Source organism: Arvicanthis niloticus, chromosome 2 (assembly GCF_011762505.2).
Source record: "Arvicanthis niloticus isolate mArvNil1 chromosome 2, mArvNil1.pat.X, whole genome shotgun sequence".
Lineage (NCBI taxonomy): Eukaryota > Metazoa > Chordata > Mammalia > Rodentia > Muridae > Arvicanthis > Arvicanthis niloticus.
Window position 1 is genome coordinate 93913136 of NC_047659.1, and position 144179 is coordinate 94057314.

General features: G+C 41.6%; 3 protein-coding genes and 2 long non-coding RNA genes across 11 annotated transcripts; 3 read left to right on the forward strand and 2 right to left on the reverse strand.

Moving 5' to 3' along the window:
- Nucleotides 1–8179: 8179 nt before the first annotated feature.
- Nucleotides 8180–30011, reverse strand: Slc30a4 (solute carrier family 30 member 4). Its single transcript, XM_034495515.2, has 7 exons — nucleotides 29343–30011; nucleotides 22013–22159; nucleotides 16495–16648; nucleotides 14928–15132; nucleotides 14046–14151; nucleotides 13100–13234; nucleotides 8180–12481 (listed from the first exon to the last, which is right to left on the reverse strand). Exons 1-7 carry the CDS (start codon nucleotides 29731–29733, stop codon nucleotides 12327–12329), a joined length of 1293 nt encoding a protein of 430 aa, XP_034351406.1. The 5' UTR covers nucleotides 29734–30011; the 3' UTR covers nucleotides 8180–12326.
- A 152-nt stretch (nucleotides 30012–30163) lies between these two features.
- On the forward strand, nucleotides 30164–49474 carry LOC143441411 (uncharacterized). Its single transcript, XR_013108779.1, has 4 exons — nucleotides 30164–30297; nucleotides 37301–37400; nucleotides 47477–47569; nucleotides 48563–49474. It is a non-coding gene; the product is annotated as an uncharacterized LOC143441411 (long non-coding RNA).
- A 499-nt stretch (nucleotides 49475–49973) lies between these two features.
- On the reverse strand, nucleotides 49974–68982 carry LOC143441412 (uncharacterized). 3 transcript variants are annotated; one of them, XR_013108782.1, is made up of 5 exons: nucleotides 68732–68982; nucleotides 68424–68575; nucleotides 56445–56515; nucleotides 54259–54340; nucleotides 49974–50159 (listed from the first exon to the last, which is right to left on the reverse strand). It is a non-coding gene; the product is annotated as an uncharacterized LOC143441412 (long non-coding RNA). The 3 variants fall into 3 exon arrangements; XR_013108780.1 differs by having other exon boundaries at nucleotides 68424–68982; XR_013108781.1 differs by lacking the exon at nucleotides 54259–54340 and having other exon boundaries at nucleotides 68424–68982.
- A 125-nt stretch (nucleotides 68983–69107) lies between these two features.
- On the forward strand, nucleotides 69108–89284 carry Bloc1s6 (biogenesis of lysosomal organelles complex 1 subunit 6). Of its 3 annotated transcripts, XM_076929652.1 has the most exons (6): nucleotides 69109–69308; nucleotides 73618–73759; nucleotides 75100–75187; nucleotides 76921–77007; nucleotides 84231–84399; nucleotides 87377–89284. In XM_076929652.1, exons 1-6 carry the CDS (start codon nucleotides 69227–69229, stop codon nucleotides 87412–87414), a joined length of 606 nt encoding a protein of 201 aa, XP_076785767.1. In that variant the 5' UTR covers nucleotides 69109–69226; the 3' UTR covers nucleotides 87415–89284. The 3 variants fall into 3 exon arrangements, with proteins under 3 accessions (XP_076785766.1, XP_076785767.1, XP_034351996.1); XM_076929651.1 differs by lacking the exons at nucleotides 84231–84399; nucleotides 87377–89284 and adding an exon at nucleotides 77092–77217 and having other exon boundaries at nucleotides 69108–69308; XM_034496105.2 differs by lacking the exons at nucleotides 84231–84399; nucleotides 87377–89284 and adding an exon at nucleotides 77638–80526 and having other exon boundaries at nucleotides 69112–69308.
- A 6805-nt stretch (nucleotides 89285–96089) lies between these two features.
- Sqor (sulfide quinone oxidoreductase) lies at nucleotides 96090–135085 on the forward strand. Of its 3 annotated transcripts, XM_034496883.2 has the most exons (11): nucleotides 96114–96218; nucleotides 96755–96807; nucleotides 113949–114199; nucleotides 116977–117147; nucleotides 121522–121575; nucleotides 124602–124796; nucleotides 125782–125991; nucleotides 129888–130071; nucleotides 133121–133188; nucleotides 133466–133644; nucleotides 134805–135085. In XM_034496883.2, exons 3-11 carry the CDS (start codon nucleotides 113966–113968, stop codon nucleotides 134860–134862), a joined length of 1353 nt encoding a protein of 450 aa, XP_034352774.1. In that variant the 5' UTR covers nucleotides 96114–96218; nucleotides 96755–96807; nucleotides 113949–113965; the 3' UTR covers nucleotides 134863–135085. The 3 variants fall into 3 exon arrangements, with proteins under 3 accessions (XP_034352775.1, XP_034352774.1, XP_076785765.1); XM_034496884.2 differs by lacking the exon at nucleotides 96755–96807 and having other exon boundaries at nucleotides 96090–96218; XM_076929650.1 differs by lacking the exon at nucleotides 134805–135085 and having other exon boundaries at nucleotides 133121–133187; nucleotides 133464–133637.
- Nucleotides 135086–144179: the final 9094 nt, after the last annotated feature.

Sequence of the window (144179 nt, forward strand, 5' to 3'; positions counted from 1 at the left end):
GTATGCCTATGCCCACTTTCAGCTTTATAGGACAATAAGATCACGCTTCGTGTGGAGCCTTAGAAATGATCACAAACAGTACATGTTTACTATATCAAATTGGTATAGGAAAGTCACCTATGCCAATTTGCCTGTATCAAACAAGCAGGCTGGAATTTTAACTTGCTATAGGCTGTATGCAAACCCACTTCACTAGGCTGTCTCCTGAGTACCTTACCAATAGTGCTTAAGAAAAGCATAGCTCCTTCAGGGGAGACACACACACACACACACACACACACACACACACACACACACATCTCAGATATATCTCAGATAGGCCTGGCAGTTCTACTTTCAGTTAGGCAACTATTGATAAGGCAAACCTGATCCTGCTGTGCACCTCCTCCCTCTCATCTGCCCCTTTGCACACAGCTGCCCAAGCAGGCAGCTTTTAGTGTTGCCTGGGACAGCCCCCTGGCACACAATGATCTTCAGAGAGACTGCACTAGATCAATGATAAGGTCAGTCCCGGCTTTAGTCTGGTCATAAAGGCTGATAGTATGGATGCATGGATGCCGGGGCCAGACTGTCTGGACAGAATCTCAGCTCTGCACTTAATCAGCTATCCTGAGTGAGTGTACACAACCTTTCCCTGCCTCAGTAGCTTCAAGTGTGCGACTGCGGTAATAAATCATCGGGGTTTTGTGAAGAATTACATCGAGTTAACATCAACATCCCCAAAGCTTTTAGAAGCACTTCCAAGCATACACAGTGCTACACATTTAAATTTTATTTTATTTCGAAACAGCCAGGCCAGACTGAGGTCCTGCAAAGAAAGAGTGACATGTTCATTGAGATCCGCCTACCAAAGCTGGGACTAAACCTAGTTCTTCATCCCGTTAATCTATCGATCTCAAATATACACAGTTAATATTTTAACACTGAGAGTAAAGATTAAATGAGTTTTAAAATGATCAAAACTTTGGAAGTGGTCAGAGCTGTTAGTTTCAAGAGAAAAACAATCATCGTATTAATGAATTTTTTAGATGTCTTCATGAGTGCTAGAACTATCATGAACCAGCTCAGTGCCACCGATGAGCTCGGAGAGAAATCAGAGGGGCTCACAGATCATATGTTCTAAGGGTAATAACTGTTGGATATTAATAGCAGTTTAGTTACCCTTAGCTGTGGGGTGTGGAGTGTTTTGAGAAAATATCCTAAAATAGAGTCTTGTGCATGTTGCCGGTCTCTGTGAGTTTATATGTGCATCTGTCTTGTGTCTGGAAGACACTGTTTCCCTGGAGTCACCCATCACCCGTTGGTTCTTATGTTCTTTCTGTCTCCACTTCTGCATAGATCCCTGAGTCCTGAGGGAATGAATTTGATGAAAAAGCTCATAACTAACCTGGGCCCAGAGGGGCTCACAGAAACTGAACCACCAATCAAAGAGCTTGCAGGGGCTGGACCTAGGCCCCTACACGTTTGTGGCAGACGTGCATCTTGATCTTCATGTGGGTCCCCTAACAATTGGAACAGGGGCTGTCTCTGACTCTGTTGCTTGACGTTGAACCCCCTTCCTCTAGCTGGACTGTCTGGTCCCACTTCAGTGGGAGAGGATGCCTTAGTTCTGTTGTAAATTGATGTCCCAGAGCAGGCTGGTACCCAAAGGGGTGTTTTTCCTTCTCTGAGGAGAAGGGGAGGGGTAACTGGGGGAGGGATTTGTGTGGGTGGGACTGGGAGGAGAGGAGGGAGTAATGACTGTGACTGGGATGTAAAGTGAATAAATAAATAAATGAAAAAAGAAAAACTGAGTTTATTACAATTGCTCTGTAGAACAGCTTGAAATCTAGGATGGTGGCACTCCCAGCAGTTCCTTTATTATTCAGTATTGTTTTTTAGCTAATGTGTATGTATGTTTCCATATTGTTGGCAGCCGACTTTTAACAGAAAGCGGCTTTCAACTTTGCAGCCATCTCGAGCCATATACCCTGACAAGAGACTTGTTTTCAACAGCCTACAATAGCTGAGCACACTCTGATAAACATCTTGTTTATCCCACAAATCTTGTTTTGCTGTTTAGTGACGCCAACTGCATGGTGCATGTGGTAAAGAGTCTTCAGCTGTGTTCTCCTGCTTGTGCTTATAAATACCCAGGATTTCCTTGCAATGAAGGAGACAATGAGAGGAGACAAAAGAGGAGACAATAAGAGAGAGACAGTAAACGAGACTTGACTACACACCCTGTCTTGTCTCCATTCTTCGAGTCTCTTCCCCTTCCTCCCCCACTCTCTCTCTTACTAGACCCTGACTCTTGGACTGGAGCAGCAGAGCAGTTCGGGACATCATATGAAGCTGAGGATTGCATCTTCAATTTCTGTGGATTGTGATAGAATTTTGATGGGCATCGCATTGAACTGGTACAGTGCTTTTGGTAGGATGGCCATCTTAACGATATCAACCTTACTGATCCATGACCATGGGAGGCCTTTCCATCTTCTGATAGCTTTTTCAATTTCTTCCCTCAATGTTTAAAGTTTTTTTTTTTTTTTTTATTGTACAAATCTTTCACTTGCTTGGTTCGAGTTATCCTAAAATATTCTTAGCCGGGCGGTGGTGGTGCACGCCTTTAATCCCAGCACTTGGGAAGCAGAGGCAGGCGGATTTCTGAGTTCGAGGCCAGCCTGGTCTACAGAGTGAGTTCCAGGACAGCCAGGGCTACACAGAAAAACCCTGTCTGAAAAACCAAAAAAAAAAAAAAAAAAAAAATATTCTTGAGGCTATTGTTAAAGGAACTATCTCCCCGATTTCTTTCTATGTGTGTTTGTCATCTGTATACCAGAGGTCTGCTGATTCCTATTGATTTTATAATCCCATTACTTTGCTGAAAATGTTTATCAGCTGTAGAAGTTTCCTGGTGGAATCTTTTAGGACCATTTATATATAAAATTATTCTATCTGAAAATAAAGATCTTCGACTTCTTTCCTATTTGTGTCCTCTCCATCTCCTTTATCCCTATTGCTCTAGTCAAGACATCAAGTAGGTATGAGATGCTCTAGTCAAGACATCAAGTAGGTATGAGAGAGTGGAATCCAATCTATTAGTCTGTGTTCTTTTATTAGGGAATTAATTTAAGAATTATCAATAAGCAGTGCTTGTTTCTGTTTTTTTTAAATGTTGGTCTCCTCTCTTTTGAAATACTGCTCAGGAAATATTTATTTCTTGTTCCTTCTTGGGTGAGGATAGCCTCTACAGACTGAAGTTTTTCTTTTAGTGCTTTCTAGAGCTGGATTGATAAATAGAAATTGCTTAAGTTTGGTTTTATCATGGATTTCCCACCCCCTCTGTTGATTATAATTGATAATTTTGGTAGGTATAATAGTCTGGGATAGCATCTGTGGTCTCTCAGAGTTTGTAGAACATCCAACATACCGTTGGCTTTCAGAGTCTCCATTAAACATCAGGTGTATTCTAATGTGCCTGCCTTTTTTATGTGATTTGATCTTTTCCAATGCAATTTTTAATATCTTTCTTTGATTTTTATATTTAGTGTTTTGCTTATTATAAAATATGAGGAGTTTCTTCTCTGGTCCTATCTATTTGGTGTACTATATGCTTCTGTACCTTGATAGGCACCTCCTCTAGATTAGGGAATTTTTTTCTATGCTTTTGTTAAAAATAGTTTTGTGCCTTTGGTCTGGCCTTCTTTTCTCCTTCATCATCATCATCACCATCATCATCTTTTTTTTAAGGTTTGGTCTTTTCATAGTAGCTCATATTTCCTGTATGTTTTATATCTGGATTTTTTTTTTTTAATATTTAACATTTTCTTTTCTGGAGTTAACCCTTTCTTTTACTTTGTCTTTTAAGACCTGAAATTCTTCCACATTTTGTAATCTGTTGTTGAGGCTTACCACTGAGGGTTTTTTTTTTTTTTTTTTTGACACCCCTCTAAGGCTTTCATTTCCAGTTTATTTCAGCTTGTGTTTTCTTTAGTGATTCTGTTTCTATTTCATGTCTTCATTAAGGAATTTATTCATTATCCTCTTTACATCCCTCTTTTGTTTTGTGTGGGTTTTTTTTTTTTTTGTTGTTGTTGTTTTTTTGTTTTTTTTTTTTTTTTTTTTTTTTTTTCAGTACAGGGTTTCTCTGTGTAGCCCTGGCTCTCCCGGTACTCACTCTGTAGATCAGGCTGGCCTCAAACTCAGGGACCTGTCTCTGCCTCCCCAGTGCTGGAATTAAAGGCATGAGCCACCATACTTGGCTAAGGCCCTTAAACATTCATAATTGCTATTTTGAAGTCCTTGTCTTGTGCTTCAGCTAAATTGATTTTCTTAGGATTGATTGCAATTGGGTTACTAGCTTCTGGAGGAGGCATATTTTCTTGGCTCTTCATGCTTGTGTTTTTTGCATTAGGATATAGGCATCTGGAATTATATTTGAGGTGTTTTGTGTAGATATCTGGTCTTGTCTTTGTTGTGTGGGTGCTGTATTCCTTGGGTTGCTTTTGCCCTCTGGATCCTAGGCCAGTGTGGTGGCTGTGTGGTCTCTGGTGTAGAGGGCTTTTGTGGGTTGGCAGATGACAGACACAAAGGAATGACAACTGGTTTGCAGAAAAGGCTTAAGAGAAGCAACAAGAGCAAGCTAGGGGACTGGGGTCTTCACTAAGAGTTAGAGTCCCCAGAGAGTAGGGGTTGGATGGGAGAGAGGGCTTCAGCAGGCTGGCTGATGCAGGGCTAAGAGTAATTCAGAAGAGACTGGAATTGAGAACAGGACCGATAGTAGAAACCTACCTGTATTCTAGCCCAGTGTGGCCACTGGGGATCCTTGATAGAAAACATTCCTGCAGACAGGCAGCTGATACAAGAGGTGGACAGGAGGAAAGCCTCCTCCAGGCAGCTATAGTAGGAGAGTCACGTAGGAAAAGTGTTACTTCCATTTTATGGACAAAGAGACAGGAGCACGGAGAAGTCAGGGATTTTGCTCTGCTGAGGAGTCAAGATGGAGCACAGCCAGATCATTTTGAGTGAGACTGTCATGGTGTGAATGCACAACAAAAATATGGATGTCATTTGGGGCAAACTCATAACTAACTCTACTATCTGCTGCATTTTATTCAGTCACCAACCAAGATGAGATCAACTTTAACTTTGAATTCTGATGTCCTGCATAGTTCTGTGACTTTACAGAGATGTATGCTTTTGTTTCCAGGAGGCTCCTGCTCCATGCAGCATTTCTGAGTGGTTTCATTTCCATCCTGTCTTGGTGATGGTCTAATTGTAGGTCCAGCCCTTCTGTTTTGTGTAGCCTTCTCTTAGGATGTGGGCTACTGCTATGGCCACTGAGTGTCACAGAATGTTCACTATAATATGCAATTACTTCCTCCTATCAGAGACAAGATCAAGCATGGATACAATACCCCATTGGCAAAGTATAGGTTGGTTAGAAAGCAAAGGTCAGGAGAAGCCTTGGAGTCATGATTGTGAGGACCAAAGAAAGGAAGACATAGGGACAGGAACACAGTGGGACCTTTATTTGATACTAGTCTGGTGCTCTCCCTCCCCCAAAGACTTAACACAGCAAACTTTTGGCTACAACAGCAGCAGCAACCAAACATGCACCAGCTTTGGAGAGTGTTACTGAACCAATGCTTTCCATTACTTTCATATGTTACCTAAAACTTGGTCATGATCTTTACCTACATCAGTCAACACCAGATCCTTTTCAAGTTACATCTTACCAGTTAAAACTGTTTGTTGTGTGTGACCTATGGCTGTTTTGCAGCTCTACCCATAGGACCTTAGGAAAGTCACTTAACCTCTTCTGATGAGGATTGCAATATTAATTTGCAGGAGTATCCTGGGGTAAGAACTGAGAGTGTGAGGAACAGAGCACAGCATGCCAAATGCATAAAGATGAACAAATACAAGCAATGGCTGTCCCCAGACTAGCCCAAACTGGCTGTGGTTTGGCATAACTGACACGTAAGAGGCAGGATAGTGACCATGGAGAACATGTGGCAGTGGAGTGGTCAGCTAAGTGGTGACCGTATCAGGACTTTGCATCTTTACCAAGAGAAGAGACTTTATCCTGTGAGTAAGGTTCTAAAGCCATTGCCAATGGAAGACAAGTATGACCTTTTATCTATAGGGGGAGAGTATGGTCCAAGATATCCCCAAACATAACACTATTTTCCCCCAGGAACACTTCTGCGACCCATTTTACAACGTGTTCAGTGACAAGAAGGTGGGTCTTTAAGGGTCAATTTTTAGTTAAAGAATCTTGAAAGGGAAGGCATTTGCGAATAGTTCCCATATACTAATTGAATGACCTTTTGATCTCAACCTTAGATCTAGTATCACAGTGTCTTAGAGATGAAAAGTGATTCTAGAGCCATATACATCCATGGCCACTACACTAAATTACATAATACTTTGTGTTGGGTTTTTAGAGTATCTCAGTCTTCCCTAAATACACTCACACAAAGAGGCCAAGGGAGAATGGAATGTACTTGTGTTCTGACAATACTGAAACACAAGCTGTAGCTAAGAGCCTGAAAGAACACCGATTTTTCAGTGACAGATAGGGGAGTGGGTGGCCAGAAAATACACCTTCTCTTCCCCAGGTCCTCTTCATGCCCCAAATGAAGTCAGTTACTATCACTGATCGGAGGCAAGCATCCCTGCAGTACTTTTAACAGGTTTTCTCTGTGTAGGAAATAGTGGCAGGTGGCAGGAAAGGGTGGGGTCCCCTAAGGAAGCTGAGGGGGCAAGGCAGGCTTATTTTTGTGAGGCTTTTTGGCATTTTTCTATTTTAAAAAGAAACATACTCTCTTACCAAGAAACAGCTCAATATATTTTAGGGAAAACTCAACCCATATATACTTTTATCTTTTTTATTTCTTGTGGTGCTGAGGAAGGTAGGCAAGTGTTCTGCCACTTTCCCAGCCTGCATTTCCTCAGTATCGTCATCAGTGGTTTGTTAAAATGAAAAATTACAAAAACCAAATCAACCCCACACAAACCAGTGTGCAGGGACTGGAAAGTAAAACATAGACCAAAGGAATCTGAAAATGAAACCAGAACAAATACTTGAAAACCATGTCTGCCAGAATAGGAGACATGGAGCTATTTGGTTAACCTGAACTATCATCTTGGCGTCTATTGGGCAATACCCATGGAGCAAACTGCAGTTTGTAATTTTCTGTAAAAATCATATGAAGTCTGTTAAACCAGGATGTTGCTCAAACGATTGAATCTTTTGTAGATGTCTAAGTCTCATAATCTTAAACTCAAAACATGTGGATTATAGTCACAAGACTGTAGACTTCCCACTACTCATAGTCTTGTTACATTCTACTTAGTGTACAAGTGAGAATTTAAAAGTGTAATCTTTTTGTTGGAAGTGTGCTACCACGGCTGTGGTGGGCATGTGCTGCGCAGACAGCTCTGTGGATACCATAGGTCACGGTAAGATGGGAAATCTTGCTACTTGCATATTTCTGCCCCAGCCCCAAAAGGGAATGAAGAAAAAAATAAGGAAAGACCTGGTGGTGACTGATGCCTACGTTTCTCCAGGTAAACCAGCTTCCAAGTAGGATTCCTGCATCCACACACAGTTCCAGCCTTTCAAAGGTTTAACCATCTACACCAGGACAGTGCAAACTTTTCCTACAAAGTTCCCACAGTGAAAGTTTAGAATGTCACAGCTACTCAACTCTGCCACTGCAGCATGAGAGCAGCCACAGCTACATAGATGGATGAGTGAACATTTTCCCGGGGACATAATGGCCATTGGAACTTCACATCATGAAATATTGCACTGATGAAAAACATTTAGAGATGCAAAATCTGATATTAGCTCTTAAGCAATAAAAATGATTGCAGGCAAGATCTGGGTAGGGAGGGTTTTCACCATTGCCCCAGAACACTAGAGTGGGTAGGCTATTCTGCTCAGGCTTCTCCACAGTCCTCATCAAGCTTCTGTTCCTTTTGCAGGTTTCTGTCCATGAGGGGCATTACAAATGATTGACACCAAGAGAGAACGTTTTATATATATATATATATTCCTATCTAGGAGGTTTTTTTTTTAAAGGCTTATTTCTTAAACACGTAAGAGGGCACTAAAGTTGAGATCAGTATGTTTTAAGGCCTTCTATCATTAATTAATACATGAAAATAGAAAACATTTAGGAGACTGTACATTTTAATTTTTTAATAAACCACAAGGCAAAACAACACTTTATTTAATAATCATATAGGAAATTTCATTTGAAAATTACAAATACAGTACATATACAAAGAATCTGGTCTTCATTACACAGATAAACCTCAGCTTCAAAATCTTTCTAATTCAATCATATGCAAAATACTTGGTTTTTGAAGGGGCACACAGGAAAGTATATACAATTTCTTAAAATGTGATATGGCTTATTAATCACATATTTATTTAGAGAGGCAGACATTTTCCAAATATAAGATATCTCCTGGGTAGAAAAGGGGCATCCTGGCACATTTCAACTTTGGGTTGCATTTATTTCAGGGTATTCTTGATTGCACTATTTAAATGGACATGGTCATGGATTTAGCTGACAAGGTCTCCATAAACATTTACCAATCTTAACAAAAAACAGAAAATGACTGTTGGTCTCCAACAAACCTTTCGTAACCAAGAACTCACTGGTGGGTTGCCTAAATGGAGACACATAATACTGAGGAATTCCCACAATCTTTTCTCTCTAGTTTGCATGCTCCTACTAACATCACAAACAATGTATCTACCTGTAAAATCAAATCTGAAGCCCTGGCCCATAGGATCCATTTGACAGACCTGGAGTTGGAATTAAGAACTGCAAATGGTATTCTGGCTACAGAGATATTAAGCCAATTACCTAGAGATTACAGATTTGCTCCCCCTCACCCTCCAGCATAGTAGCTAGTGAGATGTCATTGATCATTTGTAACTAAGAGTGGTCCAAAGATGAACTGAACGGTATTGTATGTCTTGGCACATTCTGTAGCTTTAACTTTACTACATACAAGGTAGTCAACAGCAAAAGAGTTCAGTTTTTTTTTTTGTTTTTTGTTTTTTTGTTTTTTTTTGTTTTGTTTTTCGAGACAGGGTTTCTCTGTATAGCCGTGGCTGTCCTGGAACTCACTCCGTAGACCAGGCTGGCCTCCAACTCAGAAATCTGCCTGCCTCTGCCTCCCAAGTGCTGGGATTAAAGGCATGTGCCACCACTGCCTGGCGAGTTCAGATTTTGTAAGAACATTGTATGATGATGAACCAATGGCCATAAACACAGAAAACCAAATGTAGCTGAAGTATGCTTCAGGATCAAAATGTCTAAGAATGCTGACTGGCATTTTGAGAAACTCAAACCTCTTCACAGTAGCTGCTCAGTCTATTTCTGTCTCATATTTTCTACCATGTTCCCATGCAGAAATCCTGATGATCTCAAGTTCTATAAATCTTTCTCACCTGGAAACGTATTTCTAAGTATTGGCTGAAGGTTCTCTCTGAACAATGAGAGAAATGCTTACGTATGTCTCTGATCTCGACTGTGTCCACTATGAGAAGCATCTCCTGAGGACAGATACTGACAGGTGGGCCACCTGGGCTTGAGACAGAACACTGAGAGTCATAGAATCAGGAAATAATGTCATAGAGGAAAATTACAACTTCTACCCCAAACTGAAAAGAAACACCATACACCAAGACATCTAGTGCTCTGGCAAACTGTGGATGGAAGCTGCAACTGTGAAAATCTGTGCTCACACTCAGACCTTTAGCTGTGCAAAGTTAACATAGCTGCCTGTAAGGATTACAACAGCTTCTGGTTCTGCCTATCAGTACGTCTTACTCAACTGCATTCTTGGTGTGCTTCTTAAGACAGCAAGATTGTTAGTCAGACAAAGTCTTCCTAAAACAAAAGACTGTATTGGGCCCAAGTTGTGAAATACAGATGAATGTCTATAGTAACTAATTATCTGCAAATACTCTTTAGAATATACTGCAGTGGAGAATTGCCAAGGTTTTGTCGTGATGTTTCCCAGTGCAAGATTAGCACTGCATCTCCCCAATTCAGATCCTGCTTTTTGCAGAGCAAAGAGTTCTCACAGTTAACTGAGAAGTTATGTTACAGTGCACTGTCTCAACAGGAGAAAGAAATTATATAAATTATATAAAGAAATTATATAATATATATATTTTCAAATCTTATAGCTGTGTAGTCCCTGATGTAACTGCTGACTTAATGTTCTTCCTCTGTGGGTTCTGACAAGTAAAATCTACCAGCTCTCCATCTTGTGGACCCAGTGAAGCACAAAGTCTAGCTTCTGCTGCCAAAGTAAAGTGCAGAGACTGCAGGTACACCCACTTTACGTGACTATGGTAGTTAAGACTTACAGAAGTTGTTGGTGTTTCTCAATATTCAAATGGATATTTAGGCTGTTTTACCAAATATCTTAAGGACTAGGTCAACATGAAAATCCAGATATGCCCACATTATGGTAAAGGGATGTTTACAGGGAATGAACTCAATTGATATGTGAAAATGTTAAGTATAAAATATACATTTTCCTTCTCCCCCCCCCCCCAGATATCTAAAGGCCACAAATGCCCAGGCAGCCATTAAATGCCTGTCATCTACTCATATGCTAATCATTGTTTTATTTAGTTTATATTCTAAGAGACTTTGAAGTTCAAATATTTATAATTTTAAATGGACTCAATAAAAATTCAACAAAGTAAACTTGGAATTCACCAAACACCATTGAGTTTCATGGAGAAACACCAGCTGAGTTTTGATCCTATCAATTCCCAACAACATTTTGAGTAAACCCAGCTTTTCTTATTTTAGTTTTACACACAAGGAAAGTCTCAACTTCCCACTCTTCCTTTACACATTGTTTGGATTTCTAGGATTTCAATTCACAACCTGTTTGGAACAGTCTTACTCTACTCTGCTTTTCTGAGGAGACAAGAGCCACACAAAGTGACTTTGCTGAAAACAGCTCACCTCAAAGCAACTGCTGGGAATGAAACATGAATATTCACGCCTGTCTCTTTAACATAACTGCTGCCAATTGCCTTCCCTTGAGCTTGGAAGTGTTTATGTGCTTCCCCAGACACAGCTTTAGAGACCATCCTTATTTCAGTTCTTCTGTGCACATACAAGGTCAAACAAAACAAAATGAGACAAAACAAACAAAACCTTTTACCTCGTGTTTTCTCAAAGAGCTTTCTCCACCGAACCCCTCTGTATCTTTCTGCTATGGCATTATTGTAAAACTTCAAGATTGTACTTTGGAGGTTTCTGCAATCCATGTAGAATCCCTAGCCTATATCATAACAGAAAATTTCACTGGAGTAACAAAGGTACTCCACGGTATTAGTAATAACCTCAGTCTTAGCCTTTTATAGGTACTCGGAAAGATGTACACAGATAACCTGGTGTACACATGAGAACAAGGTGCTAAGCAAACCATCACTAACAAATGTTGGCAGTTCTAAAAAGATAACTGTTGAAACTTTGTTGTCTCTTACTATCCTAAGACAATTCTACATGAAGCACAGAAGTGATTTTCCAGAAGACAGAATCCAAAACTCTACAGCTCACTGCTCGCTTCTCTGCTTTAGATCATCATATGGTTAGGTGATTTGAGGCTAAATCTAATCTCTGCCATCCATAATTATATTAAAGTTTTCCTAAATAACTTAAGGACAGTGACCACATTATGTGAATATTTCTGACAAGATTACAAATAATCAAAAATATTGAGATTCAAAACCCAGTACTATCTGGAAAATTTGCTTATAAGTTATTTGTGAAATAAAACAGCAGTTTTGAAACACTTAGGAATACATGCTTATTCCATTTTCTGGATATAATTACTTTCTGAAATCTGTTGAGGGCTAATTTTTATAAAAAGAGAACACAATTCCAGAAACTGGATGCCAAGATTACACAGAGACAAAAATCCCGAATAGTTCAACACTGAGTTTGCTAGCACTGACTTCATATAAAAGGCCTGAAAAAAGTAGTTTTTAGATGCAAATACTGAATTCTGAAGTCTTCCTGTACATGTTGTGTACTCTGTCTAATGAAGTATGGTCTTGGATTGTCTTCTAATGAGGTATCTGCAGAGTTACAGCTCATTCTGTAAACAGTACTTTGGAACTTCTTTGTCTGAAATCATGCAAATATCAGTCAGAGCAGAGTCTGTCTTGGGGAGACTGGTGCTTGACATGGACACAGCTGTCAGGGACTCCATTAGGTTTGCATTTATTGCTCTCAAGCCTGTACTGCAGGATAAACAAGGCCATAGACCCTGAGGACATACAATCAGGTACTGGAACTCTGACAATTTGCACAAGTTCTGATCACTTCTTGTCTGTAACTCTGGAGCTGAATAGTGCATTTGTACATGCCAAATGTGTTCAGTAATAAATGCTTAGCTTTGGACTGGACTTCTTCCCATTTAGATGAACTTCCAGGAACTGCAATATCAAGAAAATATCAAGTTATTTATTGTGTACTGCCATACATTAGTCAACGAGATACAGAGAAGAAACAACAGCACATTATAAGCATATTCTGCATATTCTGCTTCTCATGATCTTAGTCTTTCCAGTCCATGCTCAGTAGAGAGAACGTTACAAACAATTACAAGCCTCTTGCTTAAAGACTTATACTCCTTAAGAACTAAGTGCATATGTTATTTTGCTTTTAAAAAGCCACCAGTCTCTGAAATGATTTAAATAAGAGTTTGGCTTTTATTATATAAAAGATGACATAGCAAATGTATGTAATGTCTTTAAAATGCAAGCAGGTATCAATTTGTAACATCTTCTCTTAAAAAAGTAAACCAATTTAAATGTTATTATTTATTATTTGGAGTTCTGGGAATTAAACACAGGGCCTCATGCATGGCAGTGCCATTGCTTGACTCTGAGCTGCCTTCCCAGCTCCTGTTACTCTTCGACCTGCAATTCATCTTGTGAAGAGCCCCCTCCTTCTTTAAGTCTTTTTATCAGAAAAATCTTCATACACATGATAAGTCCAGATGCTGACTCGTGGACAGAAGCCTGTCCCCATGAACCCCATGAGCAACATACTTAGCTGCATGTGAACTATGGCAGTGGATTTTCCAGAAGTGAGAGACCAGATATTTAAATCTTCCACAGAATATACATCTTCTATTTTCATCAACGACTCTTTGATATAGTCTACATTCAAATGGCTTGGTACACCTATTAGTTTGGGATATATAATTTGTAAGTTTACTTTGGCAGGAAAAGTTTAAAGTTACATTTAAAGAAAACAAATGGCTTTGTCAAATTCAGTTCTTATGGATTCATTAAAGTATGTTCACACTTTAAACTACAGACATTCTTACAAAAAATATAGGAAATATACAAGAGATCAATACATACTTTTAAAATTCTCACTAAAGTGGAGTAGCAATCAAGTTAGAACACTTAGCTTAATCTTAATAAGCTAGGATAGAAAAAATTATTCTCCTCCCCTACCTGGTTTCACTATGTAGCACCAGCTAGCCTGGACCTCCCTACGTAAATCAGGTTGACCTTGAACTCATAGAGAGCTACTTTCCTTTGAGTCCTAAGTACTGGGATTACAGGCCTGTGCAGTTATGCCCAGCTTAGAAAGATTTGATAATAATAAGCTATTGTTGAGAACTTTTGTCTTCATGCTTTCAGGAAGACAAGGATGCCAAAAGTATTACAAAGACACAAATTAAATGAGATGAGGGAATCAAATAAGCCACAAGTTATAACTGTGCCAAGAATCAAAAGCTGCACTGTTTTCCTAGCTGGAATGACACTGGCTGTCAAACATTTTCTTGTCTGTAAATACCCTAACTCACCTGGCTAGCTGCTTAACCTGCTGGAAGGGTTAAGTGTCTGACTGCACTGCTTCTTGTTTGCAATGCACAAGAGAGTATCAGTGAAATGCAAGGCATGGCTCCCGTCCAGAACACCCTCTGACTCAGTCTCTACTAGGGAGGGATAAACCTACAGTGGGGTATTAATAAGTGCTTACCTTCCAGTATTATTACTACTGTGTCCCATATGATGCGAAACGTTGTGAAAGCCACAAGTAATGAAAATATATATGTACAGATGGGATCAGCAATCTTGTATTCTGGCTAGAAGGCAACAGATGAAAGTTGTGTGACTAAACAGGTAGACATTAACACACTATAAAGCAGAGCAAGACACATGTCCCTGCTCTTTCTCTTTCTACATCAGGATTGGAATTTACTTTTAAAGCTTGGGTATTATAACTGAGAAACATCTTTACTCTTAAGATTGTTCAAATGACTTGCCTTGTGTGTCTTTTCTAGATGTTAAATCATTGTGTCTGCTGGGCAGTGGTGGCGCACGCCTTTGATCCCAGCACTTGGGAGGCAGAGGCAGGCGGATTTCTGAGTTCAAGGCCAGCCTGGTCTACAGAGTGAGTTCCAGGACAGCCAGAGCTACACAGAGAAACCCTGTCTCGAAAAAGAAAATCATTGTGTCTATTTTCTTCTGTGGCTTCTCTGAATCCTTCACTCAGAAGCATAAGATTTTGAAGCTGGAAAGTATTGTATCAGTCATCTGGACTAAAGTACTCATACTGAAGAGGATGAATTAAAATTTAGAGTTGCTGCAAAGATGAGAACTCAGTGCACAGCCTATTAACTAATGGTTCAATGACAAGGGTTAACAGAGTTTTACGTGAAGGTGCTATCAAAGCTAACTATAGGTAAATCAGCTGGCAAGGTGATACCACTGTACTTACTGATAATAAGTAACTACACCAATTAATCTTATACCAGAGAAAAATGAATAGAAAGCTTAGTGCCCAGTACATTGATAAGAGACAACTAGCTTTTCAAAAACCCAAATTGAATAACTTGAAATAGGAAATGTACAATTTTACCTTAAATCGTATGATGTATGCAGCTATAAGCACACCAACACTTTGTACCAAATCCCCCAGGGCGTGCACAAACGCAGCTCTCACTGCCAAGCTGTCCTGCCCATGGTTGTGTCCACTAGATACCATGCTTGGGGAATTTGAAGGCATGGAGTGAGAATGAGCGTGAGAATGGTGATGACCGGACTGGTTCAACAGAAACCCCATTCTGTTAAAAATGAAAGAAAACATATTATTTCTCTAAAACTACTGGCAAAACATGTATTACTATTCAGACAGTAATGGAGCAATGCAGAACAGTCATTTAGTAAGGATTTAAGCACCTGTTACACAGCAAGTACTCTTTCAGGTTTATGGAGCTTATGTTCTGGATATCAAAGGTGCAAGCAAATACACATTGAAACACAGCCAGTTAATGTGAAATGCCTTGGAAACAGCTTTGTATACAACTCTGTGGAAGTATGGAAGATGAGGCCAGGTGAGCGGGTAGGTGGGTGGGGTGGGCACAGAAGAGCTCTCTCAGACTTCATTTGAGCAGAAACTTGCAGAAGTCAAGAGCAGATGGTGGCTGCATACTCTAGGCAGAGCAGCAGGCAAAGGCCTAAAATGGAAATGTGCTCCATGCACAATGAAGTCTGACCCTGCAGCTAAGATAAGGAGAGCAAGAGGTGCTAAGAGAGAAGCTGGAGGGCTACAAGAGTTTTATTTAAGGAGGCACTTGTAGAAACTTCTGATTTTTATTCTAGATTTGAATAGAAGCCATTAGGTAGTGATTTGTAAACTAAGGCTACTAGACAGTACTTGGCTAGTTTTAAAGGTTGTTTTATTAGAATTCAGGCAGACATATTTGTTCACACAGTGAATATGGCTGTTTTTGTTCTTAACATCAGTTTTCCATCACTTCGAATGAAACTGTGTAGCTCTTAAAGCCTACAATAATTACTAACCAGCCTTTTTGTTGTGTTGAAGTGCAGGGGTCAACCTAGGACCTGTCTCATGCATGCTAGGCAGTACTTGACTTCGAAGCTCCACCACAACCCATCTGTTCTTTATAGAATGTCTACTAACTTTGGCTCTAAATGATTAAGGATGAAACATAGTTCAGTAGTTTTGAGGAGGAAAAAATGATTTTAAAAACTAGCTAACAGACTGGTGAGATGGTTCAGCAGGCAAAGGTGCTTATTGCTAAGTCTGACAACGTGAGCTTGATTCCTGGAACCCACATGATCAAAGAAGAGAAATGACTCCTGTAAGTTGTTCTCTGTCTTCCATGTGTGCACAATAGCATGTATGTGCCCCTATATACAAATAAAATAAATGTAAAACCCCCTTAAATGTAATTAACATAAAAGTATTAAACATTAAATAACACACTTGGTTCTATTTAAATTCCTTAGTGTTAATCTCTGAAACACATGTGCAAACTAACAAGTTTATAATGCTCCATTTTATTATACTTCTAAGTAAGACTGACTTACTATGTTTTTAAATATGAAAACATTCCAAAGTCTGAACACATACATGTGCAATAATCTTTTAGCTCATAGTATGTGAAAAATATTGTGCTTACATTACATTAACTGCAACTCCAACAGCTGCAGTGATGAGCATGACATCGCCATTTATTTCATAGTTCATATGGATCGTTCTCTGCACAGCCTCATATAAGAGGAATCCCATAAGTACATACACCAGCATCACACTGATCATGGCCGACAAAACCTCTACAAGGGAAGATGGGAAATGCAGGCATCTTCAGCACAGCTGTCACACTTCATAAACTAAACATTGTGCAGTCTTTTACTTACATTGTATTTTCTCTATGGAGGGAAAAAGCACTGTTATTTTTGTCATATAACATTTTTTCTTAAAGTATTTAGCAGCGTAGATGATTTAGAGCCTTAAGTAATTCATCCTCATCCTCTATTCACATCTCTATCCACAAGGTAAAACCGATACAGAGAGAAACTATGACCACAGACTACTTTTCTAACAAAATAAGCACATTAAAGTATGACAGCAGGCTTGTGTTGTAGCTCAGCATAAAGCCCTGGGGTGATCTCTAGACTAATTTGGGTCTGGAGGTGCATCTGCAATCCTGCCACTCAGGAGGTAAGGGCAAGTGGATCAGAATCTAAGGACATCATCCTCAACTGCACATTGAGTCTGAGGCCAGCATGGGATATAGGAGACCTGGTATTAAGCACACAATAACAAAATGAATAACCCATAGGAAAAATGGGTAAGAAAAGAATTTTAAAAAAGAGGTTAGGAGAGCTGGGCAGTGGTGGCACATGCCTTTAATCCCAGCACTTGGGAGGCAGAGGCAGGTGGATTTCTGAGTTCGAGGCCAGCCTGGTCTACAGAGTGTAGTTTCAGGACAGCCTGGGCTATATAGAGAAACCCTGTCTCAAAAACCCAAAAACCCAAAAACCCAAAAAACAAACAAACAAACAAACAACCCCCCCCAAAAAAACAAAAAAACAAAAAAACCAAAAAAAAAAGCCCCCCCCCCCAAAAAAAGGTTAGGAAATAAAGAGTAATTTATCATAGGAAGAAATGGACAAATTCTCAATGACAATTAAAAGAAAATCTTATTTTATTACTTTGTATGGGTATTTTGTCTGCATGGATGTCTGTGTACCATGTGCCTGTCTGGTGCTGGCAGAGGCCAGAAGAGGTCATCAGATCCTGTGACTAGGGTTACAGATAGCTGTAAGCTACCTGTGGGTGCTGGAGACTGAACTCTGGTTCTCTGGAAGAGCAGTCAGTGCTCTGAACTGCTGAGCCATCTCTCTAGTTCCTAAAAGTTTTTTGAAAGTAATGTGTTTTTGAGATAGTGTTTCTCTGTATAGCCCTGGCTGTCCTGGAACTTGCTTGTAGACTAGGTTGTCCTCGAACTTGGAGATTTGCCTGCCTCTTCCTCAGGAGTGCTGGGATGAAAGGGGTGTGCTACCACCAGTTTGAAAAGAGATTTTTATGAAAGTTTCACAAAGCGTAGTGTCATAGTATGGACAGATTTGCTGCTTTATATCCATATAATTATATCATTCCATATGGCTAAGTTAAGTGGCTGGAGGAGAGTAAGCGTGAATATAAGCCTTTCGTTAGATCACTTGGGTATTTTGATTTTGTTTTTCTTTGCTTTTAGACAAGGTCTAAAAAATTCCTAGGTGGCCTGGAATTTGCTATGTAGACCAGGCTGGCATCGAAGTCACAGGGATCCTGTTGCCTCTGCCTCCCCAGTGATGCCATTACAGGCCTGTGCCGCAGAGGACAGTATTTTATGTTTTTGAGACAAGGTCTGACTATGTACCCCTAACTGGTTTGGTCAGTAGCCTGGGCTGGCTTCTTTTTCCTACTCTTAAGTACTAAGAATACAGGCATCTGACACCACACTGAGCTTCCCTTGGTCTTTTTACTCAGCTGCCAATTATCAAGACATAGCACATGGTACATTTCCTATACAGAATAAACAGTTTGCATCTGAATGGCTAGTAAAAGCTAAAAGAAAATTTAAATGGCATAAAACATACAAGATTATCAAGTTTGTTGTACTATAAAATATCAAAGTTATTGTACATTTAAAAATGCATAAAAATGCCAAAGTAGAAGCTTCAAAGATTACGTGAAAATACTTGATCCTTTGTTATTCTCTGACCCAGTGTCTTTTTCTTTCTCTTTATAGCATTTACTATAATTTGTGATTATATTTGTGTCTGTGTATGTACAATAGTCACTATGTCTTTCCACCCTTATTCACTCATTCATTAGTAACTAATTGATCCTCATTCAGTCAATGAATAACTATTTGTCTCAACAATGTAGACCACTCACAACAGAAGCATGTATGTGTTTGTGGGTGTTGTATAAGTTACTGGTCTAGTGTAAGTATTTGCTAATGTTGTGATACCAATAATGAGCATATTCCACTAAAATTACATGGGATTTGTCTTTCCATTGTCAGAAAGAACTAAGCAAATATCTAAGGGCATGTTCCAGAGATCTATAAAATTAAGATAAACACAGAAATATCCTCTTTTCCACTTTCTTTTCCAGTCTTTCCCACCTTCTTCTAATAGAATATAGAAAGAAAATAATAGTGGGGGTGTGTTGGATTTACCTAGGCCTTCCAAATTAGTGTCTGTATTTATCTCAGGCAGAGACCCCAACTGCACTCAAGCTGATGTTATTAGGATTTTAAGCAGCCCATGGTTCAGAGTCTGTCTTTGGGTTTCCCCTCTTTTATTCCAAATCGCTTCTCCTACTCCTGCTTTCTTCTCACTCCCTACACCACACTACAGTGCCAACTATGGTCATGCTGACCTACAGTATCCAGTTTTAACCACTTCAGTCATGCCTTCCTTATGCTTCAACTTAAACTCCCATTTCTAGCAAGTTCTAGAACTCAATTCTTTTCCAGTAAAAGTTCATGTGATGTAATTAAATTTGCAATATGACGTGAATAATAAAAAGTACAGCTTTTGATATAGGTAGGAGGAATTTGTTAAAATGAATCACAACTAGGTAGAAGGGTCACTATTATTATTTTTGATGCTTGTATTAAGGAAATGCCTTCTGTTTCTCTAGTATAAGTGGATAAAGCAACAAACTATATAACATTAGCTGTAGCCAAATGTTGCCCAAATCACACCTAGCTGACCATGATCTCTGCTTAGCAAACACTGTGAGCAATACCTGTGCTATCATATTGCCACTAACACAGGCTGAGGATTTAAATGACCACATCATAAACTCTGCTTTCTTTCTATCCTAAACACAAGCAATGCTTAGTATAGTCTTTACAACAGTACAGTCCCTGAAGATCTAGAAGACACTTCACATAAACAAAGCCAATTACTAAGATAATCTATATAGAGAAAGGCAGAAAGGATGAAGCAGGATGGGAGCTGCTGTCTTCAGAATGACATACTCCCTTAGAAGAGAATCTCTTTCTTCCTAAAGATTTGTGGGATCTCTTTCATCTTAGTTTCATTAAATCCTGTTTTATTAGCTCTAACAGTAAAGTGACATGCCCATAATCAAATAAATCCAGACACTTAAATACAACACATAAGGCTTTAGTCCTTCCTTTCTCTCTCCCCACATAAATCGGCTGCTGTTGTAGTGTACAGTAAATAAAGAAAAATCAGAATGACTTCACACCATCCACAGCTATACACAAAGGAAAAAAAACCCCTTCAGCAATTGAAGAGACTATGGTGATAGCCCTAAGAGAAGAGGGTGATGAGCTCTCCTGCTCACTTCCACTGGCCCTCAGCATTTCTTTTCTTCTAAGAAGTATAAATTCTGTTGTACTACAGAATGTAGACTATTAACAAAAAATGATAAAAATTAGCCAAACATTTTCAAGACTAGATATTCCAAAGAATTTATACTGGCCTTTCTGCATACATACATATACACTACTAAGAAGTCTTGAGTTCATTTTAACTTTTTTCAGAGAATCAGTAAAGTGGATTAAATAAAGAATGAAGATTCCTCTATTAAAGTGCTGGGCACTTTCCTGAATGCTTTCCAAATAGTATTCCACTTACCACCCTTAATAACTTTATGTGGGAGACACTATTATTAGCATTCTTTACAAACAGAAAATGAAAACATGAAGATGTTAGAGCTTGCATAAAGTCAGATTGGTAGGCAGTGAGATAGCCAAGATTTGAGTCAAGCTATTGGTTTCTTTGCTGCCTCTCACAGGTGTTTGAAAACACCAACTAAAAGGCTACAATCAATAAACCCCAACTGTGGGTGTGGGTGTGTGTCTGTGTGTGGGTATATGCATGTGAATGCAGATGACTACTAAGACAAGAGAGGCAGCTGTTCACCTTGGTGTGGAAGTTACAGGCAGCTGTTAGCTGCCCTTGCAAGTGCTGGGAACTAAATTCTTCCATAAGAGCCATACTTATAGGGCAGGAGTGATGGCACAGGAATTAAGAGAACAGGCTGTCCCTTCCAAGGGAGCCAGGTTCAATTTCTAGTGCCCACATAGAGGCCTATTTATAGAGGCCTATAACTGTCTGTAACTCCAGTTACAGAGGATCTGATGCCCTCTCTGCCCTCCCTGGTACTAGGCATGTAAGTGGTGCACAGATATACATGCAGGCAAAATGCCTATAAACATAAAATAAAAATAAGTATGAAAATCAAAGAATATCATTATTTAAAAATAAAATTTAAAAAGAGTAGTATGTGCTATTGAGACATCTCTCCAGCCCCAGATAATGTTATCTCTAAGAGCAGACAGAAAAGATCTATACAGCCGAACATGACAACTGCGATTAAAGCATGCCTATATTTATTACTAGAGATAGTGTTTGATTTGGTTCATTGATAAAGTGACAATTTCTAATAACTCTAGTCCTATTTTCTGCTTTCTTAGTAGATTCTCTAGGCAATAGCCAGTGTTCAGTTTTTATTCAAAAAAAGCCAAAAAATATTATTTTATCTCTTTAATGTGCACTATTAAGTACTGAACTTTTCAAATCAGAAAATTCTTAATTTGGGGGTTCTATGCAAATATCTATGTATAAGGCCTGTCATATAATAGTTCAAATAGTAATTTTATGTATTTTTAGAGTAAGTAAGTTTAAAACCACCACAACAGTAAGAATCAGAGCTATGTAGGTAATAATATAGATTTTTAAATCTAAATGAGATACTATGGATGTATTTGCTGAATAACATTGATACAGTGCAAAGTCAGTCACATAGCATATGTTGAACATATGATGAAAATATTTAATATGAGCTTCAGTCGAAAATTTTAAACTAAAAAAAAAAAAAATCAGCAAGTGCCTATTAGTGAGTCACCCAATTAGTTTTGCTCAGTTCAGTAAACTGGAAGTAAGCCTCTTTATAATGGCATATTCATAGTTCTGTACAAACTATTTAGGGAGGCCTAGCAGGATGTTCCACAGAAGATAGCTTTTTGGATAAATCTCATTATTTATTTTCATTTGCTTTGTTCAAAACCATTATCACCTTAAATATTTTAGTTAATCAGGGTCATAGTTCATTGTGGCTTTACATTAAAATATTATAAGCCAAAATAAACTTAAGTTACCTACCTAGGCGATGAAATCCAAAGGTGAATCTTCTGGTTGGTGACTTTGCGGAGAGCCACAAAGCAAGCAAAGTGAGTATGATGGCACTAAGGTCAGTTAGCATATGAAGTGCATCTGTCATAATTGCTAAGCTATTTGCCATGTATCCACCTGGGAGAAAGGGAAAGAAGAGTAACTAAAAAAAAGGAAGCCAGCATACTCAAAATCTGTAACATCTTACAAAACATAACTGTGAACTAAATTTCTATCCTGATACAAGTAAATCAAAGTATTCTGCAGTTTCATGCAAAATAGTATAGATGTCATATCCTTCAACTTATATGAGGATTGTTCCAGAAACCCTTTTAGGTATCAAAATCTGTGCATGTTCAAATATCTTATATAAAATGATGTATCTGTATACAGCCTATACATATAAACCTATACATAGCTTATATATTTCTAGGTTACTGATAGCATCTAATACAATGTAATTATTGCATTGCATTATTTAGGGAAATACTATAAGAAAACAAGTCTGTATACATTCTATATAGACATATTTTTCAAATATTTTCCAGCTGAAACATAGATGCAGCACCTGGATATGCAATCTGTAGGTATGGATGGACCTCTGCTGAATTTCTGGTGAAAAATCCCATTTCTATTAATAGGGTCTTCAGTGTTCATTACTTCATAAAGTTAACCATTAAGTTGGCAGTAAAAATAAAAACAGAATGGGAACTTTTGCTCATCTTATTAATTCTATGAATACAGTGAATTAATAGCTACAGTATCTAAATACCACAACAAAGCAGAAAGAAGGTATGCTTTCTGTCAGTCACGAAGGGTTTAACATGAAATGACACAGAAGAATTCTATAAAGTTCATATTAGCACAATCCAAAGAGTAAAAATTAGCTTAGCTTATAGTTATATAGATAATAATTTCTGAAAAGAGGAACAAAAGAAAAAATAGTATAAGTGATGGCATAGGAATAAGTATGGTGTGTGTGTATGTGTGTGTGTTAGACTTTGAATGTGTCTGCCACAACTCATGTTGATGTTTCGTCTCCATTATGAGGTATTAAGAGGTTAAGTGAGACTCTAAGTGTAGAGCCTCATTTTAATAAGACTATGGCTTTAGAGGAAAAAGAAATCTGAATGAGGAACAGCTTCCTTATCATGTGACCCTCAGAACTGCTTTGAGACAATGGAAGTACCTCAACAAATGCAGCCTATTGATCTTGAATTTTCCAGTCTTCAGAAACATAGGGTAAATAAACTTTTCTGTTTTATAAATTACTTAGTCTGTGATATTCAGTTATGGTAACATAAGACAATATGTACTAGGGTCTGGTACAATCTGTAATTTCAGGCATCTACTAGGGATCTTGAAATATATCCCCATGTATAAGTGGGAGACAACCACACAAGTGTTGTATGTATGTATGTATGTATGTATGTATGTATGTATGTACATGAACAGACACATTTTATTTTTTTTCCTTTAGTAAGCTTATTCTATTCTGGGGGAGTATTTTAATTCATTTTTGATTGATTGATTGATTGAGACAGATCTCACTATGTAGCCCTGGCTGTCCTAGAACTCACTATGGAGACCAAGGTGGCCTTGAACCCAGAGATCTGCCTGCCTCTGCCTGCCAAACACTGATATAAGGCATGCATTACCATGACTGCTCCTTATTTTCTAACTTTTCTATGAGTTTTGTTTTCTTATTTTCAAGTTCCTTTTAGGTTTTTATTGCTTAACAGGTTTTTATTTTTTTCCTTCACCCTGAATTTCTTTTGTAAAACAACCTGTTCTTTTCTATATATGTGATCTTATCGCTGAGGATACTAATTATATGATTATAACTGGTTTTCAAAATGGGTTTTTTCTTTTTACTAGCTTTCCTTATTTTAGCCTTCTTAGTACATACATAATTCCAGAGGCACCTGGCACAGTTGAGTCTGGCCTGCTTAGGATGCTCTATAGTGCAGTTGTCTTATGTGTGGGTCCTGAAGGGGTAGCATTACCATCCCCTGGGTTCTAATAAAAATGCAAATGCTGGCCAGGCATGGTAGAGCATGCCTTTAATAGCAGCACTTAGGATGTAGAGGCAGATACATTTCATTGAGTATGAGGCCAGCCTGGTTTACATACTGAGTTCCAGGCCAGCCAGGGTTACACAGTAGCAAGACTGTCTTAAAATACATACATGAATACATGCTCTGGCTTATCCCAAGCCTCCATAAATTAGACCTTCTGAGGTTGGGACTTTGGGTTCTCTAATGGCTGTGATGCACAGCAAAAACTGAGGACCACTTTGTGGTATGGCCTGAGTTGGTTCTCAGCTAAGGTGCTGGCTTTTTTGAGTGTAGTAATCAGTTACTCTGCTTCTTTTCTAGTTTCCAAGATTTTTGCTATTTTGCTTCTCTTTAGTTTTCCCCATCTGTGTGGACTTATCCCCTCCTCCAGCAAGCCAAATCCCTTTAATACAGTTTAAGAGATACTTTGAGATAGGGTAAAAGTAAATATACCAGTTGTTTACCTAAAAGCCAGTCTGTATATCTTTATATGTTTTTAGTTCCAATGAAAACATGTAAAATATGGCTTTTTGTTAACAAGTCCAAAGGATATCTTAGTTTTCATCTAAAAAGGTCTCTTATTTCCAGTGTGAAATATAGTAGTTCTACTCACTCTATTCTGAAGCATGTATTCCAAGATCCTCACTAGACACCTGGAATCTTAGTACCAAATAATGTATGTGTGTATATGTATATATGTGTATGATATATGCATATATAAATATTATACATATATGTATATATGTATGTAACACATATAATATATGTATATATACATTTAGTTATGTATACTATATAATGATGTATATATAATATATATACATTATATTCTCTATTTATCTATCTATAATACATGTTCAAACCTAAGATAAAGTTTAGATTATTAGTTAGGCACAGTAAGAAAGTAACATAATAACTAATAATAAAATAGAATGGCTGTAACAATGCACCATAATAAAAGTTACATGTGAACACATTACACAAAGAGATGATTCATATCCTGGACAGGATGGGGCAGGACTCTGAGATTCCATTATAATACCTACAGCAGTGAACAATTTAAACATGGGTTGTTTAGTTCTTGAATTTTCCATTTAATAACTTTGGATATGGCTGTTGTAATCTATTAAAACTGTAGAAAGTGACATCACTGGTAAGAGGGGGGCTGATGTAGTTTATTTCCTTAAATTTTGGAACACCTGTTTGCCTCTGTTTGACTTCCTAAATTTGTAGGTTCTCAGGTCATTTTGCATAATTTGGGGGCATCATCTACTATGCTGGCATATCTTCTAAAGCACAGGCTCATATTTACTAGCCCACTAGACATTTCCACTTGACTAGTCTTCATAAGCATGCAAATAAACTTGTTTAAAACAGCCTCTGAGTCCATACCCGAATCTTGCTCTGCATTCTCTTTCTTCTTCAAAATGATGTCTCCCTATGTATCTATCTGGTTGGAGAGAAACTCAGGCTCATCCCTGACCTGTTCTCTGCTCAACTCCCATGTCCAAATGTGACATTCTGTTCATACTCCCTGGAGACTGTTTCTCCACCAGGATGCTTTTCTGTATCTAGTCTGGTTTATTTCTAGCCAGGAGCTCTCCAAGTCTGCTCCCATTCTTGTACTCCTATTTCTTTCTTCATAGAACATTCATGATGACCTTTTAAGAAGTAACTTTCCTCCTTAGAGCCTTCACCAGCTTCCACTGAATTAGAACAAACACTGTACTCATTCAATGTGGTCTCTCAGGACTTGTTTATCTGGTCCACCTGCCTCCTTCCTTTATGCCAACCACACTCCAGTCACACTGGTCTTCTTTCAGTTTCTTAAAAGAACTCAAAGTTTTGGGACCTTTGTTGTGCTGTTTTCTTTGCTTGGATGATTCCTAATATCCTTTTTGTTGCTTTTAAATGCTCTTATCCCATGCAAAAACGATATCCTACTGGTTAGTATGTATATCTTTTTCTTCACAGAGCTTATGAGTACCTGAATTTAAAATGTAATCACTTGGTTATTCATGTAATGTTTGTCCTCTATATTAGCTGAAGAACTTCAGATAATAATAACAGTTGTGTTCTCCATTAGATATTTAGACCATGCAGGTCAGTGCACACAAATTAATATGTAGGTACTCAGAAAGGAGATCTGCTGAAGGGAAGGGAGGAAAGGGCAGACACTGTTCAGTGTCAGGAATGAGTCAGAGGTAAACCAAGATCCAAAATCAAGTCTCCTCTCTGAAATCTCAAAATGATTTTACTCTTTATTGGCCCATACTTCCTACAGAAGATTTATTTCTAAGTTCTTAGATACATTTTAATGGCACCTTACCAGATCCAGTCTAACTCTAGGTAACATTCTGAGCACTACAGTTCCTGTCATTTCTATATTATTTAATGAAAATTTTTTACTGAGTAAGAGCTTCTGGAAATGAGAAGTCAGGATAATTAAAGTTTTACTTAAGTGAAATTACATCTAAATTAATTTCAAGGGAGAAAATTATGATTAATGTGATTAACCTCAAATACTGAATATCAACTTTAAAAAGTCTGAATGGTGAGTATTTTCATTGTGTTGAGCTTGGGAAGTCCCTGGGTCTTAGTCTGCTCAAGTCATGAGATCATGTTCTGACTGCAGCTTACCATCTTTGCACTTTATATTACATTTATAATTCTCCAGCAGAAGAATTCCCTAAATAGAAGCTCTACACAACCTTCTCTGAGGCCCAGGGAACATGTGGAAGAGGAGGCTGAAAAAAAGTTCAGAGCTGGAAGATGGAGAGATCTGCCACAAAAAGATGTCTTCAGTATATGACATAGCTGTGGCACCCATGGAACAAGACCTGCAACAGGTTTGGCCCTGTCAACATTTCAACCAGGAAGAGAGGATTTATAGGGCCGCACCTCTCACTGAGGGACTACTAACAGTCAATAGATTCTGGGAAGAAGGGTGTCGCTTTCTTCAGTGGTGTGCTCACTGGAAGCAAGTTTCCCATGCTTTATAATTAATTTTCCCCAATGCTCACACAAACGGCCCCAGTTAAAGTCAGTGAGTGAGTCATATACCCAAGAAGACAGGAAAGTGGGAGCCTTGTTGGGCAGAAGGGTTCCAGTGTGAAGGGGAGCAGGGATGTGAGGGGGGCATGTAAAATGATTAAAATTCATTATAAGCAAGTGTAAAATATTGAAGAATTTTAAAAATCAATTAAAAATTCAACCAAAGCTCATTTACTATGTCTAATTTGTAGACATAGTTTGTCAGTTACTGTTTTAGGATTGGGATGTCAGCTTGTATTTCAGCAAAAATAAAATAAAATAAAATAAAATAAAATAAATAAAATAAAATAAAATAAAATTAAGTAAAAGACATGTAAATAGAGTTCAAGTGGGAAAATAAGATGTGGAGGTTTATCCCAACTGTCAAAACCACGTCTTCCAGAGGTGTGTTTTGAAATGAAATGTGACTAACAAGCAGCCAAGGGACAATCTGGAAAAAGGCAGGAATATAAAAGCTTAGGCCAGAAGTTAGAGAGGGTCAGTGGTTAGGAGAACCAGCTACTCTTGTTCTGGTTTCCAGTACCTACACTAGGACATTCACAATCACTGGTAGCTTCAGTTCTAGCTTCAGTTCTAGGGAATCCATGCCTCTAGGCACCTGCACTCACTCACCAGCACACACTCACCCTCCAATCACCTACACCCTCCCCACACATATACATAACTAAAATTAAATAAACATTTTTGAAAGAGTTGGAAGATGGGTGATATGCCACATTTGGTCTGCTAGTGGGCTGAGCGATAACTGAAGACATTAGAATGTAGCATGTACAGTCTGTGTTTGCTATGCACATATTTATACTTGTATGTGTGGATATGTGCATACTTATGTCCACATGTGTAGTACTTTACCACAGTCTATTTGTTATTACATAGTCAAAAAAAGTTTGAAAACCTTTACTCATATGAAAGAAAGCCTTAAGGGCAGGAGAGAGGGAGCCCCGAGAAAAGAGAGATAACCAGTACAGCTGAGTTCACAGTGAGGAAGGATGATGGGACATAAAACAGAACGTATGTGATTCTTCTACACACAGCATTTTAAATCTGGCCTGCCAGGTCTCTTCTTGTCATGGTTCATCATAAGAGACATGAGAGAACCCTCCCCTCTGTTAATGTCACTTTATAATCTGCCACTAAGAAGTTGGCAGTTTGTTCTCTCTGTGAGTACTGCATCCATGGATCCCCTGTCAATCACGAATAGAAAACATCTGAAAAAGTAACACTGCCTCAGCATTTGCCATTCACAGACTTGTTCTGCTCATCGATCTCTCAACGACTCAGAATAACAACTACTTATACATAGCATCGATTTTGTATTTTGTAGTCAAAGTGATTTCCAAATGATTTAAAGTTCAGAAGGACAGTATATGTAGGTTATATGCAAATAACTGCTTCGTTTTACGTAAGGGACCTTTACATAAGGCATAACTGGATGAGGCAACCTGAGATTCAGGTTTCTAGAGGGGACTCCTGGAAACAATCCACCTTGGATATGAAGGGACGACTATAAACTAACGTGATAGTAAAAATAAGGTCTAAATTAAAAACCTTAGAGTGAGAAATTATTATCTGAAATCATTTAAAAAATGAGAAAGAAAATCTAGCTCCTGCAGCTGTGGAGAGACCTCTAGCTCACTGTAGATCCTCCTTTTAATAATAAACTTTTAGTTAGTTGGCTGTATAGCGTTTTGTAAAGCCCTTGGCTATAAGCTCAAAAGGAAACGGGATAAATAAGCATCAAATAACGAAAATATAGTCAGAAAGAAAAGTCTGGTAGATGGCTCTCTCATTCCCCAATAAGATTCCTCATAATCTAATCCCTTGAGAACTCCCGTGTGTGAAAATAGAACGGTGTTCAGTAATGTCCCTTAACACTATAAAATTCTGATTCTAATCCATGTCAGAATTATTTTAGACGTTTTAAGATTAACCTGGCATCTTATCAGAATCTGTTAAAAAAAAGTTACATGATATACAGACAAGATAACACCCTAAAGCCTACACTAAATGGCTCACTGTTTAAGGGGGTTACAAGATAATGCCTGCAAGCTATCAGTGGGAGCTCACTTTGGAATCCCGTGTCCCTTTCTTAGGGACCTTCGAGTGCCTCCAGATACTCAGAACTTCTGAAAACAAAGTTTCCACCTCGACTTAGGCGTAGCTAACAGCTGGACAAAGTCAAAGGAAAGTGAGTCGGCGACACAACTCACCTACAAGCTCTCCGATCATGAAAAGCAAGTAGAGGACGGCAGCGATGGTCAGCCTGGTCTTCACCTTCCTCTGCTTCAGCAACTCGCGCCGTTTGCTGCAGTTGTCACAGGGGTCCATCTTCAAACTCAGCTGACTGTTGGTCAAAGGTAAGTCCTGGTCCAATAAGGAGTCATCGTCGGCCTGGAGGGCCGGGTGCGCCCCGTTCACAGGCCTTTCCGGGGCTTCAGAGTCATCGTCGGCCACCACGACTCGAAGTTTATTAAAGCGCGAAAGCCCCTCGTCGCTCACCTCGTCGGAGAAGTCAAAGGCGCTGGTGTCATTTAAGAACAGCGGCGTGTCGTCTTTCCTCAGCAGGGATTTGAGGCGCTTCCACGCGCCGGGGCCGGCCATGGCAGCGGAGGGCGGCCGGCGACTCCGCCTTCACCGGCGCTCGGGCTCCTCAGGGCAGCGCGGCGCGTCCCTGCCCATCGTGAGGAGAACGAGACCCACTACTGTCGCCGCGCCCCGGCCGCGCGCCAGCTCCGGACCCGGCGGCGCTCGGCTACCTGCGTGCCGCCGCCTCCGCGCATCCCAGCTCCGGAGGCTCGCGCTGCTGCGACCCGGGCCAGGGACCGAGGCCGAGCCGGAGCCGCTGCACCCGCCCGCCCCGCGCAGCTGGGAGGCCGGCCGCGGGGTCTGACAGGCCCGGCCTCCTCCGGCCCCTGCGCGAGGCGGCGCGTGCGCCCGCGAGGCGCGAGGGGAGGGGTCGGCGCGGACACGCAGGCCGCCTCTTGGGGGCGTGCGGAGGGGGCGTGGTCGCGCGTCGCCCCCCGCCCCCGCCCTCCGGGCCCCGCCTCTCGGGCTCTGCGGTCTCGTGCGCTCTGAGCCCCCGGGTGTGCCGCGGAAAGGTCCCTCCGGAGCTGGGTGTCACTGCTCGGAATTCCCTCCACTGGAGATGGGTCTTGGGAATCTCAGGTCCGATCTTGGTTAGGAATGATCCGTGGAAAGCGTCCATGAGTGCTTTCTCACCAAGCGGGAATCCTGGTAGCTTTTCTTCTGCTAAATTGGCAAGATTTGCCGCTTAGCTTGGTCAAAAGGGTAGACAAGACTATGGTGGTCAGTAGTTCTATGGTTTGCTTATGTTTCCTGTTTCTCAGCACATATGTGTCTTCCTTCTGTGTTCACTGCTACGCTCCTTGGGCAAAATTGTGTGAGCTTATTTTTCTTATGTTTCATCACATTCTCAAATGTCCTCGAGACGCAAGATTAAAAGCAACACTGTTGGGAGAATTCATTTTAAAGTGTAAATCCTTGGCTTCCACCTTTCTTTTCTTTTGAGATCCTTAGGATCTAATCCAGGGCCTCATGCAAGTTAGACAAACGTTCTACATGGAGCTACACCTGCAGCTTGCCTGTGGTGTCCTGCAAGCTGCTATTTCCCCAGTGTTTACAAAGACTATGTTTTAAAAAGTCTTTTTATCTTACCAAATTTTAGGTCACAAAAGTACAATAAAAGTCACACGAGGCAGTTTGTTCTGAAGATTGTGCTGATGCCTTAGAATCCTGTGTGAAAGCACTGGCTACTTCTGTATTCCAGAGTGATCCCTCATTCCTAAATTTCCCCCCAGAGCTGCATTCATGAAAGCAAGTTAGGGAGCCTGAATTAGACACTCCATGGTCCCAAGATCAATACCCTTCCTTTGGGTATTGCGTAGAATTTCATCAATCAGGACGTGATGGTAATAGCCAAAGGGAGAGAGCTTAGGAGCCATTATACTCCTCGGCTCCAAATATCTTAGGAGTAGGTTGTTCTGTTTTTTAATGTCCCATTTAACTGCAGGAGTGTCATCGGAGTCTCTTGAATGTAGCCTCAAGGTAGGAGGGATGTGAACATTTCAAGAATAGTTGAAATAAAAGGATGGGTTGTTTGGGGACATTTCTAGCAAGTTGTGCTTAGGAGGACTGCTGTTACGCATTCTGTTCTTTTACTTTTGTCTCACTGGGTTCCCGAGAAAGTGATGAGACAACAAAGCTGTGTTTTAAGCTCTGTCTATAAATTCTGTGATGACCCACTCCTCAGGAGGTAAATTCCCTCACCTTTGCTTGCAGAGAGCACTTAGTAATGGCTTATGACCTGTAATGAATAGATTATGGCAGAAGTGACTGTGACTTACAGACTAGGTCATAAAAGGTGCTGCAGCTGCTTCCCTATCCTCACTCTTGGATCTCCTACACTTGAGGAGACAGCTACCACATCATAGTAAATTTACCCAGCACAGTGGGAAGGTTTGTGAGAAGGAGCTTAGCCCACCAACTGCCATGTGAGTGAGTGAGCCATTAGGAGTGGACCTCCAGCCCTAGTAAATCCTCTGGATGACTTCACCCTGGACAACTTAAGCCTCATGATGCATCCTGGGCCAGAACCACCCAGCCAGGCCACATGCAGATGATACATAGAAACTTCACAAGATAATGAATGTCTGCTATTTTAGGATACATTTTTGGGATAACTTTTTTTTATATAGCAATAAATAGTGAATACACTATATTTCAGATTTCTTCAGAACCTGGAAATACTCTTTTTATTCTTCCTTTTTTTCTTCTTCTTACATCACATAGGGTCTAGTTCTTAAGCCTGCCTTTGTATCAATAGCATGACTTATATCATCATGCTTTCAAATGGGTCAAATAGACTTTGTGAAAAGGCATGGAACATAACCACATTTGCAGCCTTATTTCTGTTTGGTGTTTATAGTCAATCTGCTGAAATATGACTCACTTATCAACACTGCCTACAATTCTGTTAATTATTACTCAATATGCATTCTTTTATATGAGGCATTATGCCACATATAATAAACATTTCCAGGTTGGAGTTTTTCATTTTTGGGGTTACATGAGAATCTTAACCAATCATTTTGCCTACCTTTTAGCTATGTGGCCATTAACATGTAGATTGTTTAGATCATTCCAGGGGCCTTGCCAGTAACAGCCAAAAGAAGCATAGCTTAGATAGACATAAATCTAGGTCAAAACCCGTTTTCTCGTCCAGGTTTCTCTTGGTAGCAAAGCTAACATTTACTCAGGACTTGCTTATATGCCAAGGGCTGTGAAGGACTGGACTTCTATGAATTCAGTTAGCTACTAAATATCACTGGGGAGGATTATAAACAAGGGGTCACACTGCTTATCTTTGAATCCTGGCTCCACCCATTCACCACCATTCACCACCCAATGGTCTCTACATAGCCTCCGTTTGCTTGCCTATCAAATATTGTAGATAATAGTGCCCACTTAGCTTAGGAAACAGAAGGAACTCAAACTCAATTTCTGCACTGTCTTCCTTGTTTGTAACAAATGGGACCACCTGAAGAAAACATCTAGAATCCAGGGCGTGTATAGAGACTCATTTCCTAGAATACCAAGAGCTTTGAGGCCTCTGTACTTCCTCAGGAAATTCCTCCTATTCTATATTCTCCTCCTATTCTATATTATATAGTCTCCTCCTATATTCTATTACATAGCTAGTAATAGAAAAAAGGCTTTCTGTGGGAGGTATTCTGTTAACAGAATGGCCAGTTTCAATTTGAAACATCCCCCCCCCACTAAGGGAGGAAACATGAAGGTCCCAAAATAGACAAGAGAAGTGTTGAAGTACAAGAAAGCCTCCAAAGATAGGAGATCTAGAAGGATCCCTAACTACACAGCTACCCAGTCAGGTAAAAATCAACCTGAGGGCCAGATATTTAGGCAACTGAGTTCATTGCTTAACGACTTTGCTTTTGTTTTCCTATAGTTTTCAAAGCAACTATTGCTAAGTGTCTCTCTGTTCATGCTGCAGTGATGTGTAGGGGACTATGTGATAAGACGGGCGTTTAGGGTGTAAGCACTCCACTGTGCAGTCTGGAAGCAGCAGCTGGGCTGGAGGTTTGAAGCTGGAGGTAGAAGAGGAAGTGCTTCCTCACAGATGAGCACGTGCTACCTGGGGATGTGGAAAACCGGCTGTAGCTTCTCATCTTGTCCCCCATCCTCTCCAGCTCCCTAGCTGCACACTGTTACTGAGCTCCTTTCTCATGGGGAGAGGTAGGGAATAACAGTCTTCCTACCCAGTCTGTAGACACATGGTAAGATCAAAGCCATCCTTTGCCCACTTAACTACAGGGAGATTTTAGAGACCATGGCACCTGAGTTAAACCACGAAGCAAGGATACGCACAATGCTGGTTGTCAGGAATCTAGCCTAAACCATTGGTGTATCCATAGTACCTAACAGCACACTTCTAGTAGGAGCCGTGGAAATACTTAGGGTTTGATTCATGAAAAACATTTTAGTCATAGGTCATCCATCCATAGCTTTACATTCTCCTCTAACATACATAAATGTCTAGCTAGTTTAAAAAGCAAGAATGGTGAAGCCATTCCTAAGAAAAAATTCAAAGCCTGGTGTGTTTGGGTCTCATTCTTGTAATCTTAGCACAGGGAAGACTGAGGCAAGAGGATTGCCATAAGTTTGAGGCCATCCTACCTGAACCTGAATTGGGACCCTGTCTCAAAACAATTAAAAATGAAAATAAAATAAATAGAAAAACCAAAAAAGGGGGGCATGTTTTAGTGGTAAGCTGTGTTCCTCATAATGATTGGTGATTATTAACTCACTAATAGATTCTAGTTATTCTACCTCTATTTCTAAGAATATATTAACACTCATGAATTAAACCTGGACAAGAAGCAGCTACATCCTAAGTAAGTCTTTTGGGCCTCTCACCGTTGGTAACTATTATACAATAGGCCTTTGTATAAACTCACTCCAGAGCTTATTACGAGGATTATTTAGATTTTAATCTGCCAAGTGCTTCAGGTTTTTCTCAGAATTCTTTTATAAATAAAAATGGCATTAAATTTTTTTTTAATCTCAGAGAATTATGTTTAGTCTGGTTCTGCCAGAATAAAATATAACAAGCTCACCCACTGCTGAATTGCTTGTTTTCCCTAAGGAAAAACAAAACAAAACAAAACAAAACAAAAAACCCAAGAGTAAAACCAAGCCTAAATTACCTTTAATGGCTTTATGACTACAGGAGCACACTTGACTGAGCAGGAATTACTACCTGAACCACAAAGAGCTTGGTGTATGATTTATGCCACACAATAAGACCTCATAGCAGGCATGCCAGATGATAATTATATATAAAACTCTATAATTACTGTAGCTATTTTACACTGAGGAGCAAAGATTTACTATCTTCTTTGTTGTTTACATTTTAGTAATTTATATTCTGTTCACTTACAAATAAGATTAAGAGCAGCCTTCCCTTTTTGTAGGCCTTGTCATACAGTGTAAATGCTAAAATATTTCCCCAATACCAAGTACTGTTTAATCTTCATTGTGTGCAGAGAAACACATAGACACACTAGTTACAGATAGAAGCCAACATCAGACATGAGAGCCAGAGGCTGGCTGGCTTCCTTGGGAACCCTGCTCTTTAGCCACCAGCTGTCCTTTGGTTGGAATTCGGTTTCTAGTAACCTGCTCACCTCAGTCAGGATAGCTCCACCCTCATCCAGAAGGAATGGCTCTGAATGTTCTAAATTGTATGCAGGCTACAGGCTTGAAGAGCTCTGGAGCAGGCCTGATCTTGGAAGAGGGTAGATAAGAGCCTCATTGTATTTACAATGGAGCCTGTCTGGCAGGTGGCCAGCCTGGTTTGCTTGGGGCTGCAGAGGTTTCCTGGGACTTGGGACTTTGATTTACCTGTTTACCTGGCAGTGAGCATCGGTTTTAGAACCTTGCGATGACTGATTTGCTGGGTGGGGAGAGACACTGACCTGGGAAAGATACTTTGTGCCTTTTGCAGCCTGCAGCACCTTGAGCTGGGTGTTCTCAGGAAACCCTGGGAAGAAGTGGTGTGGCCTTGGAATGTCAGAGGTGCCCAAGAGTGAGAGCAGTCATGGGCAGGCAGGACTGCAATGGCATCAGAGCTCTCTGGACTCATTAAGGCTCTGCCAGTTCTTAGGTCAGCTAGCTCTGGCAGCTTTGCAGGTATGGAGTCAGGCTGGTGCCAAATGACCATGGCCAGAAACTGTGAATTATCTCACATATTCTGAGAATATGGTGTTCCTGTTCCCTGGAGGCTCTTTTCCAGGAACTAGTGACTAGAGGCACCAAACTGCCTTAGAGCTAAAACAAGGGTGCCCAGGTGTTTTAAAGAATACTAATTTCTTTCCCATTAGGCAAGTTTCCCTCCTCCCCATCAATCTCCACAGCTAGCTAACTCTTGCTCAGCTCCACTCCAAGCCCCTGTGGACCTGCACAGTCACTCTTATCCTTAGATTCCCTTTCTCCTCTCCATTTTCACACTTTCTTTCCCTTTCCTTTTTGTCTCTTCTTACCTTCTTTCCTTCTTCAACAAATATTATGTGAATGTCTAACATGCCAGTCATTAACTATGGCACTTAAACTCTAGAAAAAAAGAAAGCCCAGATGATAGGCCCTGCCATTCAGAGTCACGGCTGCTAGACCTTTATTATGGTTCTTTCTAGATTAAATGCAGACTGTTACTATTTATATGTAATATGGTTTTTTAAAAAAGTTTTATTTATTGTTATTTTATGTGTCTTTGTGTTTTGTCTGCATATATGTATGTGTACCATGTACATGCCTGGTGTCTTTGGAAGCCAGAAGGGCAATGAATCAGCCTAGCACTGGAATTACAGACAGCTGTGAGGTGCCATAAACATGCTGAGAATTGAACCCCAGTTCTCTAGGAGAGCAGGCAGTGCTCATAACCACCGAGCCATTATTCTAGCCCTGACCTTTTTTTGTTGTTGTTGTGGCCTGATTGGCCTTGAATCCTCAGTTTCACATCAGTCTCCATCCTTAGCATTATGGGTAGTTGAGAGTGAAGATTGCTCATCATTGTACTGGATTATCTATGTGTAGTTTTAAAAGTGAATGCACAAAATAACGTATTCTTTATTCACAGCTGATTTTCAGTCTTGCATTCCGGGACACTCTTTATAAGCTCTCACCAGATGAGATTTGGAGATAAGGGGCCCCATCCACTGTGTCATGCTCTCGGGCAGGAACCTTGCTTGCTCTGCTGCAGCTGTTCTGTACTCCCGAGCTGCCGTCTCAGAGCTCAGCATTCTGTCTTCGCTTTGTCAATAATTTGGATATTTTTTTATCTCAAAGTACATTACTTTGTATTTGCTTCCACAGAAGCTCATTTATTAGTTGTCTGATTACATGGTCAGATTTCTGGGCTCTTCCTGTAAAAGGCCAGATAATGAATAACTTCAGCCTTGTGGGGGAACTGAAGTGTCTGTGATATCTGCTGTTGTAGCAAGCTTGAAGGCTTGCACAGAAGATCCTAAGCCAGTGACAGTGGCTTTTCCGGTAATATCTTTTTATAGAAATGTTTCATGTCGTTTTTATGCATTTTTCTATTTCTTCCAACCATTAATGAATGTAAAAACTATTCTTAGTTTGCAGGTTGTAAAAAACAGGTAGAGGCTGGATTGGTGTCCAGGGCTTGATCTAGATCATCACTATTTAGAATTGTTGCTAGTGACTCTACACCCACTCTGCCCTCCAGATCATCGCACCCATGCCAGTCAGCCCCTCCCAGCACTGATGTAAGGGGTCAGGCTGTTTTACTCAGTTCGGTTCATTATGCCCCGCCCCCCAAGACTATTACGGCATCAATGCTTAGATTTTTCAGTGGTCCTTGTTTAGGTGAGATATAGCTAAGGACCCTCTCTTCTGACCGTTCAAGACATTCCTGTTAAAATACCCCAAACCCTTGAAAACAAAGATGACTGTGTCTTTACCATTTCCCCTAAGCTCAGGGACTCTTCCTGTGCCCCTGGGCTGTAGCCACTCTGAGTCTCTGTGTTAGGGTACTTACCGTGGGCCTTGGCATGTGCCGTATCCTTGTTTGGAATGTTATTCATCACTTCTTCTCTATCTTTTAACTCAGGTGAGCTTTAAGTGACGCTGACCACGGGAGCCATCCATTATCCCAGTCCAGATGAGCCATTACTTGTAGGTCTGCTGCACTCCAGGCTCCCTTCATCACGGTTAGTGGTATTTATTGTCTCACTGAGGGCTGCTTCTAACTCCTTGTTAGTAGTCTCTAAGTTCCAAGAAAGTAGGGACTCTTTGCTCACTGCTGTGTGGCACCAGATCTGGCATAGCTAAAACCCAACAAGCACCCACTGGGGCCTCAGCCTACTGCCTGGGACATTGACACCTCTTGTCACAGTCTCCCCTGTACCAGTAGACCCAATGGACTTGAATGAATTATAAGATCATTTTTGTTGCCCTCTTTTAAAATAGTCCTGGCAACTAATAGTCCTGGTAACTAGTATTCTAGACTGTGCTGATTTAAATGAGATGATGAGCATGTCGCACACATGAGGGCCTGACCCAGACACTGCTAGGTTACTGTTATCTCTCTTCCTTCCCACCTTACCATCCATTGATGTCAAATTCATGATTGCTTGATCCCCAAGTACCATTTTTCCAGATTGTTAAGGGTGCAGTGCTCCACCCTTCTTCTGAGATATCTACCTTGTTTCCACAGAGAAATGCACTCTGATTACAATGCCACCCTAGGTCAGGATCAGTCACTGGAGTCAATAGGCCCTGCCCTTTGTTTTAATTTTGAGCTATTTCCTTATTGTTCCACAAAACATTTCAATCCCAGGCAACTTTTATGCCAGCCTGTCCCTTGAAATGTGTCAAAGGTTTTATGAGGTCTCTAGATGGATCATGCTAAACTGTTTTTAATCTACATACTATTCCTCAAGAATTAAGCTGTCTGATTTTTCTTTAGACATACCATCTCAACATCCTTTTTTCTATGTGCTTAGTTTGCCTGTGCTACAAGTCTACCATGACTTCCCCTATTCCCTTTTGAGGGAGGTGTTAAATAATAAAGTCATGCAGTAAAGATTTCACTGTTTTAAACTCACTATGATAGAAATCCTTTTATAATTTAGTTAATGCAATCCTTATCATAATTAGACATTGTGAGAGTAGTGATGGAAAAATATGACATCAACGTGAAAGAAGCCAGTTTGCAGAGGAAGCTTGAAAGCCCTTCCCCATCCTGCTGTCATTTAAGGAACAGAGCATAACAAGCAAAACGAAGCACAAGAAATAAAAAACAAAACAAAACAAAACAAAAACAAAAACAAAACAAAACAAAAACAAAAACAAAAACAAAAACAAAACAAAACAAAAAAACGGGAAGCATAGGACTATAAAAGACCATGTGCTGTGTGATCAGATACCCTGAGGACTTGTTCTAGTCTGCTTTCCATTGCTGCAATAACCAACAGCAGCTTGGGGACAAAGGGGTTAATTTGTTTGCATGATCACATTCCATCAGGGAGTTCCATCAAGGCAGGAGCTCAAGCAGGGCAGGGACCTGGAGGCTGGGACTGGAGTAGAGACCACAGAGGAGCACTGCTTACTGGCCTGACTTCCCTGGCTTCCTCGGCTTCCTTTCGTTTACAACCCAGGAGCACCTGTCCAGGGGTGACACTGCCCATACTAGGCTGGGATCTCCTATATTGATCATTAACCCAGAAACTGTCCTACAGACTTGCCTATATGCTAGTTTTATGGCATAAATACCACAGTTGAGTTTCACACTTCCCAGATGATTTTAATGTCCATCATGGTGTCTGCTTCTATATTTTCCTCTCATATTAGCTTTGGTGGTTAGTGATGCCAGTGGAAATGCTGTGAATATCATTTGTTTCTCTTTTCAAATTTAAATGAGCAGCTACACATTTTGGCTAATGATCCTTCAGTGATATCCTGGGCTTCAGAAAGAACTCAGGTGTTGTTTGTATTTAAGCTCATCATTTGTCTGTCTACCCACCCATCCAATATTTCGTAGAGGTCCTGTACCAGATATGTGCTATGTACTGAATATAGGCCAAAGCTTAAATCTCTAGTTTCTGGAAAGATACTGGGAGTTAGAGAAAGAGACATTGACAGAGGGTGGGAAGAGTGGGTAGGAAAGATCTCGGAGGAAGGACTTCCTGTAAAGACATTGCCCTGAGTCTATTAAGATAGAGAATTCAAGAACGCTCTGATTCACACACACCAAGCTGTGTCTGGTGGGTGGAAGTGGCATTCTCTTCTGGTCTGACATGGTCTGTGGTTTACTATAATTCTCAGTTCCCTTTCCTGTAAGCTGGTGTTTTCCTGGTTCTCTGATGCTCTCATTTCCAATGTCAGTTTTAGAAAATTTCTGGTGTTCTCTGTATAAGTAGCATCCTATCTATCTCAGTAGCCTACTAGAATTGCTACAGTGGCTCACTCTCTGTGTGTGTGTGTGTGTGTGTGTGTGTGTGTGTGTGCGTGCTCGCTCGCTTGCACATGTTTGTGAGTATGTGTGTCTATGTACGTGGGCAGGTGTCTCTTCATATTTTTTGAGACATGGTCTCTTATTGAACTTGGAGCTCATGGTTCAGTTAGACTGGTTGGCCACTGAGTTCCAGGGAGCTGCCTGTCTCTGCTCTCTACCCCTGCCTCAGTGTTGGAGCTACAGCATTGGCTCAGTTTCCACATAGGGTTTGAAGGTCCAAACTTATGTTTTTATGCTTGCCTGGCAGGCACTGTACTGACAGCCATCTCCCCAGACCTTCGTTAACTTTAAAGAAGCTGTTTTTGCAGAAGTGGTTTACTTCATTTTCCCCTGTAGTATATGTTGGTGTGTGCATGAGCCCTCAAGTATGTGTGTGAACTTGTAAGAAGGGAACCTGGATTATTGTTGCTCAACCATTAAACCATGTTCAGATAGGAATCTTGGTGACCAAGTGTCCTTTATGTGTGGACTTTCATTAGATGAGTTCATCATGGATCAAAGCAGTTGATTTTGTTGCTATTCTCAGAGTACATTTACTTTGCTTTAACCTGCCAAATACAAAGTAGAATATTGTGAGGGTCTGTCTGTTGTCCATCGGTCCATCTGTCTGTCTGTCTGTCTATCTATCTATCTATCTATCTATCTATCTCTAATGTGTGTGTGTGTGTGTATGTGTGCATGTATATGTAAATTTCTTGAGGATCCATAGTAAACTAAGCACGTTGGTCAGTGTGGGGTGTGATTTCAGAACACCTTAGACTTTATTTTTGCAGTTTTGGAGAAGTTGAAGACCATAATTGAGAACAAGCTGCTGGCACGTTCACTGTTGGGTAAGGATCCTCTTTCTGGTTATGGGTAACCGTCTTTTCGTGTCCTCTACAGGGAACAGAGACAGGGAACCCTTAGGGATCTTTCCTGTCACTAATTTCATGAAGTCTCCATCTCCATAGAACCTAATTATCTCTCGAAGGCTCCACTTGCCTTAGAGTGTAAGGTCTCTGTCCCAAGGTGCTACAAAAGGCCAATCAGAACTGATCAGTCCCTTCTCTTTAATAGCCATCTCTCTTCAGCATCCCCCCCAATTTCACCAGAAGTCTGAGTCATATTTCCTTTTGCATTTTTTAGAGTATATATCACCAAGATAAAATGATTTTGAAACCCCCAAACTCAACCTTTGAGGATCATTGTAGGACATCCACCCTCTGTCTGGAGTTTTGACTGACTGTGAAACTCACTAGAATCCTTTAATGATCCAGCCAGTGAAGTCACTGAATCTGAGGCTCTGTATATCCACCCGCTGGTCAGGAGGCTCATTGATCCTCAGCTTCTTATGTAGATCCACTGTGGTGAACTAACGAACACATGAAAACTGTAAACGATAGACAGGCAGATACATTTCATTATGTTGTACGGAAGTCAGAACCTTACATTGTCACTTTTTCTTTTGCCTAATCTATTCATTGCATAATAGCAAAATGAGAGTTTGCACTTAATTAACACATATTGATTATATAAAGTAACGGGTTTCATGACACTTTTTTTCTACATGGTTATATACATATGTAATATAGTACATATTATGTAATTATAGTATAAAATATTAAATATATATTAAATACAGTTATAGAATATTTCATTGTAAATATTATATATAATATGTATATATAAAACACTTTGACCAAATTCACTCATCTGTATTCTATCTTATTCTTCCTTCCCCCTTTTCCCCTTTCCCCCTTTCCATCCCTAACAATCCCCCTTTCACATATGAGAGAAAACATAGTATCTACCTTTTGTGAGCCTGGCTTACTTTACCTGTAGTGATACTCAGTTCTACTCATATTCCTGAAAGTTGCATTTATTCCTTTAAAATTTTTGTTACTTATGACCAAATAAAACTCCATTGTGCATATATTTCACAGTTTTACTATCCCTTCATCCTTTAATGGGAATCTAGACTAATTCCATGACTTCGCCATTGTGACAAATCCAACAGTGAATATATGTGTGCAGATGTCTTTATAATTACTCGGGTGTCTCTGTAATAACTCAGGTGTCTCTATAATAACTCAGGTGTCTCTATAATAACTCAGGTGTCTCTATAATAACTCAGGTGTCTCTGTAATACTCAGGTGTCTCTATAATAATGCAGGTGTCTCTATAATGATGCAGATGCTTCTATAATGACACAGGTGTCTCTGTAATAATGCTGGTGTCTATAATAATGCAGGTGTCTCTATAATAAAATGGATTTGCAATTCACCCAGAAGCTTACCGTGAAATTCTCCCTGGACCAAGGACATTCTTTGGTTTTGTTGCAAAGGGAAGTTTCTGAATCAACTCACACTTGTGCCTTAGCATGACCACTGGTGTGCCCTTTATCACTGTCTCATGAATGGAATTCTGAAACCAATGGCTTGCAAAGTTGTTTGGGGATGTTTGTTGCATAGTAATTGGAAAACAGAACAGGGGACATCTATCCCTATTCCCAGCACCACTTTAGCTTAACCTTTGTGACATATTAAATAAAATCATGGAGTCAGTTTATCTGCCTTTTCTATTTGTACTGAATTTTCCACCTATTTATCTATCCACTTATGTTTTGTTTATCTGTCTATTTGTGCATATGTCTGTGAGCACATGTGTGTAGAGATCCGAGGACAACTTATGGGAATTTGTCCTCACTTTCTGCCATCTAGATTCCAAGAAAAATTTAGGTTATCAAGCTTGGTAGCAAGCACCTTAGTCCCCAATCCATCTCACTGGCCTATGGACTGAAAGTTGGATATAAATATAATTCTAGTTCTTTTAATTATATACACATATATTACAGAGTCTGATTCATTTCTGCTTGGTGGTTTCTTCTTTCTAATTTAATTTTAATTTGGATCTGCATTTTTGGTACCATGGGACGTTAAATGGATATAGGGACCTTTACTCAGGCATTTTTTTCTTTTTGTTCATAAGCAAAATGTGAGGTTTCTCTTTAATGTCACTGATTTCATTAACAGTTACAGGTGCTTTGTTTGTACCCATCCTGTCACAACTTTAAACAGATTCACATTTATTTTTTCAACTAACTATATTTCAGATCTTTTTGTTCTCCATTTTGCTTTGAATTATCACCACAAATCTAACTAAAAGCCACAAGCAACGACTATGCTGTAGTCTGTTACACTATTTCAAATTTTTTGTAATACTTTTGAATTCTGCCTCACTTAAATGTTTAGAATGGCAGCAGACTATAACCAGATTCTCAGTCAGAGTAACGTGAATGCCTTCTAGCCCAATTCCGTTTGGAGTCCTTGCTTGTAGCTCTCTAAATGTCATAAGTACTGTTGTCATTGTTAGCACGTCTGTTGGTATTCTGTCCCTTATGAAATAAACTAGGAAAGCAGGGCAAAATTTTAGGACGTGAGAAGAAAGACTCCTAGAATCCAATCAAAGCTTTTTTGTCAGCAGATAAGCAAGAATTCTAGTACAGTTATCACCCGCTTAAGGTCTTCTCAGCCATAAACCTGTAATTTTCTAGGACTCTGTACTGGCTGGTTTTGTGTCAACTTGACACAAACATGAGTCATCAGAGAGGAAGGAACCTCAGGTGAGAAAATGCCTCAGTGAGATCCACCTGTAAGGCATTTTCTCAATTAGTGATCAATGGAGCAGGGACCATCCCATTGTGAGTGGGGACATCCCTGAAGTAGTAGTCCTGGGTTCTTTAAGAAAGTAGGCTGAGCAAGCCATGGGAAGCAAGCTGGCAAACAGCATTCCTGCATGGCCTCTGCATCAGCTCCTGCCTCCAAGTTCCAGCCCTGTGTGAGTTCCTGTCCTGATCCTTTGATGATGAACAACAATGTGGAAGTGTAAGCTACATCAACCCTTTCCTTCTCAACTTGCTTTTTGGTCATGGTGTTTCATCATGGCAATAAACCCTCTAACTAAGACAGACTCTCACCAGAAACTCCATTTATAGGAAAGCACACACGCTAAACCCCTTGTGCAGCTGTAGCAGCTTCTGGCTTTATCTGATTAGATCACAATCCGTCCAAGGCATCCCTGGAGCCAACGAATACATCTCTTTGATCAAAAGATAAAAAAGTAGTAGGAGGAAAATGAGGAGGAGAAAGAGGAGATGAAGGAAGGAGGTTGTAGCAATGTCTTTAGATGTAACCTGAGAGCCACCAAAATGGTATATATTTCTAAGAAAATGAGCTTATTTCCCTTAAGGAGCCTGTACCCTCACTTGGGTGCATCTTATTTCCTTCTACTGTCCATTGGGAAGCACACACCCTTATCTGGGCACATCTTACTTTCAAAGCACCCTTCTTTGCTCGTCTATATTAAAATATGTTTAATAAAACCTCCAACTCTGTTTCACTCAAGGTCCCTAAAACTCTTAGGTTACTGAGAGCCTGACTCCCAACTGTAGCTGTGACTCAGTCCCCTTACCAGTGACACACCACATTCCCAACAGAATGGCTGGCACATGCATTATAGTACTTATTTTTTATTTTTTTTTTAGCCTGCATTTCCAAAGTCCTCTGTATTCCTCTTGTAAAGCAACCCTGACATCCTACAGGCCATGTGGTCAGGCTTACCACAGCGATGGCCTTATTCTTGGTACATTTTCTGGACCAGCCACTTTTCCTGTTGCTGTGACTGACAAAAGCCTAACAGAACAATTTAAGGAAAAGGGGACTCATTATTGGACAGTTTCACAGGAAAGTATGGCGGTTGAAGGGGATCCATCTCTGGGAACTTCTGGTGTGGCTTGTTTACATCTTTGTAGACACCTTGCCAGAGACCTTGGCCTTGAACTGGAAGTGGATTTCACTTTTTTTTTGTTGTTTGTTTTGTTTTGTTTTTCAAGACAAGGTTTCTCTGTGTAGTCCTGGCTATCCTGGAACTCACTCTGTAGATCAGGCTGGCCTTGAACTCAGAAATCCGCCTGCCTCTGCTTTCCAAGTGCTGGGATTAAAGGCGTTCACCACCACTGCCCAGATGGATTTCACTTTCAAAGGATGACTCAAGAGACCATTTTTTTTTCTAGGTAGGTCACACCTGCTAAAAGTTCCAAAAACAGTGCCACCATCTGGAGACACAGGAACCTGTGGGGGGCAGTCACATATAAACCTTAACAGTGCTACTTCTAGTCTTCCCACAACACATTATGTCCTTTTTTTTTTTTTTTTTCTAGTCCACTAGTTGAACGAAGAACTGAAGATAAAATAGCTGGCCCAGGTCCCTAAATGGCTGGGCAGAACTGAGTCCCCAGGCCTTTTTGATTTATGTGGGGATGTGTTGAGAATTGTGGTTTTTGGGTGTGTTTTGTTTGAGAGTGCATCTGTTACAGCAACATCTACCATCTACCTTAACTGCTGTGGAGATTTTTGAATGCTTCTGCTCTTGTCATGTGCAGTTCCTCAGCTAAGAGACTGGACAAGAATTATCACTGACCCATTCTAGTGATCATTATAATTCTTATTGTTTCCTTTTAGTAAATTACCTTGGAGGTTCTGCTATTATTTTAAGATTTTTAAAAAAAAGTTCACTGGTTTCTTAGTGCTAAAAGCTGTTAAAGGATTAAACATAAAATAAAACTTTGAATTATAAATTTGTATTGTAAACATAGGACTTTATTAGGTAGGGCTAGTATAGAGCATTGATAGTTATGTATCCCTGGAGGCCACATGGTCATGTGTCCACCGTTCATTAGGTTCTTTACACACACACACACATACACACACACACACACACACACACACACACACACACACACACACACATTACCACACGACAGACACTGGAAACCAAATGATAAATGAGACAGATTTAACCTTTAATTGTCACATATAGAATCACATATTCCCAGGGTGACCATGAAAAGGGTGCTGACATCTGTGAAGTCACTTTACTTAAAAACAAGGGCAATGCTACTGGTGTGCTCCTGGCTAAGTTACCTGCAGGGTCTACGTGAGATTAGCTGTGTGGTAAAGTGACTTCCAGATACTGCTCAACAAGTATGTGTCTTTAAAAAAACTCACTAATCATTCTGGAGGCCAGTTAAAAATGGCAGTTTCCAAAGAGAAAGCCTGATTCTGTCTCTAAATGGGTGTATTTGAGCTTCTCTGCCCTTATTTCCGTTGTACTAGGGATACTGAATTAACCACACTCTTCAAAGATAATTTCACAAGAATATTCTTAGCTACTTATCACTTCTCTTAGGTTAATAACCAGGACTGGAATCTCTGTGTTACGGGATAAATATGTTTAACTTGTTATGAAACTGCTGTTTTAGGCCCTCATTAGGAAAGTTTGAGAGATGACTCCTCGTCTCACCAAATGATTTTGTATTAGTTTGTAGCTGAATCAAAATTCTTGAGGCTGGGTACTTTACAAAGAAATGAAAATCAACAATTCCCAGTTCTGGAGACTGATGGTCTCAGACTGGGTAGCCTATTCAGTCCAGCTTCTTTTGATCATGGTGCCAAAACAGGTCATATCAAGGCAGAAGCCAGAGGGATTCAGGTACCAGGCCTGATGTTTTGCTTTGTTTTGTTTTCCTTTCTTTAACATGATAAACAAAACTCAATCTCTCAAGGATGGGGGTGATAAATACATTAATCTGATAATCTTACAGTATATAATCTACCTGTTAATGACTCTGCCTCTTGGACCCCCTCCCAGTAGGCACCAAGCTTTCAGCCCAGTAGGTGACACTGATACCACATCCAAACTGTCGTTTGGATTGTCAGGGTTTTGGTGTTGTGGTGATGTGGGCGAAACTTAAAACAACGAATCGATGCTAGAAAGGAGTCACTAATACATTTTCTTAGGAAAAGCCAAGTTACACACAGCGGAATCTAGCTGAAGGAGCTCCACCAATAAGCCTGGAAGAGAACTTGTGTGCTAGCCTGCTTTATCAGGAACTGTAGGAAAGGCAAGTTTGTAGCAGAGTTGAAGTTTAGGTTGCTGAGAAAATTTCTGCTCATGTTTACTCACCAAGGATGATCTCCAGTTAGACTCCATTCTCATAGCAAAAGGAGACAACCCCTGGACTTACAACTAGCCATTCCATCAACTCCATATCAAAGTATAGGACCCTAAAGGGAATCAACCCAGGGTCACAATCACCAGTGAGTCCTGGTCTGCCATTAACTATCAGGAAAAGTATAATTCTGCCAAGTAGGCAGGATAAACCTGGGTAACACCTAGTCGAAAAGAACAGTATTGATGTACTTATAAGTCTGGCAATATCTTTACTGTGAGACTCTCCTATCTGCCCAAGTGGCCAGACTTGCAGTCTCCCGTCTCTGTTCAAATTGTTCAAAGTGTAACCTGGGCCTGGGACCTGAAAGAGAGTTGAGAATAACAGTGTATATGATATGCATAAGCCTGAGGTGTGTATACATTAGTAAAATCTGTTTGTGGCTGGCTTTTCTTTGGACATTAGTCAGAGATGGACATGTGCTACATTAAAGAGATATTTAATCTCTAAGTGTATGGAATGATATTACGAGCAGGCATATTAATTTCAGAAAAGCTATTTAATTTTGGTGAAGTTCTGTTTATCTTTTGGTTATCTTTTGTTGCTGTTGTCTTTGAGTATTGTATCTTAGAAATCATTGCTTAATCATGGTCACAAATATCTACACCTATATTTCCTTTTAAAGGCTTTATAACTTCATTTTCTATGTTCTGGACTATGAACTTCTTTGAATTAATTCTAAGTATGGAGTGAGGTAATGGACCACACTGATTCTTTTGCAGGTGAACATCTAAATGTCTGAGCACTGTTGAAAAGATGCCTTGTCACTGAGTCACCTTTGCAAGTGCTTTGTGGAAGATCAACTGACCACAAATGTATGAATTTATTTTTAGATTTTCCATGACTCCATGTAACGTTGTAGCCTAACCTTGAGCACAGCTTTTATGTGTGATTCATTGGGGCTCTAATTTGTGTTTTCCTGGTGACTAATGGCAGCTTTAGAATGTGAATGTTTTTTCCTGCCTATTCCAGTCAACCTCTCACTCCACCCCACATCCACGCACGCTCTGATGACTCTATCAGTCTTGATTGTTTGCGAACTCTATGCAGTAGTTATGACACAGCATCCGCACACTTGCTGGGCATCTTTCTTGGGCATCAGCATGTTTTTTACACTCATTCATGCGTTTTGTGTATTATGGATTATTTCTTCAGAATCTCTTTTTACAAAAATTAATATTTCTATTTCCTTTTTATGTAATTATGGTATGAAAAATTATAACCTGTTTCTCATCCAGCTGATCTGTGTGGTTATGGATGTCAGAATTTTTTTTGCCTATTTCTAGTTTTTGTCACTTCTATATAATTACTTTTTAAATTATTATCCCTTGATGGCTATACAAGAGTCAAGAGTCATTTTTCCTGTCTTTCTTTACTTAAATGTGTGTGGGTGTTTTGCCTGCATGTATGTAATGTACCATGAGGCCAGAAGATGATGTTGGATCCCCTAGAACTGGAGGTACAGTCAGTTGTAAGTCACAATGTATGTGCTGGGAATTGAACCTGGGTCCTCTAGCAAGATCAGCAAAGTGCTCTTAACCACTGAACCATTTCTCTAAGTTGCATTTTTTTCTTTTTGTGCTCATACATACTGCCATAGTTTTATGTCTGACTTAACTCTATATTCATGCAGACATCCTATTTATTCAAACTCTAAATTCTTGCTTTGAGTAATTAAAATATATAGAATACTTGTGAGTTTCTGGAAAAGTTGCCAGGATTATTCATGTTAGGGAGATATTCTCGACAGAGGAGAGTGTTTGTCCCTTCCGTGCACTGCTGTTTACGTGCTATGTTTGTCTTTGCAGGTGAATGTGGAGACACTGTTTGTGAAGATCCACATTTATTTCTCCACCTACAAGAAAGAATAGGCATACAGAAAGAAACCAAAGTGAAGTTGGGCTTTCTGAAGGATAATTTTCTTTAATGCAGTCTGCAGATACTGAAGTCTGCTGTCCCCTCCCCCACCACCTCCACCCTGCCAGTAACTACAGCTGCTGAGGGACAGTTGACTTTGTGGTACAACCAGTTTCTTCACCTTTACACACTGAACTCTCAGTCTTTTCTCTTCTCCTCTGAATAATACTTGTCTTGGACAACTGTCAATTAACAACCCCCTTCCCTTTATTGCCCCAGGCTCTTCCTCAGTGCTCTGTGCAGGCCTCACAAAGCCCAACCCTAACCTAGTCAGACTTCAGCCAGGGAATCAGAAACAAAACCAAGCGTCTGCTAGGAGACACATTGCAGGGGAATGGCCCTGTTGCTGGAATTCCTCCCTAGAGGGAGAGGTCTACATCTTCTCCCTCTGCCTAAATGTGGGAAAGTGATGAGTTTCTTAGGCTGAGTCAGGGATTATGGCCAGGAACATTAGTCACCTTAGAGCATTCACACTGGAGGGTGTGTTCTCAGCACAGGTGATGACTGTCCGACGGCTGTGTATTATGGATCTCTCTCCCTTGACCCTCCGCACCTATACTTTCTATCCCAACCCCACAGATTCATGTGTTTGAACACCTGGTCCCCAGCTGGTGGCGCTGTTTTGGAAAGTTATGTAACCTGTGGGAGGTGAGTCACCTGGGAGGGGTGATTGTTAGGAGTGGGTCTTTGAGGGGTAGGATCTGGCTCCACTTTCTCTTCTGTTTTCTGCTTTCTTCTACATCAGCACAGACTTCTAATGCTTCAGAGCCGTGTCTTCCCCACAATGATGGACTAAAATTTCTGAAACCAGGAGTCAAAATAAACTTTTTTTTCCCTCTTCTGTTGGGCATTTTGTCATAGTGATGAGAAAAAACTAACTGGTATGATGAAGGAAAAAAAAAAAAGGAAGAATGAAGCTATAACAAATTCACTCATCTAAGGTCTGTAAGAGCTGGGGTAGGGTAGGCAAGGACTGAAACCCACTAATATTCCAAAGTTCAAGACAGCCTAGTGCTATGCTCTTAACTTTTGTTGTCCCCGTATTTTCCAGGGTTATCAATCATTCTTATTCTTTTATCCCTACAAATTCCTTCATTGCAGTACCAACATATGTCCCACTGGTACCTCCCAGATTCTTTTCACACACGTGCCTTGACAACTGCACCTAACATGCCTTCTTTGGGGTTTTCTCCAATCCCTGAAGCCCCGTGCACATGACACCTTTCTCCCAGGCTTATCCTGTCTTCTATAAAGGTTCTTACAAAGATCAAACTATTCATCTGTCAAATATTTAGATAAAGGATGGGCAAGTAGTGCACATAAATAAATAGATTAAGTTCTTTATCTAAAGACTTTGACTCCTAGAGCAGGGAACAGAATGTATCAGGGAGCGGAGTGAACTGCAGATGTGAACAGTGTGTTCAGATTGTCAGATTTAAGAAAGCTGTGTGGAGCTCTTCATCTGGAAGTTGAAGATTCAGAAGGATCCTAGTGGATGAAACAAAGTTTTACATTAAATAAGCTAAGTAAGTAATGCAAGGATTCTTGAAGATGGGGAAATAATTCAGAGATGGCATGTGGATTTGCTTGTAGGATGCAGAGGGTAGATGGTTAGATAGGAAACAGGTAAGTACCTTACCTGGACCAAAATGGTTACACTTAAAAAAGTGGCTAAACTGTTGTAGTGGTGGTTTGAATAGGTATGGTCCCCTAGACTCATGTGTGTGAATGCTTGGCCCATAGGGAGTGACATTATTTGGAGGTATGGCCTTGTTAGAGTTGGTGTGGCCTTGTTGGAGATGTGTGTCACTGTGGGGACAGGCTTTGAGGTCTCTTATGCTCAAGTTATTCCCAGTGTAGCATAAAGTCTCCTTCTGCTGCTTGTGAATCAAGATGTAGAACTCTTGGCTCCTCTGGTGGCACCATGTCATCTACATACTGCCACACTTCCCACCCAGCCCCAGTGAAATGCTTTCCTTTATAAGAGTTGCCATGGTCATGGTGTCTCTTTATGGCAATAAACCCCAAACTAAGACAGACGGTAAATCTTACATGTATTTTACCACATTTATCCTCTTCTGGTTATCAGAATTCAACTCATTATCCAAAACCCTTATCACCCCACTTAGACATTCTTTCTTAGAACCACAGTCAAATGAATCTCTGCCTCTTCAAATCTCTGCCTCTAGGCTTTGTTTTAATCTGAAATAAATCCACTACCAAGATCTAAAACATTAAAACATAAAGATAAAATGTTTCCTTGTGCCTTAGATAAATCAGCCTACCTTCTCTCCAGCCCAGGCAAATGCTGACCTGCTTCCTATCACTCTAGATAGGTTTTGCCAGGTCCAGAGCATCTTGTAAATGGAAGCATAACAAAGTGAATTATCACAAATTTGAAAATAATTCATGTTCTATGAACCGGCAACTGACCCTCTCAATACTATAGCTCACTCCATGGCATGAACAGACTCAGTTTGTCTATTTGTTGTCTTTGTGGTCAATAATTCAGTTGTTTTGAAATCTGTCTTTGTTTTTAAAAATGTATTTAACTTTCATAACTAACGGTCAACTTCTTTACTGCAAAGCTGAAGGTCTCTTTTTGGATGGCTTTGGTGAGTTTTGTTCCCTTGGCTTGTGACTCTGTTTACTGACTGATCTAGAATCTTAGGGTGAGTATCGATCAGTCAGTGTGCTCAGGTGTGCTGCTAGAGGCTTCCCATTGACACAGAGGGACTAACTTCTGTAGCTGCCCCACCTGGCTGCTGCTGATTCACAGAGCTGAGATCCTGACTAAAGGGATGCAGTACAAAAGTGTGCAAAGGCTGGATCCTTACATTTATTTGAGACTATGTAAAGAGTCTTTACAGATCTAGACCTTTCCTCAGGACCAGGCAGTGTCTCTCATGTAACTGCTAAGCAGCTTAGCGCTCTACCACCAAGTCCTACTTTCTTCAGTTCCTTACAGGTATACCCCTGAAAATATCTGTCAATAAACCTGCATGAAACTCTGGCCTTCGAATCTGTTTCCAAGGGAATTGCATCTAGGTTGGTTGGATTCATGCTATGCTAGCAGCCCTCAGGCAAGCTAGCAGTGAGGACCTCATTGCTGGTAGTAAGCAGCACACTAGTAGTGCAATCGTCAGCATATATGCTGCTGGTAAGCTGGGGCAGAACATCCACAGAAGAAAAAGGTCTTGGAGATACTTGGAGGATGCAGTTGCGAGCAGAATATATGACTGGCTCCAGTTGTGTGCTTTTTGAAGCACTTTTGGGGGAAAAAAAAAAAGACAAGGGGCAACTAACCTCGAGATGAGATGCTACGGAGAGGACAAGGACCTCCTTGGCAGCATGAATATAGAATCTGGGACCCAGGACCTGGATGGTATTTGGTGTGCCCATTGCCAGTTTGTTGCTTCTTCACTTCAAGTTTATGCTTTATTACTAGCAGACATGATCTACTTTCTGGAGAGTCTTGTGTCTGGCATCTCCACCCTGTGCAACCCTTGTAGTGCCACCCGCATGTGCACCCACGTGTGCGTGTGCATGCACACATCTCTGAATATGATAGATTGGGCTACTTCAATGATGATAACATGCGTGAGACCAGTTAGGTCTGAATTCATCTAGGGTGATCTTCCTGTGTGGATCTAGCTTAAATGGACGCTTCTCTGATTAGACTGGCCTGTTCTGAGGAGAGGTGACACACAGTGTAAAGGGCCTGGGTGGGGGATGGGGATGGGGATTCACGTTGCAAGACAGCAGCCAGTTAAGAAAGTGCTGATTCCAGTCCTGGGCCTGGATGGAAAAGATTTCTCCTGATCACCTCTTGGAAACATCCTGTTCTAGTTGAGCCTCTGACAGGCACGGGTCCCTCTTCCACCTTTGATCCTTGTGAGATACTTAGCAGAAAATAATGACAGTGACTGAGATTCCTAAGCCATAGACGCTGTGAGAAGATAAATTTGTGTTAAGCCACAGAGATTGTGGTAATGTGTCACAGGGTAAAAATAAACTAGTATAAAAAGTGAGGTAGCATGCTAAACCTTGTCAGCAGGGGGCGCTGCAGAAACACTGCAGGAGGAAGGGTTTTGCTCATCTCTCTTCTTGATTTGATTGGGTAAGGTGTGTTGACTCTTGAGCTCCCTGGCTTCCTTGGCATTCAGCTCCTGAAGGGCATTGTGATGTTTCCTAGGTTGTTGGACCTACTACCACCTCGTGGGCAGTTTCTGTATACATTCCTCAGTGCAGCCTTTTAATGAGTCACAGTGGCACGTCCTTGTAGGTGACTTCCCTCAGTATTCTAGGAGTTCTTAGGGCATGGTACCTCAGAGAACTTTTCTTTTGTTCAGTAAGCCATGGTTAATTTCCCACAAAATCTTGATATTAGCCTTGGTGGGATCAAGTGGGACCTTACTGAAGGCAGTATCTCAGCCAGTGGCTATGGCTGTTCCCTATATCAGCAATACTTGCAGTGCCAGGTCTCTTTATTCCTTACCAGATAATCCTGCATCACCTCATTGTCCGGAATAGGAATTTTTTTGTATTATACTTTCCACTTTCAAACAACAATAGGTGTTTCTTCACCCCACTGGGACCTGGCGCATGCACTTGTAGTTGGAATCATAGGAGGACTCTCCATGGGGACCTGAAGCTGGATGCAGATCCACTCACTACTCTAGCTGCCTCATGAGGCAAAGGGAAGAGATGTCTTGATTTCCCATTTATGTTTCCATTCCCATCTCCCAACCTTCTCTCTCTACCAGTTCTTCCTTTGACAAAATCCTACTGGAAAGCAGTTAACTCAGGGAGTGCAGAACAGTGGCTCTCAGTGATAGCAGAGTAGTTGGAGGTTAAGATGGCACCGAGGACAGCAGGCCTGACAACCCCCTTCAGTAGCCATTGATTCTACCAAGGTCATCATGAGATATGACAGACTGTGCTTAGTTAACACTTTAGTGAACCAACAACTCACTTCCTCATCCCTGGCACACATAACAAGATACTTTTCTGAAACCTTACAAGGAAATACAACATTTTGAAGTCTTCAACCATCAATAAAGCTAAATTATTCCTTTTCACTTAGTAAAAAAATGAGTAGTCTAGAAAAAAGTCCTCCAAGATGAAGGTAAGTGAATAGCTCACTTTAGAGATAGTGCTTTCATAAAATAGATCAAAAGATGCTGACAAGAAACTCAGAGGAAGGTCAAAGTCTAGGGTAATAGTTTTGAAATTATTTGACCCACTGACATTCTTTTAAACAAAAATGGACTGGAAACCTGGACTCTCTGTATTATTGGCCACATCATATTAGAAAGAAATCAAGGGGCTGGCGTTAAGAACACTTTCTGCTCTTGCAAAGGATACAGGTTTGGTTCCCAGCATTTACATAAGGTAGCTCATAACCACCTATAACTCTAGTTCTAGAGGATCTGATGTGCTCTCTGGATTCGGTGGGCACCTGCATGTATGTGGTGAACACACATACACACAGACACACCCAAGCAAACATACTTAAATGTAAAATAAAGAGTAGATAAACATCTAAAAACGAAATTGAGTTTTTGAAGGCAGTGAATAAGCTCACCTTGTTCTCAGCACTAGCAAGTCTGCCTGTCCTTTTGTTTTGCCCCGTTCTTCAAATCATTAACCAATACAGGCAGCCTTGCCTGAAAAGAACATGAGAAAACATCAAAGAACAAACCCCCAGATACCAGTCATTGGGCTTCCTGATCAGTAATCTGTATTCAGGGACCAGAGAGATCTGAAAGTTTGTGACCTGAAGACACTGAAACACACTGAGATAATTACTACTAGACATAATGAATTTTTTCTGGCATTTGGATGTGAGCCTTCTATTTTATATCCACTAGCTTGTTTGTCAACAAAGTTGATTCTTTTCCTGTCACCTTGTCTCTTGAGTTTTTATTGGTTGCAGAAGAGTGGACTTCTCATGATTACAAATTTGGCTGGCCAGCCAGGGGCATCCTTAGACGGGGGTCGGGGGGGGAAGTATGCCCATATGGCCATTAGTTCCCACAGCTGTCAGGGATCCTTAGTCTTGTCCCCAGTTCCTTGAAGTTGGATGCCTTTCACACTGTGATGGAGTGAGCAAAGGCCCAGGAAAATCAACTGGCTGACTCTGGAGTTGGCTTAGTTACTTGGACATCTTACTCAAGGACTCTCTTCACCTCCTTCTTGGTTCTCTTTCCCTTTTCTTTGTGGGGAAGGATGAGACTGAGGGCTTTACCTGTTCTGGTTTCTGTTTGCTGCTGGTGTCTCTCTGTTGTTGTTTCTGTGTTGCTGCATGATGGGAAACATATCATCCATTCCCAGTGAGAATCCTCTGGGTTTAATTTTGAACAAGTGGGCTGAGAACAGCTACAGTGTCATGACAGAAATGATGGCTTTAAACTGCATCAGTGCCTAGTCTCACTGTGGAGGTCTGAAGAAGAAGGCTTGGTAAAGGACTCTATTATGGCACTCTAGAGTTAGACCTATTCTTCGAAAAGGGGGTGGGATGGGGTGGGGAGAATAGTTCCTTCATGTGAAAGGCTTCATGCTACTCAATCAAAACAAGAAAGTGTTAAATAGAATTTTGTTATGGTTCAAAGGATGGGAAAATGGATACTATCATCTAGTAAAATGGAGAACGAAGAAGATGAAGTCAGGCTTAATCCCTTACCTTAACCTCCCTGTCACATGTCCACACATTACAGAGGGGCAGGACAAAACATAGATAGTACTGCTAAGTAGAACACGGTCTGAAGTGTGCTCTGAGGTCATCAGAACACTGGATAGAGCTTCTCCTCCCTGGACCCAACAAGGAACAAGATTCAAAGAAGCTGCACTGGGAACAGGCAATTTTCAGTATGCCAGTCAACAGGAGCAAATACCCACGGATAAGTAGCTGAATATATATAGTGTGAGTATACAACCCACTTTCTACTATTGATATATTTAACTGGAATAACAACCTTCTAGTTGACAGGATCCTGCACAAATGACTAAGCTTTTTAAAATCCACGTCTGTTTCCTTTGTTTGCTTGCTACATATTACCCTTCCAATTGCCAATGCTTAGACCTCCAGAAATGTCACCCTATGAGAGGACAGAAGAATACAGTAACAAATAAAGCCAGAGAGAAAGTCCATAAACTTCATCTGAAGGTCCCTGTCAGTACTTCGGCAGCAAAAAGGCAGTCCTTCCACCAAGGTCACATGGAAATCCTACAACAATAGAGGGAGAGCTGACTAGAAATCACGTCCAGTACATTTTATCAGGACTAAGCAAAAGGGTTGTCTCAAGGCCAAAGAACCTCCATTACACACAGAGAGGTTCACAGAGATCTAATGATGACCACCGGAGCTTCCTGAGAGGCTATACCAGTAAAGACACCCAAAACCTTCCAAGTTTATAAATCAGTTGTCTAGCTTTCACAGGCCAATGTATCGTAGACATTAAAGGGGGGGGGGCATTATAAAATCGCCTTTCCAGACCTTGAGTGTTTTGGTATGAATCTCTTTCTGTTTGTTTTGCTTTTACGGTTAATGCTTCTTTTTTTGGTTCTAAGTTTTGGAAGCCTCATTAAAGCCTATGTTCAAACTTCAGGTATTGTGTAAACCTCTATGGATAACACTTATTTCTCACAGGTCGACTATATCTGTAAGGCATGTCATTGCAATTGTCCCAGAGATGAAATACTTCTGAAGAATTACAAGGAAAAGAGAAAAGTAACTTCTTAAATGAGTAGGATCTTTGACATTGTACCAACCATTCATTCTTCTGTTGGTGTGACACCTGATGAGGTAGGCTACCAGCTCCTTCTGACCACTTAAGCAAGCACTGGAATTTAAGAGAGGAGGGCAATTACAAACAATATCCACCATCTCTTTGAACTAACCTAGTAACCCCAAAAGCTACTTTAAAAAAATACCCAAACATATTGGGTTACACTTCTGACTGAGCATCACCAAACTTATAAAGCCTTTGCTTAACATTTTAAAAAAATTGTATAAAAGCAAAAAGGAAAAGGGGGCATGGGATAGAGGTTTTCTAGGGAGGGGAATTGGGGAAAGGGGATGGCATCTGAAATTTAAATAAAATATCCGATAAAAAAGAAAGAAATAAAAAAACCCAAACAATAAGATTTATTTCAATCAATGAAACCACTTACATTAGTGTCGTTTATGATGATGATATGAAGCCTATTGTCGAAAGAATTAAATTTACTTTTCAGTTGGGCCCAACATCATGCCAATACATTGTAAAAGACACTTGTTAGATATTTGGAGTATTACCATGATAATGATTGGATAACATTATAGTCACTAATATGACACCAGAAGCAGAATAAGCATTTGCTTTGAGACATTGTTTGTGCTAGTATTATCTGATGGTGCACAAATGATACTCTAAAACAACCTGGCCAGAGAACTTTTCTCCTTAGAAGATACCAATTTCAAGGCACAGACTATTACTAAATTTCAGTTAGATAAATCTACATAATATCTTCCCAAAGACCTAGAGAGTAACCACAGATACAAAGAAGGATATTTTCAATTTTGGAATCAATTTATCTGGCTTGCACCTACCTTGGAATATGTAAATCAGAAGGCTCCAATCTATTGTGGGATAACCTAACCACCCCTATGACTTATGGTCCAGTTGTACTTGATTGTTTTGATTGATTCCTGATTTCACAGGTCCATGATTGGATTGAGAAAAACTGGGTACTTATGGCAGTAATTAGGTGGTTAGTACCCTAAGGTACTCTGTGGCTACACGAACGACTTTGTAGTCCTGGCTTTCCCCACATTCGTTGGGAAGATGTATAATAGGATATCCTTGAAAGCAAGACCCAGAGATATAATTTCCTACATAGATGGATTTGATCTGTATAAAATCGATATTGTTATTTAACATCAAGATTTGTCATTCAGATAGGTCTAAAGATATAACGTGGCACATGGAAGCTCTAATTTCACCCATAAATCCCAAAATGGCTGTGTCCAAGGGATTTTTTTTTAAATCAATACAGAGGAAGCTTAATGAGGAGAGCTGTTTCTCCCAAACTGAATGACATTAGTTATTTTAACAGCATCTTAAGGAGCAACATATTACTGTGATGGCTAGTCTTAGTTGTCAGCTTGATCACATCAGAAGTTAACTAAAACCCCAACATGGAAAGAAAATTTGAGCTGGAAGAGACACACCATTAATACCAATCTTGAGGTGGGAAGACATACTTTTAATCAAGATCATTTGAGCTGGGAAAACCCACTTCTAATCCGGGCCTCACCTTCTGCTGGAGGTTTATATAAGGGCATAAAAGAAGGAAGGTTTTACTCTTCACCTGATTGTCCTCACCTTGCTAGCAAGTCCATTCCTTCACTGGCATTAGAGTCTACTTCTTCGAGATTCCAGTGTATATTAAAGGCCAGCTAAGACTTCCTCATGGGCTGAGCAACTTCTAGATTCTTGGACTTTCCATTCACAGTCAGCCATTGTTGAGTTAGCTGAACTGCAGCCTGTATGTCATTCTAATAAATCCTATATATATTTATAAATGATAAATTTATAACTTATAAATCTATATTTAGATATAGATTCATTCTATAAGTTCAGTTACTCTTGAGAACCCAGACTAATATAGTGATTACACTGAAGCTGACTCTTGTATGTATATTCCAGACAGCTTAGGGAAAAATGTCTCTTTAGTCCTGTAGGAAATGCACATCTAAGTCAAGGACATGGGCGATGACTCCACGTTTAGTCTAAGTGAGAGGTTTAAATCATGGTGTGGGGGAAGCTCTCACTGAGTCTGTCCTGAATCATTTGCATAGGCCAGTTGTGCTGTGAGATGTATTGTTGCAGTGGATGATGCTCTACCTAAGGAAAGAATTAAACAAAGAGCTATACAAGGAAGCCAATGTCAGGAGACATTAGAAAAAAATAGAACTTTGTCCTTTAAACAGTTTTGACTGGCAGATCTTTTTGTTCTACACACTGAGATGCCACCATTAAGTCCCTGTGCCACAGGATGAGCCTCTCTGCCTTCACCCCATATGTGATGGAACACACCAGCAGTGGGGGATGGAAGGAAATGAATGGATTAAGTCTCCTAGCGTCAGTCTGTCTTTCACTCTGGTTTTTTTTTTTTTTTTTTTTCTGTCCTATGTCTCCCTCTCAAAATAATGAATCACTGCTGTCATCCTTGAGTGGAAAGAATAAAAGCAAACAGGAAGGAACATCCATCATGTGACCTCTTAATCAGCAGCCTTTCAGGAATTTATTACAAAACTGAAGGACCATTGCAGTGCTCACCTGGCTGTGGCTGACATCAGACTCCACAGAGACCCCTACGTAAGCGCTTTATACCTAAGGCCTGTGGCTGGCTGGAATGGGGTGAAAGCCCTCCATTTTCCACCTGTCAATTTATCACGAGTAAAGCCCCGTTTTTCTCCCATCGCCAACTTCATCCAATAATAGAATGAGGCGTTCCACAGTTAGAGTCTCACCTTTTGATTTGATGGATATTTGAAAATTTTCCTACTTGTCAACTAAAACACTTTGAAGGCTAAGTAGGAAATAAAGGCTGTTTCTTTCTTCTTTTAGCAGTTTTAAATGAGGTAGGATTGATGTACCATAGTTTGTTTTAAATAAGTGTATTTAAAAGGAAAGCTGAGCATTGGAATAATTCTCCCACTCAACTCTCTCCCTTCCTCTGACCCCTCTGTCTCCTATGCCTATTTTATTCTCCCTTCTAAGTGAGATTTAAGCATCCTCTCTTGGGCCTTCTTTCTTGTTTAACTTCTTTGAGTTTGTGGGGGTATATCATGGGTATCCTGTATATTATGGCTAATATCCACTTATTAATGAGTATATACCATGCACATGGATTACCTTACTCAGGGTGATATTTTCTAGTTCTATTCATTTGCCTTCAAAATTCATTAAGTCCTTGTTTCTAATAGCTGAATAGTATTCCATTGTGTAAATGAACCACACTTTCTATATCAGTTCTTCCATTGAGGAACATCTGAGTTGTTTCCAGTTTCTGACTATTATGAGTAAAGCTGCTATGAACATAGTGCAGTACATGTCCTTGTGGTATGATGGAACATTTTTTGAGTATTTGACCAGGAGCTGTAGGACTATTTCCAATATTCTGAGAAACTGCCAGATTGATTTCCAGAGTAATGAATGGTACAAGTTTGTAATCCCACCAGGAGGAGTGTTCCTCCTCTTTCTTAGCCATTCTGACTGGTGTAAGGTGGAATGACAGGGTCATTTTAATTCGCATTTCCCTGATGACTTAGGATGTTAAACATTTCTTTAAGTGCTTCTCAGCCATTTGCGATTCCTCTGTTGAGAGTTCTCTGTGTAGCTCTGTACTCCATTTTTAATTGGGTTGTCTAGTTTGTTGGATTCTAACCTTTAGAGTTTTTTTTATCAAGAGGTTAAACTAAACAGTTCCATAACCTCTAAGGAAACAGAAGCAGTCATTAAAAGTCTCCCAACTTAAAAAAAAAAAAAGTCCAGGACTTATGTAGGGGTCTCTGTGGAGTCTAATTTCAGTCTGATCTCAAGCTATACTACAGAGCAATAGTGATAAAAATTGCATGATATTGGTACAGAAACAGATAGGTTGATCCATGGAATAGAATTGAAGACCCAGAAATAAACCCATACACCTATGAGTACTTGATCTTTAACAAAGAAGCCAAAACCATTCAGTGGAAAAAAAGAAAGTATCTTCAACAAATGGTGCTGGTCTAACTGGATTTCTGCATGTAGTAGAAGGCAAATAGACCCATATTTATCACCCTGTACAAAACTCAAGTCCAGAATTATAATTTTAGAAAAGAAAAAAAGCAATATAAAAAGTAAACAGGACATATTGCTCCCTCAAATAGGACCCAGTGGGGGCTGAAGAGACAGATCAGCAGTTAGAATGCTTGTTATTCTTGCAGACAAGGTAACAAACTCATAAAAAGTAAAACAACAGCACCAGAATGAGCTTGGTGTAAGGATGACATCTGTGGTCTTCTTCATTCTTCAGGGCTAGAGGTTCAGTTGCCAGCTTAGCCTGTGGTGCTTCATCCCCCACACCAGCTTATTGCACAAAACTGACTCATACAAAGTAAGTTAATTCACAGAAAAGCAGAATTTCCAATCATCTGATACTCATTTAAATCACTTAGGCTCTCTAATTGAAACAGAAGTATTTACTTAACAAATCTGATCAACCCTGAGAGCTCACCTGAGAGATCACACTAAGCTTTGTGATCATGTGATCATAGCATTAATCACACCAGGAACACTTCTGGTGTATAAAATGCTTAAGGTAGAGACTGTCGTTTATAATGCTGCTTTATAGTTTATATATTTCATACATTTCCTTGAAAACTTGATTCTCCTAAGAACAAGGAATATGTCTGGTAGTAACGTTACTAAGCCTCATTTACTGACTTTAAAAAGGGTTCAGGGCCTTGGAAATTTTAAAAATGGCTCAGAGGTTAAGAGAACTTCCTTTCAGAAGACTTGAGTTCAGTTCCCAGCACCACATCTAGGGACTTACATCTGCTTGGAACTCTAGCTCCAGGCAAATGTAGCACCTATGGCCTCCCTGCATGCCATCACTCATGTACACATATCCCCTCATAATTAAACATTAAATAATGTTTTAAAAATGGTGGAGGTCAAAGAGAATAGGCAACTTGACTAAGATATCACAACTGAGAAAATGGACATCTATTGCTTTGTTTAAAGCAATTTTCCCTTTTGATATTAGGATTCAAACATTCATTTAAAGACAAATAAGAATTACCTCCCACATGCATGCAACTTCTTTGTTTATTGGATATTTTATTTATTTACATTTCGTATGTCATCCCCTTTCCCCCTTTCCCTCCCTAGAAACTCCCTATCCCATCCCCCTCCTTTTTGCTTTTATATCATTTTAATTACATGTAAGTATTAAGGCCAGTTCTAGGTTGAGGAACTAGAAATGCACTAGATGCAAATAGTCAAGGAACAAGCAAGACAATAAACAGTAGTCAAAGAACAAGCAAGGCAATAAACAAAATTTCAAGAACACTCCTGTGATCACTGTTTCTAAGGGCTTATCAGGATGACCAAAACATCTGAGCCTACTTCCCTATCCTAGCCCAAAGTTACTTTCATGTTTGCAGCCTACTCCCTTGTTCTAGACTAAAATTTAGATTCCTGCCCGAAATTATTTCTTGGTTCTAGCCTAATGTCAGATTCCTGCCTGAAGCCCACTTCCTTGTCCTTGGCCCATGTCAGATTCTTGCCAAGCAGCCCCCAAAACTCTCCACCTTCCCCCCTTTTTATTTCATAAACAAGACTGATCCTGTCTTAGGTCGTTCTGCCAAGAATGTCTTCCTCACCCATAGTAAAATATGCATTATCAAAAGCAATCCACTTATGTCTTAGGTTGGTAAGGCTCTGGCAGAATATTACCTGTCCTTGGCTTACTAGACTGTTAATTTAATAACTCTGTCTGGGGGTCCATTTTCAGGTTCAAGCCATGTACTTTAGCTGCCAACATGTTGATGTTGTTAAAGAAAAGCTTTAACATGATGGGCAGGAATAAAAGTATTCCCAGGACAAAAAGGCCTAGCATGATTGAGCTATATATGCCAGTCTTGAAGCTTGACCAAAATAGAAATATTGACCTCAGGCCATGGTAATTTTATCAGCAGTATCTGCTGCATCAATGCTCAGCAGAGTCAGGCTTTAAGCAGAAGCAAGAGGGTAGTGGGCTTGATTATTGCTGGTATAGCAACTTTAATTACATTAATGGCTAGCACCACTGCTTCTGCAATTGCTTTGACACAAGAAGTTAAGACAGCTTCTTTGTTAACCATTTAGCAAAAAAAAAAAAAAAAAGTGACTAATATGTTGAGTATACAAGAGGATTTAGATAGGTGTTTAGAACAATGGATTGATGCTTTTTATCCTATTCAAATTATTGGAAGGAGGTTCAGAGTATAAGAGTAAGGAGCCATTTTGAGTGTCATGCCAAATACCATTGGATTCATGTTAGTTCTAAAATTTACAGTGGTAGTCATTATAATTAGGAAAAAGTTTAAAGACACTTGCAGTGTATTTGACATAATTCTAACACCTCTCTGGATGTTTTAACTTTGCATAGTGAGCTTATGAATTTCTTTCATAAACTCCTGGAAGAACCGTTTATGAAGAGTTTCAATTCTCCCTGTTATGTAGTCCTACATTGGTCAGTCAGCATCTTTTGTATCCCTCTGCTTGCCAAGATTGGTCTATAGGTAAGTATTGGATCCAATTTTAGTGATTTTTAAAATGTTGTTGACCATTAGGAATGAGTTGGTTTTGCCTGGAAGCTGCTAGGACATGAAAAATTGGGGATTTTTTTTCTGCCTTATTGAGAGAGCTGCTTCAATTGAAGCCCACAGAATGGAGGGCAGACTAGAGAAATGCAGAGAAAGAAAGGAAAGGATTCCCAATTTTACATAAAGGAACGCATAGACTCCAACCCTGATGTTACATCAAGTACAGTGGATCAATGAATTCCAAGTTTTGTGCAGGTAAGTTTGGACTCTCCATTTTTACCCCCTCCAACTTTACTATAAACCAAGATTATATATTTTTTTTATTCACTTTACATCCAGGTCTCTGCCCCTCTCCTGGTCATTCCCTCCGACAATCCCTCTCCCCAACTCCCTTCCCCCCTCCTCTCCTTTGAGAAGGGGTCCCCCATAGGTATATCCCCTGGCACATCAAGTTTCTGCAGGGATAGACACATCCTCTCCCACTGAGACCAGACAAAGCAGCCCAGCTAGTAGAACATATTCCACAGACAGGCAACAACTTTGGGGACAGCCCCCGCTACAGTTGTTGGGGACTCACATGAAGACTGAGCTGCACATCTGCTTCATACGTGCAAGGGGGCCTAAGTCCAGCCTGTGTATGCTCTTTGGTTGGTGGTTCAGTCTCTGAGAGCTCCCAGGGCTCTGGGTTAGTTGACTCCGTTGGTCTTCCTGTGGAGTTCCTATCCTCTTCGGGGCCCTCAATCCTTCCCCCAACTCTTCCATAAGATTCCCTAAGCATATTACTAAGATTATTTAAACCAGCCTTGACACAGGCTTTTGACATTAAGTCCTTTGTTGTTTCTACAGCTGCATACTTCAAAATGTTTTCCCTAAATATAATGTCCAAACTGATCAGGTGTTTTGTGGGAGATCTGAGAACCTTCTGTTTTCAGGAAGGTACAATGATAGGATCTCTTGAAACTTTCCTTCAAAAACTCTGTAAAGGGAATGGGAAGGGAATTAGTAAAAAGCACTTAAGACACACGTCTCATAAAGGACTGTCATAAAAATATAGATTGCACTCTTAAAAAAACATCAAAAAGGGTTAGATAGATGGCCCTGCAGTTAAGAGCATTACTGTTTTTCCAGTGGTCCTGAGTTCAATTACCAGCAACCACATGGTGGCTCACAACCATCTGTAATGGGATCTGATGCCCTCTTCTGCTGTGTCTGAAGACACTGATACTGTACTCAAATATATAAAATTAATAAATCTTAAAAAATACATACAAAGAAGAATAAAAGCTGATTTAAATAGGAAAAAGATACAAATTCTTAGAAGAGAATTTGCCATTTTTAGTAAAATTGCACATCTTATCCTAAGATACAGAAATCCCACCCTTTCAAATTTATGCACTGATTTAGAAAACATATGTCCACACAAAAATCTGCACATGTGTATTCTTTCATCATTGCCAGAACTTGGAAGCAACAAGATTTTTGTTCTTCAGTAGACAAATATATGTGTGTATGTATATATGTATGTGTAGTGTATATATTATACATATGTATATTATACATATATGTATATATTATGCATACATTTGCATATTCATTGTGTATTAATTAAATCAGCAGTAAAAGATGAGGTATCATGAAAAGACTTGATGGAAACCTAAATACATGTTGGGGACCGTACTAGCCCCAAGTTGGGGTGGCCAAAATAAATGTTGCAGCCCAGGCAAAATGTTGAGGCCCGGGCCGACCCACGTTTGGGCGGCCACTGTATCCCGGCCCAAGCTGCCACTCCGGTCTTCAGGTCGGGGGTTCAGCAAGAGCGAGGGTGAGGCCAGATTTTACCTAATGTCTGATGTGTATGAATCTCTCTCTCTCGTCTCCCTAATGTCTTCTCTCTGCTGTGTCTCCCTAATGTCTGAATCCTACTGTCTGCCTCTGCATTTTATATGTCTTACTTCTAAGCCACGCCTCTAAGTTACACCTTTAATCATGCCCTTAGGTCTTGTCTCTAACTCCGATCTCTATACTTCTAAATCATACTCTTAAATTACACACCTTTAATCTCACACACCTTTAATCTCACACACCTTTAATCTCAAGGTATCTAAACCAAGATTATCGGAGTGTTCTCAGCTGTTGTAGGCTATTGTAATTTAAATCTCATGTCAGGGTATATGGCTCAAGATGGCTGCAAAGCTGATAGCCGCTTTCTGCTAAAAGTCGGCCCCCAACAAATACATATGTATGTGAAAACGATCAGACTAAAAAGGCTATATACTGTATCACTCCAACTATATGGCATTCTGAAGTGGCCACACTATGGAGACTAAATAAAGATACCAGTGTTTGCCAGATGTAATCATTACTCTTCATTGAAATATACCTGATATGATATGTAGGAGAAGCTAAGGTAGGGAGGAGTAAGGAGAAGAGGAGAAGGAGAGGAGGAGCTAGGTGACAAGGGTGGGGAGCATGGAGGTAGATGGTTGCCTGTCTCCACCAGTCAAAGATAGTTGATATATCTAGGTTGGGTATTGGGTTACACTTCTGATTGATATTGAGCAATACCAAACTTATAAAGCCTTTGATTAACATTAAAAAACATAGTATAAAAGCAAAAGTGGGGATGGGATAGAGGTTTTTTAGGGAGGGGAAATGGGGAAAGGAGATGGCATCTGAAATGTAAATAAAATATCCAATAAAGATTTTCACATTAAAAAAAAGAAATATACCTGATAAAAGTCATATAAAGGAGAATGGTTTACTTTGGCTCACATTTTCAAAGTCTTTGGTCTGCCATGCTCATTGAGGGGTTCAGAAATTTTGGTCTGTCACAGCAGGGAGGGCATGGTGAGCAAAGCAGCTCACACCTTGCAGTGATAGCCAGAAAACAGATACAGAATATTCTGCTGCCAGACTTTTTCTTGTGCTTCTAGTAACTTATCTTGGCTATTGGCCCATTGACAGGTACTGCCTGCATTCAGGGAACATTTTCTATCGCTTTCTTAGTGAAGTTGGTCTGGAAATACTCTCACATGCGCACCCAGAGGTGTTCTTGAGAAATCTAGGAGCTTCTGAATCCAGTCAAGTTGACATTTTGAATCAAGGCAGGGGAATGATGATGATAATATGATGGTGCAATACACATTATATTAGTAAGTGTCATGTGCTGTCTGAGCTCACTGAGAAACTCTCTGGGAGCAAAGGTCGTGCTTGGACAAACCATCTCCCCACATTTCAGAACCAAGCATGTGTTCCTGGAAGGCCCTTGTCTGGGTACAGGCTGGCCTCTCTAACTTGGTGACAGGCAGAGCAAACATCTCAAGAGTAAAAACACCATGTCCTGAGAACATCGAGAAGATAATCCATTTCCAATAGAGGTTACTATTGTTTAACCCATGATATAAAAGTACTTGCAAATGTGAAAGAGAAGGCAGGTGTTTAGCCATGTGACCCTCATCCACAGAGAGAAAGCAATGGGTTAGGAACTGCTTCAGCTGACTGCCTCAACTTTCCCCAAGTAGATTTCTGCCGGACCTCCGAATTTGATGATGTTACCTCTACCTATGGCTAGTTTTTCTTTTTTATTTGGGGAGCTCACTTTATCTAAAGGGACACTCTACTATGCCTGGGACTCTCGGCGGGGAACTTCAGCTGGCCACCATAATGGGGCTTCCATTGTCAATTTCTGCTGACATTTTTGAGCTACTAATTTGAGGATGTTTGTGCTATATCCATCGTTCCATCATCCACCCACCAATCTGCTATTTATTCTTTTCCTTTGGCTTCCTATGTACTTAAACATTCACTCAGAACCCAGACTTCGGCTATTGTAGATCATTGTCTGGACAGTACAATGTTATACATTTTTCAGTGTATAATATGTAACATCAAGAACAAACTCTAACATAAACTATGGAATTTGGTACATAGCAATGTTTCAGGTGGACAGGAACCAGAACTCTATTTTTAGCATAACCATCCAAGGTGCCTAGTTCAATCTTAATAGCTATTACAGTAAAGTATTTGGAGGGTATAACTTTGATATATAAAAGGAAATGGGAAAACTGAAGACCCTTTGAAAGACACAATACAGCTCAATAAACTGTTTTGTTCTTTGCAATCAAATTCTAGGAGTTGCTATTGAGCTCTGTGTCACATACAGAGGGTACTTAACAAACCCTCAAAGTGGCACATTGAATTGCAATTGGTAAGAGAAAAAGAAGGAAAAGATCAGAGAGAAAAGGAAGATGAATCTGGTACAAACTCCTTGGGGTTTTTTTAGGTGATTTTTGTTACAGTAAGTTAAGATGTTGAAAATATTAAAATTCCTAACAAGAATTCTCCTTATAGCAAAACAAATCATAAAGACAGGCAGGAAATAACAGTTTATTTCATCCATTAAATTTAAATATCCAGCATTTAAAAATTCATGAAATATACTTAATACTGGCCAAGAGATGGAAGCAGCTAATGACAACTCATAGGATACAGCTCTATTCCAAAGGGCTCCACTACACTGTTGGGACATAAAACTCATAACCAAGCAAGGGTGTCAGGTGTTTTATCAGGTTTACCATGTTGCATAATTCAGACGTTGGAAATTACAGATATTTGGAATTAGGGGCTAGGGTATCAATAGTTCACCAATGAGTCAGTTTATTGAGGATTACTTTGGTTCTCTGTGCATAAGAGTTTCTATTTGGCATTTATAATCCAAAAGAAGAAAGCATGAAATAATGAATTTGAGGGGGAACTCTGCTAAATGGCAGATGTTTGTCCTTATGAAATGTCATCACTGTAACTTCTGAAAGGGGGAGTGAGGTAATGAATGGTGTCCACAGTAAAGTTATGTTTGAGTGTGCTGGCTTGTGTCTATAATCATAACACTTCCCTGGCAGGCAGAGGCAGCAGGACCAGGAATTCAAGGCCAGCCTTAATTACATATTGAGTCTAGGGCCAGTCTAGGCTACGTAACACCTCACCTTGTGAAACAAAACAACAACAAAAGATATTCTAGAGCACTTAACCTTTGAAAAGGTTACTCAAGTTTGAAGCAGGAGCCAGCACACTGCACACATGGATAGCTTACAATGCCCAGACTGCGTAAGATGTCTGAAGAGTAACACATTGTTTCCCTATTTGTATGACAGCAGTAATTATTACAAATTCTATAGTTAAGCAACCTCTCAGCGATAAAATCTTGATAACTCACAGGGCTGAATTCCATTACAAAAGCTTTAGGGGAGAAACTGGTTTCCTTACGTTTTTCTGGACGTCACCCACCATCCACTGATGACTCCCTTCCTCTGTCTTCAAACCCATCAGGGTTGTATTTGTTTAATCATCCTTTATAATCATCCTTTATAATTTTTTGAGACGCCCCCCCTGCCCCCATCAGTTTTAAAGACTGTTACCTTGGGCCCCTGGAATAGCCTTCTTATTTTAAGGCTGTGTTAACTAGTAGCTTTTATCCGTTGCCATGCTTCCTAATATGTTTAGAGGTCTCAGGGATTAGGCTGTGGACATTCTACCGTGGACAGTTGAGAAGTTACATCTTCAAAAGTGGCTAAAGAGAAAAAAGAGAAACTGTGAACATACTGATCAGGACAATAGGGAGTCAGTGCAAGCAACAGTAGATGCTACTAGAGGTCAGAGTTTACTAAAGAATCGTTAGAGGATCGTTACATTTGCTGTGGAGCTGAGTCTGTCCTCGTCTACATACTTTCCTTTAGAACTCATGATGTCATCTTACAGGATCTCAGCAGGTGCTTTTGGTAATTGGACTTAATTTGTTCAAATGATGCTTCAAGAAAGTCTTTACGTCATTTCCAAGCACTGGAAGAGAGCCAAAGCAACGCTCCAGCTCAGAGTTCCTACTAACTTAGCGGCCCGTGTTATTATGCTCTCGCTTAAATCGACCACAGCACTGGAAAGATTCACAAGGTTAGGTTCCTCTAACCGTTCTTCCGTTTTCCACCGGCCACCCTCTGTGAAACCTCACTCGCACGCGTACAGATGCGCCAACGGCGCTGACGCGGGGGCGGGCTTTCCTGATTGGCAGTAACGAGCTGTGGCGGAAATCGACGTTTTTCGCTTTCGTCACTTCCGTGCGCCTCGGTGGCTTTTGTCCGACCGGACGCTGGACTCCGTTAAGTTCCTACTTCTTGCTTCTGACTTCTCCATACCCCTCGCTCCACGCAGTGCCCAGTGCGGGGACATGAGTGTTCCTGAGCCACCGCCTCCGGACGGGCTCCTTACGGGGCTCTCCGACCGCCTGGAGGCCGGCGAGCCCACGCCGGGTACGGCTGTTTTGCGGGGCGACTGCCCACAGGGGCCGGGGTCGAGTGGGTGGGGACTCCAGCGCAGGCTACCTCCTGCCTAGAGCACCCTGGCAAGGAAACCTTGGTCCCGCGGGGAAGCGCATTGTTGGGTGCGTTTTGTGTTGAAGGTTTGAGTTTGTGTTGCTTTTTGAGGGATATAGGGTTAGTGGTTGGTGAACTATTCAATATTGGCTACTCATGAAGTTTTCTGACTTCCTTGGTGATACTATTTAATTCGATATACCCCAGCAGCCTTCTCCACAGCTCCAGAAGAGATTTAAGCATTAATACCCAAAGGAGTCCCTTGAACGAAACGGTTAATTTGCTATATAGCCCGGTGTACACTGTTTATGTATGCCATCGTCTTTGTGAGATTGAGAACACCACTAACCATTTTCTCTGCTCATTGGTTCATATGAGGGACGCTAGATGGGCCTTCTAAAAATAATGTCTGCGTTCCAGAAGTAGGAAGTTACAGATCACTCAGCATTTCCTGGCTGTGTTTTTCTTTAATGATGCACCCCTTTCATGACTTGTTCAGTCACATCAGTAAATACTTTGTAGTACCTACTTGGAGCTTGCGTCTCCGTCTGTCTGTCTGTCTGTCTGTCTGTCTCCCTCCCTCTCTCCCACTCTTTCATTCTCTCTGCACATAATGCACGAGTGGCATGCACATATATATGAATGATGTCAGAGAATAGGGCAGAGATAGGGATGTGTGCTAGCTGTATGTTCAGCTCAGGACTTTTTTCATTCTAAGCAAGTGCTAGATCCCTAGCCTCAGATGTCTGGTCTTGTTAATGGTGTGAGCTTACTCTCCCACGACACTGAAATTGCACTCTCGGGTTCAGTTCCCGGTGTTTCATGAAGAGGATTCCACAGTGCATTAGCATCTCCCTTTTGTGTCTGCACCCTGGTGTTAGCAGTTCTAAAGCCACCACCTCTAGTCACTTATTCTTGCATCATTTGTCCATTGTTGTAACTGTACTGCCTCCAAGACATTCACCAGTCATGAGTCCTTAGAGTGGCTTCTTGCCACTTACTGAACTTCCCATGGAATTGGCACTCAGGGATCCTCACAGACTGGCTCATGGTGTATATTAATAGCTCACTGTTGCTTTTTTGTGCATGGCCTTGCCGTTCATCCTTGCCTTTTCTCATTCTGTTTCCCTAACAGTGTTGCATTCTTTCATTTGTGCCCATGTGGAAGTGGTGGCTGCAGTCTAAGTTGGGGCCATCTTTTAGGAGGGTTTTTGCAGTGTCAAAGATGGACACATGTTCTGTCCCAACTGTTTTCTAAGAATGTCTCCCATGGAAATAGGAGCGTGCAAAGATTAGCTAGGAAGATCACGTCGGCATTGTTTACTGAAAAGTGAAAATAGTGTAATCTATCCAAAGGGGATTGAGTGAAGTACTGTAGAAGTAATTTTGTTCTTTTTTTTTTTTTTTTTGTGAAGTAAATTTTGTAAGTAATTTTGTGAAGTAATTTTGTTCTTTTAAGATGAGTGAAGTAGATCCATATGCATTGCTGAGGAAAGATACTTAAGATGTATTTAAGAAAAACCTTGCCCTGTGTGGTAGCACATGCCAACACTTAGGAAGCTGGAGCAGGCGCAAGGCTGGCCTTTGATAGACTTTGTCTTAAAACAGACAAACACACAGAAGACCTTCAGAACAGTGTGATAAAAAGATTATGTGTATGGCTGGGTAAAGACAGTTTCTGGACGTTTATGAGAGAAAACTGCAGAGTCCATTGGAGTTAGGTCATGAGAAGGACGTTTGCTTTTCAAGTTGTGCTTTTTCCCATGGGTTTACCTTTTTACAGTGATTAACAAAGAGAACAGAGAACGGGGATGGGGGATGAGATGGGCATTCAGGGTTTTCAACATCCAGCCTTCCTTTAGAAATCATCTCAGAGTATCAGATTCCACAACAGTTTTTGTAATGGCTTTTTATACCCCCCTGTATTGTGCACTCAGGGAGGAGTTTATTTATTATTGTGACTAAGAAATTAACACACAGTAGGTGTTCAGCACACATTCGTTGTATGAATATGAATTCGTTGTATGAATATTTTTTTCTTTTAGAACTCTGTTTCTTAATTGTCTAATGCCATGACCTTTTAGTCTTTTTATGACTACTTCATAACTGTAATTTTGCTACTGTTACGGCTCATATGTAAATATTTGTTTTTTGATGGACTTAGGCAACCCCTGTGAAGGGGGTAGTCAAAACCCCTGTGTTTCATGTAGAGGAAAACACCTCTACCACAGCATGGCCAAAACCTCTGTTCTATAGTCTCCCACAATGAAGTACCTGGAACTTAGTAACTAAATATGTATAAAAAGTTAACTGATACCTATCCAATAATTGCTAATAATTTGAATGGGAAAGGGAGGCCTATGAGTTAAAATGTACGAGTGTGTGCGTGTGTATGTGTGTAGGTAGGCAAATTTGTTGTTACATCTTAAAGTTGAAATATCCTTAGGTATTTCTGTTCATCTGTTATACATTGTCCATGTTTACTTAGTGTTTGTTGTACTGTTATTGTAGACAAAACTTAAGCAGTGGAATTACTTGCCAAATGTAAGCTTTTTGTTCCTCATGCAGAGGCACTTTAGTAGTGTACTGTTCCCAAGTCTCCCTCCATCCTGACTCATTTTTGCCTTTGGAGAGTTTCAGTTTCTTTTTAGTCCTTTCCCATTTGAGTTCTGTCTTCCAACTTTGAGAATTTCAACTTGTTTGTGTTTTCAGGGTTAAAGTTAAAATTGTTACAGAGGTAAGAGCATCCAGTGTGTCTTAACTACTGAGCTGTCTCTCCAGTCCAGTCTTAATTTGATGTTCCCTGGTTCTTACTAGACTATAATTGACAACAGGGATTTCAGAAGTAAACATTAACTATGGAATGCTTTCTGGGCACAATTTTAGTGAGCATTTTACTTTTATCTCATTCAAAATCAATGATTGTAAAAACCTTATAACAATTCATTTGAAACTGTTGTGTACTATTTTTCTGGGAATAGTAATCAGTGGGTGTTTACCTTAGACGTCTGAATGCCTGGAAAAGGATGCAACGTCATTCCTGGCAGCAGGTCTATAGGCTATGACACAATCAGAGCACGGTATTTCCTATAGCAGATTTAGGTATGGAATGTTTTTCCCCCTCTTTGAATTGAGTCATCACATCACTGAGCTTGTGTTAATCGGCCAAGTCCTGGGGCCCCATTTCCCAGCTGCTTTTCCTAGCTTTGGCCCTGGTTCACAGAAAGTGCTGTGTCTTAATTAATAAATGACAAAACAACCCCCTTTATGTGCAACTATATTAAGCAAAAATGCTTTCTTTTGAGTTTAAAACAGGGCTTTAGGTATTGCATCTTTGTTTATATAATTTCTTTAACAAGCCTTTATTGGTTACGCCATCTCTCCAGTCCTCCCTGTAAGTTTTTATTTTCTTTATTAGTGTGTGTGTGTGCCAGAGAGAGAGAGAGAGAGAGAGAGAGAGAGAGAGAGACAGAGAGAGAGAGACAGAGACAGAGAGAGAGACAGAGAGAGAGAGAGACAGAGAGAGAGAGAGACAGAGAGAGAGACAGAGATGGAGAGAGAGACAGAGAGACAGGGGAGAGAGAACGGCGTAAGAGATCATATCACTATGTTCCTGTGAAGCTCAGAGAACAGTTTTCAGGAGTCTGTTCTGTCCTGTGGCTTTCAGGGATGGATGTCAGGAGGTCAGGCTTCCATAGCAAGGATGTTTACCCACCGAGCTGCTTCACCAGCCTCTGTCTGTGTAATTATGCGTGCTTTTAAAAGTATTAATGTATTAAGAATTCCTTAACTCAGAGCTGTAAACTCATCCTTCAGCCTGACTCATTTAATAAAATATATGAACATGTAAAATGTGAATACACTAATGTACATTTACTTAGACTTTGTTATATATTTGCAGCTTAAAAATACCTTTTTCCCAGATTTGGTAATGCATGTCTCAGGAGGCTGAGGCAGGGGGATTGAGAGTTCTAGGCCAGCATGGGCTATACAAGGAAACCTTGCCTTAAAATAAGAAGTACTCAAAACAACACAAAAACGCTTTTTGTTCTCCCCCCTCCCCCCCCCCCCCCCCATGTTTTAGAGAACGCTTTACACATTGACAAGAAGTGACTGAGTAGTTAGGAGAGGGTCTGGGCTCTTAGCTCCCTGTGGACTTCTTCCCTCCTCCCTGCTTGAGCTCCCCCAGCCTTCCTACCGTGCAGCAGCATAGCATTTCCTAAATGTGTTTTTCTCTTGAGCACAGGCTTAAGCGACACGTCTCCAGATGAAGGACTGATAGAGGACTTCGCTGTGGAGGACAGAGCTGTAGAGCACCTGGTGGGAGGCCTGCTCTCCCACTACTTACCAGATCTGCAGAGGTCCAAGCGAGCGCTCCAGGAACTCACGTAAGACAAAAGAAAGCCAGCGGTTTGTCAATTTCTTCTGTGTAGTCAGACATCACCTGGTAATCTCGTATAGTATGAAAGTCTTCTGGAACATTGAATCATTGAGCATGTCTGTGTGGAACACAGAATGGAAATCATGGAGTAACCTGTAGCCTAAATGTCAAAAGTGAAGTAATAGTCCTACTAGAGAGTCTAGTCTCTTTGTAGATTTTGAGAATGAGTGGTCCTTGTATGAATTTGGATCATTCGTGTGTTTGAATGAATTGGTCTGTTCCCTCTGAAGTGGTCAGAGTTTTATGTCCTTATAATACCATCATATCAGCATTGATGGCTGACTCCTTCTTGAACAATACTTTGAATTTATGCCTTTTTTCCTTGTTTGATCTGACCAGTGACTTTTCAGTTCTATTGATACTGAAGCTGTTGTTTTCATGTTGTGACCCCCTGGGTTTTGCTGTCTTGTATTTGGCCTTGCTGGGTATTTTGTTCTGCAGTCTGTACTTCCTCTTCTGTGATCCCTAGTCTGACATGAAGGGACAGACTAGTGAGTGACCTGTTGGTCTGCAGACCTAGGCCTGATGGTGGACATGTGATTGCTAATTCATTTTTCATCACAGCTCTCTATTTTGCAACAAACCATGTTTTTCTTAAAAGTGTTCATTTAGGTGACCCTTCCCTGTCACTTAACCCTGTGACCACATTGCTCTGGGGAGGAACCAGAAGGAAGTTAGCTTCTCTCCTTCCATTGGATTTGAGTCTGAAGGTTAACAAACTCTTGAAGTTGTCTGCTCTGACCTTCTGCTTGTATAAATGACATTTAGGTCAAGAGAAACAATTTGAGTGTCTGAGACCACACAGCTTTGAGGGAAAGGCTACACATGGTTCCAGACCTGTGCCAGCTCTTACTGAGCTGCTCATTGATCCTTGAGGAAATGCTGTCCCTCATCACTGCATCTTTTCCAGCTCTAAATCAGAAAACTCTTGGTTTCTAGTTTACTTTTGGAGATGCATAGAAAATTGAGTTTTATGAGCAAAATACTATAAAAGAGCTTTGGGTGTGATAACGCGGAATGTTGCTAAAACAGTAAAATACTCTGCAATAATCTGATTGTTTTAGTTATTAAAGTCTGAAATTGTGTCAAGAATAATGTATACACCTAGGTGCCAGAATACATCTTTGGAATATGATATTGGAAGGATTATTCTAAGGCAGGGAAAAATCTTGGAGAGGCACTGTATTGACAGCTGGATTCCCAGTAGCCAGAATGAGTGTGATTCTGTGAAAAGACCCAATACTGAGAACATGTAAATTTTGCTTTGGCTGTGTGCTTTTGTTTCAGACAGAACCAAGTTGTGTTACTAGATACACTGGAACAAGAGATTTCAAAATTTAAAGAATGCCACTCCATGTTGGACATCAATGCTTTGGTGAGTATGATTTTGCTTATCTAACTTAATGAGCTCTGATTTTAGAAAAGCTTTGTATTTCTGCATTTTGATGATCTTATCCTCCAACTTTTATGTGTAGAATTTGTCTTTTTAACAAATCCTGATTGCTTTATTACACTTACCAATGATTGCTGTCTTTCATATGCTGACATGTATTAGGAAATTCAGCTTATTTGTATTGTGGAGAAGATCTCATGAAATGATGACATAAGAGGAAAGCAGAAAGTAGGGCATATTTGAGGCACTGTTTCTATCACCAAGGAAAGTGCAGGCCCTTTTGAAGGGCCAATTATGTGGTCTCTTAATTAATATTTAATTATCAGTATTCATGACATTGTGATAAGATGGGCACCCTGAGGCTGAGTGGTTAGTTGGAAGTTGAATTTCACTAGAAGCTGATAAAAGAAGAACAGATAGTCTTTAAGAAAACAGACTTAGCATAAGCAAGGCCTTGTTGCTCCTTTCCCTCCCTGGACATTAGCAACTGCTTGTCTGCATGACTTCGAAAGGATTCCTACACACCTCGGAAGTAGACTCTTGCTAGACAGTGGTGGGTTAGGACTGTCTCCCTTACTGCTGTAGAAGTGCAGCCTTCTCAGCGGCTCACTGACTCCCTATGGAGGAGTGAGCATGGCCACACTGACTCCCTTGTCTTTTCTCCTGACTTCACGCTGTGATTGGATGGGTTTTTGTTACAAGTGAAGATGAATAAATGAGTATTATTCTGTTGCATCGGCCTGGAAGGACAGAACTGGGCCGTTTACCTATTTCTTCCCTTTGCCCAAGAGTAGTTTTAATTCTCATGTAGTAATGGGAACAGGAAGGCCTTGAGAGACACATAGAGTGTCTGTGAACTGACTTGACTTGCAGCTCTGTGAGAGGTAGCTACTTTCTGTGGGCCTGCCTCTCATTCCTTCTCTCCATGTTGTTGGAGAATAAGGTTTCCTTGCCATTCTCTCTCCCACCTGTCTAGGCCTCCATCACCCCTCAGCTTCTCCCAACAGGAGACTTCCCTTTTGGCTTCTGGCTAAGATGCAGAATGTGAACTCTAGGAAAGCAGTTCATGTCCTTTAGTGGCTGTGTTGTCATTCTGAGCTCAAGAGACATGACTGAGTTTGTTCTTTCAGAGTTTGGACACTGGCCGGGTTTCCCTGACAGGAAGATAGCACTCAATGTTCTATGTGCTGGCTTGTTCTCTCAAAAAGGCAGTAATGACTGTTGAAATTTTTAGATTATGTGGCATGTTTTTGAAGCAAAATGTTGTTTATAAGCTGTTTAATATAAATGTCTGCTTTATGTTTAATAAGCCTTTTTTGAAAGACAGAAAGACAGTCAATGAGAGACAGACTCTCTGTCTCTGTCTCTCTGTTCCCCCCTCCCCCCCGTGTGTGTGTGTGTGTGTGTGTGTGTGTGTGTGTGTGTGTGTGTGTAGCCCTGGCTGGCCTGGAACTTAATATACAAACTAAGCTGGCTTTAGACTCACACAGATCTACCTGTCTCTTGCTCTTGAGTGATGGAATTATTTTTGTCAACTGAATTGAATCAGATATTTTCAAAATTCTGCTAATGGTTGAATGGAATCTGTGTTATAGAATTTAAAATATGGCCATAATTGAGGCTGTAAATTTCCAGCTCAGGAAGGATGAACTATAGTTTAGGTGTTGACATATTCACATTCTCGGCACTTCATTCTGTCTGTTCTGACTGTTAAGTTCACAGAAGCGAAGCACTACCATGCCAAGCTGGTGAGTATAAGGAGAGAGATGCTGACGCTCCATGAGAGAACCTCCAAGCTGAAGGTGAGTGGGAAACCCTCCTCATCCTGCTTAAAGCCACAGGTTTGTTTTCCTTCAGTATTTGACTGTTTGTACTTGTCTATACAGTTAGATATGACCTCATGCCGGGCGGTGGTGGCGCATGTCTTTAATCCCAGCACTTGGGAGGCAGAGGCAGGCAGATTTCTGAGTTCGAGGCCAGCCTGGTCTACAAAGTGAGTTCCAGGACAGCCAGGACTACACAGAGAAACCCTGTCTCGAAAAACAAAAAAAAAAAAAAAAAAAAAAAAAAACCAAACAAACAAAACAAAACAAAAAAAAAACCAAACACCAAAAACAAAACAACAAAAAAAAAAAAACAAAGATATGAACTCATGCTACATTGTTCCCCTTTAAAAATAAAGTCCCTTGGCTCCTTCACCAGTCACTGGGCTAGTGGGCTCATGTCTGCATATGAAATTGCAGTTCACACTGAATGTGAGCTTGGAGTAAGATTTGTTTGAATTTTTTTTTTGTTTTAAATTAAGGGGACCTTAAATTACCCCAAATAAATTTTAAAATTAAACATGGAATGTATTCATTTGTATCGAATAACTCAAGTCAAACATTTTTTAAGTTATGCCATAAACGTGCCCTGCCGCCATCTCTCCTCAGAAGAGAGCACTGAAGCTGCAGCAGAAGAGGCAGAGAGAAGAGCTGGAAAGGGAGCAGCAGCGCGAGAGGGAGTTTGAAAGAGAAAAGCAGCTGACAGCCAAGCCAGCCAAGAGGACGTGAGGAGCCGCTGTCAGGTTCCTGTCCAGCCTGCTTCCTGGACCTCCAGTGCTGTACTCAGACAGTGAGGCATGGGCGGCACCTTATGCCGTGGCATGTCCTGAAATCTTTCCCAGGGCTGCTGTGTCTCCAAGACTTCACTCAAGAAGTCTTATTGATACTTAGGTTTTCAACTCTTGCTTTCCCTTAACATTTCTTGTTTTGATCTTAAATCATTTGTAAACTGAAAACACTTTGGTTATTACAAAAGTCTGGATACTAGTTCAAAATGAGTGGAAGGTCTGCGCTTCTTGAGAATCGATTGTAGTTTCAGTTTCTCTTTTTCTGATGACAGGCCTTTCCTGCACGGCCACACTGGTTTTTGGCAATTGCTTTTTATTGTTTAAAGAGAAATACCAATTGTCTGATCACAAATCTCCCAGAAAGAGAGTTGCCAAGCTTCTGTGAAGAACATAGGAAGTGTGTGCACACTGTAAATACCAGCACCTTAGACGGAGGAGGCTGGGAGTAGATGCCAGGCAGATTCTTCCAGTCATTGTCCTCTATTTTCAGTGTTGCTGCTGATGTAGAATTTGGGTTCAGGGCAGGGTTCTATCCATTCCTAAAGCTGTGCAGCAATGGTGGACCTGCCAGATACTCAAAGGTGTGTGTGTGTGTGTGTGTGTGTGTGTGTGTGTGTGTGTGTATGTTTGCATGTGCTGCTAAATCATCACAATATAACAATGTTTCTGTGCTTTTGTTTGTTTGTTTGTTTCTCTTCCTCTCTTTGTTTTCTAGAGACAGGCTCTCTATAAAGCCCTGGCTGTCCTGGTATTCACTGTGGAGGCCAGGCTGGCCTCAAACTTAACAATCCACCTGTTTCTTATTCCTAAATGCTGGGATTAAAGGTGTGCAGCGCCATGCCTTGCTCTGGTTTTTAAGTAGAACAAAATCTGCTGCTGCTCACATCATGTGTAAATAGTGTATAGAAGAGAGGGCATGATACCTTTACTGTTTGCTAGAACTTTTTCCCTCTTGTTGTATGTAGGAACTTACTACATCTTGTAGGGCAAGATGAAGTCTCATTGTTGGAAATCAAGAGTGCAGCAGTGTAATTTCCCGTTTTAGTGTTTAAAAGAAAGCTTGTTTCTAGCCCCTACTATGAGTTAGCAGCATAAGCTACAAAGGTGTCTGATTAGAATGTGCATCTTTTATAACTACACTGTTAGTAAGCTGGAATTACTACCTCTGATCACATACTGGGAGATAGAGCGATAGAGACCATTAAAGATGACCAGTGCTAAGAACTGTCACCCTAAAAGCCTAACTGCTTCTTTGAAGGAGCCCTTTCCTTCTTAATGAGTTGTGGTCCCATTGTCATTGATCTTGACTTCTGTTCAAGAATACAAACAAGTCTATTTGAAAGGCTGTTACCCTTAGTCACTTGCTGGCACTCCCAGAGTACAAGTCACTAGGACTTTCAGGACAATGCCATTACATTGCAGAATGTGTTTGTTACAATAAAATATCTGATATCTGACGAAGGCTGGAGATTGCTTTTCATGCTGACTTTAGACTAGTGGTGTTGGTTGTTTGAAGTGCTCTCCCTAGACTCTTCTGGGCACTTCCTCAGTCTCTTAAAGATAATCTATTCTTTGTTTTGCTTAAAGTTTCTGTCAGTGATTCTGGTGTACCTTAAAGGATGAGACACGTCCGGGTCTGGTTGCCACCGGCAGGGTTTCCCACACTAAATAGCATGTCCTTTTCACCTGGGGACTTTAAGAAAATGCAGACATCCTTAGTTCTTACACCCCATTAGTTCTGATGCGGGGCCATGGAAGATTTGGAGTGCTCCAGATTATTCTGATGCAGGGGACTGGTGCTGTAGACTGTCTGGTGATTTACATTCCTGAGCAATGGAATAGTTTCAAAGCTACCCAGTAATTTGTGGAATTAATCTTAAGAAATAAATTATTCACTACTGCTTTTGATAGGATCAGATTTAAAGCTGAGCCTTAGCTGGCAGGAAATTAAGAGTTCTAGTTAATTAATTGGACTTTTTGACCTGTATTAAAATAAATCATGTTTAATGGATGGATGGCAACGTGGCACATATGTTCTGAGAATTATAAGTTTTAAAGACTTTAACATATCAAAAAGATGGGCTGGAGAGATGGCTCAGCAGTTAAGAACACTTACTGTTCTTACAGAGGACCAGGGTTCTATTCCCAGCACCCACATGGTGGCTCACAACCATCTGTACCTCCAGTTCCAGGGGATCCAGTCCCCTCATCTGGCCTCTGTAGCATCATATGTGTAGACACATATGTGGTGCACCTACTCACGCGTAGACAAAGTGCTCACCCACATAATAGAGAAATAAATACCCACCACTTTAAGGTCAGAGGTCAATCAGAAACACCATCGGTGATGAAACCCTAAAGTTTTAGCTATATTTCAGTAACATGGGAACATAATAACCAAACATGTACCCTTATAATAGTATTGTGTTTTTCAACAAATAGAAATTGGTTGAAAGAAAAGTTGCCTTTGTTTTGAAATAATATCAGCTATATATGGTGCTGACACATAGGGTGTTCATTTTGAGCTGACTTTGTCATGAATATCATGTAAATGTGCAGACATTGAATGTAATAGACATGTGACCACAGTGAATTTTGGTGTGGATTCAGTTCACCAGTACCAATTGTATGCCAAAACACCTTTGTCTGATTTTGATTTTATATGTGAAAGCTACTTTTATGAACTTAATAAAAATGTCAGAATCACCCAGTATTGTTTATCAGGCACAATTTTGTACATAGCAGTGTACATCCCTCTTTCTGTACATTTCTTCAGACATTTGTTTTACTACCTCTCCTGTTTTGTTGCTCTTAATGTCCTTCATGTATTGAATGTTCTTTGTGTTTCATGTCAAAACAAGGCCAGTCCAGGGCTGGAGAGTTCTCAACTACCCGTGCAGAGGACCCAGGTTTAGTTCCCAGCACCCCTATCAGGTAGTTCACAATCACCTATTAACTCCAGTTCCTGAGGATCTGACACCTCTTCTGAGGTCTGTGGCCTCTTGCAGGCCTGTGGTACACATGCATACACTCAAGGACACGGGCACACACTTAAAAACAAATACTTGTTTTTTTTTAAAGTAATTACCAGTCCATTCATGAAATCCCATCCAGACAGGTGATGGAAGTGCCATCCAAGGCTGGTTGGAGTATCCAACTCCACAAAGTTAGTTTTCTTTGAGAGTAAATAAATCAGTTGGACATGAGAGCACCATGGGTAATGGCTGGAGAGTTAATAGCTTGAAGCTACCCTGGGCCACAGCCTGAGGCCCTGTCAAAAACCCCCAAAGCCATCACTTTATCGTTTGGTGTGAAGTGCTTTAAACCAGAGCTGCCTGTGCAGATGCTGCCTCTAAACAGGAGATTCCCAGCAGTAGAGTATTGTAGGCTGCATTCAAGGGGGATGGATTGTCTTTGGAGACGTCAGAACTTAGAACTTTCTCTGAGAACTCTATGTATGTCTGTAGTGTTGGCTCTATAGATCTCATCATTCATTATATGCTTAATATCATATTTCACCATAGCATATATACTTTATTCCAAAGCCATGATTTTTAAAATTGAGCCTCCAAACAGCTATTCATATTTTAAAAGTTGCTCGGGTTCTACGTTTTCTTTTGGATGAAGAGAGTTCCTGTGGCTTCTGTTATTCAGTTCAAGCGGATGGGTAGCATTTCTGTTAGTTTACTCATGCTCTGCCTGTGTGTGTGTGGCCAGATTCCATCTAGCAGGCAAGGCAGAAACCCCACACAAATGTGGCACAGGAATGGCAGTCATGAGATGGGTGCACTGTGGGGAGAGCTGGAATGTAAATGGGGAGTTGGGTTGAGGGGAAATCTAAGCATAGACTCTGAATAAGGATGGCTTATAGATATGTAAAGGAATGAAAATTCATCTAAAGATAAAATGGTAAAAGGCTACCCTACGGTTGCTTTCCTGAAAACTGAGGAAGAGGAACCTGTGACTGTGGTCCACAGCCATCCTTATTCCTTCCAATACCAGGGAGGAGAGAAAGAAGGTTAGAGGGGGAAAAGGGATGTAGGTCTCTTTAAACTACTTCCTGCTGATTCTGGATGCTGAGTTTTTAGAGGCAAGTCTAATCATCTCATCAAGATATTGCCAACGTCTTTTTCTTCCTTCCATCCGTCCATCCATCCATCCATCCATCCATCCATCCATTCACTTTACATCCCAATTAAAGCTCCCACCTTCCCAGTATCCCCCTCTCCTCCTCTGAGAAGGGGGATACACCCCAGGGTACCAACCCACCTTGGCACATGAAGTCACTGCAGGACTGGGCACATTCTCATCCACTGAGGCCAGACAAGGCAGCCCAGTTAGGGGAACAGGATCCACAGGCAGGCAAAAGTCAGGGACAGCCTCCACTCTTGTTATTTGGGGACGGAATAAAGATCAAGCTGTTCATCTGCTAAATATGTGTGTGTGTGGGAGGAGTTGGGGACCCCATATGTGCTCTTTGGTTGTTGGTTCAGTCTCTGGGAGCCCCCCCAAGGGTCCAGATTAGTTGACTCTGTTGGTCTTTCTGTGGAGTCCCTGTTCTCTCCAGGTCCCTCAATCCTCCCCCCAACCCTTCCACAAGACTCTCCAAGCTCCATCTAATGTCTGCATCTGATTCAGGTAGCTGTTGGGTGGAGCCTCTCAGAGGATGGTTATGCTAGGCTCCTGTTTGTAAGCATGAGTATCATTAATAGTGTCAGGGATTCCTTTTTGCCCATGGGATAGATTTCAAATTGGGGGCCATAATTGGTTGGCCATTTTCTCAGTCTCTTCTCCATCTTTGTCTCTGCACTTCTTGTAGGCAGGACGAATTTTGGGTTGACAGTTTTGTGGGTGGGTTGGGAGTCTTGCCTGGCTACAGGAGGTGGCTACTTCAGGCTCCATATCCCCCACTGCTAGGAGTCTCAGCTAAAGTCACCCTCATAGACTCCCTGGAGCCTCTCCCATTTCAGGCCTCTGGTGTGTCTTAGAAACACCCCTCCCATTTCATTTCCATTCACTGCCTCCTCTTTCCCCAGGTCTCCCCACATCTGGTCACTACTCCATTCCTCTCCCCATCCCTTCTTCCACCCTGCTTCCTCCCTCTCTCTACCTCGGATGACTATTTCCCCTTGTAAGTGAGATTCTACCATCTTCCCTTGGACTGTCCTTGTTCTTCAGCTTCTTTGGGTCTATGGATTGTAGAAGGATGGGTATCCAGTACTTCATGACTAATATCCATTTATAAGTGAGTACATACCATATATGTTCTTTTAGGTCTGTGTTACTTCACTCAGGATGATACTTTCTAGTTTCATTCATTTGCCTGCAAATTTCATGATGTTCTTGTTTTTAATGGCTGAGTAGTATCTCATTGTGTAAATGGACCACGTTTTCTTTATCTATTCTTTGTTTGAAGGACATTTGGATTGTTTCCAGTTTCTGGCTATCGCGAATAAAGCCGGTATGAATATAATAGAACAAGTGTCCCTGTGGTATAGTGGGGCATCTTTTGGGTATATGCCCAGGAGTGGTATAGATGGGCCTTGAGGTAGAACTATTCCCAATTTTTCTGGGAAACCGACAGATTGATTTCCAGAGTGATTGTACAAGGTTGCACTCCCACAAGCAAAGGAGAAATCTCTTTCTCCACATCCTTGCCAGCATCTGCTGTCACTTGAGTTTTATCTTAGCCATTTTGATGGGTATAAAGTGGAATCTTAGAGCCATTTTGGTTTTCTCGTTTCCCTGGTGATAGGGAGACTGAGCATTTCTGTAAGTGTTTCTCGGCCATTAGAGATTCCTCTGTTGAGAAGTCGCTGACTAGCTCTGTACCCCATTTTTAAATTGAGTTATTTGTGCTGTTGGTGTCTAACTTCTTGAATTCCTTGTATATTTTGGATATTAGTCCTCTGTCAGATGTAGGGTTGATGAAGATCTTTTCCCATTCTGTAAGCTGTCATTTTGTCTATTGATGGTGTCCCTTGACTTATAGAAGCTTCTCAGTTTTATGAGTCCCATTTATTAATTGTTGATCTTAGAGCCTGAGCCATTGATGTTCTGTTCAGGATGCTGTTTCTTCAACATTGGATCTATTTTCATTCCTCTACATGTAGACATTCAGTCAAGACCAGCACTATTTGTTTAAGATGCTTTTTTTCTCCCATTGTATGGTTTTGGCTTCTTTGTCAAAAAAATCAAGTGTCCATAGGTGAGAGGGGTTTGTTCCTGGGTCTTCAATTCTATGCCAGTTGATCAACCTGTCTGTTTTCATTCTGATACTATGCAGTTTTTAAAAAAATCACTATGCTCTGTAGTACAGCTTTAGCTCAGGAATGGTGGTACCTCCAGAAGTTCTTTTATTGTGTGGGATTGTTTTAGCTATCCTGGGTTTGTCTCTTTTCTCTTGACCACCAGCAACAGCAGCAGCAGGAACAGAAACCAGCAGGAGGAACAGCTGCACCACCGTCCCGCCCCTTCTCTTCTGGAACTATTATCCTGCTAAGTCAACATAGTATTAAAATGACTCCTCATCATTTACATGGATGCGAGCATCTCTCAGCCTTCATCAGAGGAGCTTCTTGCGGTAGGTGGTGATTAACACATAGATGCCCTCCCCACCGAAAACAAGTCAGTGTGCAGAGAACAAGAGATTGTGGCACGTTTAGGCACCAATGGGGGCACATATATTAAACCCTTCCTCACCAGTACTCTGGAATCTTTGTGGCAGAAAGGGCAGCAAGCTGTAAGAACCGGAGGTGGTTTGTAGCATCAAAGAAAAAGTGCTTTCCAGGCACAACGAGGCAGCTGCACTCACAGCAATCATGACAGCATGCACAAGACCTGCACACGCTTCAGCCCGGAAAAAAAAAAATCTCTGCACAGAGGACAGAAGTAGGTTTGCTAATCCCACCACTAGCTGAAGGGCCATTGGTATTTGATAGCTGCTGAAAGTGTCTCAAAGATGGGCAGAAGTCCCTTTTCTTTAGGATCTCTCAGGAGGAAAAAAAAAAAAACCCTTGGTTGGATAAGCCCTTCTTCACCTTACCGTGCATTCTGGAGGGTGACCTGCTTCCTGCAAATGGTATACTCTGCTACTGAGGGAATCGACTGGGTGGCATCTGAACAGGCCTGGGAGGTTTCTTGTGATTGCTGAGACTGTGACACATTTTGTGTGTATTGAGCACCAACACTGAACTATGCTATTCCTGCTACCGAGGGGGCATGGCAAAGATGGGCTCCTCTGCTGAGGGAAGCAAACTCCGACCTTTCCAAAAGGCAGGAGAACTTACTGAGTGGCAAGGTGGAATCCATGCCAGCAGGTCACAAATGGACGTGTGTGTGTGTGTGTGTGTGTGTGTGTGTGTGTGTGTGTGTGAAGACTGAGCCCAGGGCTTCATATTTGCTAGCCAAATTCACCACTAAACTACACTCTGGTCCCTCAGACTGGTTCTCTAATAACAGAAGAGAGTAAAGAATGGAAAGGACATGTAGATTCTGGCCAGTGCTATGGACGAACAGGTCTATGAAGATCTGAGCTCTGGGAACAGATGAGGGACCAAGGACAGCCGTTCTGGGGCCTCTGTATTCCAGACCAGCAAGCCAGGAGCATGACTGATGAGTTTCTATTATGATTTGTTCCCATAGAAATATCTACAGGCCTACTCTGAAATAGTTAATATATCTTTAAAAGTGTACTTATGCATTTTAGTCTCATTTTAAAAACACTTTCAGAGCACAATCTAGACTAGTATGTGACCAAATATCTTGGTACCACGACCTAACCAGGCTACCATGTAAAACTCACCATCACAGTTGGCCTTTGTTGTATAGTTGAGTATGTATAATTGACTCTAACTTTTGTCTGTCTGTCTGTCTGTCTGTCAACTCATGCCTATAATAAAAAGTGGATTACATACATATTAAGCAAAGATTATTACAATATAATTCTTCAAACTAGGAGATAGCTAGGAGGTTTCTAGTCCTTGGATAACTGAAGCTACCATTTTCATGACTAATTACATATATAATTAAGCCAACTTTAATATCAGGTTCCAAGATCTTGGGTATCAAATAAATTCAAAGACAACAAATGAATCAGAAAGTAGAAAAATAGATGTCATGTGTATTGTTTAGATTTATATCTTTTCATTGACCGAAGGCTTCTCAGGTCTCTCAAGAATTAGCTTGAAGATGGGTCCGCAATTAAATACTAAGCTCAGGTGAAACGGTTCTAACAACTGAATAGACCACACATGGAGCAATGCTGCCATCTTGTGGTACCTTGCAGCTCTCTACTCCCCTGGAACAGATTCTTTCTGTAATACTTCACTTGCTTTGATGACATTTGGCTAAGCCTTTTTGAAAGCTATAATTATTTTATTTATTTATATTTCAAATGTTGTCTCCCTTCCAGGTCTCCCCTCTTAAAGCCCCCACCCATTCCCCTTTGCCTCTAAGAGAGTACTCTCCCACCCACCTGCATCCTCCTTCACTGGGGCAACAGCCTCCACAGGACCAAGCACCTCCCTTCCCACTGATGTCAGATAAGGCCATCCTCTGCTACATATGCAGCTAGAGCCATGGGCCCTTCCATGTGGTTGGTGGTTTAGTCCCTGGGAGCTCTGTGGGGTCCGGTTAGTTGATATTGTTCTTCCTATGGGGTTGCAATACCGTTCAGCTCCTTCAGTCCTTCCCCTAACTCTTCCATGGAGGTCCTCAGGCTCAGGCCATGGCTGTTAGTATCTGTATCTGTCTTAGGCGCTGGCAAAGCCTCTCAGAGGACAGCTACCCCACGCTCCTGTCTGCAAGCACTTTTTGGCATCAGCAAGAGTGTTGGGGTTTGGTGTCTGCAAATGGGATGGATTCCAAGGTGGGGCAGTCTCTGGATGGCCTTTCTTTCAGTCTCTGCTTCATTTTTTGTCCCTATATTTCCTTTAGACAGGAACAGTTCTGGGTTAAAGATTTTGAGATGGGTGGGTGGCCCTATCCCTTGGGGGGGCTTGTCTATCTATTAAAGGTGGTCCCTTCAGGTTCTATCTTCCTGCTGTTGGGTCCTGAGAGCCTCTTGCATCCCTGGTATCTGGGACTTTCTAGTGCCTCCCGTCCCCTATTCCACACCCCTTTACTGCTACATATTTCTATTCATTCTCCTGGCCCTCTGGACTTCTCTCCTGCTTCCTCTCATACCTGATCCTGTCCCCTTTTTATCCACCCTCCTTCCCCTCCCCCACCCAGGTCCCTCCCTCCCTCTCACTTCCATGATTATTTTGTTCCCCCTTCTAAGTGGATTGAAGCATCCCACCCACACTTTCCCCTCCCTTCTTGTTAAGCTTCATATGGTCTGTGAGTTGTATTGTGGGTATTCTGAGCTTTGGGGCTAATATCCACTTATCAGTGAGTACATAGCATGTGTGCGTCCTTTTGGGTCTGGGTTTTCTCATTCTAGATACTTTCTAGTTCCATCCATTTGCCTGCAAAATTTGTGAAGTTGTTGTTTTTAAGAACCGAGTAGTATTCTATTGTAGAAGACTGCAAATTGATCCATTTTTCTCTCCTTGTAGAAAGCTCAAGTCCAAGTGGATCAAGGACCTCCATATAAAACCAGACACATTGAAGAGAAAGTAGAAAAGAACCTCAAACACATCAGCACAAAGGAAAATTTCCTCAACACAGTACCAATGGCTCAGGCTCTAAGATCAACAGTTGACAAATGGGACCTCAAGAAACTGAAAAGCTTCTGTAAGGCAAAGGACTCTGTCAATAGGACAAAACAGCACATCGGATAGAGGGCTAATATCCAAAATATACAAATAACTCAAGAAGTTAGACTTCAGAAAACCAAATAACCCAATTAAAAAATGGGGTACAGAGCTAAACAAAGAATTCTCAACTGAGGAATTTTTTTTGTTTTGTTTTGTTTTTTTGTTTTTTCCAGACAGGGTTTCTCTGTGTAGCCCTGGCTGTCCTGGAACTCACTCTGTAGACCAGACTGGCCTCAAACTCAGAAATCCGCCTGCCTCTGCCCCCCCAAGTGCTGGGATTAATGGCGTGCGCCACCACGCCACCACTGCCTGGCTTCAACTGAGGAATCTTAAATTGCTGAGCAGCACCTAAAGAAATGTTTAACATCCTTAGTCATCAGAGAAATGCAAATCAAAACGACCCTGAGATTTCACCTCACACCAATCAGAATGGCTAAGATCAAAAACTCAGGTGACAGCAGATTCTGGCAAGGATGTGGAGAAAGAGGAACACTTCTCCATTGTTGGGGGAATTGAAAGCTGGTACAACCACTCTGGAAATCAATCTGGTGGTTCCTCAGAAAATTGGAGATAGTTCTACCTGAGGACCCAGCTATACCACTCCTGGGCATATACTCAAAAGATGCTCCAACATATAACAAGAACACATGCTCCACCATGTTCATAGCAGCCTTACTTATAATATCCAGAAACTGGAAACAACCCAGATGCCCCTCAATGAAAGAATGTATTGGAGATGTCAGTACCATGGGATGTTCGACAAGAACAGCAGCAGCAGTGGAGTGGATCAACCTGAGCTTAGAGTGCTACAGAGGGCAGAGCTGGAGAAGTGACACCAGCCCTTTGGAGGAGCCAGAAGATCATGTGTGGATCCCAGACATTGGAACAAGAAGCTGTAACATTGAAGTTGCCTTGGAGACCCCAAGATGTTCAAAATGCCAGAACCTTGGGGCTATCTGCTGAGGAAAGCTGCTAAAAGAGAGTGGAACCAGCCCAGGAGAAAGAAATTTGTTTTAGTCAACAAAGATGAAAAAGGAGTTGGAGGCCTGAAGGCCGCTTTGACATCAGACATGGAGATGCAGAATTTGGAGTTTGCCCAGCCGGTTTCCTGTCTTGCTTTGGGGATTACAGTGAAGTACTTGGATGAATCTCAGAAGAGACTTTGAACTTTGGACTTTTAACTTTGTTAAGACTGCTGTACACTATGGGGACTTTGGAAGTTGAACTAAATGTCTTTTTTATTATGCTATGGCTAGTTATGTCCCCCACAGACTTATGTGTTTGAACAAGCCTATGGGGGCCAGGGAATGGACTATGATGGTTTGTATATGCTCAGCCGAGGGAGTGACACTCTTAGGAGGTGTGGCCCTGTTGTGTGTCACTGTGGATGTGAACTTTAAGACCCTCATCCTAGTTGCCTGGAAGTCGGTGTTCTGCTAACAGCCTTCAGATGAAGATGTAGAACTCTCAGCTCCCCTTGCACCATGCCAGCCTGGATGCTGCCATCCCACTTTGATGACAATGGATTAGATCTCTGAACCTGTAAGCCAGCTCCAATTAAATATTGTTCTTATAAGAGTCGCCTTGGTCATGGTACCTGTTCACAGCAGTAAAATCCTAACTAAGGCAAGCATGTTACAGTTTTCAAAGAATTGCACTTGTATTGTTTAATAATAAAGGGGCTACCCAGGGAATGGTGCATCTCTACACTCTCGGATTCAGGAATTCATAGAAAAATACTCAAGTAGCCAGGATCTAGAGTCAGTCCTGCCGTCTTTATTATTTGTATGGTGTTTCTCCGCCTGTATCTAATTTTATTTGCATCTCTGGGAAGATCTAGATTTCTTAGATCTACTTGTAGCCATTCTGAAGATCCGCCCTATGCCAGGGTTGCTTGACACGAATCACTTTCTAACAGCAACAGGAAGGCATAGAAATAGAAGCAAGGTTCAAAAGTTGAAGCACAGATGTGGAAGCGGTGGGGCTAGGAGCCGATTCGGGGAAAAGCCCAAAACTACTGCACCACAGCTGAATTTTCTTAAGTGGGAGCCTTAAGGGCAGGGACAAAAATCAACCTCCAGTTTCCCCTTAAATTTCTTGAAATATGTACAAGGTGAGGAAGTATATGAATTCCATCTGCAAATTTTATAGACTCAGTCTGGCACTAAGGGTGGAGAAGGTGTGAGTTTCCCTTCAGCAGAGAGCTCAACAGCAAGGCTGCTTTAATCTTGGACAACCCCCCCCCCCCCCCCCAGACAGGCAACAACCAGACCAGCACTGGATGAGATTGGCTCTGGAGCCTTCTTTTGAGATTATGATGTGCCTCAGCCGGGCCTGTTTTGCCCGTTGTGTGGTATTCTTGTCATCTGAAACAACCAGTTCTGTGGGAGAGAAATAATACCAGGTGGCCACATGTGGAGCTGGAAGAGCACGTCTCAAATTCACCTCCCTGAGGGAGGATTTGCGGGTGTTTAGTTCTCTATCTTAGGGGTGGGAAAGGTGATTGGAAGGTAATTAAGAGGAAGTGTTGGGGTTACATCTCAATGCTTTTTTTCTCCCAACACTTTATCTTCTGTGGCCCAAAGACAGAAAGTATATCCTTGGCACACAGGCTACCACTTACCAAGTCACTGAAATGAGCTGATTAGGAGGGTCCCCACAGCACCAAGGAGGTCTGTAGACCATGACGGATTGAAGTACTGGAGTTTGTGAACATCTGTGGGCATAAGATGGGGAGCCAGCAGGATTCATTAGCTGAGGGCCAGCAAAATGGTCACTGAAGTATATGTCTACTTTAGATCAGGGGGAAAAAGAAACAGTCACCAACATTCATCCTCAACAATAAGAGTTATCACATTATTAGGTAAGGAGTTATAGTGTAAATACTTTAGGCTTTGTGGGGTCATAGGCCCCCAGTATAGCTGCTAAAATCAGCACAAAAATAAACACAGAAAATTGATTACTTGTTATTAGCCTATTTGATGATCTATGCTCTCATTATTTAGTCTTGGTGAGTTTTGTGACTTTTGGAACTTGTCCATTCCATGTAGACTATCAAACTTATCACTTTATAATTATTCATTCTTCCAATCTTTTCTATTTCTGTAGAGTTGGTAGTTATGTCTCGCTATATTAGTTTTCTCATTGCTGTCGCAAAGTATCCGGCAAGAAGCAACTTAATGCAGGGTTTATTTTGTCTTACTGTTCTGTTCTAGGAGACACAATCTGTTACAGCAGGGCAAGCACGGCAGGTGGCAGATGTGGGGGGCTACTGGTCACCCTGCAACTGCAATCAAGAAGCCAAGGTCGAGCAGGTTTGATGACCTTCTGAAACAGTGCCACCATCTGGGGACCAAGTGTTAATATATGAACCTATGGGAAACATCTCACAAACTACAATAATCCACATTTATATCTTTTATTGTAATAATTTCAGTGTTCTTCCTATATATCTTCTTATGAAACGGGGAAGCCACTATGCTGTTCAAACTAGCCTCAAAATTTCAATTCTGCCTCAGTTTCCCAAGGAACTTGGATCACAGGCGTTCTGCCTCAGTTTCATAGGTGTGCGTCATTGTGCTATGTTCTCTTTATATCTGGAGAAAGATTTGTCGGTTTCACTATTTTTTACATTTTATTATTTTTCTATGTTCTTTGTAGATTATGTTTACCTTTGTTTTAATTTTTGTTCTTTTTCTTCTGGTAATTTAGGGGTTATCTTGTTATCCCTTTTCTAATTACTTGTGTTATAAAGGTAACTTGTCAATTTGAGTACTTGGGGCTGAAATGGAAGAGTCACTCAGGGAAGAGCCACAGAAACAACAGTATTATAGGATTCTTCAGTATCTAGATATTGGATCAGATACTGAAGGCTAAGTAGGCCAGGGACAACCTGTCTCAATCAGCTTTGAATGGCAGTTTTGATGGACATAGGATTCTTGGTGCATACTTTGAATATATTGGCTAACTGAGTTATAATCTCTAATTTCTGGTGAGAAGCCTCATGACCTTATTGTGAACCCCTTGTATGTGGTGAGTCCTTTTAGGCTTGCTGATGAACTCAGGTGGCCAGGCTTGTGCACCCAACGTGTGCTTTTACCCACAGCGTCTAGAACTTAGTCTTATATAATGCCTTCAGCCTCACCTATGACCGTGTAGTCCTCATAACATCATCACCTCAAAGGTCTCACCTCTTAGCACTGTTACAATGGCAATAAAATTCCAACATGGGCTTTGAAGGGGACAAACTTCAAATCACAGTAATAACATAATAACACAGGAACTATAAAAACCAAGCAGTAATCACCAACTGAATACTTTATGCCAGGTACAGCATCAGTCAGTTTTAAATATTAACTCGTTAACATTTTACAAGGATCATATGAGAGAGGAACTTTAGAAACTATCTATCTGCTAATGCAGTTAACTGAGGTCAGTTAGTACATTCTCCTTGAGAAAGGTGATGTGCCTGGGTCACACCCCTGCTCTGCATCATTCTAAAATGTGGGTACCCAGCAGAACCCATTGTGGATGAAGGGCTTAAACAGATGGTAAATTATGTGTGGATAAAGACATTGTATTTACAAAGCCTATAATTGTTCTCTACCCCCATTATCTAGTATGCAACCCCTTCTGCATTTGAAACAGAACACCCATCATGGTAGTACTGATGTGAGCAGAAGGACCAAGCATGCTCTCTTCCTGTTCTGGCAGTGAGACTAAGCAGATCCTCTTCCTGCTCTGGCAGTAGGACCAAGTATGCTCTCTTCTTGTTCTGGCAGCTATAATGCTAGTCATTCATGTACAGTGAGCCAAGTGAACACTTTCTCTGAAGACTTTCACTCAATCATTCATGGTGGTGTTGGGAGTATCCTGGGACTGGCCAGCTTCCCCTGGTAATGATCAACATGGTAAGATATACCCAAAGATGCAATAGTGGCAGTTATATCTTAGGGGTAACCAATTGTTGTCTAAGCAGACTTAAGGATCACTCAATAGGACAGAATACATGATTGGTCCTGTAAACCTAGCCAACTACCAATGGCTGGTGAGGTCATGAACCCTAGAGGAAAACCTATTACTTTCACTTTCCTGGAAGAGTAATATTCCCAACTCAATTCTAAATACTTATCTTTATATTCACAGATAGTGTAGCTCTCACCCCTCACCAAAGAAGCTTCCTTTTGTAGCAGGTGGAGACCATCACAGAAAGCCACCTAAGGCTCAGGACACATCATGGGAGAGGGGGTGGACAGACTGTGAGTCAGAGGACCAGGATGTCTGCTGTGAGATAGTGTCCTTCATATATGACAGGGACTGCACCCATAAAAATTTAACAATACGGTTGGTTACCTAAACAAGACTCATACAGTGGCAACACCAGTTGACATCCCAATGTGGATGGAGGGAATTCCATAGATCTTACCATAGACGAAGAGCTGCAGGCAATGAATGGCTGTTGAGAGCGGGGGGGGGGGGGGGGGGGGAAACAGTCTTCTTCCGGGATGAGCACCTTGTAATCCCAAGAGGTCAGCTCTAAATGCATATACATATGATCAACACTAAATGGACTCAGCCATATATATATGTATATGTATATATGTGTGTTATCACTAATAAAGAGAAGAAGTCATAAATTTGAGGGAGATATTCAAGGGGTTGGAGTGAGGAGAAGGTAGTGTGAAAATGATGTAAATATGATACTAACATAAAAAAAATCTCAAAAAAATTTTAATTTTTTAAGGAGAAGAAAAATACCAGCAAAAGGAAGATGTCTGGGCTCTTTGACTCCTTAGCACTTTCCTAAGTCAGGTTCCTGCCCCTGCCCTGGCCAACATCACTCCAGCACTTGATGGACCCCTCCTACTAATCTCTCTTAAGTTAAGGTGTCCTAATTGGCTTCTTGCTTGCAACCAATGCTGATTGGGATAGGGTTCTTTGTATTTGAAGTACTTGTGTACATTTTAGTGCTTTCTAACTGGAAAATCGATCTCCTGTGATACAGATGAAGAAACTCTAACTGCGCTGTAGCTTGATAGAATTTTGGTTATTTTACAAGCAGTTTGGCTGCAAGGAAAGCAGCAATCTGGGGTAGATTGGAATTGCCTTTCAAAGGCCACATATGAAAAGATAGTATATTTCCAGTATTTCTGCTCACTTCCCTTCTGGTTAGGAGACTTCCTGTTGGTCTGCCAGGAGGGACAGTGTGTGCTGCTTGCTCCAGAAATCTCCACCCCCAACTTCCCAATGAGTCTCACAGTAGCTAGTGAGGATTAGTCTCTTTGGGTGAGTGGCTATCACAGGCAGGAAGGTTGGCTGGGGCAGAATAAACCACTTCTCTAGCTACACATTCAATCAAGGAAGTTGCTTCAGGGATGAGGGTGGGGCTTGTTTAATGGACTCCAAGCAGGTGCATTTAAAGCGACATACCTGCAGAATCCCTCTGCCTTGCCCTTACTCCAGCGTCTTTGCTTTTGATAGTCTTCCTTTTTCCTTTCCAGTCTCTATTGCTGCTCATTCCTGCTGGTACCCATCCTAGCATGGGTCTACATGGCTTCCTAGGGCCTTCCAGTCTATATTTCCTTATCCCTGGATCTTCTTGGATAGGAATTTGTTCTTCCCTGCCATGCCTCCTCCTCCACTTTGTCTCCTCCCCACTATGCTCCCTCCCCCACTATGCCCCTTCCCAGCCAAACTCCCTCCCCCCACCATACCCCTCCCCCACACCCCTCCCCCATCATGCCTCCTCCCCCACCATGCCCCTTCCCTCACTATGCCCCTTCCACCACATGCCACCTCCCCACCATGCCCCCTTCCCCACAATGCCCCTTTGCCACCCTTTAATATTTCTCTTAGTTTCCCATTTCTCTGTCTGCACACTCACTACTCTGGAAACCTCATATGGATGGGGCTCTAAGTGTAGTCCAGACAGCAGCAGCCACAGGGCTCACTTGACACTCAACAGACAAGATGAAGAATAACCATCTGGTGAAAGAATGGCTGGGCTGGTAAGATGGTCCCCCAGGTAAAGATGCCTCCCTGGGTCTAAGCTTGTCGGCCTGTGATCCATCTGTTGGAGGACAGAATTGACTTTGGGAAGTTGACCTCTAACTTCCACATGTGCCTCATGACACAGATGCACACATGCACATATGTACACATAATAAGCAAATGAAATATTAAAAGAAAAAGGGAACGGCACTGGGGTAAATTCTCAGCCTTGGCGTCTGATGGACAAGTCACAACCCCAGCTCTCACTGATGAAGAAGGGACTTCAGTGGGGTCATAGAATGATCCACAGATGCCCCAGCATGTGGGAACTATTCAGGACACCGCTGTTAATGTGGTTCTCCAGCCACGGACCTCCAAACACCCTGCAAGCAGAATGCCCTTGGGTTCTTCACAGGAACCAGGACTTCTTAATGAGGATGGAGAGGGAAGAGAGATGAAGAATAGTGTGAATTGGTTTGAAAATATGTGTGGGTGTGGAGTTTTGTTTTTGTCAAAAATTTGGGCTACAATTGTTGGCATCTAGAGGGTGGAAATCGGGTATGTTCAGTATCATACATATCATACAATAGTTAACTGTCTGTCCTGAGGCCTGTACAGTTTTTCTTGTGGCCCGCCCCTTGCCTCAACTTTCAAGTATGTGAAACATTTTATTGATAAATAAGTTGTTTTAGATAAGAGTATGGCATACATTAAGAATTTCTTTTTTACATAGTCTTAATACACTGTTTCCAGCAATAGCTCCTTCAGTAAAATACAGATTACATTTGGTTTTGTTTCCAGGTTCTTTGCTAGACTTACCTGTTGCTGCACAAAGTCACAGAAAGTCAATGGAGGCAGTGCTGCAGGTGCCAGCAAGTGCCACCAGGGTTACTATCAATCCCATGGTCCCTGTTTGTAGCTATGTGACCAAGCGATTTTACCATAGATTCCTCAGAATGAAGACAGAAAGTTTGAAATAGACTCAGAAACTCTTAAAACACACAGAATCAAACAAGTGCAAAAGAAACTTAGTTCTTCTTCTTCTTCTTCTTCTTCTTTTTTTTTTTTTTTTTTTTTTTTTTTTTTTTTTTTTTTTTTTTTTTAGCTGGTGACATTTGTGTGTTCTCTGAGGTTTTTAAACGTTGAGATCTTAGCAACTTTTAGGACCATATTTGTTTTAACACATGGGACCGCGGTCTCTGGCTTGTGTCTTCAGTCAGTCCACCATAGAAGGGTCGGAAGGGTGACTTGTCAGGCACCAAAAGAACGGCTTTCAGGAGCTAGCAGGTTCCAGGGGAAGGTACCGCGCCGTTCTGAGTGGGGTGGCACTGTCTGCACCCTCGGCGTGAGAAAAGCATCTAGGCTGCGTTGGAACAGTCGCGGGGCATGGGGAGTAGTTCAAGCCAGGGAGCAAGGGCCACCCATGCCTCCGGTGTCGGTGCTTGCTCCTCGGTGCCCGTTCCCCGCCGGGTTCGGTGTTGGGCAGTGCCCAGGGCGGCCTTTCCTGGGCGGGAGGTGGTGGTGGCTGTCCCCGCCCCTGGCCTCTGCTCCTCCGCCCCGGCGGCCGGGCGGGGCTCTGCGAGGCCAGCGCTCAAGCGCCACTGTAGTTTCTGCTGCGCCAGCGCTGGGGCCCACGGCGTCGCTCAGCCCGGTAAGACGCATCCCACGACGCTGTCACCCTCCCATAGCGGCTCGCTGTCCCCCGTTCTGTCTCAGCGCTCCCGACCGCCCCTCTTCCTTTCCAACCCCTGACACACGCTGGTTTGGTCTGGGACTTGGTGGTCTTCAGAACTTTCTCCGGAGTGGCTGAGCCTCAGCAATGCGGAGAGGATGGCCCTGCTACCTTCCCCACCCACACCGTTTGGACCTGCGGTCTCGGTGCATGGGAATTTCAGAAGCATTAGTTCCACTTGTTGGCTGTCACTCAGCACCTTGCCCTGCCTGCAGGGCTGAGACTGGCATTGGTCTGGGGAGGTGCCCAGGGCGCTGTGGGGTCAGTGGAGGGGCACAGGCCGGGCTGATTGGCAATTGGTACAAGGGAGAAAAGGCTCTTTGGTGAAACTTTTTCACCTTTCTTTTACTTATCCGAGAGCCACCCCAGCTCACAGACTCAAGCTGAGCCAGAGAGTTTGCACAGGCTGTAAACCTCTGTAAACACAGAGTTCTGACCCGTTTTTTTGCCTGCAGGTACTTCTGGCAGTTCTGAGTTTGGGGGAAAACTAAGGACTCTTTCTCAGAAGGTTTGCCTTTTTTGCTTTAAACTTTATTATTTTATTTCATGTGTATGGTTGTTTCATTTGTGTGCCTAATGCCCTGGAACTGGAGTTACAAGCATTCATCTGGGTGCTGGGAACTGAACTCTGTTCCTCTGGAAGTAAGTCCTCTCTGCAAGAGCCCTTAACCCCTGAGCCATCTCTCCAGCTCCTCTCAAAAGATCATAAAATTAAAGGCAGACTATGCTGAAAGAAAACAGCCGCTAAAGTATTAAAAGAATACCATGTAATTTTCAAAAGCAAATAACTATTATAATTTTGAAATACCAGAGAATTTAGAATTCAATATATAGGCACTACCTGTAAACATGTTTCTAAAAAGTCATAAATACTGCTACTATTGCTGTGGCTGGCTGCCTACACAGTACTAGAAGAGAATATTAAATTTCGAGTAGACATCAGTGGAAGGTAAAGGTTTGTTTGTTTGTTTTTTTTTTTCATTCAGATGAACGGGCCTCAATTTAGATAGATACCCTGTTAGCAGAAAGGGTGCTGCCTTACTTGTTAGGCAACTTAGCTTCTGGGGTTTAACACTTTCTCAAACAGCCACTGTGCCCTCTATTCTGAGCTTCTTTGGGCATCTGCTTCTCTTAAGGAGGAGAAAGAGAAAAGCCCAACACTCTTCCACCAAACCAAACAAGCCCAATATCTTCTCACAGGTGAAAAGCACCCTGACTGTGCTTGATGCAGAGGGATGCAGTAGGTACCGCCCCACCCCCTTCTTTTAAACCTTGTCAGATACTGGCCATCACATCCCTAAATCTGGTCCATAAAAGGTTTGCTGGATGACTTGGAGGTGGTTGCTTCTGAAGGCATCTAGGAGACAGTTGGATGCTTGGGAAATGGCTGTTTAAAATAACTGGCTTCTTTTGAATCTGTCAGAGCAAATCCATAAACACGCTGGGACTTGGGAATGTGAATACTGGTGAGGGCCCTTGGGTCTGATATGAGTCTGGTGCTCCACTATAGAAAAAAAAAAAAAAACTGTCTTGATGGGAAAGCAGAATTCCAGCAGTCTCTTTTGCCCATGTGTAGGCTTGTTAATAAGATGTGCTGTAATGCAGGAGATGTCTTATAAAGAATGGAGACAGAAGTCAAGAGGAAGCATTTTCTAGATGCACATTTCTCCCCCCTCCCTTCCTCTCTCTCCTCCCTGTCCCTCATCCGTCACAAACACTTTGATTCTGGAGAGTTGGTAAACAGGAGAACAGTGAGTAATTTACTAAAAGCTGCCCATACTAGGCCTAAAGCCAACAAAGCCTCCATTACAGATGGTGAGAATTTTCCATGGAAGTGTTGGTCTTGTAACTGGTCTGTACTTCTGTGCACATTCATATGACGGTTGAGCTAGATGAAGCTCAGCTCATTCTTCCCCTGTCTAAGTTTGGATGATTATCATGAGACTTTCTCAACTCTTCAGATCTAAGCTTATTCCAAACGACAGAGAGAAAACACCTTTAAGTTCAAGAGAACTATCACCCCACCCCCTTCTATTCAAATCAAACTTCTACCTTCAAAGTGACCTACCCATGATCCTATAGGCTTCATTTTCTTGCTTATGAGAGGGGGCCAACAATTTCCTCTTCAGTGATTGTCCTGAGAAATTACATAGAGTACACATTACAATAACTCCCACAAATGACCCCTCCCTGCCATGTTTTTCTTATACTTTGGAGCATGCGTTTAACCATAGCTGCTTTCCAGAGAATCATAGTACATATTGGTACAGGAAATGGGGCATCTGGTTTCTATTCTGATTAGGTCACAGGCCTAAGCATTTGATCTTGCTGCTCTTGGCCACAGAAATTCTGAGGAGTCAGTAGACAAATGTCCCTATTGGCTGTCTGCTGTGAACCCCCACCTCTCCTTCCTATTCAATGAGAAGTGAATGCAGTTTCAGGAAGTAGAAGAAAGCATGGCCCATATGGTTAAAGGTGAGCCCCATTTGGTACTACCTGGAACACAGCACACCTGGGTATCCTTCAGACAAAGCTTCCTTATGGATGGGTAACTGTGCCATTTGGTCAGACATTAAAAAAAACAAAAGAGTTGTTAGGGAGCCTGATGTACCTGCTACCTGTGCGTGTCCCCTTGTGTCCTAACCATCAAAGGACTGAATTCAGCGTCTAGGTTCAAACCACAGACATATAATCTGTAATCGAAGAGTCTTTTCTCATTGAGACGTTATGGGCTGGATTCCAGACAATGGCAAGCCAAAGTAATTGACCAGTTTGTTTGTAGTGACACTCCACCCTTCGTAACTTTCTTGCATGTACCTTTGAATCCCAGTGTACTTTGGTCTGATGAGTAATTTTATAGTGATCATTTTAATGATTCAGGAAGCCAGGTGTGGTGGCTTGAATACCTATAATCCCAGCATTTGGGAGATGGAAGTGGAAGGATTTGGAGTTCAGTGTTATCTTATTTAATTACCATGTTAAAAACTTTCCTGGGCTACATGACAGCCTGCCTCCTCAACCATCTGTCCACTTGTCTGTTCAAACTGTCCATCCATCCATCCATCCATCCATCCATCCATCCATCCATCGAAGAAACAAATACAAGAGTCAGGAAATCTGGGCCTAAGCTGACCCTTGCTGTGTGACCCAGTTACTTCACTGGAAACCTCCATTTCCAGGGAGTCTGTAGCTTGGCCAACACAGGTTTGTAGAGAACTTGACAGAAAAGCTGATTAGAAGACTACTGTGCAGGTGGTAGTGAGGGGAGTCACTTGTTTTTGTTTATCATGTGCTAGGTTGTGGGGTCAGGTTCCCCTGGCAATTAGAGAATGGGAGAAAACTTAAACAAGGCTTATTGATTTTTTTTTTGTGTGTGAGCCAGCCAAAACCCTTACTTTTCAGTTAAAACAATTCAATTCACTGGTGTTCAGCAAAAAAATGTTTCCTTATGTAAATATAATTTCTGTTTTCTGTTTGGTGAGATAACCAGTTTTATCATTATAATGTTTGTTTTGATTATAAAAGATTATTAAATACTTAAACTTGGAGGGACTTTCTTGTAGCAAAGGGAGTCACTGTTTCTTTGCAAAGTTCTCATTAGTAATTTTTTCTATTTGTTTTTGAGATTTTAATTATATTACACTTCCCTTCCCTTTCCTCCATCAAGCCCTCCCATATACACCTCAGGGCCTCTTTTTTTTTTTTTTTTTTTTTTTTTTTTTTGTTACGTGTGTGTGTTTGTGTGTGTCTATGTATATATACATATATATGTGATTCCATATATATATATATATAGTTCAACGCATGTTTAGGCAGTCAGGTTGGTGAGTCTTTTATGGGTATAGCTTCTGACACTACTAGGAGACACCATCTAAGAACAAACTCCCTGCTCCTCTGGCTCTTAGAATCTTTTCACCCCTCTTTGGAAATGTTCTCTGAGCCTTTGTTTCTGAGCGTTTTGTAGCTGTTTCCTTTGGGACCGGGCTCCACAACTCTGCATTTTGATTAGTTGTGATTTTTCTGCAGTGGTCTCCATCTGATGCAAAGAAGATTCCTTGATGAGGGCTGAAGACACACCTATCTGTGGGTATAAGAACAGTACTTAGACTATTAGGGATTACGCCATTTTAGTAAAGTAATGGTTGTAGGTTCTCCTTCAAGATTCATGACTTCACTACCCTAGAATAGTTGGCTAAGTTTCCACTACCAGGCGTGGTCTCTGTCTTGTTGAGTAGGTCTTAAGTTCAACTAAAGAGCTGATGGCAATGACCAACATATGTGTGCCACTACTGCACCCTTACGGTTATTATGCCATGTTGATTGTTGTTCTGGATCATCAGTATCATATCTGGGTAGGACTCTTGGCACTTATTAAAAGATAATTCTTACAGGGCTCCCTGAAGAAATCAAAGACACAATGTGACTGCAGGCCTTTATAAAGCTATATGAAACCATCCCTGGTTCTTGGGCAGCTTAGTTTTGGTTCACAATTGGAGCTCTTGCTTCATAGCTTAATGTTCAAGCAAATGTTTGGGTTGATTGGATTCCAAATAGAGAGTTCCTATCATGACTTGCAGCCCTGAGTGAAGATTGCCTCATTTCCTTTATTTGTTAACAATATAGTAATCCAGTTCCTGAATATGCGGGCAGGTGGGGCCAACTACACATTACTCAAGAGGAGTTGAGCCAAAAGCAGGGGCGAGGCCTGTGTGATCCCTTCTGTTTGCAAGGGGCATAGTTTTCTTCTCACACCATACTTTCGACCGTTGTTTCTCTCTGAGTAATCTCATAGGGCTGCTTTTGTCTTCGTTACATCAACTGAAGAAGTGGATATCATGCCAATGTTTGAATTCATTCTTCTTACACCAACTGAAGACGTGGATATAATGTCAATGTTTGAATGCGTCCTTCTTTATCCATCACATCTAGGTGTTTTCCTCTCACATGTGTTTCTCATCCATGTTGGTTCCTGTCTGCCTGCAGCTCTGAAGGGCCACCCCAAGGATCATCATATTCCTGCCTCTGCTGTGAAGGCAGAGGCGTTCTTCCTTTTTATCATTTCTGTGCCCAGCACAATGCCTGGCAGAGAGAACACACTTGAAAATGCTGAAGTTAGGTATTCCAATCCATTCTTCCAGATTCTCTGTCTAAATTCCATTCCATTAAGTCCTTCTAAGGCTCTAACTTCCGTGAGCAGGGCACAGAAGCTGAAATCCAAGCCATGGCACAACAGGTAACTTACATGACTCACCCAGGCTGGGTGGAGCAGTGAATTAGAACGTTTTTTGTAGGGAGGAGATGACCCTGACTACACAGCTCTAACCGAGTGTTTCCATGTGTGAATGTGGGTTTGCTGTTGTCAGTAAGACCATAGGATCATTTTTTCTTTAGGAGATACCTTCAAAATTTTTCCACATTGGCAAGTAAATCAGAATTTAAGAAGATACTGTAAACTAAACAAAACAATGTAGTCTATGGGTATGGGTTTTGGTTACTGCTGTATGAACACTGGATGGTTGCCAGTGGTCCTGGATTGAGTTTTGTATTAGCCAGGGTTCTTTAGAGTAGCAGAACTTACAGAGCAGATCTCTCTTTATATATATGATTCTTTATATAAAGTGATTCTTTAATAGAATCACTTCCAGGCTAATGTTCAACTAATCCAACAATGGCTGGCTATGAATGGAAAGTGTAAGAGTCCAGTAGCTGCTTGGTCTACAAGGCCAGCTGTCTCAGCTGGCCTTTAGTAGATGCTGGAAACCCAAAGAAGTAGGCTTTAATGGGAGTGAAGGAATGTACTTGCTAGCTAGGCAAGAGCAAGTGGGCAAAGAGGAAAAGCTTCTTTCTTTTCTGTCTAGCAGAAGGTATGGCCCAGATTAAAGGTGTGTCTTCCTACCTCAAGATCCGGGTCAAAGGTGGGCGACTTCCTGCCTCAAAGGTCCAGACTAGAAGTGGATTCACTCTAAACCAAACCAAACCAAACCAAACCAAACCAACCAAACCAAACCAAACCAAACCAAACCAAACCAAAAAAAAAAAAAAAAAAACCTCTCACAGGTGTGCCCCCCATTTCTGAATTATAGTTTATTTCAGATGTAGTCTGACAACCAAGAATAATAGCCACCACAGCTTTTGATCCTCAGAGTCAGAAACATAGGTCTACCCAGTCTCTGTCTCTCTGTCTGTCTCTGTCTGTCTCTGTCTGTCTCTGTCTCTGTCTGTCTCTGTCTCTGTCTCTGTCTCTGTCTCTCTCTCTCTCTCTCTCTCTTACTCTTTCTCTCTCCCTCTCTCCTGTCCAATGCACACCTCCCCAGGGTGCCCTCCATTTCATATACAGCTAGGTGATTCCCATTCCAAGAGAGTCTTCTTTGTGACTCTCAACCTTAACTGTCCAAAACTAGCTCCAGGAGGCCCTTGATATAACCTCTGTATTTCATTTATATAATCATTTCTTTGGCTTCCTTATTTACCCCCAGAGGCCCTTCCCACTTCTCACCTGCTTATTCTCTCTTTTATCTGTATTTATTAGCATCTCAGGCCCTTATTACACACATTCATTAAATGCAGTAGACGCCTCACAGGTTTACAAGACTGTAACTGGGTTTATTGTCCCCCCTGATTAATTTATCCCTTCTTGTCTGATGTAGAGATATACTTAGTAAAACTACTCACCAGTGAACTCATTTCTTCTGAGCTCCTTCATTTGTAACAGAGATTGCCAGTTACTGGAACTAAAACCTTGGGTATACCACGTCAGGCCTAACAGAGCTTATAGGAAATGGAACACCGTATGCATCAACTTCCCCCTCTCTCCCTCAAGACTGTTCCACTTTCCTTTGACTGGAGTCTTACTTCCCCCAGCCTCCTTGGGACTTGCATTTTTTGTTGTTGTTGACATTTTGATGCATCTGTTTTCTCCAGAGAGAGTGAATTTTCTTTGTGAGTTCAGATTCCAGCTTTATGTTCCAATCTGTCAGCACTGACATTATGGAGTATCTGGGCTCTTCCTGCCAATCCCTGAAGCACTCTGGGTGGTTAGGTAAACAGGCACAGAATCTGTGCTTTCTTCTAAGAGAGTAACATCAAGCTTTTCAACTGTGTTTTTAGGGATAGTTGTTAGGAAATGCTCTATCTTTACTTTCAAGCGCATCTCCTCTAGACTAGTGGAAAGAGTAATGAGATTAGCTTCCAGAAGAATCTAGGTTCACATCCTACTGTAGACTTAATTAGGGAGTCATTTGGCTTCCCTTGAAGCATAACATCAATATCTGTAAATGGAAATAACAGCACTTATCTCTTGTTGATTTGTTGTGGAGACAAGATGATGTATGTATTAGCTTCCTGAAGCTGCTATAACAAACCACAGATGTTGTGGTTTAATGGTACCGTAATGGCTATTCCTGGTTGTCAACTTGCGTACATCTGGAATAAACTACAATCCAGAAATGGAAGGCACACCTGTAGTCTAGATCTTGAGGATGGAAGACACAAGTTTTTGACCTGGATCTTGACATGGAGATCTTGAGGCATAGTAGCCATGAAAAGCTTTGGTCCAGGCAAGGTAGTATATGCCTTTAATCCTAGAAGACTGAGGCACACAGATTTCTGAGTTCAAGGCCAGCCTGGGACAAAGCAAATTTTAAGTCCAGGCAGAGTGGTACACACCTTTAATTTGGGTCACATCTTCTGGAGGCCGACATAAAGACATCGGGAGAAGGAAGGCTCACTCTTCTTTTCCTGCTTGCACTTATTTGCCAATATATCTGTTGGAACCTACTTCTTCAGGATTTCAGCTTATACAGAAGACCAGCTGAAATACTCAACCTTGTGGGACTGAGCAACTACTAGCTTCTTGGACTTTCCATTCTCAGCTGCCCATTGTTCGATTACAGACTAAGTCATTCCAATACATTCCCTTACAATCTACTTCAAAGGTCCAGGGCAGATCTCACTAGGCTAAAATCAAGGTTCTGGTAGGGCCATGTGCTTTCTGCGAACTCTAAAGGAGGTTGTGTTTCCTTGTCTTTTCCAGCTGCCTTCAATTGTCCGCATCCGTGCTTCATTATCCTGCCGTCCATCTTCAAAGGCGGCGACTTTTTATTTTTATGACCAGTCTCCCATAATCATAGCTCCCTCACTCTTGGAAAAGCCTCTCGATTTTTAAAGGATTTAGGGAGTTAAATCATGCTCATGTGGTTAATTCAGGGAAGTCTCTTGGTGATGATTTAGATATTTTCTAAGGCAAGCTGCGTTCTCTGTCGTTTTCTGAGCCTTCACTATCTAGATTTTCAAGACAATGTAGGACATTTCTATCATGCTCCAGAGTCTTCTAACCTCTATCCATTGTCCAATCTAAAATATGGCCCAGAGAAGGAACAAACCAGGGAAGGTAATCCTATCTCAATTTTGCTTTATTTCTTTTGAGATCCTGTCAATATTCCGTATTAGCCTGGTCCAATCCTAAGTCAATGAAGAAGAGAGACCAAAGGATGGGTCATGAAATAGGAGGGTAAGAGCTGAACTTTAGAGAGGTCGTGGTGGTGGTGGTGTCTGTATAGAATAACTAGCAAAAAGGTGAAAAAAGTAGTAAAATCACTGCTATTTTATCTGACTCGAGTCTTTTGGTGTTTGTGAAGCAAGTTTCCATCTTGCTAAGAATGACATAAGTGCTTGCTTCAGTTTTCTTCTAGGATACTTTCAATACTTAAAAATTAAACTACCTAACATTAATAAAAGAAAGCCTTTCCCAGGGTTGGGTCCAAGCTTTACTATTCCTTAACACCTGAAGTTGATAAACTGGGTGTGGGGCCAGGACTAGAATGAGCAACCATTCTGCCGCTCAGCCCAGATTCTCACTAACCCTAATGGATACTAGGGCAACATTCTTGTTTAGTGGAGTAAGCATGACTGTGCATATTTCACCTAAGTTTCTGTTTCATCGGGATAACCTTATACATTTAGCCAAGTAAAAAGTTACTTAGTGCATTTACTTTTATGCAGAGAATGGATCCTGTAAGTTAGAATATTGATTGTGTTTCCTGTCTTCCACATTTGAAAATTCAGCTACTGCATGATTAAGATGAGCCTAGGATAGGCAAGAAGTGGACCTCACACATCATCTTCCACCTTGCAGAGATCTGAATCCTTAAACTCCTGTAATAAACACTTCCGGCTAGTGCCACTTAGTTGTCGAAGTTAAATGGATCAAAGGGATATGAAGAATTTCCTTAGAGGAGGAGACACCGCTAAGTTACATTCAGTAGAGTGGAGCTGGAGTGTGTCGAGGGAAGGCAATGACAGGTGCATATTTTTGAGATTAATTATTGCATTAAAATCTCAAACTGTAGTTTATGTTATGGCACTGCAAAAATTTGGCCCAATCACCCAGGTCATTACAACCTTTTAAATTAGATTGCCTTTTAAATGCCACCTGACAGTTCTGCACATATATAAGGAGAAGAAACCTAACAAAACTTTCTTCAGCGTGCAAACTTTTCATCTGGAGGACCAGTTGGCACATACATTTTAATGTAGGTATATTAAAACACACCCAGAATTTGTTTTTATCAAGTATGGCATACACCATGGATTGCGAGGGAACTGCCGAGAAGAAAGACATTTTTACTTGTGGATCTCAAGAGACCAGAGGCACAGCATCCATGTCAGGCCCTGTGAGAAGCACTAGGGCTTGTTGGAAGGCAGAAATGGGAAGAGAAAGCATAAGCAAAGGCCTGTATCATGAGGCAGGCAGGAAAGCTGAGCCAGGTCAGGACTGAGCAGTTGGGGCTCTGTGCGCCCTGAGTGCAGAGACTGTTTCTGGTTGTCTGGTGTCTAGTGCCAATGTGATTATATGAGTATTATATAATGATTATTATATGAATATTGTATAATGATTATATGAATGTAAAAGCCAGGCCGACAAGGTGGCTTATAGGCTTAGAAGTCAAAGGTATGAAGGCAGAGGCCAGACCTTCACCGTCTGAAGTTAGCTGGGCCTGAGACAGACAGTCTCTGTAGGAACTAGCCAGGTCTCAAATGTCACTTTATCATAAACACAGGGAAAAAAATACTGTAGCTAATAGCAGCCCGCTGTCTTGTTTGAATCATGTCTCTTGTTATGAATAGCAGTGCATGCCTTACTTACAGTACTTCAGGGGAAGATGGGACTGTCCACGGGAAGCAATGCTGGGCATTTCCTTAGCATGCCTGCAGTGCTAATGTCGGGACAGTGGCATTTCTTTTTTGACAGTGTTGGATTGGGCCACCTTCTTTTCCATCACATTTGGTGGTGTCACTCGTATTTGTCAACTTTACTGGGCCATGCAGTGCCTAGACGGTTGGTCAAACTATTCTGAGTGTGACCGTGAAGATATTTATGGATGAAACAAAAGTTAATGTAACTAGACAACTCAGGTTGCCCTTCCCTGTGTGACAGGGGCTGTCTGAGTGTTATACAGCGGAACATTGCTCTCCCTGCGAGATCATTTGAAACATGGCCTTTTCCTCCTTCCTGGATGGGTCTCTGCATCAGAACTTTATCACAGGCCAGAGGTGGACTAGGTCTTTGGCTTGCTGACTGAAGAGCCTGGGACCTGTTAGGTCCCACGTAGTGGTTTGAATGAGAATGTCTCCCATAAACTCAGGTATATGAGCCCTCAGTTCACAGGTGGTGGTGCCATTGCGGGGCTTAGGAAGTGTGGATTTGGTGGTGGAAATGTACCACTGGGGGCAGGCTTTGAGAGTATATAGCCTCCCCTGCTTCTAGTTTGCTCTCTCTGCTTCATGCTCCTGGTTGAAGACTTGAGTTCTCAGCTTCCTGCTTAGGCCACCATACCTGCCTCCTGCCATGTTGGGCTCTCATCCCTCTGGATTATAAGTCCAGATAAACTCCTTTCCATAAACTTCCTTGGTCATAGAGCCTTATCAGAGTAACAGAAAAGCAATGAACACAGTCATATGAACTATTTCCCAGAAGCACCTCCAAGTAGTAGGGTGTGTGGGACAGTTTGTTTTGGTTTCCTCCCTAGTTTTAAAATCTCCTCCCTATGAATGTTGGTCTGGTTCTGAATTAGTTGTGTAATCTTGAGGATAGAACTGCTTTTCTTCAGCCTCAATTCTCCCAGCTAGAAAATGGGCATAATGCCCACCTGAGCACCCAGCATTGTATCTGGTACATAGGAGTTGTGTCTAGGGCAGTTATGAGCAGTTTTATGTTAAGGATTGTGACCTAGTTTCAGATTGTTCAGGAAAAGCATGCTGTATATCTGCATGCTGATGGAGGGGGTAGGAAGGGCAAAGGTCAAGACTGGCATAAAGAGGGGGCAGCTTTAGGGAGCCTCTGAGCAGTGGTAGAGTAGAGTGTACTAGAAGAGACTGTGGTCCCTAGAGACAGCTTTGCTGAGAAGTGAATGAAATCTCTGTTTCAGGGCCTCCATCCTATGCAGGGCAAGCCAGGATGCCAGAGAGGGAAAGATGGTTTCTAGTGAGGGAAATCTGTATATATGTATTTCTGATAAATCACCTAACAGAGATCTCCAAAGAAAGAGTGCTGGATTTCCAGGGATCTGTGCATTTGTTAGAATTTATTTTCTCATTCAATGTAAATATTAACTGTTGAGTCTAGATTTATATTCTAAGTTTTAGATTCCTAAATTATTTCAGTTTCAAGCCCACAAATACATAATCTGCCTTGTCTAAAAGCTTGCCTCTTGCCAGGTGTGGTGGTGCATGCCTTTAGTCCCAGTACTCTGGAGGCAGAGGTGGGTGGGTTTCTATGAGTTCAAGGCCAGTCTGGTCTATTTTGTGAGTTCTAGGCCAGCTAGGGCAACATAAAAAAGACCCTGTTCAAAACAAAACAAAACAAAACAAAACAAAACAAAACAAAACAAAACAAAACGCTTTCTACTTTGTGAGGATGTGTGTATGTGTATGTCTACGTATGTTTATGAATTTTGTGTTTATACATATATGTATGCACATATATGTGTATGAGTATGTGTGTGCATGTTTGTTTGGTCTGACTATATGTGTGTATGTATGTGTGTATGTATGTGTGTATGAGTGTGTATGTATGCATGTGTGTGTGTGGTGTGAATGTATGTATGTATAAGAGTGTATATGTGGTGTGAATGTATGTGTGTATAAGTGTATGTGTGGTGTGAATATATGTGTGTATAAATGTGTGTGTGGTGTGAATTTATGTGTGTATGAGTATGTGTGCACATAAGTGTGTGTGTGTGTGTGTGTGTGTGTGTGAGTGTGTGTGCACGTGCATGCCTGTGTATGAATTTGGAGATACAGCACTCTTCTGCTCTGCCAGAGCCTGCAGGGGTTCTGGGCTGTTCTCTTCTGTGTTGGACTGCTGACTGCTGCAAACGCCTGGGCTGCTGCTGCAAAGGATGTTCAGAAAGTGTTGCTCTTCAGAAAGGAGTTCTCTCTAGATCTGGCCCTACTGCCTACACTGTGAGACTTTGAAAGATCACTGCCCTCTCTGAGCTTCCGTCTTTCCATTAGTTCAATACTTTTGAAACTCCAGTGTTGATTCCATTGTGGACATTGTGATGAGCAGTTCTAAGTTGTGTTGCCAGGACTTACATCAGGATTCTCTTGCAATTCCTTGAAATATGCCCAGAGTTTAACTTTTAGTGATGAAAGTCTGCCACCTCCTTGCACAGCCCAGTGAGAGGTGTGTCAAGTGACATAAGTCTGAGGACCTTTGGCCAGAGGCAGTCTGTACTGTGTGTTTAGGAAGGGCCAGCTGTGAAAAGGTTGCCAGTAAGTGACAGAAGTAGCAATGTCCAGGCAGCTGTTGACACCTCAGCCAGCAGGGGTTGTTCTGTGTCCATGTGTCTAGTTCCATCATTTGAAGGAGTATCTCAGTTGCTTTAGGACCAACTGAGGGGTGTTTATCCAGCTTAAAAGCATAGTATCATTTAATCAGAAACTAGATTGAATGTGCCACTTGCAAATGGAAGTTAAGTTAGTCTTATTTATTGATTTGTTAACGTGTGTGTGTCTGTGTGTATCTCACTTTATAAGAATGTGGTGATACAGTGGCTTCATCTGTAACATTGGTAGTTAGTAGTAGTTAAGACATTTAAATTAACAAGTGCACACAGTCCAGGCTGTTTTCTGGGGAGATTAAGAAGCTTGTTAGAGTTATGCTTCATTCTTACTTGTCGACAGGCCTGTCCATTTCCTCTCTGCTGACCTCAGGGCCAAGTTTGGCCTTCCTTTTTTTTCTCTTTTCTGTCTTCTAGTTAAGATCATGTTGCCGTCACTTCCTGATGTCCTGGTTGTTGCATTATATTTGGCTTAGGTCAATGTCAGAACTCCATGTGTGCTCCTCAGTGGGGTTTTCTGACAAGGCTTCTAATGACAAATGTTTGTTTTTGCTCACCAACACCAATCCATTCTTTGGTAACAATAGAATATTGCAACAATTCAATATAATATGTATGTCAGCATTAAGGATTCCAGTCTCAGCCCCTCACACCACCTTCACTTTAGATCCCCCCCCCCAACAAATGATTACCCAGGTTATCCTCACAGTTGTTCAGTTGATACAAATTCAGAACTTCCTGTGATAAACCTGTAGGTTTAATAACTAGAACTTCTCAGAGAACTCAGGAACCCACTTAGCTGACATTTAGTGGTTTATTATAAAGGACACAAGAATGCCTGAGTGGAAGGTATTGGGAACACAGTGCTGTGCCTTTTCTGGACATGCCACACTCCCAGAGCCTCTGTGTTTGTAGCCACAGGGAAGTTCTTGGAAGCTTATTCAGGATTTTTACTAGAAACCACTCTCCGGCCTCACTGTTTCTCCTTCCATCTTATGGGTCAGAGGGTGGGGCTCAAAATCTCAACCCTGTAATTGCAGTCATGTTTGGGTTTTCTGGTTTCGAGTTGAGTTTAGGGGTCCTACTGTGAATCACCCCAATGTTGCAAAGTCAGAAAATGTTAAAGTTGAAGGAGCTTCTTTGAATGTGGAATAAAGTCACACATGCTAGTACACTACAGTTCTAAAATGAAATATTAAATATTATGCTTATGGAAGCACTGGCTTCTTCCTAGCCTTTGACAATGCTTCAGGCTTTGTCTTCTTCATTCACAATGTTGAATGAGGGTTCTCTCTCTCTCTCTCTGTCTCTCAAATTTGATGTTATATAGCTAGAGTAAAAAGGATGTGGAGATATCAAGTATTTTAGGTCATGAGACATTTACCCTAATGCATTTGTGGTTTTGAAATTGTGTATTTTAAGGTAGAATATGACTTTAACAGCTGGAGCACTCTGCTGTTTATTAATGAAGTTGAAAAAAAAAACTGGCTTGGAAGGCATTGTGCTTAGATACACTGAACCCAGAAACGGACCATTGGTAAACACTGAACTAAAACAGACAGAGCTTTCTTGGCTGAGCAAGGGAAACATTTGTGCAAGTTTCAAAGAACTGAGGTCAAATAACTCAAGCTGGAGTGGCTGCAAACCAGAAACTTAGCTCTGCCTTCTTTTGGGATGCCTTAAAAAAAAAAAAAAAAAAAAAAGGAAATGGAATGAAACAAAACTCTTCCCGTGGATTTAAGTTGTAGTGAGAGAGCAACAGAAAATGGTTTTCCCTTCTGGGAAGTTGTGGGAAATAATTTTTCCCCATTTAACATTATTATCCAGTTCCATCTTTGTGATGAGAATCTGAGATAACCTAACAACTCATGCTCCCAGGGGCCTCTGTTGGTCATCACTTGGCCTCACTGCATCAGGTCTGTGCTGGGGCAGAACATCACTGCTTGGTGGAGGACGTTCACCTCATGGTAGCAGAGACGTGGGTCTGTGTGGAGGATACAGAGACCAGGATGGTCCCCTTCAGGTACACGCTGTCTATTACCTAACTTCCTCCAACTAGGTCTCATCTCCAAACTGCCACCACTTGCCAATAGTGTCAATAGGCTGAAGACCAAGCTTTAATACTGGGGGCTTTGGGGGCCTTCAGGATATAACAGGTATGTGCAACATGCATCCCAGAGACTGCATGCATCCCAGGATAGCTATGAATGTGGCCTGACACACTTGTAGGTGATAAACCACATATCGCAATGTGAAAAGGTTGGCTACTCCTGACAAGTGCTTGTCCTGAGGATCACAGATAGAGGATAGTATGGTGACCTGAAACAGAAGTCCCGGAGCTAAGTCAGTCTGCCACTTTTGGGAGAGTCTCAGAAATACTATCTGCCTCAATTTTGTCACCTGTCCATTAGGATGATATAACTCACTCAGAAGTTCAATGCTGACAGAAAAGACATCACCAATGTCACTTATCATTGAAATGAATATTTTATTCCCAAATAGGTATCTAGTATAACTTTTATAAAATACAGAAAACCAGAAAATTATTAAATTTTATTAAATTTATTAAAATTCATTATTCTAAAACCCAGAGAAAATACTTACTCAATGTAACATTTTGACTCTTTTTTCTTTCTATAATACATTTTCCCTTACTTTGTTGGGATAACATCTGTATTTAATATGCCATGATGTAATATGTTCATTTGTACCCAAACTGTAAGCATTTGATATATTCTTTGACTATATTAAGATTTTAGAGGATTTCATGAGTCATTACTGTAATCATATTTTACCCAAGCTTTCCTCAATATTCAATAATCAGAACACTATTGTCTCCATATAAAACGGAAATGATCAGAAATTAATGTCTGTGGAAATAGTCAAGGGCCAGGACTGCCCCAGCCGGAGTGAAGTCTGTTGTTTGTCCTAGGGTTACCAGTATGGATCCACAAACTGTTAGCAGAGGGCTGTGCTGTTTCTGAACAAGTATTCTAGAGCCATCTTTGCAATACTTCCCTCTTCTTCTACATTAGAAGTTTCTTCCTTAGAAGTGCTGCTGGGAGGGAGGGCAGGTGTGATTTGTAGAGCAGTTGCATTACTTTTAGAGGCAATAAGGTAAGAGCCTGCTCCACTTTCTGTGGGCCTCGGATTGGAAAGTTTGAGGAATGTTGGTATTCCCCAAAGCTCTGCAACTGAGCTAATACTGATTAAAGCTGGCATCTGCTCCCCGTACCCACCATTTCCTCCTATAGGGTTTTCCCCTCTTCCTCTTCTTCTTCTTCTTCTTCTTCCTTCTTCTTCTTCTTCTTCTTCTTCTTCTTCTTCTTCTTCTTCTTCTTCTTCTTCTTCTTCTTCTTCTTCTTCTTCTTCTCTCTCTCTCTCTCTCTCTCTCTCTCTCTCTCTCTCTCTCTCTCTCTCTCTCTCTCCCCTCTCCCCCTCCCCCGTGTGTGTGTTATAATTAAGTCAGTGATGTCAGTTAGAAGTTAATGATATTAGTGGCTAGGAATCTTACTCCTTAAGAAGTGTTTGTATTTTAATAAAGGGTTCTTAAACCTTGGTTGAACTCACGGCTGAAACTGATAGGAACATCTGGGGTACCATGGTACCCAAAGTCTGGACCTCTAAGTCATTCAAGTCAGTAATGTCCTTCATGCAAGGCCAGTGCTATGCATGGAGGCACAGGGAAGCTCCTGAGAGGCCTCACTGGTCTCTCTACTGCTCAGAGTGGCTGCTCCCCTCTCTAAGGGAGGAGTATCTCTGGGATAATCTTGAGGCATTGTTTGCGAAGCTGATGCAATAAAAGACTGGTTAGCAGCATGATCAGATTCTTTACATAAAGTACAACTTTATGATGCCAGGCAGGGATCCCTTTCTGGCTTACATTAATCATCTGTTGAAATTGCTCAATGTACCGAAGGCCTTTGCTTGAACAGCTAATGAGTTTGATTTAATTGTGTTTCCTTGGGTAAGCAGAGCAGGGACCTTACCTGGGAGCTGAGACCCCGACTGCCATAGTCAGAGTGAACTCAGTGTCAGAAAGCCAGGCTTTTATTCAACTGTTGCTCTTCTAGCAAAGTCACAGATGCTCCTTGAGGCAAAAAGCATTACAGGTCTCTATGTGCAGACCTTACTACCCACTATAATCAGCTTAAAAGCCAAGCAAACATTTGGATGTGCCTCACAGAATGGATGACAGCTGGAGAGAAATAAACGGTACCCTAGATGAACAAGGATGGGAGGGACAAATGATTAGTGAGATTCTGTATGGGAGGGGGGCTGGGGAGATGGCTTAGTGGTCAGGTGCTCTTCCTGCTTTTCTGGAGGACAGAGTTCAGTTCCAAGTGCCCATATAAAAGCTCATAATCACCCATAAAAGACTGTCAAGATGGCTCAACAGGTAAAGGCACTTGATACCAAGCCTGGTGACCTGAGTTGATCCCCAGGAAGCACATGGTGGAAGGAGAGAACTGACCCCCACAAGTTGTTCTCGACCCCTACATGGGCACACATAGTGCACAAATAAATATAAAGGGGTGAGATACTTCTCTAAATAGTCCTAGATGGCATGGTAGCAGGTGGAAAGGAAAGGGATGGGAAAGATCAGCCATTAGGCAGACACCAACCCATAGCTCTCAGGAAGTTGGCTTCCTGGAAGGAAGGGAGACTTTAGCAAAAGACAGTAGGTACCAAATAGAGCTGATCTGATGCCAGCCTCTCTTTCCTAGGGTCACAGAGTGATCTTTCCTTGGCACTTATAGTCTCATCTGCTTTTTTTTTTTTTTTTTTTTTTTTTTTTTTTTTTTAGCCTGATCTACCCTGGTGATGGCTCCACTGGTCGCTGTTGTATCCAGTCCACGTGCCCGGCTCTTTGCTTGTTTCCTTAGGCTGGGCACTCAGCAGGCTGGACCTCTCCAATTGCACACAGGAGCCTGCTGCACAGCCAAGAACCACTATGAGGTGCTGGTACTTGGTGGGGGAAGTGGGGGGATCACCATGGCCACTCGCATGAAGAGGAGAGTTGGAGCGGAGAATGTGGCCATTGTTGAACCCAGTGAGGTAAGTGTCCCTTGGTTTGCGTGAGAGCATGTATGTGCATGTGTTAGGCTGTGTGGGCACAAGGTTTTTATGTCTTGTGTTTAATGCTTTTCATGGGCATAAAAAGAGGAGGTGGCAAGGATCTGGGAGGAGTTTGGGGAGGGGAAAGAATATGATGAAAATATATTGCATGAAAAAATTCTTTAAAAATAATAATTTAAAAAAAGTACTGGGGGAGAATGGAGCATCCCCAGAGCTTTAAGCTTTTTGTGACTTGTATTTATGGCTCAGTAGGGATGCCACACAAGTTACTACAATATAAGTAGCTTAAAACAACAAACACATATTCCCTCACAGTTTTTTGAGGCTACTGGTCCCAAACTACTGAAAGAGTCAAGCTCCGACTGAAGGTTGGTTGTGAAAGAGCAGAGGGTTTGCTCTGCCTCCCTCCTAGGCTCTAGCAAAGATTGCTCACAGAGCAATCTTGTCAACCCAGGTTTGCAACACCATCCGCATTCGTGGTTCTTGTCTTTGAGTGGCACCCTCTAGGTGTCTCTGTGTTGTGGAAATTTTTACCTTGGGGGGAGGGACCATGGTTAGGAAAAGTGTGCCCCACCCCCATAAAGTCCCAACAATAGACTGAAGTTTGACTGCAGAAACCAATGAGTTTAGTAGGGTTGCTAACAGATCACTGGGGAGGGACTTTGAGTAGGAGCATAGGTAATCCTGAAGCAGCTTCACTGGAAGGTCTGCATTCAGAAGAGATAAGGATTCCCTGTGTATCACAGAGCTCTCTTTCTAGTCCTTACACACCTGTGTACTCTAACCCCTCCCTGAGATCCCCATGACCACGTGGAATTAGGGCAGAGTCGTGCACAACTAGTTGGGTGGAGTGGCAGATGCTGTATCATGGCTGACCCACAGTGGGTCTCCCACTGGTGCTTTTCTCTCATATGCATTGCTCTTCTGGGAACGGAGCAATGATTTCTCTCCTTCAGATTCTCACCAGGCCTGACCCTGCTTAGTTTTCAAGACTAGACAAGATCAGGCACCTTTGGGGTGGTATGGCTGTAGGCTGGGCAGTCTTCTCTGTCCTGCCCTATAAGGGAGCCCCCATGGGATCTTTCTTGCAGGAGCTGGTTATGTTAAGGCTGTGGGTGCCTGCTATGGTTGCCTGATGGCTGGAGATGTTTGTAGACCAAAGAACTCTTGAGCTGGTGGTTTTATTTCATTTTCTGTTCAAGATGGACTCAAAATTGATGAGCTCCCACAGCTGGAGACCTCTGCCCTTCTCTTTCAGGATCACAGCCATTATTGACCTTGGGAAGATTACAGACTATTCTTGTGTCTCCTTCACCACCCTCTGACTTCTAGGCTGCTCTGGCTAGCCAACCTAGCCAAATGCCAGAAACATTTTGGCAATATGGGGAGTTTTGATTTCTTGGTCCACCCAATGAGTGAATTCTCCCAAGCTGTTAAATTTAACTACCCTTTGCTCTGAGCCCAGAACAATTAATCACAATTAACATAGATTGGGGCAGTGATCAGGATGTAAAGTGAATAAATAAATTAATGAAAAAATAGACTATCTGGAGCCAGATCATTGTAGAAGAAGATCATGAGAATCTGTGTTTTGTCCTATTGACTTTGGTGTAGAACTGAGAAAGAAAGGACAGATGAACCAGAAGCATCTCCAGTCCTTTGTGGGATCATAGTTTGAAGATAATGAAGTTTTGGTAACCCCTAGAAATGCCAGTGAGCTTCCAGACTTTCCATAATCTTCACATTCTTTCAAGGAACCACATATTGCTTTTAGATTGAATTTTCCTTACTATCTATCTATCTATAAATTATGCACATAAATATATATATATATATATATATATATATATATATACACTCTATCTATATTACATATATGTAACAATACATAATAAACACCAAGTCAGCTTTTAGTAATAAACAATTGTGGCTAATTCAGTAATCATTAAAGACAGCTTATCATTTTGTTTTGTTGGTCTTGGAATTATTCTTGGTTGGTGACAATCTCCCAGAATTAATGCATTAAAAGACACAAGATGTTGCGGCCTGTACTGCCCGGCTTGGCAGCCATTGTGTTGCAGACTGTTTTGCCCCACGCTTTGGGGCCAAAATGTCCTGGCCTGCTCTGTTGCTCCGGACTGAGGGTCAGGGTCTAGCAAGAGATGTGAAGAATGGAGACAAGACAGAGGTTCTGATCAAGTCTCAAGTCTCCTTTATTGTCTCTCTTCATGTCTCTCTTATTGTCTCTCTCTTATTGTCTCCATCATTTATTGTCTCTTTTATTGTCTCCCTTATTGTTTCTCTTTTTGAAGGTAAGTCTGGGGTATTTATAGGCTTTTGCAGGTGAGGATATGACGTATTCCTTACAGGTGTGTATAGCGTGGATAGCACGTGCACCGCACACCTTGCAGAAGTGGATGCCACGTGTGCCTTGCAGCTGGGGACACTAAACAGCAAAACAAGATATGTGGGATAAACAAAATGTTTATCAGAGTGTGCTTCAGCTGTTGTAGGCTGATGAAAACCAAGGCTCATGTCAGGGTATATGGCTTGAGATGGCTGCAAAGCTGATAGTTGCTTTCTAGCCGCTTTCTGCTAAAAGTCCGCTCCTGACAACAAGAGTGGGGATTAACCATCTGCTGACTTTTCTATGCAGTGCTCTAAGGGTCAGGAGAGTCTAGTTGAAAGAACTTCAACTAAGATGCTTTGGATAAGGCTCAAATGGAAACAAGTTCTCCTAATATTTTGTTTCTTAGAGGCATTTCTACCAGCCAATCTGGACACTAGTGGGTGCTGGTGCCAAAGCGTTGTCCTTATCAGACCGTTCTACAGTGAGTGTGATTCCATCCGGTGTGCAGTGGATTCAAGATAGAGTGGCGGAGCTGAACCCAGACAAGAACTGTATCCGCACGGAAAATGGCAAGGAGGTAACTGTTGGGGCTGCTGGGCTTCCTTGTTGTCTGGGGGCAGCATAGCCATTTCCAAGCTGCACACCTCAGGGATGGAAGATGGCACAGATGCCGGTGTTTGTGTTTACAGCTCTGTGTTAAAAGCTGCATGACATGGCAGTGCATAGTGTATGGAGTAGGCGGAAGGATTATGTGGTTTTGAACATACACTGTGTGATACAGTGGACCTTGTTGATTAGTACAGCATCTTGAGACTGCATTTTTGTTGAACAAAGGCTATTTCTATGTATTGAAATAGTAGCTGCGTTTTTTATAACTGACACCTGGTTTTCCATAGGAGGTAAGTATTGAGAAATATCTACCCCAGTCACAGTCCAGGCATCCCTCCAGACAGTTATGTGACTAAGGTTTACCTCAGCACTAAGGGGAAGTGCTGCTGCTGGAGGGGAGGTTTAGACAGTGCTTAGCACTAGTTAGAGGTTACCTTCTATACTAGACCCATAGGGTTTTCAATAGCCATTTCCTCCATATTTGATGGATTCGTTGAAGTACAATGGTGAGACCACAGGCTCAGTGTCAAGCTGCAGTTTCATGTTTTCTATCTGCTGCTGAGCCCAGAACTGCAGCTCCCAGTCAGTTCTTCAGGGAACTCACCCTTGCCACAGGCCCCTCCTAGAGCTCACTCAGCACAGAGCCCATGGTGCTTTATGGTGAAGCATGTTGTACAGAAGCCATACCTCCCCTCACGTCACAGGTCACCCCTAGAGGATGAAGGTTCCATTTTCTCCTTGCAGTCCCAGAACTATCGAGGACCTCAGCTATGCTTGTCGGATGAGTGAATCTACACTTTCACTTCCTTGTGAAAAACAGAGTTTTATCCAAGTAAACAGATAATAAACTCCATCCTGATCTGTACTCTGTGCCATCCAGAGAGTCGATACCTTGACTGTCTTGGTTCTGTAGGAAAGCCACCCACTAAAGGGCATGGAAAGCGATAGAAGGCATGGGATCTGTGGCTATGTCCTAAAGGGAAAACAGAGGCACACTGTAATGGAAAGATTCTTTGCTCTACACAGACCTCAGTGGTTTTACCAAAGTGTAGTATCGATTATTTGTAAGGACTGGGCACTGACAAGCTTATGGGAGAGAGGTCATTAAGCCCAGCTAGAAAGAACACAACCACAAAAAACAAACAAACAAACAAACAAACAAAAAAACCAACCAAACCAAACCACTCCCACACCCCCAAAAAAAACCCACAAAATAAAACGAAGGCTTTTGAACAAACTTCCAAGTCTGCTGACCCAAACCCCAAGGAACAGCAAAGCTTGTAGGCATGACTTTTGAGCAATTCCAGAGAACAACGGAGAACTTGCCAAAAGACCTAATATGGACAAGTATCTCATTGCATACACAACGTGGAGGTGGGGACAGGGAGAGGGATCCTGATGCTAAGAACCTAGTAAATCAGCAGCTAAACCCTTGCAAAACTCCAGGCTCACCAATAACTGTCACATAGTAATTTAGAAATAGAAGGGTGCCAACAAAAGATTCAAAGACGACAAACCCGCCCTCAGCCAGTGACTAAGCCATATTGGCTCATACTGAACACACAGTCCATATTTCCCTGTTTGAATGTTCTTTAGAAAACAGTAACAATACTTCTGAGCTTGCATCTGTGCAAAACACCACTCTAAGTGCTTTACAGGTTTCTGCTCTCTGAGTGCTCAAAGCAGCTCACCAGGGTAGGCACCGTTTCCATTTCACAAATGAAGAAACTGAGACATGGCTTCCCTAAAAGCATTTACTACACACTTCTATGTCCTAGATGCTAGTCTGAAGACTGAACTTACAATGAGAGAGTTTAATCTCCTCCAAGGCCCCAGTCTGATGGGAAAGATAAGGGTTTCAGGTAATAACTCAGGAAATTACTAAGCCACAGCATGGCAAGAACCAATCGGTTTGTTAGGTCAAGGAAGGCTTGCCTGTAGGAGTTCTCTCTTGTTAAAGGGTGAGTAGGCATTAGTTAGGGTTAGAGGTAGGACTACATGCAAACACTTGGGGGAGGAAGCAGAGGCATTGGAGGAAACAAGCCAGTGTGGCTCGAATAGGAGGAGTAAGAAGGAAAACACTTAAATTCAGAGAAGAAATAAGGCTTGTGGTCTAGAACACAGACTCCCGAGGCAGGGGCATCAGAGACATAGTCTAGGTCATAGCAGTGCCCACAAGTTTACTTCTCATCTGGTGTCTGTGACAGGAGACACTATACTAAGAATAGAAGAATTTGGTAAATTGAATCATGTTTGCTAAAGAACACTGATTAATTTATGCAGTCTGAAGAAGGCTCTCTAGGGACACGCTACAAAATTAAAACTTGAACTTAAAGGCTCCCATCTGTGGTGAAAATTGCTAAGTGGGTGACAAGAATCATAAATCCGAAAGACTCAGACAGAGTGGGAGGATCAATTAAAACCAACACGACATCTCCCGAGAGACGTTATGTACTGATTTCTGATGCCATCAGCCTGCGCAGTGCTGTGCTCAGTGAAGTCCTAGAAGAACCCTACACAGACTCCTACTTCTTCCCTAACTTCAAAAGAACACTCTACAATTACCCCAAGTTTCTGAGCCTTAGAAGTCACAAATGATGCGTCGTTAGGACACCTACTGGGGCTCTTATCCTTCAGAGATGTAAAAAATTTATAATCCTCAAGATAAGGAACCCTATTACAGAGACACCGAGGAATCCCTGATCCCCAAGAGGCCCACTCAATGAGGCAGGCATGGTTGCTGCAGGGAACTGTGTGCATTATCAGGGAGAGGCCTGCTGACCTATAAGCAAAAGACTTCCAGGTAAACAAGCCATGATGCTCAGTCTTATGAGTAATAATATGCAATTTAATCTGGTCTCCTGGAGCTATTGATCAGCAGAGGAACAATAATATATAAGCCTTTAATTTCTTAGAAAAACATATGCACATATATTTACTTATATGGGCTTGGATATATGCCTTTCTGCGTTTAGGTAAGACAAGGAGCAGCTTTACACTGTTCCAGGACAGGGAAGCCTGATTTAGCAGGGCATCATGTGGGAAGAACAGTAGTAGTGAATTGACCTTGAACTCAACATGAATCAGCACTGTGCTGATGTCACTGAAAAAGGCAAACACAGCGCCTGACCGTGGGAGAGAACAGTCCTGCTGTTTCTAGGCCATTCTATTGTGTCCCCATGCCTTCTTCCTGGGTATTTTGTTCATAATAGCGTTAATAACCCAAATGGCCTTCCAGCTAAGGCTGATACTCCCTATGCCCTTCAATAGGTTGTTTCCCCCATAGAACCAAGAATGTCAAGCTGTTGACTCTGTGGACAGCATATACAGATCTGGATGGTTCTTCCCCCCCCCCCCCCCCTGTTAACCTTGATAAACTTTTCTAAAAATGCAACTAAAGTTATTCCTTCATATATTTGTTCATACAACCAGCATTGCTGAGTTCCTCTCTATATTCTAGGACTGCAAGGAGAAGAAACAACCTTTATCCTCCAGGAGTGTTCTGTGAAGTAAGGGAGGGCATGGCCTCTGTACAACACGCTCACTGCAAAAAAGCATCATGGGCTCTGTGCTAAGGGGTCTCTTGCAAAAGCAAGAGGCACAGGGAAGCCTGGACACACTGGAGTCAAGTCTCCTTTATGGCAAAGTGGGTCCTCTTCAACAGCCTCTCCTAGATAGAGTGGGACGTTCTTAGGCCTTGGAGCCTACTCTGTTCAACTGGGGTTTGCTCAGCTTGCTGTCTGTCCTTTCTAGTTTAATCTAAGATCACGGAGATTCCCATTCATATCCCCTTTTATCTAATTGCTTTCTTTGTTTAGCTTTTTAAAGGGATGTTCTTACACTTCCCTCTTACACTTTCTCCCACTGTATCTTCCCCTTGATCCTAAACATGCGTGTTCATTACCATATTTATGGATATCATTATCTTCAGCATGAACAATCACAATCCCTATTTGAATCATTAAACATAAACAATTGTATAACACACTTTCCAGTGACCTTCGAAAGAAGCTTCCCAATTGTGATATTGGTTCAGTTGGATCAGATTCATCAAATTATGATAGATCATAAAAACAATCATATTCTAAAGATGATTGCCTTTCTTTTGAGATTAGGAAGTCATTCTTAGGTTCCAAGGCCTAAGATTTTTGAAACAGTGAGATGTGAGGCAACAGAAAGGAAAGAAGGGTGGTCAACTGTGGGGCGTATCCACCCTTGCCCACCCTGCCCACCCTGCCCACCACCATCTACCTGGAGACACTTGCATTGACAGCTGGAGGCATGGTGCTGATTTTTGAGTATTGGTCTAAATATATATATATATATTTCATTTGTGTTGTAGATCTCCTACAGATATCTTATCATCGCTCTTGGAATCCAGCTGGACTATAAGAAGGTACAGTCTTTAGTTGTTTGTTATCCCCTCCAATTTATGCTAAGACAAAACTAGGGCACAGTATTCTTTCCTTACATTCATTAACAATTGGGAAATGACAGAGAAATGGTTCTAAGATACCCACCCACCCCCAAGTCTAGCTTACTTCTCATAGTCTTTTCTTTATGATTCAAAAAAATATTCTCTAAGATTCTGTCAATGATAACAATGTGTTTTAGCTTTGAAGTTCAAGTACAGTTCAGTATGTCTGTGCCCTAATCATGTTTCTGGCAGAAACAAGCTCTTTCTGTACTCACAGGAAGCCGGCCTTGTTATGTAGAGCTGAGCTGGACACATAAAAGAATTGGCTTTCCTTTGCAAATCACATCTACCTTGTGAATTCTTAAGCGGACCGTAACAGCAGAACACAGCTATTAGTTCATCAGACTCTGAAAGCATGCTTAGGCTTTACTGTATAGAGACTTGAGTGTCTTGGGTAGGAAGTGACTAACACGGTATAAATGATACCTAGAAGTTTCTTAGATGTGTTTTCAGCAGGCAAAGGAGCTACAAGTTCCCCGAGAGCTGCGAGAATCGAGTTGATTTTCTGAAAACACTTTAGAATAATTCATTTGTTTTTGGGACTCCCAGGAGCACTTTGGGGACCGTAGGCAAATAGTCACAGCACACAAAACCTGGTGCTGACACAGGCTGCAGATCCGTGATCCCAGCTTGTAGAGGTGGCTCATGGAAGGTCTTTGGGGTGTGTTTATATATGAAAAATTATGACTTGCCTGGGGTGTGGGGAAGGTAGTGGAGATGTGTTGGGATATGTTATATGAAGATTCTCTAGAAGCTTCTGTGCCTTATCAGGAGGGAGGAGAAAGCCAGGATTGAGAGTTTTATAGTGCCCTCTTATAGTGAGCAAAGAAACAGCAGTCTTTTTTTTTTTTTTTTTTTTCCAAATATTGGAATAGCAGAACTGTTACATATTTCAGATACTTGATGCATATAGGAAACTGACTCCATTATACACTGTATATAAGTATACAATAATCCCAATATTGAGCTGCTTTATCTTCACTCTCAGTTTTTTAAAGGCAGCCATTACTATGGAATCATTGCTAGATATTAACAATGAGTTCTAATTATATCTGAGCTACTACTCATGTGCTTTCTTGTTCTGGACTGCTCCAAATTTGCCTTTTGGCAATTGTACATCTATGCATTCCCTAGTCAGCTTTTATAAGCCATGTATACGAAACCATGTACGTCGTTGTAAGTAACCTCTAAGTTTCTTGCATTTCTCTGGCTGTATTTAAGTCTAAGAATAAAGAGTATGAAAGGATGCATAAATATACTGATGAGAAAAAAGATGCAGAGGATTGATCCTTTACAGCTTCTGGTGAGGAAGGTCTTTTTCCTCCATCTTATAGATGAAGAAACTGAGGCTGAGAGAATATAACTTAACTGTGGCTAGCGCACTACTGGGTACCCATTGGTTGAAACTTCTAGAAAATTTCCTGAGTGAATGTAGAGCAAAAAAGAAGGCAGTTATCTGCAGATACAAGATCCCTGTGGATCCCTAGGCAGGAATGTAATGACTTTTGTCAGGCTGGATCTCCGCTCTGTCTGTTGGATGTGTGGTGTTCTCATGCTTGACGCAGACCATCTGCCCCTCATCTTTCTCATGCCAGCTCCACTGAGTGTCTTTAGCATGGTGTGCTGCTCACTTCCCTGTCTTGAGGGTCAGACAGGACAGTCCTCAGCCCTCCCAGCACACAGCCTCCCTCTGTACTCTCAAAGGGCAATTAATCTATTCTCTTCCCTGATGCTCATGTGACTTCTCTCTGCTCCCATCTCTTTGCCCCTGAAAGCAACACTAGTGGATATGGGAGCATAAAACACACAGAACCTCCAGGAAGGAGTCTGGCTGCCAGGTTACAGCACCCTTCCTCTTAACAGTGGCTTTTAAGTACAAGGTAACTTACTCAGTTACAACACTGTTAAGTAGAAAAGGTGGAGCAGAACCCAGGACTTAAATATTCCACAGTACATGCCCTCATTGCCTACTTTACTATCTCACCAAGAGTTTGATCTGCACAACCCAAGAGGGCAATTTCAGTCTCCTGTTACTGGCATCATGGATGAACAGTTCTTGGTCCTTCCTGCCTCTCCTCAGAAAGGCAAGTGGTTCTCCTGAAGGCAGTTCTGGCTGGCAGCCTGTCCTCACTCTGGAGGTGGGAAGAGCTGTATCCCAACTGCAGCTTCTTGTTCAAGGAGGAGGTGGTGGTGGTGGTGGGGTGGGTTCTTCAGGGTCAAGCTCATTCTGCAGCTTGACAGGTGACTTCAGGGACCACTGCTGTGGTCTGGTGGTCTGAGTCTCTCATTTGTCTGTCTGTTCTGTGCGTGAATACAGGGGGCGCTGATGCTACTGTCATGTCTGAATGGCTGTAGAAATGGAAAAGAACAAGGGCTCCAAAAAGCATTGGCATAGTTTTGTTTTTTTAAATATGTAGATTTGCTTTAATCTCTGATAAATGGTAAATTTATGTGCATACCAAAAAGAAATGTATTTACTTCTTTTTAATTTTGTGAATTAGCATGCATCATAATGGTTTTCATAAGGAGATCTTCATGTGTTTTTGGTATCCTGACCTACATTAAGTAGGCCCCTTCCTTCCCTTAAATATTTCTTCCTTATGTTTTCACCTGGTTGACTACATTATTTCCCTCTCCTTCCTTTCCCTCTCTTACGGCCTCTTCCTTTCCTTTTATAGTCAATTTGCCACTTCCTTGATGTACACGTGCACACCCACACCCACACATGCACACATAAGTTTAAGTCTGTAATCAGCATATGAGAAAAATATGTTATTTGCTTCTCTGAGTGATGTATTTTGCTTAATACAGTGATCTACATTATATTAATTTTCTACAAATGTCATGATTTAATTCATGGCTGAGTAAAATTTTATTATCTACCTGTCTCATACGTTTCTTTATCTGTCTTTTTAAAAAACAAATTTTCTTGTGTTTGGTTGCAGATTAAAGGACTACCTGAAGGCTTTGCTTATCCCAAAATAGGGTCCAATTACTCAGTGAAGACAGTGGAGAAGACGTGGAAGGCCCTGCAGGACTTCAAGGAAGGCAATGCCCTGTTCACCTTCCCAAACACTCCGGTGAAGTGTGCTGGTGCCCCCCAAAAGATCATGTACCTATCGGAAGCCTACTTCAGGAAGGTGCGGCTCCTCTTCAGAACAGTTGACAAGGGCAGGCGCCACCTATCGAGCACCTGCCGCAAGTCCACTTTGATCTCTGACATATGACCTTTCTGTTACTCAAAGTTTCGTTCCATTTGAACACAGTTACATAGCTGGATGTGGAGACCACTCACCATGCACATTCTTTCTCTTTCACAAAGTTGTTCTCACAAATTAGATGAGGTTTTTCTACAGGCTTAAAAAATATGGTGACAATAATACTGTACATATAAATGAAGTATTCCATTTAAAACTGTGTAAAAGCCCAATGGCAAACTATGTTAGTAATTGTCTAAATACTTTAATGTTTGTAGTTAGGCAATTAATTATAAATCACACATATATACATATAAATTACATATATAAATCACACACATATGTATATGTGCATATATATGTATGTATATATGTGTACGTGTATACATGTATATATGTATATATGTATATATATGTGTATATATATGTATGTATATATGCATATAGTGACTGTCAATTGCTTTCACTCAGGCTCAAGGTTATGAGTATTTTCTGGCTCTTGATACATGTATTTGCAAATAGGCAAAATGCCAATTTTAAAGGTAAAAAATGTTCATATGGAATTTCAGAGCTTCTGTAATGAGGTTTTGGTTTTTTGTAATGAGGGTCAGGGGAGGTTTGCCCAAACACCTGTGTAGAGAAGATGGTTGCCTGTGGCATATACCTGGCATCAGGTAGTGGGGGCTGATTCTGCCCTCCCTATGCCTGTGAGGTATAGAATTAAGAGACAGCTCCAGTAACTGCTTCTTATGATGAGGCAGTTCCTTCTAGATCATAGAGGTTGGTACAAGCTTTTGAAGTTCTAACAGCTCTACTTGCAAGAAAATCTCTACAGAAGGTTTTAATTCTGGTCTGGATGAAAAAAAGAAATGAGAAACAAAATGGTGGCTGGAGTAATTGTCTGGCTTTCCTCTTTGCTTTTTCTTAGACTGGAAAGCGACCCAAGGCTAATGTCATCTTCAATACAGCTCTTGGAACAATATTTGGAGTTAAGAAGTATGCAGATGCCTTGCAGGAGATCATCCGGGAGAGGAATGTCTCTGTCAACTATAAGCACAACCTTATTGAGGTCCGAGCTGACAAACAGGAGGCTGTTTTTGAGATCCTAGACAAGCCTGGGGAGACTAAAGTGATTCAAGTGAGTGGCGGGTTCATCTGGCTGCCTGGAGCCTTATCTGCTGCAGCACATTCGGGAGACAGGAGGGCACCTCCCCCTGGACCAGCATTGCTACTTGGTGGGGAAGGCTGCTGCTGATAGAGCAGGAAAGGGAACTGAAGAGGGCAAGATGGGAGAGACTGTGTCAGCAGGGAGCACGGAGGGCTGATCTGCTGCGCTATGTGATTTATTTATTTATTTATTTATTTATTTATTTATTTATTTATTGGTCTTATTCTTTAAGTCCTCTTTAACTCCTCCCTGACACTCAAACTATTTCACATCATTTTATTGCCTGGAGAGTTTAGGGAGTACTTCTTCCAATGCCCTGTGAATGTCTAAACCTTTGGTGTGTGAGACACAGCCCTGCTTGTGAACTGGGAGGGAACTGTGGGTTGCTCACAACAGACAGGAGTATTCCTTTTTTGGCCATGGAAGAAGCTGTCTTTGCACATCTTTCACCTGTGCAAACACCCAACCCTTAACTTCCTTCTTAAGGGACTTCTTAAGCAGAGCCACCACCTTCCTTGGGAAGATTTCAGCCTGTGCCGTGGGCTCTGGGTCTTGGGCATCTGTGTCTTTCCCCACAGAGTGGGAATACTGCGTTTATGGAAGAATTATGGAGATTAAGCACAAGATGCAATGGTATTGGAGAATATTTGTTCATGCCATTCTGGCAGGAACTATCAGCAGTGAGACTGCATGGCTGGCTCACATTGTACTCTGTATTTAGTGACGATGAGTTCCATAAAAAGGAATTTTGAATGAACCGAAGATTAGTCTTCTAAACATCAAAAAATTAAGAACCCTTTCAGCTTAAGCTCTTTCTAAAACTCACTGCATCCACGTTTTTGTTCTTAAACAGAATATATTAAATGTCATTAAAATGTTACTGATGGCTCAGGGGCATACTTTAAAAGTCTTTTATTTGAAAATATCCTCAAACTTAGAGAAGTTATAAAAACAAAAATAGCAGAAATAAAATCGTGCATGTTTTTAGCTAGATTCATGTACAGAACCTTACAGCAGTTGCTTTAGCTTTATTACTTGATTTCCCCTCAATCTCGATTTCTGTTAATTTCCCTAGATACAGGTGATAATTATTGTGCATTATTCTCCTTATCTAGATAATTTTTCTAGATAAACTTTCTAAGATAAGGGTACTTTCTTATGTAACCACAATAGTTAAATTGCTAGTAACTATGTACCTACTAAATCTGGCACATATGATATTTTTATCTACTAAATGCATGCAATTTTGCTGACCGACCCAGTAGCTCTACAACACTCTTCCGTGTCTGGTGCAGTTAGTCTGATGTCTTTTTAGCCTCCTCCAATCTGGGGCGTTTCCACAGCTTTCCTTTATCTTCTGTGACTCTGATATTTTGGAACAACATAGCCTTCCTGTCTGCACTTTCTCAGAAGTGGACTCTTCCTCATTTCTGGCGATGAGTTTCCCTTATGAGCATTTCGTAAGTAACCTGTACTCCAAGGAGTTCATTGCAAGCACACAGGAGGCCTGTTCTGGGCTCTAGTCCAGATAAGGGTTAGTTTCTGCACTCAATTACCATCCTTTCTCCTTATCTTTTGAGAGGCATTTTTCCTGTCAAACATACACTCTGTTCTTGAAAGTATCACCCAGACTTAGTACCCACTGGAGATACTCATCTGCTTTGCTTTCAGTGTGATGATTACAAAATGATTTTTTTTTTTTGACTCCAGAATTTTATCCACACTTAGCAGGAAGCACTTGGCATTTTATCAGCAAGTTCTTTTTTTTCCCCCTGTTTTTCAGTTACTTACTGGTATGAATTCATGGCGGTTCATCTCCTCTAATATTTTGTCACTCATTAATGCTCTTATAGTTATTTTTATTGTCCCAGATTTGGTCAGAAGCTTCAAACTGGTTTCAGAGTTTGACACAGCTCTTTCTTCTCTTCCCTAGCACTTCCATGATGTCTGCTCATCTGTGTCTGTCTCCCCCAGGTCAGGGTCCTCACTGTGAATAGTTCTCATACAGCTGTGGCCAAAGGGCCCACTGGAGTTTCTGTGTGGACATTGGTTATCATTTCACACAAGTTGTTGTTAATGTTGGTTTTTGCTCCCCCGCTTCCCCGCCTGTCACAGTTGTGAGTTTTGAAAGGCCTTCCTCCTCTAGATTTTTAAACTCGCTGCTCCTAAATTATTATTTTTTTTTTTCCTGGAAAACATGTGATCCAAAATTGTAAATTTTATGCAAAGTAGAAGTGAATGGGCTGTGAGTGGCTGACTGTCCAAAGCAGACTTCTCGGAGAAAAGTGTGAGCTTGAGCAAAGGAACTTAAGTTTGCAGTGTTTTAAAAGTGTGGTTTCTGGCTGAGCTCTGGAGAGTCAAGGTTGTAGGTAGAGGCCTGGATGAGTGAGAGGATATTTCCTTTGCCAAGTTTGTAAAGGAGGAGGATATTTTGTGTCACCTTTGAGTGATAAGATTCCAGCTTAGATATTTCAATTAAGCTCTTAGACAATGAATACCAAAAAGCCCACTGAAGACTTTGACGTAACTGCTACCAGGGCTAGACTCGCCCAGGGAGTTTTAGAAATGTGTTGATTCCTGGGCATCTATAACACGCATTTTGATTAATTGGCCTGGAGTGTGGACTGAGGAATACTGAATTTCAAAAATTATCCTAATGACACTCATATTCAACTGAGATTGGGAACAGCCATGTAAGGAATTATATGTACCCTAAAGCCTAGTGGTTTTGGATATTATAACTGGTCCAGGCTTCTTCATGCTCATTAACAAACAGACCTACTGTCAGGGAGTCACACCCTCACCAGGCCCCTTAAAGGATATGATGTTCAAGAGCACTAAGCGTTTGCAAACTTTTCCTGAGGTTAAATACCCCTGCAACTGAGAGTTTGAATAAATGCAATCTACCTTTTTGATTTCTGGCCTCTCAGTGATTGTTGAGTCCCACGGGACACTAGAGGCTGTTGACATCTCTTTTATAGAGAGATTTATACAAGGTTGAGATGGCCTTAGCATATAAACATTTTCACCCTAGTGAAACATGAATAATTGAGTAAATGTGTCCTGAAGTAGACCTGACAAGACCTTTAAGTTACTACATGGGATTGCAAAATAAAATGAATAAAAGGCACTGCCTACAAAAAGAGGAAGAAAAATTACACAACTAAAACATTGAACAAATGGATGAGGCCTCAGCAGGGATCATCTGGGACAGCGTTTATTTATGTGTGTGGTACAGGTAACCCGTCTCTGCACCCAACACTACTCAACACACCGAATGCTAGACAAGATCCCTCTTCACTTCTCCAGGATGCTAGAGAATTTTATCTCTCAGTTTGTCCTCTCATAATGGTGACTTATAACTTTATGTATTTTTAGAGTTGAGTCCTTTGGAGGGGTGATGTTTTAACATCATCTTTACAAGTTTCAAGGCTCTAAACATCTCTTTACAGAATACAACTGAAGAACCAAATCCATTCAACACTAAGTTTGACAGTTGAGAGTCAAAGAGTTATAAACAATATTTGCCACTCCTTGATCTTTAGCAAGAATGGTAGCATCGATGGAGTGTTTCGGAACATTAGTGAATTATACTTCAAAATACTGGGTTCCCCACTTCTCCTATTGAAGGTATTTGGGCTCAGTATAGTGAGATCATAGCAACCTGCGAGGACAGATGTTTAGCTGCTCATTATCCTCCACCATAGCCCCTAAAGTCTTGGAGAACATATGGACTGATACATTCACTAATGCATTGATACTCTCTGTGGCCATTATGATACTCAAAGTGAGGAAGACAGAAGAGAGGCTTGTGGGTTGCAGATACACTGAAAAGATGCAAATGTGGATGCTCTTGTTTTATGTAGTATGAAATGCTTCATGTCACACCACCTATGAGCTCACCAGATGTCCTCAAGAAGAGTCCTGTGGCTGATTCTGCTGGCTGGGTGGACGTGGATAAAGAGACTCTGCAGCATAAGAAGTACCCAAATGTGTTTGGCATCGGGGACTGCACCAACCTCCCAACCTCAAAGACTGCTGCTGCAGTAGGTAGGTTACCAGCTCTGATTCTTCTCAAAGTCCCAGAAAAACCAGAAAAACAAAAGTTTATCATAGACTTTCATAATTCAATGATTTTTAATACTATTCTATTTATAATGGGTAAAACCTTTTGTGATCTAAAAATGACTTTGGCTTCCCCAAGACAGGCAGAATCAAGTTCTCAATAATCCTGGAGTTTTATGGAGAAGAAAATAGCTTTTAAAGGCTTTACCAAAATACCAAAAGAGTGTGTCCTTACCTGTCACAAAGACTGTTTTCAGGGCAATAAAGGGGGTGACCTCTCCCAGCTCTCTAAGTAGTAAGTTTTGTGATTGCCATGTTTACACCTCTGGTATGCTTGGTCCTTGATACCAGGCAGCTTGGCTATTTTTCTTCTGCCTAAAACACTGCAGAGCTAGGGAGGCATTTGTTTCTTTAGAAAACACATGCAAGTCAATGAAAGCTTGCAGACCAGAAAATTGTTCTGTATAGACAAGCACAGTGGAGCATGCCCTGATTGCTGGTACATGATTAAGGCCTCAGCCTGGAAGACTAAATTCTTTACCTAGGTATTCCGCACTAGCAGTGATGGGGAGAATTGCCTTTTACACTCTGTCCTCTACAGACAGGCGCTGTCTTCTGTGGATGCCATAAAACATGGACCTCTCTGCTGATGGCCAGATAGCTTTTTATGTGAATTTGGATACCTTTCTATGAGACCTACCAAGTGTCTTTTTCATTATTAATGCTATTTATCTCCTGTCTCTTTAATTTCAAAAATCTCAACCAATGAAAAATTTGAAAAAAAGCACATATTTGATTTACTAGTCTTTATACTTTTATATGTTTTTAATGAGTCATTTGAAAGTAGTTGAGGCATCATGATACATCTTTGCCTTCAGTAACTTAACCTGCCTCTCCTAGAAAGTACACATTCCTCCATATTTGCAGAACCTTTATTATGACCTAGAAACGTAACACTGTATAGTAAAACTGTTTCACATGCAGTGCAACTCATATTTTCTAAAAACATTCTTGTAGCTGTGAGATTAGTTTGCATTGCATTTGGCAAGCCTGGAGTTCATTACTTGGTTAAGGTGGGTCATGCCTGCTGCATTTATGTAATTACATTTATTTACTTGTTTATGGGCATGAACTCACAGAGGTTAGAGGATAGCTTGGAGTTGGTTCTTTCAGTCCATCTGGTGGGTCCCAGGAATTAAACTCAACTCCTCATTTTTGGTGGCAAGCACCCTTGCCTGTTGAGCCCTTAGCCTGCTTTCTCTTGGTAACTAATAAATAGCATGTGAGGCAGTACCTTTAATTTATATCCAAATTAGATGCATTTCTGTGGTAGAAAGATCTAATATGAGAGGTCAGATTGCCTGGCTTTTAGCTTATACCAGACAAAGAAATATTAATCCAACGCTTCAGATACAGTTTTAAGTGTGACTGAACAAAACTTATCAAGTGAAGTCTTCCTTCTGGGTCTGCCATCTGGCCGGTGTCTACATTCCTCAGCCGTGTAAACAGCGTCTCCATTGTTATCACATTTGCCATTTTACAAACCATGTCTTATTACGAGATTGCTTCAAATCTTACTAGAAAGTCTTACTTGTATTTGAGTAGTTTTCTCCCATTTTATCTCACAGCACTGCCGTGAATGCTCCACTGTGTCACTTCACATGGATATTTGCTTGTGCTGCTAGTGTCTAAGTGACAGTGACTCCAGCATTCCCCAAGCATTTCTCACTAGCCTTCCTACCCCAAGCTCTCTGAATCCCCATGCAATACCTGCACATATCCATTCCTCCTTGGCTCTGCTTGCCTCCCAGCCTCTGTCCAGATCATTGTGAGGAAGGCCACGTCTTAACATGCTGAATAATGCTTCCCTATGGCTGAGACCTCTTTCCTTGCTTCTCTGCCAAGAGACTCTTGGGCAAAACAGGATATTGTAATAGAGGGAAGGAACCCAGCTAGGGTGTGACCACACCCACACACTCTTCCCACCTTGCTGTTGGGTGTGACTGCTTCCAGGTCCAGTCTCTCTGCAGTGGCATCTAGAGACAGCTTTTCTCCTTTGACATTGATGTTGGCACCCTGTGCCAGGGGCCTCCTCATATATTTTCAGTCCAGTTTCCAAACTTTCTGTGTCCTCTGTGATATCTAATTCCCCAAAGAGGGGCAGGATCTTTGCAGCTATTACTTTGTCATCAGTGAGGACAGCCATTCAGTAGTCTTATTCAATTCTCCTGTTCACTTCTAGAGCCAATGAAATCATCATTTCTATTTGAGTGCCAGTAAACTATAGTTTTCAGGCAAAATAAGTCTGTGGACTGTTTTTGAGCAACTGGTTAAGAACAGCATCTGCAGGGGAACATTTGTTGAGTTCAATGGTAGTTTCCTACTGTTTTGCTGAATCCCCAAAATATTCCATTGTTCTACTAATGAGAATGAGTAGACCCACGTCATAAATATTCCTTGAATTGTACCAATAAGGCTTTTGTGGAATGTTTTTTCTCCACTCTTGCCATATACCCTCCCCCCATACATCTATAAAGACTCTATCTATCTATCTATCATCTATCTATCTATCTATCTATCTATCTATCTATCTATCTATCTATCATCTATCTACCTATCTATCTGGTTTGGCCTTAGTCAGATAATACTATAGAAAGGAAAGCCCAGTAATTTGCCTTAGTGGGTATGACGGGGGCTACCAATCTAGGCTGTCTATGAGTGGGGATACAAGGTGCCATACAACATGGCACCCAGACTAAACCAAGAGTGGGGGGAATGGGATTTGGGTAGGGTCACCCTTATCATCCTGTGGGAGAGAGCTGGGTTCTTAATTTCAAAGTAAGAGTGACAGCTGTGTGGTCTTTGATGAATTGAGGGCTCCTTCTGATAGAACTTCAAGTAAAAGGAAAAGTCATGATCTACTCACAATCTAGAGAGGTGTGGATGGAATCACCATTATCTTGTTTATATTAATGTTATATGCAAATGAGCTTTCTTGGAAAACCTGACGCTCAGACTTTCTGTTCTCTTTTAGCTGCCCAGTCCGGAATCCTTGATAGAACAATTTCTCTGATTATGAAGAATCAAACACCCACAAAAAAGGTTTGCATACCTATAGGGGTTACTGCCTAGTTTATCACCTCCCCTTCTGTATGAAGGTAGTGTTTCTCCATAATTCTGGTACTTTCTTATAGCTTATACTGTATAGAAGAATTTAATTTGTCTGTAGTATTATTACATAATTTTCAATTTTCATAGTCCAAAAATCCAGAAACTAGGACACACACACACACACACACCAATTTCAGTCACTCAGCAAATAATAAATTATGGAATTCCATGACAGAAAGTATTTTCTTGTTTATTCTCACAATTTCAGTATGATGGCTATACCTCTTGCCCACTGGTGACTGGCTACAACCGTGTGATTCTTGCTGAGTTTGACTACACAGCTCAGCCCCTGGAAACCTTCCCTTTCGATCAGAGCAAAGAGCGAATTTCTATGTACCTCATGAAGGCTGACATGATGCCATTCCTGTATTGGAATATGATGCTGAGGTGGGTGTCTCATCTGGTGCCTGTGTAGAGGGCACCAACTTGTTTAGGGGTGGGCTGCTTCAGAGGGTCCTTCTAGCTTCCACTCAAAGCAGGATTTGCTAATGAGACCTACTCTACTGCACCATTTCTCAAGAATTAATGGTAGCTTTTGAAGAACTCCCGAGCCTCAGCCATACTTGAGAGAGGGCTGTCTTAGGTAAGGGGAAAGTTTGCAGTATTTCCATCTTGTGGTGGAGTGCCCACTCTTCTCTTTATTCTTGGGAGGAACCAAGTCTTCTGTTTTCCATTCTTCATTTCTTTTTTTTTGTTTCTAGGTGAATTAGATAAATAATACTAATACTACTAATAATACTATAATAAAATTCTTTTACATGCCAAGTACTTTCTCATCTGCTGCCTTCCTTTGGTTTTACGATGTTTGAGAAGCATTAAAAGTAATTAAGAGAACAAAGATAGACTCAAGCTCTGACCTAATTTTGAATAATGTTTCTATCATTTAGTGGCTGAGCAAGTTGATCAGACTATGTTTAGTTTATTATTCAAAAATTGAAAATTTTTCATTAAGGAGATAATACAGAGTCAGACAATGGTAGGTATTCGATAAGTAGACTACCACACATTAACAACTCATCTATGCTTACAAAAAAGTAGTTTGATTTTTCCAGACACATATGAGATTGATAAGTTAGGATATCCACACCAGTGATCCTTAATCCAGGATGATATGGAGATATGGGGGACATTTGGCAATATTTGGAGACATTTTTGGCTGTTATCACTGGAAGGATGCCGTTGACATCTAGTGAGCAGAGGTGTGGGATACTGCAATGCAGAGGGCATCCCCATGATAAGGAACTGCTGGGTCCTAACTGTCAGTAAGGTTGAGAGAATACCCTTCTTTGAATTCCTGAGGAGGTAGCAGTATGCATGTTGCAGCAGCTTTGTGGGTGTATGCTGAGTTTAGTCAGCATGCTGGGCTCACCCAGCAAGTTCAGTGTCAAAGCTAGGACTCATTGTAGGTTGTTCAAGTCATGAGATCCTTTCCACCTCAGTAGAAACATCTTGCCTTATGTGCTGATAGGCATCCCTAGTGACTTCTTATAACATGATATCACCTCATCTCCTTTGTCTCCATGGCCTTTTTGTGTTATTTCTTACAGAGGCTACTGGGGAGGCCCAGCCTTCTTGCGAAAGCTGTTTCATCTGGGCATGAGTTAAACATAGCTCAGAGCTTGCTCTTCTTGGATGGCTTCTTGACCAAAATCGCAGTTACTGATTGACATGACAGATACGAAGGACTCAGAATCTCACCCTTTAAGGAGTTTCTTACTGGACATGGTGATACCTTTTTAGACCTCTGAATAGCTATCATGTGGACAACCCAGAATGAGTCTTTGGAAACATCCAAATGCAACAATAAAACTCTATTTTATAAATAAAACTTTGTCATTGATTTACTTATTTGAGGAAATATCTTGACTAGCAGCGAATGATGGGAAGTTGTAGCACTTGGGAGAAGAAGCTGGTGTTAGGGCGATTGCTTTCTTGTTGTCTACTGGTGTGTTCAACTTACAGTACTACTTTCTGAAGGCTGAGTCACTGAACAGAACAGTCCAATGATATTATATTGTGATATTAGAGTGTGTTGCAGACCTACACATGGCTGCTTACAACTCCTGCTTCGGGAGACAGCAGGAGATGCTAGAGCTCAGGTGCCTCCCCTTGGGGGCCTTGACGCTGAGCTGAGCCTATGCTTTTCCAGACAGTGACAAGCACTATGAGTCACTAATCTCTTCCAGTCCCAGGTCCTCTTCTGGGCAGTTTTGGCTGAACCTAAGATTTTCCTTTTCACTATATTCCATCAGGGATACCAACCTCAAGTTCCGCCCTACCCACTACACCTTCAGTCTCCTCTATCCTACAGGGCATTTCCTCTATTAAATTTCTGTGTTAACCTAATTCTATCATGGCGCCTGAGTTTCCCAGAGAACTTATACAAACACAGTGATGTTGGATCTGAAGAATTCCAGTGGCTAAGGTAAGTATTGTCTCAAGTCATCCTCAGTTTGGCCAATAAAGTGTTGAAGAGTTTGGACTGGAAGAAGCTCTAGTTTGTTGGAAGCTCAATAGTAGCACCAAAATAATTTACTCCCAGTCAGTTGATTGCAGAAGTTTAGTTTCAGGCAGTCTAGAAGTTTAAAGGCATGCATATTTCATATTCATAAATGACTTTGATTTTATAACATTTTAGAATTCAAACCCTTTAATGTGTTACCAAGTCTTTCTGGGTTCCTGGAATTATTCTTATGACTCTAGAAACCCTATTCAGACATATATTCATTCAACAACTATTTACCAGACACCTACTAACTGCTATTTTCATCCTGGGGGATGTGCTGAGGACCTAGAATAAGGACTCTGTTCCTGTTTTATTTATTTATTTTTATTAGATATTTTATTTACGTTTCGGATGCCATCCCCTTTCCCCATTTCCCCTCCCTAGAAAACCCCTATCCCATGCCCCCCTTTCCTTTTTGATTTTATACAATTTTTTAAAAAAATGTTAATCAAAGGCTTTATAAGTTTGGTAATGCTCGATCAGAAGTGTAACCCAATACCCAACCTAGATATATCAACTATCTTTGACTGCTAGAGACATGTGAACAACTGCCTCCATGTCCCCCCTTCTCTCTCTTTCTTTCTCTCATCACCAAGCTTCTTCTTCCTTCTTCTCCTTCTCTCCTTACTACTCTTCCTCTCCATACTCCTCCCACCTTAGCTTCTCCTATATATCACCCTTCCTGGGGTGCCAGGGAGTTTGCTGAGTTGGACATGACTTGGTTTAGGAGGACACTTTCCTTTCAGCTATGGGAGAGAGTTGAGTACCACCCCAGCAGGAGGCACCATGCTGAGGGAAGTGAAGACTTCAGCTGACCATGCATCAGAGACTTATTTGCTTAACACCTGTTCCTGCCCAGGTATCAGTGGCAATCCTTTTGGTTTTCAGGATGCCCCTGTTTGGACAGTTGCCCATGACTACTCCCTCATCCTGCTCTCAGCATGGCAAAGCCATGCTACACATGGTGCTCATATTGGGCTGGCAACTCACCTTCAGGTGGTATACACAAAACAATTAGCTGAAGTCAGAGAAGCCTCATGCCCTCCTGGAATTCCTGCAGCCTGCCTCTGTACTCCTACAGGATTGTGAGTTCATTCTATGTGATCCTTCTCTACAGGCTCCAGGAAGACCTGGGAATTATCCAGAAGGATAATTTCCCTGGGTGTGGAAAGAAATGCTAGAAAGAATGGGGCAGCTAAGCCTCTTGGTGAAGGAAATCTGAAATCCTTTGTAGACTTAACACAGCCTCCTGGGTCTGCTTATGCTAGTGCATTCTGAATAAAACCTCCAGGCAGACAACTGCTTCAGAGGAGTGTGACTTATTGCCATTGCCATGGGAGACCCTACTGGTCTGACATTGGTCCCCAGATCTCAGTTTCTCCAGCTGGAGAAGATAACATGTGTACTCAATTCTAGAAACGCTTAGCCTTTGAAACCTTCTCACTTCACTATTCACTTCTTATTCACTAGTATGGGGCTGGCCAAAGGAGAGGGCATTTTTGGAGTTATCTTTGGATCAGGAGTAGGGTGCAGGAAGAGGAGTGTGAGGTTTGGCATGGGAAGGGGTGCAGATTTCTCTCAGGGCAGTGTCTTTGGGCAGGACTGAGTCACAGGTTCTGCTGTGAGACATATGCCTCAGATACACTCCCTCAGAATCCAGAAGTGACAGGCTGGGACTGTGGAACTGGAGAGTCCTTTGTGCCTGCAGTTACTTTTACCTTCATAGGTTCTTCCTTTTGATTTCCTAGACTAGATGGTTATGACCCACGATGTGGATGCTGGGAATAGAACCCGGATCCTGCCCGCCCTGGTGTGGAAAGTGATGCATTTAGGTCACAGTGTAGGGAGCATTGGGATAGAGGGCTGGGCTTAAGTCTGCTAGGGACTGCCAAGGTTTGAGATTTAGCTGTTTTCTTTTGTATAATGTATGAGAAAGTTTTTCTTCTATTTAAATTTTGTAGAAAATGTAGAGAGCAGAGACAAAAGTGATTACTTTATCCAACATCAAGTAATGACAGCAAACAGCAAGTAGGCGTCTCTTTTTCAGCTTAATATTACAAATAATGTTCAGACTGTACAGGTTATATTTAAAAATATAACATTTGTGCATGCAATAGCAATTAGTGAAAAAAGAGGCCATGAATTTGAAGGAGAGCAAGCAGGGAGGGGCACATGGGAGGCTTTGGAGGGAGCAAAGGGAAGGGAGAAATGATGTAATTAAATTATAATCTCAAAATAAATTTCAAAACAAATTATTCCTCTTTTTGAGGAAAGTGGCTTTTGTAATGCAATATGTAAAAGCAGTTCATGTTATTAAAAATGTATTGGAGAGCTCTGATCTAATTTAATTATTTTTTTTCCTGTAGTTCTGGGAATTGAAACCAGGGCCTTGTGCATGTCAAGTAAACACTCTACCACAGTAAGCTACATCCCCAGCTCCCTGATCTGATTTTCTCCTTCATGCCTTAAAACCATAGGGCTTTCATCCAATATAGACTTACTTTGATTATCTCAGGGAAGGAAGAAACAAGAAAAATGTTTGGGTAAGATGAGGCACTCTGATTAGGTTAATATAAATTAGATCTGTCTTGTTTGCCTAAGTGCCAAGTAGGTAAGGGGGGTGCTTGTCCACACGATGAAAGAATTTAAGGTCAGTATCATGTAGTAGAAATATCCCACGAGGTTGAGAAAAGGGAAGAGGGAGACAATTTTCTATCGCAATGTTGATTCTTTTTTTTTTTTTAAACCATTTATTAACATGTTTCTGTGCATGGGGGTATGAGTGCCGTGGAACATACATGGAGGTCAGAGGACAACTTACAGGAATCAGTTTTCTCTTTTTGACATGTGGGGCCTGGAGATCACACTCAGGTGGGTAAGCGTGGCAGCAAGCACCTTTATCCACGGAGCCATCTTACCAGTGTATTCACTAAACTGTTCCTCTGACCTGTATGCACATGCTGTGGCACACATGTGCACATGCTATGGTACACATGCACACACGCACGCATGCTTGTTCCTGTGTGTAGTGTGTGCTCTTACTCTCTTTCCACCTTCTGCCCCAGGAACCCATCAAGTGTGATCTGTGTCAATGGTCTCTTCTGGTGCCTATTTTCTGGTTGGGTTTGATTGCTGGGTGATGGTGAGAGAAGATGGTGGGATGAGAAAGGACAAGGAGTCAGTTGGTCCTTTTTTCCTCCGATTATACCCTTGTCTTGACCCCACAATGAGGTTAAAAATGAAAATTCAGACTATAAATTCATGACATTTTATAGCAATTTTATAAAGATTATCATCTGTTGAATCCAATAGTTTAAAGAAATTGAGCTTGCATGTAGTGTATGTTTTTCAATCTCATTTTTCTAATCAACTTATTGTTGAGTAGTGAACAGAAAACCCACAAACCTGATCTTTCAGCATCAATTGTTGGCTAAGGCCTGTTGTGGGTCCTGATACCTGCTCTCTGCCTTCTGATGGGCTGGCTACTATAAACAATGCATAATTGCAAACCCCGAGTGACAACACTGAGCCCATGCCTGTGTCCCTTCCATTTGGCTTCTGCGATGGTGCATTGCTCATCTTGAATTGTTCCAGTTAGACTCCTTGTCTGCCCCATATTGGGACACAACTGTCATTAGGAAAACCGAAAGCCAGGTAGTGATGCTGTGAAAATATATGGAGGGGTGACTGGATATTGTGGAGCCACAATGACTGTGCACTAGAGGGAAGCTGAGATGAAGTTGGAGAGAATGAGAGAGTGGGAGAGAGAGAGACAGACAGAGAGAGAAAGAGGCAAAGAGAGAGAGACAGAGACATGGAGAGACAGAGACAGAGAGCTAGAGACAGAGACAAGGAGGATTTAGATGGAGAGAATGAGAGAGTGGGGAAGAGAGATACAGACACACACACACAGAGACAGAGAGAGACACACAGACAGAAAGTTGGAGAAAGAGAAATAGAGAGACAGAGACACAGAGACAGAGAGAGAATGAGAGAGAGTGGGAGAGAGGGAGACAGAGAGAAACAGAAACAGACACACAGAGACACACAGACAAAGAGAAAGAGAGAGAGAGAGAGAGAGAGAGAGAGAGAGAGAGAGAGAGAGACAGAGAGAGAGAGAGAGAGAGAGAGAGAGAGAGAGATGAGCTAAGGTCATGTCACCAGACAAGTAGGGGTGTTCACAGCTCACACATACTTGGGCTAGAAGTTTTATCAGCAGGACTTCAGAAACCACTGTATGGCAGGTGTAAGCAGAAAACATAAATACTATGGCAGATGTGAAATTATAACCTGTGAGACACACACAGCCTACTACCTATTTTTAAAAGTAAATAAAATTTTCTTGGAATATGGTTTTATGTGATGGTTACAGGTGTACTTATACTGTAAAGGCAGAGCTGGGTAGTGATGAGAGAGACCACTTGTGGTCTGCAAATCCTGAAATATGGACAGTCTAGCCCTGGAGAAGAAGTCTGAGGACTCCTGGCTCATGGAGAGCAAGTGATCAAGAACCCAGAAAGAGGTTGGTTTTCAGATGCTTGGGTAGCTTCAGAAATTGCCAGGATTCTGGCCCTAGTGGTCCTGGCTGTTGACCACATCAAAATAGGCAATTGCAAGGCCTGGGAGATGGTCTAAACCTTATAGTTTCTAGGCTGGTGTGGATGCCCTCACAAACATTCTAAATGAATCTAGATGTGTGTGTGTGTGTGTGTGTGTGTGTGTGTGTGTGTGTGTGTGTGTGTGTTACTTTAGGTAATGAAGAGACTGAGGAGATGGGTGGGGAAGACTTTTTCTTTTTTGTCTGTTGGCTGCTTCCTCCTGCAGGTCCTCTTCCTGTGCTGACTATAATGGGCTATAGCTTTCATGTTCTGCACTGTTTATCACTTTCCAGAATCCATCACGGATCCACTCTTGGGGGGAGGGTTCTGAGTTGGCCTTAAGTGGGACTGCAAGACCTGAGGATGGGGCTCATCTTCAATGAGAGATGTGTTATGAGGATAGGAAGCTTCGGATGACCTGCCTGCCCAGGGAACAGTGCTTGCTTCTCCAATAGTTTTGAAGTTATGAACTGTATGGGTCTTGGTTGGCTGCTGGAGGTCCTTAGGTAAGTAGGATGGGAAACAGCCTTGGAGGAAGTGGGAGGTCCCTGTGGTTTAAGAGGAAGCCAGCTTCTCAGGGAAGGACCCTGTGCACCTCATCTGGCATCCTCCTGGGCAGGCGATGTTGGTGAGGCATTGGCAGGGAGTTTGGGATTCTGCCTGCTGGCACCTTGCTCCCAGGAAGCACCAGTTTATGGTCACAGGAGCTCTTGGTGGGCTTTCTGCCCAAACCAGTGATGTAATGGTCTAAAAAGGAGGAGGAAAGGCCAACAACCTCTCCGCTTATTTCTGTTGCCTGGCAGTGAGCACGCCCTGCTAGAAACTGCAGGCAGGGCCTGTTCAGAAATCTGCTTGGTCATTATTCTTCCTGATCACTTTCATGAGCTCTGCTTTGCAGTGCCTGACTGGATGGCTGCACGCCGTGTCAAGCTGCTCATCTCATCTGCTTTTCTTGGTTGACTTGAAGTTCCATGAATGCTGCATAGGGAAGCTTGGTCACAGGAGACCCCAGCCCATCTCCCCAGGCCCCCTCCTCATAATGCACGAGGACCTGCATCTCCAGATGTGCAGCATGCACATCTTCACCTTTCAGTTGTCAGGATGCTCGATCCCTTCTGTGTGGCAAGATCCCACTTAAGAATCTTTCCAAGAGATAATTATAGGCAAGAAAGACTCCCTTGTCTACCTCTCCAGGACATCCTCCTTAAGGCTCTACTCATCCTGATTCCAGTCCTGAGAGCACGGGTTTTGCTTCTCTATAGCCACTCCTTACTCAAAGGGGTGCATAAGAGAGAGGACGTAAGGGTAGTGAACACCACCTCACAAATGGTGGTGGTGTTCAGGACTGCCTTTGTTCACCGAAGCCTCATACTTAGGGATAAGACATTTATGGCAACCTGACTAGCACAGAAATCTAAGTTTACTTCTCTTATGAGACATGATGTTTGGGAGATAAAATGTGAAATTTGTAAGCTAGCATTATACACAGGGAAATAGTGGGAACAAATCTAACTTGTTTAGTGGGACTGTTTTGATTAAGTCCTATTGGTGCTGTAAGGAGGGCAATGTGGCTTCTTGTGAAGCTGAGCTTGCTTAGTCGTAAACACAGTGAGTTGAGATGTATGGGCAGGCACTTTGAAGCATATGGCTGGTCAGGAGCTTTGTATACAATGTCTTATCTCATCTCCAGGACCTCAGTAAGGGAAAGCCTGTTGTCTTAGTCAGGGTTTCTATTCCTGCACAAGCATCATGTCCAAGAAGCAAGTTGGGGAGGAAAGGGTTTATTCAGCTTACACTTCCATACTACTGTTCAAAGGAAGTCAGGACTGGACTCAAGCAGGTCCAGAAGCAGGAGCTGATGCAGAGGCCATGGAGGGATGTTACTTACTGGATTGCTTCCCCTGGCTTGCTCAGCTTGCTTTTTTATAGAACCCAAGACTCCCAGTCCAGGGATGGTACCACCCACAAGGGGCCCTCCCCACCTTGATCACCAATTTGAGAAAATGCCTTACAGCTGGATCTCATGGAGGCATTCTCTCAACTGAAGGTCTTCTCTCTGTGATAACTCCAGCTTGTATCAAGTTGACACAAAACCAGCCAGTACACCTATGTTTTAGAGAGGATCCCTGGCTGAAAGGAAGTAACTTGCCCAGGCCATGTGACTATGATATGACAAGGACAGTCAGAGCCTTCTCTCTATTGGACTAAAGGCTTTACCCTTTTCCACTCCCTAGTGGGAAAGCCTTTGTTGAGTAAGAATGACACACCCTCCCTCTCCTTTCCTCTCTACCTTGTTTAAGTCAGAAGACTGGCAGCATTGAGCTGGATGGAGGCACTTCTAGAACTGGAAATTATGCCATCTCCTGTCTAATAGGGAACAAAGCATTTCCATTGAAGAGTCTTGTAGAAAGCTGGGCTGTCATACAAAACAGGATAAAGCTAATGCTCAGGGGCCTTTGTAAGCTGTGGTTGGCAGGTCACATGGTGTGTGCATGCATGTGTGCGCGCGTGCACATACATATGTACAAGCCTACACAGTTAACTAGAACACACCCCACGCCTGTTCTGGGTCCTCCTTGGGATTGAAAACATTTAGCCCCAGGCCTCATTCCTCTCCACTTGTTTGCTCCTGTGTGAGTGTCCCCAGCACTGTTTGTTCACATTCTTCCCTTCTCCTCAGAGTATCCGAGTTGGCTGATTCTGTCTGGAACTAGCCACTCCCCACTCTGATGAACAGTTCATTAGAAGTGATGGCTTTCAAACTTGCTTTCTTTTTAAAAAATTTAATTTATTATTTTTCCCACACAATAGATTTTGATCATATTCTTTTTCCTTCCCTAATCCCTCCGATCCAACTTTATTATCTCTCTTTAAAACAAAACAAAAACAAAGATGAAAATCAAACAAACAAAAGGCCAATAAGGCAAAAGAATACCAAACCAAAATAAAATAAAACAAACATGGAATCCATTTTGTGTTTCATTAAGCCGCTTTAAATACTTTGACTGACCTACCATATTTTAGGCATTTGGAGGATAAAACGCCTGCATCTGTGTTGGATGACTCCCTATCCATGCTTCTAAACGTGGTAGCACATCCCAATACGCTTGCTGTGATCAGACCTGTGTAATGTGAGCTGGTGGCTGCCATCCACAGGCATCTATCTCTGCACGGATGCCTCGTACCATGCCCCTCTGAGCATACTATGGCTTCCAGGGCAAGTGAGAAGCACCTTTGACACTTGGAAGAAAGCTTGGGTTTGTTGGCAGGGCCAGCACCGCCTTTCTATTGAGTATGTTTGAAGGATGATGATGAGAAAATTCACTATTGTGGGGAGAGCTGTGGAAGGTTATGAGCCAGATATTTCCATGTCTTCTATACAAGAGGTGGGGTTGGAGAACCTTTGTTCTAAAAGCTCTTCCCAGGCTTGGAAGCCACCTGGGGTGGAAGGAGGTGCAACACTAAGGAGCGAAGGAGAAGGAACCACGAGTGAGTCCTGGAACCCCAGCATCCCATCACAGGCAGGAGTGAGGCTCTTCACTACTGGCTTGCTCACTCTTACTATGTTCTCATTCCTAAACAAGGTCAAATTATCAAATGGGATACGTGTATGAACCATTATGAAATGTGTTAATATGTGTAAGACATGTAAAGCAGCATCTGAATTTCATGAGAGCGTTGTAAAACATTAACCATGTTTACGCAAATGACATTGTCATTGTTAACAGTACTGCAAAGCAGCAGCAGGGAGATCAAAGGAGGCGTCTGCTTTTTTTTTTTTTTTTTGTATCCTCTGTCTCTTCCAGTCCCCTATTGGA

Coding starts and splice junctions, on each gene's coding strand:
- Slc30a4 (XM_034495515.2), bottom strand. CDS start 29,733: ATGGCCGGCCCCGGCGCGTGGAAGCGCCTCAAATCCCTGCTGAGGAAA. Junction 22,160..29,342: donor CATGATCGGAGAGCTTGTAG/GTGAGTTGTGTC, acceptor CCTTTCTCCCAG/GTGGATACATGGCAAATAGC. Junction 14,152..14,927: donor CATACATCATACGATTTAAG/GTAAAATTGTAC, acceptor GTTGCCTTCTAG/CCAGAATACAAGATTGCTGA.
- Bloc1s6 (XM_076929652.1), top strand. CDS start 69,227: ATGAGTGTTCCTGAGCCACCGCCTCCGGACGGGCTCCTTACGGGGCTC. Junction 73,760..75,099: donor CGAGCGCTCCAGGAACTCAC/GTAAGACAAAAG, acceptor CTTTTGTTTCAG/ACAGAACCAAGTTGTGTTAC. Junction 77,008..84,230: donor AGAGAACCTCCAAGCTGAAG/GTGAGTGGGAAA, acceptor CTTGACCACCAG/CAACAGCAGCAGCAGGAACA.
- Sqor (XM_034496884.2), top strand. CDS start 113,966: ATGGCTCCACTGGTCGCTGTTGTATCCAGTCCACGTGCCCGGCTCTTT. Junction 121,576..124,601: donor TCCAGCTGGACTATAAGAAG/GTACAGTCTTTA, acceptor GTTTGGTTGCAG/ATTAAAGGACTACCTGAAGG. Junction 133,645..134,804: donor TATTGGAATATGATGCTGAG/GTGGGTGTCTCA, acceptor TATTTCTTACAG/AGGCTACTGGGGAGGCCCAG.